General features: G+C 48.5%; 9 protein-coding genes and 1 long non-coding RNA gene across 15 annotated transcripts in view; 3 read left to right on the forward strand and 7 right to left on the reverse strand.

Annotated features, from left to right (window-relative positions):
- Positions 1–2,912: 2,912 nt before the first annotated feature.
- RPS6KL1 (ribosomal protein S6 kinase like 1) lies at positions 2,913–10,908 on the reverse strand. Its single transcript, XM_030239967.2, has 10 exons — positions 10,571–10,908; positions 10,151–10,275; positions 9,213–9,305; positions 8,369–8,416; positions 7,505–7,637; positions 5,240–6,136; positions 4,320–4,409; positions 4,088–4,170; positions 3,711–3,806; positions 2,913–3,584 (listed from the first exon to the last, which is right to left on the reverse strand). The coding sequence occupies exons 1-10, from the start codon at positions 10,806–10,808 to the stop codon at positions 3,474–3,476; spliced, it is 1,914 nt and encodes a 637-aa protein (XP_030095827.2). The 5' UTR covers positions 10,809–10,908; the 3' UTR covers positions 2,913–3,473.
- A 3,680-nt stretch (positions 10,909–14,588) lies between these two features.
- Positions 14,589–21,948, reverse strand: PGF (placental growth factor). 2 transcript variants are annotated; one of them, XM_050975435.1, is made up of 7 exons: positions 21,786–21,948; positions 21,593–21,632; positions 20,751–20,947; positions 19,224–19,300; positions 17,546–17,575; positions 17,375–17,455; positions 14,589–16,688 (listed from the first exon to the last, which is right to left on the reverse strand). In XM_050975435.1, the coding sequence occupies exons 1-6, from the start codon at positions 21,849–21,851 to the stop codon at positions 17,389–17,391; spliced, it is 477 nt and encodes a 158-aa protein (XP_050831392.1). In that variant the 5' UTR covers positions 21,852–21,948; the 3' UTR covers positions 14,589–16,688; positions 17,375–17,388. The 2 variants fall into 2 exon arrangements, with proteins under 2 accessions (XP_050831392.1, XP_030096494.1); XM_030240634.2 differs by having other exon boundaries at positions 17,393–17,455; positions 21,786–21,947.
- Positions 21,949–31,528: 9,580 nt separating this feature from the next.
- Positions 31,529–37,483, forward strand: EIF2B2 (eukaryotic translation initiation factor 2B subunit beta). The gene is made up of 8 exons (XM_050975596.1): positions 31,529–31,734; positions 32,371–32,491; positions 33,023–33,171; positions 33,885–34,048; positions 34,310–34,405; positions 35,271–35,408; positions 36,062–36,128; positions 37,004–37,483. The coding sequence occupies exons 1-8, from the start codon at positions 31,572–31,574 to the stop codon at positions 37,159–37,161; spliced, it is 1,056 nt and encodes a 351-aa protein (XP_050831553.1). The 5' UTR covers positions 31,529–31,571; the 3' UTR covers positions 37,162–37,483.
- Positions 37,484–37,847: 364 nt separating this feature from the next.
- MLH3 (mutL homolog 3) lies at positions 37,848–57,775 on the reverse strand. 3 transcript variants are annotated; one of them, XM_050975591.1, is made up of 13 exons: positions 57,658–57,775; positions 53,537–56,872; positions 49,951–50,049; positions 49,223–49,293; positions 48,127–48,231; positions 46,478–46,550; positions 45,764–45,835; positions 44,683–44,791; positions 41,447–41,606; positions 40,768–40,791; positions 40,487–40,568; positions 39,073–39,224; positions 37,848–38,336 (listed from the first exon to the last, which is right to left on the reverse strand). In XM_050975591.1, exons 2-13 carry the CDS (start codon positions 56,811–56,813, stop codon positions 38,259–38,261), a joined length of 4,302 nt encoding a protein of 1,433 aa, XP_050831548.1. In that variant the 5' UTR covers positions 56,814–56,872; positions 57,658–57,775; the 3' UTR covers positions 37,848–38,258. The 3 variants fall into 3 exon arrangements, with proteins under 3 accessions (XP_050831548.1, XP_050831550.1, XP_050831549.1); XM_050975593.1 differs by lacking the exon at positions 57,658–57,775 and adding an exon at positions 57,391–57,640; XM_050975592.1 differs by lacking the exon at positions 49,951–50,049.
- A 212-nt stretch (positions 57,776–57,987) lies between these two features.
- ACYP1 (acylphosphatase 1) lies at positions 57,988–59,219 on the reverse strand. Its single transcript, XM_009101882.4, has 2 exons — positions 59,053–59,219; positions 57,988–58,635 (listed from the first exon to the last, which is right to left on the reverse strand). Exons 1-2 carry the CDS (start codon positions 59,134–59,136, stop codon positions 58,420–58,422), a joined length of 300 nt encoding a protein of 99 aa, XP_009100130.1. The 5' UTR covers positions 59,137–59,219; the 3' UTR covers positions 57,988–58,419.
- Positions 59,220–59,513: 294 nt separating this feature from the next.
- ZC2HC1C (zinc finger C2HC-type containing 1C) lies at positions 59,514–64,019 on the forward strand. Of its 2 annotated transcripts, none has more exons than XM_050975594.1 (3): positions 59,514–59,644; positions 60,102–61,341; positions 62,012–64,019. In XM_050975594.1, exons 2-3 carry the CDS (start codon positions 60,109–60,111, stop codon positions 62,276–62,278), a joined length of 1,500 nt encoding a protein of 499 aa, XP_050831551.1. In that variant the 5' UTR covers positions 59,514–59,644; positions 60,102–60,108; the 3' UTR covers positions 62,279–64,019. The 2 variants fall into 2 exon arrangements, with proteins under 2 accessions (XP_050831551.1, XP_050831552.1); XM_050975595.1 differs by having other exon boundaries at positions 59,526–59,644; positions 60,090–61,341.
- Positions 64,020–64,587: 568 nt separating this feature from the next.
- Positions 64,588–91,477, reverse strand: NEK9 (NIMA related kinase 9). 2 transcript variants are annotated; one of them, XM_030240307.2, is made up of 23 exons: positions 91,200–91,477; positions 90,777–90,806; positions 89,848–90,025; positions 86,970–87,025; positions 86,051–86,121; positions 82,210–82,315; positions 79,072–79,203; positions 77,982–78,092; positions 77,321–77,385; positions 76,312–76,362; positions 75,471–75,663; positions 74,110–74,254; positions 73,034–73,234; positions 72,582–72,628; positions 71,594–71,749; positions 71,056–71,164; positions 70,367–70,528; positions 69,821–69,991; positions 69,549–69,608; positions 68,785–68,975; positions 68,390–68,554; positions 67,497–67,709; positions 64,588–67,099 (listed from the first exon to the last, which is right to left on the reverse strand). In XM_030240307.2, exons 1-23 carry the CDS (start codon positions 91,386–91,388, stop codon positions 66,977–66,979), a joined length of 2,925 nt encoding a protein of 974 aa, XP_030096167.1. In that variant the 5' UTR covers positions 91,389–91,477; the 3' UTR covers positions 64,588–66,976. The 2 variants fall into 2 exon arrangements, with proteins under 2 accessions (XP_030096167.1, XP_030096168.1); XM_030240308.2 differs by lacking the exon at positions 90,777–90,806.
- Positions 91,478–95,801: 4,324 nt separating this feature from the next.
- On the reverse strand, positions 95,802–111,174 carry TMED10 (transmembrane p24 trafficking protein 10). The gene is made up of 5 exons (XM_030240144.2): positions 110,904–111,174; positions 106,803–106,923; positions 102,416–102,489; positions 98,469–98,595; positions 95,802–98,029 (listed from the first exon to the last, which is right to left on the reverse strand). Exons 1-5 carry the CDS (start codon positions 111,129–111,131, stop codon positions 97,908–97,910), a joined length of 672 nt encoding a protein of 223 aa, XP_030096004.1. The 5' UTR covers positions 111,132–111,174; the 3' UTR covers positions 95,802–97,907.
- A 23,363-nt stretch (positions 111,175–134,537) lies between these two features.
- On the forward strand, positions 134,538–137,224 carry FOS (Fos proto-oncogene, AP-1 transcription factor subunit). Its single transcript, XM_009101880.4, has 4 exons — positions 134,538–134,834; positions 135,235–135,483; positions 135,598–135,705; positions 135,826–137,224. Exons 1-4 carry the CDS (start codon positions 134,694–134,696, stop codon positions 136,438–136,440), a joined length of 1,113 nt encoding a protein of 370 aa, XP_009100128.1. The 5' UTR covers positions 134,538–134,693; the 3' UTR covers positions 136,441–137,224.
- The window catches only part of LOC127059707 (uncharacterized), a 2,616-nt gene continuing 899 nt past the window's right edge, over positions 137,077–138,793 (reverse strand). Inside the window, exon 2 of the long non-coding RNA XR_007777771.1 lies at positions 137,077–138,311. This is a non-coding gene — a long non-coding RNA (uncharacterized LOC127059707). The remainder of the gene's footprint in view (positions 138,312–138,793) is intronic.

The following is a 138,793-nucleotide window of genomic DNA, read 5'->3' on the forward strand; positions in this document are numbered from 1 at the left end:
TGTGGCATCCTCTCCTTCACAGCACCAAACTCTCACCTCTAGCTTGTCCTGTACCACTGGAAACTGCTTGCTGCTGCTCTGCTAGGGTACCCTTCCCTGCCCCTCCATGGCAGGTTCAGCTTTACTGCCTAGCACTGCAGTTCCTGGGAGGGAGAGGAGAGGAAAGGCTACTGTCCTGTCTATGTTTTGCTTGAAAATATTTCACACTCATCTGCCTTGCAATGGTGATCTGACCCCGAGGCCACTTGCAGGAAAAGTTTTGGTCAGAGCAGGGCTTGAGGTAGGTGTCATGCTTCTGACAGTGCCCTAGTTACACTCCCTCCACAGACAGTAACACGGGGTGGCAGCTCCCCTACTTTCCCTTGGCGATTGTCTTTCACTGTGGCATGAATGTTCTTGTTGGGGTGGGCAGAGCCCGTGACCTCTGTGGAGGTAGCACTGTTCCTGGGGACAGCCCTTTCACCATTACATGCCCGACGTGGGGGTGAGAACAGCCCCCAGCAGCTCTCCTTGGCACACAGCTCACTGGCGGTGGGTGTGACTGCTGGCTTCCTGCCTGCGGGGGCTTGGCCTGCTCCCAGCCAACACACAGCTGGGGGGCCAGCCTTTCACTGTAATGTACATCCCAGCCCATGGGTGCTGGTCTTGGGGGGGAGGGGGGCAGTTCTGAATCTGATAGCGCACACATGAATTGAGGGGTGAGGGGGTTGCTAGTGCCTGCAGAGTCTATTACTCTTACCCCCTACACAGAACTTGTAACAAAAATATTTAACACAGCGGATTTTAAATGAAATAAAACTGTGCAACGACTGCAAGGGGTCTGTTTGACTGGGTGAGGACTCTGTCATCAGCAGCATCCTGAGTGTAGTGCAAGAGTCCTGTTATCTGGTGGTGAGAGAAAAGAGGCAATGGGAGCTGAGCCCTTTGCTGCTGGTACTAAATTGAGTCTTCTCTGCCTGTGAACACTGCTGGCCTCAAACTCTCTGCCAAAGAATTGGTTGCTGGGTTCTTCCCAGCAAAGAGGAGGTTTTTAGGGCTGGAAATCATCCTTTTTTGGCAACAGAACTGTTACAGATTGTGAAGAATTCCCACTGTTAGCTAAAGGGCATGATGGCCAAGAGGGAGACCTGGGACAGGCTCATAAAGTTTTTCAGAAGTTGAATTTTTACTGCTGCAGTGGGAGAGTTGTAATTCATTCAAGGGTGGAAAGGCTGTTGCAGAGGGAGAAAGGAAGCAAGAACAAGGAACAATGGAAGCTGTCTGTGGTGCTGGGTGTTTCCCTAACAAGCTGTTCTCACTGGGACAACACAAAATAATTTCTGGATGATGGCAGGGTTTTCCCAGCTCTGACATCAACTTCAGAGATGGTTTACTCTTCCCAGCTACAGCTGAAGAAGGCAGCCCCTTCTAACAGAAATTTTGCACTCACAGCTGCCAAGCGGATGAAAGGGAGGGCAGTTCCTGATACTAGTGCCTTCATTTTCCTGGCAGCTAGGGACGAAAACAGAGTGCAGAGTCAGCTTTTTGCCTGGCCCTGGCTAGGGGAAGAGGAAAAAACCCTTGTTCTGTGAAGGGTAGAAAGTCTAATTCTTGCACAAATGAGTGAGGAAGGTGAAAGAGAAGGTTTTGGTTAAAAAATGCTGCTTGCACTCAGCCTCTGTGCTGGTTTAGGATACAGACTTGTACATGATACAGACTTTGTACATCAGCCTGGGGAAGCCTTTATTCTGTCTGGAGCTGCAATAAATGAGGCTTTTGAACCAATCAGAAAGGGAATATACAGTCAAAATCTTAAAATTATGCAAACTGCTTTATTTACTCTGCCCTGTCAAGGCTCGCTGTAAGAGAGTAGTGCTTGAAACTTCCTTTTGACTCTTTGGGTGACACCCATGGCACTGAGTTGCAAAATGCCATGCTGTGACTTTGGACATAGGGTTCTTCCTCCTGAACCTCCCCTGAATCACAGGACTAGGAGGCTGGTGGGCAGAGGTGGTGGGCAGAGGTGCAAGACTGCAGCCGGAGGGTTCAGCCAGTGTGGGCTGCCATGGAGAGGAAAAGCCCCAGGCTCAGCTGCTCCTGCTCCGTGGCCTTCTGCTCAGTACTCCAGTTTCTGCACAGGTGTCTGTACGTTTGGTAGTGTAGATGAGTTTCTCCAGAGCTCTGCTTCCCTCTGGTGGACGAGCACTCCTCCTGCTGCCTGGGAGGGTGTCTTTGCTGCTGTGGGCAAGCAGGAGCTGGAACCAGCTAGCCACAGAGACCTGTCGCTGGTACCAGCCATTCCTCACTGGGAGATAAGTGAGCAGTGTGAGGGGTGCTGGGAGAGGAGGTCCAGAACTGCACTGCTGCCATTGCCAGCTCCTCCTTCAGCCTGTGGCTTTTTACTTGCACCACCGAGCACAGCAGCCTCCGCCTTGGGCTGTCAGCAGACACGTGCTTGTGCTTTTTCTTTAATCCAGAATCTATGCACACTTGGCCTCCTTCTCTCTGTGCTGGCTCTTAGAGTTCCCCCCTTTAAACCCTCGCTGTGTGGTCCACCAGGGATGAGGGTGCTCAACGCACAGTTGGCAGGGCTGCTGTCCTGCCAGCTGAAAGGAGCACCCAGCGTGGAAGGCTGAAGCCTCACCACCTAACAGTGACAAAGGGCTGGAAGAGAACCGAGGCATTTCTCCCATGTCTGAGCTGCAGCCATACAGCTGTGCAGAGCTGTGAGGCAGGCAGCAGCACAAGGACAGAAGGCCAGGCACTTACTGCCACCTTCCGGGGTTTGGCTGCAGGGTGCTGATGGCTGGGGGTGACACCAACCCAGGGCTCCCAGGCAGGTTTCAGAAGCAGATCTGAGGCTCTGTGTCACTCAGCAGGCTTGGCCTACACCTGGCTGATGCAGCTCAGAAACAAAAGGACAATTCTCTAAGTGATAGTGAGTAATTTATTTTTTTCAGAGGGCCAGTGGGAAAAGAGCAGAGGGCTCCTTGTGTCACCCCTGCAGCAGGGATGACCCACACACAAACATGCAGTCAGGGAGGAGCAGAGACCACAGGCTTGGGCTCCAGCCAGCAGGGCCCAGAGGGGCTGCATCTGAAAGCCACAAAAAGTAACAGAGCAGGGGGGGGTCACTGTGGTCGCAGCAGAGATAAAAAACAGGAAGGGAGTTCCAGGGCAGGGTGCTGAGCTGAGGAAGAGATGCCCCAAGAAGGGGAACACCACCACTTCCTGGAGGTGTGCACCCAGGTTCCTTTTCCCCCCAGGGGGACCTGGAGAAGACAGGCTCAGCCTGATGCCTCCTCTTTGGAGATGGCAACGAACAGAAGCAGAGATGGAAGGACATGTAAGGCTGCAGAACCTCACGTGTGCCCCACCTCAGGGCAGCCCTTGAGGCAAGCCTTCCCCAGCAGGTAGTGCTGCCAGTGCCACCTGTGGTCACAAGTGCCAGGGAAGCAGCCCAGGGCCCAGCTCCCTGGGGAAGGACAGCCTGCCTAGCCCACCAGCTTGTTCCACGGGACTGTGCTGAAGAAGGAGTGAGACTTCAGCTTTGTTATGCCACCTCCTCCAGAGCCCAAGCGTCGTTTGGGATTGTACTGCAGGAGCTGCAGAGAAAAACAATGGGACAGGAGGATGGGGAGATGAGGACACTGGAGATGGTACCCAGACTGGACCCTGCCTTTCCCCAACATCTAGTGCCATTCTCCCTCCCATCCACCCGAGCCCCTCACCTCAGTGAGCAGTGATGTAGCAGCCAGGCTGAGGCCCTCTGGCAGATGCAGCTGGGTGTGAGGCTGAATCCCTGATGGATGGTTTTGGGAAAGTGGCTGCAGGAGGCAGAAGGTGATGATAAGCAGAGGCACCAAGGAGGGTTGGAGCACCCTGTTGAATCTTCCTTGCCACATAACCCCAGCCCTACAAAGCAGCACTTAAAAGCCAGGGCCCTTAACACCCAGAGACCATGCACAGGCACTGGGAATCATGTGTGTAAAGGAACCTGGCCAAGAACTGAGGTGCCAGCAGGGCAAGGCACCCTCCCAACCCTACACAGCAGGCAGCCCTTAAGCCTCCTTCCCTGCCCTCCTTGCACAGCTCCTTAGCCTCTTACCACTCCTGTCAGCAGCTCATACAAGAGAGAGCCAAAGCTCCAGCAGTCAGCTGCTTCAGTGGGCTCCATGATCCCCCCCACTTCTGCAGAAAGAAACAGAGAACAGTTAAAGCTGGAGGCAGGGAGCACCAGTGACCACACTGTGCTGGGCACTTCTCACTGCCTGCAGCAGCTTCCTCTAATTGGAGCCACTGTGCAGTGAGCTGGAGAAGCCAGGGGACACATCCCTTACCTGGAGCACTGTACAGCTCTTCCCGTGTCTGGCTGCAGAACTGGGGCTCCACCTCTGTCCACTGGCCAAAGAAGGTGAGCCGGACATGACCTGCAGAGCAGCACCAGAGTCAAAAGCAGGAAGGTTAGAAAAGACTGGGGACTCTGGTCATAGCATGAAGCCAAGCCATATGCCTGCCACTGGGAGCAGCCAGGGCACTGGGGCCCTGTCATGCCCTGAGCACAGAGGAACTGAGCATCCCCTGGCACCACACACCCCTTTGCTGGCCTCCCAGTGCTTGCCCGAGGTGCCCAACAGGTGAGACTGCTTAGGCAGGCTCCAAGCTCACAGATCTCAGTGCAGGCTCTGGTGAGGAAAGAAGTAGGTTTTAAAGGGGAAGGGGTGGGGGGAGAAGGTTAGCTTTCTCCTTGCAAAACTCTCTGCATTTTTATTTTCTTAAGCAATTTGTAGCTTTCCAATTTGTCCCAGATGTTGCCAGCTGGGCAGGGACATGCACTAACAACAAGACCCATGGCTCAGAGGGATGGGACAGCTCCAGAACATCCCCAGCAGGCAGTTACTATAAGCAGGGGAAAACTGACCCACTAGTCCCACTAACCTCAGACACAATTCAGCTGGTCTCAGCTTCTCCAGGCTGGGATTTCCCAGGCAGCCAACCCCCATGTGGGAGCAGGGGCAATGCCTTTCTGTGGCTATGGCCCTTGACTCTCCTGCTGCAGAGCCATCTCTTGTAATAATTACTTGGAAAACCTAAGTGAGATCCCACTTCCAATTTCAGAAACGCCAAATCTTCCCAGACTCCCACCCTCCTCCAAAGCAAACACAAGAAAGTCCACATCTGGAAATGGGGCAAGCAGCAGTCTCCCAGCTGGGAGACCAATTTCCTCCTCCTTGGGGCAGCAGCATGGGGCATTACCTACCAGCTGTATCAAGCAGAAGGTTCCTGGGGTTGAGGTCCCGGCACAATATACCCTGTTGGTGAAGTCCCTCTAAGGCCAGGAGGATTTCTGCTGCCCACAGCTGCACCTGCTCTTCCTTCACAGCCCACGCTCTCCGGCTGTGCCCATGGGAAGCCAAAGCCCTGCACTGTCCTGATGGTGGCTGTTTGCTGAGCCAGCCACAGGTCAGGCTTGCCCCCCAAGAGGGCTCCCACGCAGCTGGGTCAGGCACACTGGGTTTGCCAGAGCTGGACAGGGCAACTCCTGCAGGAAGCTGTCTCTCACCCAGGGTCAGGAGGGGCTGAGCCTGGGAGGCCTCAGACACTTTCTGAGTTGGCAGTTGTCCTGCCCCCAGCTGGCCCCCTCTCACAGTCTTTGGTACAGGGACAAGCCCCTGGGGAAGCCTGGGGCCTCGTTGGGAGGCTGTTCTCTCAGCTATGCAGCCTGTGCCACTGGTTAGATCATTCCGTGGGTAGACAACCAGGCCCTGGCCAGGACATTTGGCCGACACTGCTGGAAAATGGTCCACAACACCAGACACAGTCTGTGTCACACCCAGATCCTGTCCTGCAGGTGCAGACCCACTGCCACCAGCAGGAGCCAGGAGAAGCTGGCAATGGTTCCCTGAGTCAGAGTCTGTGGGGCCAGGGGACTGCTCCTGAAGGAGTGATGCATCAGTGTTTCTCAACACTTGGTAATTCACAGAGCCTGGGAGGCCACTGCCTGTCCAATCAGGGAGGATAGATACTTGGCTGCCACCCTGGGAGTTTCCCACACCATCCTCTGTGCCATGGTGCTGGAGGGCTTGAATGGTGTTTGAATCAGCACAGTCCTGCTGGACACAGTACTTGGAGCGGAGGTGAGACCACAGTGTCCCCCCTGGAAAGCAGAAAGGAGAACAAGTGATGAGGCAGAAATTGTCCCTGGTTCCCCCACTGCTGACACAGCCCATTCAGGCCCAGGCCAAGGCCCACATAGTGGGGTCATGATGGAGCATCATTAATCTCCCCAGCAGCAAAGCTCAAGTCCGTGCAGAATGCACCCCCACCCTGCAAGCACACCATGCCCAATGCAACAGCTTCCCTAGGACCTGGCACACCTAAGTCCCATTCCCTCCTCCTTTAGCAGCCCTCTCCCCATTCTACACAGTCTCTTTGATGCCACCTCTGCCACTTCCACGTCACAGACAAAGCCACATATTCACAAATGCTCCTGATCCCACTGTCATCCCTACTTCCCCCTGAAAGCCTTTCCCTCCTGTGTGACAGAAATGCCGGAGAGCTCCCACAGCATGGCATGAGGCCATGGATCAGCAAGGAGCCACAGCAGCAAACCCTGGAGCCCACAGCCTGTTGCCAGGGCTTCCCAGCCTCGCTACATTCAGTGCTGGCTTCTTTCTGTAAACTCATCCTATAGCAATGCACAAGGAGTTGAGCCTGTTCTCCACATCAGCCTCCATTTGTCATACTGGACTCCAGCTGCTGCTCCCTACACATCCATTCAACCAGCAGAGTAAATAAGCTCCATGGACAAGCTTCCACCTCATCATGCTTCTTCACCGGGATCTGGGACAATCTCAAGTATGCCTCCTTGATGTACCCAAAGCCCAGTATGCTCACTGCCCCTTATGCCCTAATTTTCCATTTCCTCTCTTTGGTATGATCTCAAAATCCAGTGTGACCTTTTGTAACCAAAAAAAAAAAAAAAAAAAAAAAAAAAAAAAAAAAAAAAAGTTTTATAAAGGTTTTGTTCTACAACATTCAGGTGAACTACTACCTCACTTTGTTTTCTCTATCACCTTCCTGTTATGGTCAGACAATGCCAGTAAAATGAAGAGATTTTTCTTTCCAAGATGCTGAATCACATCAACTTCATTACCCAAAGGCATGACTGCTCCCTCCCATGAGGCACAGTGTGTCACCTCTCTAAAGACTGAGGCTGGTTTCCATATAACACACTCACACACACAGAACTTCTTTCTCCTTGTAGGTCTCCATAGGCCCATTTCTAGGTCACGTCCCCAGCCAGTTCTTATCAAACCTCTGCAATTCACAGCTGAACTCCTCTGTTCACTAAGTCCCCAAGCCCTGGTACCCACCATCCTCCTATGAAGAAGACAGCTTATATTATCACTATAAAAAACAGTCCCAAAACAGGAGGAGAAACATACTTTGGGCTTTAAAGAAAGGACAGTTTGGGATAAACCAGGATGCTTCACGGATGGAAGGCAAGGCTGTCCTCACTCACCCTGCACGTGCTCCAGATGGAGGAAGATGGAGTCCTCACTCACATAGTAGCACAACAGCTTGACCATGAAGGGGACCCCATGAGGGATGATGGTCTGTCGCTCACGAGTCTCAACGTGGGATTTGGGGAGGCTCTGAGGAGGGACAGGTTGATGGGTACAGCACACCAGGGACTTGGACTCTGTGCAACCTAGCACCTGGCAGGGCTGGAGGCCAGGCAGAAGGGATCGTGCCTTCTGCCAAGCCCCATGGCTGCTCCCAGGTCACCCATGATGGAGCTCCCCCATCTGCACAAACTTGTGGCCCATACGGCTCTGTCAGTCCCCAGCATGCAGCTGTGATAAGGCAGCACTCTGCAAAGCTCTGCCAAGGTAGGGCACTCCCCATCAGCACCGTGAGACAGGGCACAGCTGCTCCAGAGCACTGACTCCTCTGCAACCACCCTGCTCCCTTCATGGAGGAACCTACCATCCCAACCCTTTCTCCTCCTCCCCTGGAAATGATGCTTCTCCCTCTCATGCCAGATCCTCCTTGTCCAGTTAATGAAGTACTTCATTGTTAGTTCCAAGGACACTGAAAAACACTCTAGGACTTGTACTGAGCACCCCTCACAACCTGTTTCAGGGGTTGACTCAGTTTGACACAGGCTTGAAGTGTTAGAAGTCAGAGAAACGGATGACCAAGGAGAACCACTCCCCTTCTGATCACAGAGGATGACTGAGGCAGCCAAAAGAAGATTTTTGAACTTTGTCCAGCCTCTGAGAGCTGCTATTTGTTATCCTCTCACAGGCCCCAGCCATCAGCTTGGACAAGGTGGCCCCAGCCTGAGAGGGAGAAGCAGGCAGATGAAACTGAAAACACCCACCTTGAGTATAAAGGTCTCACCAGTGGCTGGATCCTGGACAATCTGCACCTGGGACAGCATACACAGAACTGGTCAGAAGTGGTGACCCAACATATAGCCTGCAGGAATGACCCAAGGGTCTCAACTCTGGAACTGTAACAAACTCCCACCCAACTGGAAGAGTTTTGTGAGGCTCAGACCCCTATTTTTGAAAGACAAAACACAGGTTATTGGCAAGGAGATAGCCATGCAGCCAAGAAGCAGGAAATTAATTAAATCAAGAGGTGGCTCCCATGCCAGTTTTACTTCCTTCACACTGAAGGGTTTCACAGTGCTCTTTTTGAGCTCAGACTGGGCCTCGGCAGGACAGGAGGATCACATCAGTCCTGACAAACTGAGATGTGCAAACAGCACGGGAGAGCAATGTGCCATGTGTGTGTGGATACAGTAAGCCTGGCATCTTCACTCCAAGATACTGAACTTCCAACCAGTTTTGATCCAGAGAGTTCAGCTTTTGCTGAAGTCTAGATTATCCACAGAAGTCCACCATTGTGGCACCTGGGCATCAAACACAATTCTATATGTGGGAAAGAGCGAGGTGCATAAACCTCCCTGTCAATATCTTGGGAAGTCTGGTAAGCAAAAATAATGGGAATATTAACGGATTTCCAAATTAACTCCTTAAGGAATCTTGAGTCCTCTCCTATGAATTTTTCTAGGTGGGAATGGTGTGATGGATACCCCAACATCGCTTGATGGCTGTGCTGAGGGCTGGCACCCCCATTCCAGCTGCTAGGACCCTCCATCTTATGTTCCCTTTGGTCCAGCCCCAGCCTCACCCCCCATCTCCAGGGCAAGTCATTACCTTATCAATCACTCCCACAACCTTGCATCGTCTTAGGTTTTCCACTGCTGAGCTCAGTGTCCTGATGGGCCGGAAGCGCAGGCTGCTGTAGCCCTGCAAGGTGGCAAGAGAAGAGGATGTAGGATCTAGAAATGCTGTTGCTCATTACAGTGGGTGAAAAAAGCCCCTGCATTTTCCAGAGGAGGCAGCAATACTGCCCAGCTGGTCAACATGCAAACACTCCAGTGGCCATGATTCATTCATTTCTAAACATCAGCTGGACCATTTTCTTGGCCAACCCCTGGATTTCTATATTTTCTAGGGAAAGCTTGCACTTGGAGCAGAGGCAAAAATCACACCAAAATTTGAAGCTAGACCTGGACTGTTTCAGCATTAGGGGGATCTGTGTGGAAGGTAGTTGTCTTTGTCCTCGCACTCTTCCCACTAGGCTCTGACCTTGCCCTGCCTCACTCCCCTCTCCCTTCTTTAACCACTTCCTTCCCACAATGCAGAAAGCAGCCGCTGTCTTTGGTTTCCATACAGATGGAAACGATGGCAGATGGGAAGAGGACATTTCTAACATTTGACAGGGTGGTTCCCTGCAGGCTTCAGTCTCCACAAAAATGTCCATACCCACTATGGCGGCTGCAAGCTAAAGCATACACACTTTGAAGGGTGGGGTCCTGGAAGCACCCTGGGCAGCCTGGGCCCACCTCGGCTCCTTGATCCAGGCAGGGCGAAGAGCTGCCAGCTCCCTTGCAGCCACTGGCAGGCCAGGACACCCGGCAGCTCTACGTGCCTGCCGTTTTCTCCACACCATCTTAGCGTGGCATCTGGCAGAGGCAGACAAGGAGGACCACTGGGGCTGCTTTAGCTCCGTGTCCACACCCCCACGCCCGTTTCCCAGTGTCACAGAACCGCTGCCATGCCACCCACGCGGCCCCACGCCAGCCCCTCACCGTGGCAGCGGTGTTGCCACCCCCCGCCGGCCGCTGCAGGTGGCAATTGAAGATTTCCTCGGCGCGCCGCAGGTACTGGGTGATCTTCCGCTTCACGGCCTCCCGACGCTCCTTGTTGGGGTCAACTGCGGTCGGTGCAAAGGGTGCGTGTGAGGGGCCAGGCTTGGGTCCGAAGGACTGGCCACAGCCCCAGGGGGATGCCCCAGCTCTGTCGCCCTTCTCCCGGTAGGGATGCACTCCCTGGACAGATGCCCCGGTGCCCTCAGCGCACTCCCTAGCGGGATTTTCTCGTCCCCTTGTCATTCTCCCGGCAAGGATACCTTGGCCCCTCACGGGACTCCCGATATGAATGCCCCGGTCCCCCGGCTGGTGTCCCCGGAGGGATGCCCCGGTCCGCTGCCCCCGGGAGGCCGCACACACCCTGCACGCCGCGGAGCAGCACATCCACACCGTTCTGGTAGTGGTTGAAGGCCTCCTCGTAGTCCTCGCTGACGTCCCTCTCCAGCGCCAGCCGCAGCTGCCGCGCCGCCTCCACCAGGTAGTCCCGGCGCCCGCCGCCCTCGGGCCCCGCGGGCACGACGCGGCCCCGCAGCTGCCCCAGGTAGACGCGGGCCTGCGCCAGCGCCCGGGAGCAGGGCTCGGCCTCCGCCCGGCTCATGGCCCCGCGCCGCCGCCCCGCGCCGCCGGGACACCGGGAGCGGGGCTGCACGGTCCGCCGGGGAGCGACGCACGGCCCGGCCCCTTCGCTTACCCGCACGGCCCCGCGCCCCCGCCGCCCCCGCGTTGCCGCGCCCGGGCAGCGCCGCCGCCAGCATCCCCCGGCGCCGCCGGGCGGAACGGCAGGGGCGCGGCAGGGGCGGGCGATGCTGATTGGCCGCGGATGAGATCATCACCATCACCCCCCGCGGGATCCGTGCCCGGGTCCCCTCGCCGGGGTCCCGCCCCCGCCCGAGGCAGGCGCTCCTCCTCTCCGTTAACGCGGTGAGCGCCGCTCCCCTTGCTTTATTATCATCCTTATTCACCATTAATTAACCTTAATTAACCAAGATCCCGTTCATTAAACTGTGCCTTTGCAGCCGTGTTTCCTTCCTCCCGTAATGTGTAATTAGCTGTGTTTTAATTATCCTTTGTTGTTGCCGTCCACCTGACTGGTGCAGCCATTCCAGCAGCTCCCCATTGCCACAGTTATGATGGTGGGCGTCTTGCCACTTCATCACGGCCAGCCCAGGGTACCCCTGGTTCTTCCTGATTTCCTCTTTCAAGTAGGTGCTGTTGGCCCTGACACTGAGCTCTCAGCCAGCCCTTCTACCAGCTCTTGCAGACTCTTTGGGTTTTACCAACTTATTCCAAAGTTGGAGTACAGCGCAGGGAACATCAGCACAAGTGCATTAAGGTGCAGCAAAGTGACAGCGCAACCGAGATCCCAGCTGGTGGTTAACAAATGCTTTGCATGTGAAAATATCAGTCTTTGGCTTATCCTAGAAACATGTATTCCTGCCCTCCTGGCCTGGCTTTTTCTTGGAAGGCCAGGAGGCCTTGCAGGGCCTGCTTGATCACTGCAGTTCTTAGTGAAGAAGATTTGCTGAACCAGGGGTGCTCAAGTGGTTACTACCAACTGGCCAAGTGGTTTGCTGTGTCTGTGGGATGGTTGGTTAACTGCCTTACCACTGGCATGGCAGGGGACCTGCAGAGGGAGAAGGGCTGGAATGAAAGCTAAGGGATACCCTTGGAAAAATGTGCTAAGATTGCCTGGGAAGAGATGCATCTTTGTCCGTCCCTTGCTAACCTATGCGCATGTCCCACTACAACAGGAAATGATCCTAAGAGTGGGGGTTTCATTCTGTCAGGAGCTGGCCCTGTGCTGTGCCATCACAGCCACACCAGCCTGGTAAGTCAGTGTGTCCAGCTGGACCTGGTACTTGCTGTGGGACTGGCAGAGAGGGCACCCATTTGTGGCTAACCTGCGGTTACTTCATACCCTGCACACACTTGTGGGGGATCTGGTGGGGCTCAGGTGCCCTGGGCAGCTCCTTTGCACAGCCCAGCCTGTTAACAAGAGAACAGGATAGTAAAGCTTGTGCCACAGCTCAGCTCAGCATCCAGCAAACAAACACTGTCTCTCTTACAAAAACCATTTCTTTGGGAGTACGAAAGTATTAACTGTTCCTCAGAGGGCAGGTCTAGGAGGATGCAGAGCCATCTGCTTTGTAAGGCAACTCACTGCCCAAAGTGTGCTTGGTTCTTTGGTTTCTTCTCAAAACACTTCCAGGTTCCTTTTCCAGACTCTTCCTAGCAGAGACCAATTTTTTCTGCCCAGCCTATTTATATCCCACAGTCTTTGTGGTCTTTTAATTCCCACCAGAGACTGGAGGCTCCTCCTTGAAGTGAAAGTCTGAGCAGGCAAGAAGTGAAGGAGAACCAGGGATGAGAGCAGGGGTGCTGCTGGCACAACTCACCTGCCTGTCTTCAGCAGATCTGTGTGGGCCTGGAGAGGACGGAGCACAGGAAAACCAAAAAATCCAGCACAATGTATCTGTAGAATGGTTTGGATATTGAGGTGATGGTGGCAGGGAAATGTGTGAAGAGGAGTTGCCAGGAGGGTACAAAACTCAGTAAGTTCTTCATCGAACACTTCTGAAGTGGCCAGAAGAGACTGAGCCAAAGGCATCAGCAGGAAGTGCCTCAAGGATGCTCCTGTGAGGAAAAGCCTTGCAGGGAAAGAAGACTTGTACCAGCCCTGAGGCACAACTGCCTTTACCTTCGGGCTTCCAAGTTTGCATGTCAGTGCTGGACAGAATACCTTAAATTTGGGAGATTACTTTCAGATTAACTTGTTGAAGAGTTTGTGGTCCTTGTTGGGAAGTGGGAACCGCCAAAGCAGAACCACTACAGACAAACAGCCAGGAGAGGAATGAGAGCTGCTTTTTTCCTCACAGGCAAAAATTGACACATGGGAGCTGGCAAAAGCTTAAAACACGCTGAGACTACAAACATCATTGGCTTCAACGGGCAGGATTGTGCCGAATTTTGTGAGGGTGCAAAAGACTTTTAAGTCACAGTCAAGAATTTAGGACCTCGGTGTTTTTTTATTTGCATGGAGACACGAGGGACACCTGCACGGGCATGGCTGGGAGATGCTGCTGGGTGCCAGTGCTCTGATGGCAGCCTGTGTTCAGGAGATCAGAGGTAACCAGTGAAGCTTTAATATCAGGGCTTCATCAGCTGCAATGCTACATCGCTGGGCCAATCTCACATCACCTTCACAGTTACTTCCCAAAAATTGTAAAATTATTTTCCTGGTGCGTAAGGCTGCTTTATGTTTTGTCTCCCTATAACTATCTTCTTAAACCATCCTACTGCAGCTCCTAAAGCCTTATTAAACAAACCTTTGCCCTGTAAGGCTGGAAGACACAGGGAGCCCAGGGACGCTGATAACTCGGTGGTGTGTTGTTCCTGGGCTCTGTGGGACAGCTGCAAGGGGTGCACAGGCAGGGAAAGGATGAGGGATTTGGGAGCACTGGGGTTGGAACATGTTTTCTGCCTCCACATGGTGGATGCTGCTGTCTTTGGGACTGGGCTATGTCAGGGTCCCTTTAGGGCACCAGTCTCCCCCTATAGCCCTGCACTGTAGTGCCTGGGGGACATGGGGTTCTGCAGATGTAGCTGACCTTGTCAGAGTGCTCACACATCTGCTGTGGGCAAGGAGGGCTGCCAGGAGCTAGTGGTATATAAAGCTGCAGCTGGGACCACACAGAGGAGGGACAGGCAGACAGTGGTTGGTCCCCTTGGGAGGAAACACGGGCATTGGACATAGCCCTGAAGCCAGGATCCCGTCTGCCCCCCAGGGCAGCAGTCGCCCACCCTGATCCTCATGTTTCCATTGGGTGTGATGTCCTGCTGGAAGTCCCTGCCACCCTGCAATGAGGAGGGTCTTAGGACTCTCCCCTCTGGCAGGGCTAGGGAAAGGAGCTAGCATTTCCCTGGGCATGTGATGCCTGCAGCGATCACAAGAACTTCATGGGCTAGGGCTCATTAGGTTCCTGTTACCTTCATGGAGCTAGAGCTGCAGCTCCCGAATCTCTTGTGTAAATGATGTTTCCCCCTGCTCCTGCCCTGCCCCAACTATTCTGCTCATCATGGCTGCACTGGGAGAGCCACATCCCCTCCAGCACCCACATTCTTGCTATCCAACACCCCATGCCATGGGAGCAGTAGGGGACAAGGCCACACATGGCACCCAGGTGATGGAGGGAGAGAAACAACACAGGGGTCTGTGAAAGGCAGGTGCCTGGCCCTGCCACATCTGATGGGCAGAGCTGCCTGGAATATCTCAGTGCCAGGCAGTAGCCAAAGAGGTGACACCAGACACCAGGAACTGTGTACAGGAAAGGCCACTGTGTGTTAGTGTGTTTGAATTTGTTTTAAACCTATTCACGAGTCTTGATAAACTTATTTTTATTAATTAACATACTTGATTTATGTACTTTTTAAAACATGTAATACTACCAGGGTATTAAAGACAATACAGAAACCATCACATACATCCCCAAGTGCTGCACTTGGTTCTCCTTGGCCTCAGAGCAAAACCAGACAGGCAGAAATGACACACAGTGATAGGGAAAGCCTGTATGGACCAGGCCAGCACATGGTCCACACAGACTTTGAGTGATATGGGAAGGGGAGCAGCGAGTTCCCCTCATCTGTGAGGTAGTGAAGGAGGAACTTCATGGGCTATTTTTGAGGCAAAGGCCATGTAGGTTGTGCTCCAGGATACTGTGGATGCCTGGAAATGGGATCCAAAAGGGATCCAGCAAGCTCCTGAACGATATGCCCAGCTGCACAATTACAACTCACACAGTCCATCCCTGCTAGACGGTGGCAGTATGCAGGTTCACATTACCTCAACACCCACCTCCAGGTTTCCCTGGCAGGGATCTGCTCTGTCCCCATGTCCTTGTGCCAGCCTCAGGCAACACCAGCATTATGGCTTGGAGAGCAGCCCTGCCAGATGTGGGAAGGAGCCACCTTGGATCCCAGTTCTTGCTGTGTTAGGCTCCACCCTTGTTCCTCAGAGCAGGATAAACCACAGCTTCCATCATTTAAGGGTAACCTTGAAACCCTTGCAGATCTTGCCCTCCAATCTTTTGTTTGAAACTTTCAAGAATGACTCTTGATTTTTTTTAATCCAGTGCCAGGAGTGCCCCACAAATGTATAAGTGCCATCTCACTCCTAGGGTTTCCAGCTATATGCACTGCTCCAGGATATGGCTTGCACAGACCAGCATGGCATGCATTTGGCAGACAGCCCCAGACCCACTGCAGCAGGGCTGGAAATGGACACAGAGAGAGCCTCAGGAGAACTGCTTAAGTGGGGAAAGCAGGGAACAGCAGTCCCCACAGCCACCTCGATGGGGGCCACCAGCTCCTCACACCCTAAGTAAAGGAAAGGGGGCCCTAGGCCAGCCTGTCCCCATGTCAGGTAAATGACCCTTGGTGGGGTGTTTCCTGAGTGGGCAGCCTGCGCCCCAGTGCCCTAAACTTTGCACCAGCACTTCCAGGGAGGACAGGACACTGAGCCAGACACTTGGACAGGGGTGAGAACAAGATGGGCACGGTGAATAGGGAGAGGTGCCAGTCCCACACTGGTGTGGAGGGGAAGGGCAGCTCACCTAAGAGTCTCCCAGTACCCAGCTGAACTCCAGCACGTGGATAGCTCCCAGACCAGGGAGCAACCTGCTGGTTGCCTGTTTCCAGCATCACACCAAGGACAGTCCCTTGGTGCTGCAGGATTGGTGATGGGGTCAAACCCTGGGTCACTGCCCTACTCCAGCCTGAGTGAGTGTCCATGGGGAAGTTCCCTGCCTTGTTGGAAAGCAGACAGGAGCTGCCAGCTCCCATGTCTGACCAGCTTTTATTGAGCAGGACAAAGCTGAGATGCAGCTGTGAATACATGAGGAGCCCAGTTCCCTTCTGTTCCCAAGCAGAACAGCTTCCCAGGCAAGATCCCTGGCACCTGCCCGGGCTGCCCCGTGCCAAGACTGGGACGGATGCAGCCCTACAGCCTTGCCTGCCCCAGATTTCCTTCCTCCCCAGCTGCAGAGCACTGGCAGGACAGAGAAGTTTTGCAGGTGCAGCCCGGTGAGCCCTCTACACTCACTGCCACATCATGCTGTCCTCCCCAGCCAGTTCCAGCAGCACATGCACCAGCTTGGCTCCTCATTGCCCCTAGAATGTCCTCAAACAGCAGCACACTGCTTGAGCTCCTCATCTTCAGCCCCAGGCTTGGTCACAAGTCCTTTTTTCTTGTTGCCAGAGGGGCAGATGGGGCAAGGGAGTCCTTGGTGCCAGGCTGTGTTCCCACCAGGGCCAAGCAAGAGTAACAGTCAGCTCTTCCATGCTGGAGTGATGCTCCCCGCTGCAGCTTGGAGGGACATGACTCCACAAGTGCCCCGTGCTGGGGACAAAGGCAGCTGGCTCAAACCAGGTGCTGGGAGCGAGGCTGGGGCAAGGCAGAGGCTACCTGCGTGGTGTGCCACATCTGCAAAGAGAGCACGGCACAGGGTGAGCACTGCCAGCATGGGAGTCTCACCTGCTCTGCCCTGGATCCCCTTCTTTGTGCCCGGCCCCTGTGACACAGAACTGCAGGGGGAGGGCCTGCAGGCAGCCTCCTCGTGGGGAGGAGTGAGGGTGGTGGGGCTGGCACTGGCTGAGCCCCCAACAGCAGACCTCAGTCAAAAGGGGGAAATGCTAGAGCAAACTGCTAGCCACAGCTGTCACACCTCAAAAGTGACCACAATGAGTTCAGCCTGTGCTGTTAGAGCAAGGAGTTTGAGAAAGTGAGATAAAGGATGGAAAGAGTAGAGTAACCCAAACAACAATCAGTCAAGGACAGCAGTAAGGATACAACTGGCAGCAAGAGGAGGCTGAAACTGGAAATTCATGGAACCTGGCATGGTCTGTGATGGCAATAGAGCTAAACACCATCAAGTCACCCAGCCCATCCATCCCCATTCTGCCCAGCTTTGAGCTGCTGAGCCTGGAGACTACCAAATACCTTGAGTCTTTGGTAGAAGGCCTGTTTCCCCACAGCCACTGTCTCCTTCCTGCTTACTTCTGTGTCTGCTCTGCACAAACCCTTCACATCTTCACTGTGTCAGTAAAGATCTAAATGCTTAATGAAGACACTCATCCCAAGAAAATTAACCCAGAAGACACCACACATACCTGCCCCTGCTCACTTACAGTTCACAGTCTTTCCGTCCTTTCTTGTCTTGTCTTCTCTTACCCCGGCCCTTGGACCTCCTCCTTCATAAGGAAAGTACCACAAGATGGGCTGATGTGTGGGAGATGAGACCCACAATCCCAGCCAGTAAAAATGCCCCTTGTGTCACTTACCTTCCCAACCTCATCAGGTCCTGCCGGGGCCTGCAGAGTGGGAAAAACGACAGAGAGAAGTGGTTATTGGGCAGTGCTGCATGTTGAGCTGCAGGAGCTGGCCCTGGGACATGCCCCAGTGCACAGCACAATCTGTCATCATTCATGTTTAAAACAGACACAATATCTCTTCTCTTGACCTTTCAAGCCCTCAGTCAGGAGCCGATTGCAGCAGGCAGAGAGAAGGCAGAGACAGCAAAGGGGCTGGTTGGCTTGGGTGACTACCCTGGGCATATGACATTTTACCAGTGAGGCTGGGGAGGGCAAGTTCAGCCTTAGCTGCTCTCAGTGGCAGCTTTCACATCTCATAGTGAAACAAGGTGCAGCATCGTGAGTAACAAACACGGGGGATTTGCTGCAAAGTCTCAGTAGCGGGTTCTCAGCCATGACCTACCTCCCCCACAGGGGTCACAGCCAGGACATCTGCCACGCCTACACCAACTACAAAAGGGAGTGATGTACAGGTGTGGAAAGCAGATTAGGAAGAAGCCAAAAGCTGCTGCAGAAGGCAGCCTGCACAATTGCTCATAGGAGATCCCCTGGAAGTTACCCTAGGCAGGAGAACCACAAAAGGCTTAGGAAATTCCCTGCATGGGAAATAGCTGGAAGCAGAGAAGGAGACCAGTAACACAACTGTCTCTTCCCACTCTCTCTTCTGCATCTACTGACAGACATTCCAGACAAAGACCGTGTGGAGCTGGGTCTGCTCCAGTACAGCTGCTCATAAAACTGCAGGGGAATACCAATCTGGGAATCCTCAGGACCTTCTTCCAGGAAAGGATCATGTCTAACGGCTGCCCAACAGGACACTCATCCCTCACTTTTCACCCTGGATCACCCTTGGATCATGATGAAGAGTGATTACCAGGACCCCCCATGCAGGCAATGCTGGAGTCTCTATGGCAATGACCAGCTGCAGGCAGCACCAGAGCTGTTCCCACAGCACTGCAGTCCTCAGGGAGAAGCCCCATCCTACCCAGGCTTTCACCACTTTTGGGACACAGTGAGCACCCCAAGGGGTTGCTTAGATGCCAGGATTCTGCGGCAGGCAGGTGCTGCACATCCATTCCAGGCCAGCACTGTATATCTAGGCTAGGCTGGCACTGTTTTAGGCTTTCATTTGTTGGCTTGGATGTAATCCTCTGCTGTATCCCCAGGTCTGTATGGGGTAGCCTCCCTTAAATGGTGGCACAAGACTCAGCTCTTCATCTTTCTCTTTGGGCCACAGTCACCTTCAGGCATGCCAAGCCATGGAGCTCCCCCAGAGCCACCACCTTGGACATGCTATCACACACCAAACACCTGCCACAGAGCCAACAGCCTTGCTCCATTACCCACAGGCAGATCCTTGGGCTAAAGAGCATAGGCCAGGCATGCCAAGGCAGCTGCAGGGATGGAGCACAGCCCTGCAGACGGTGCATGGAGCCTGACCTGTCACAATGGCACGCACCCCGCCGTGCGCGGGGAGCGGGTGCTGAGCTGTGGTGCAGCCTGGACAAGGGCCACAGGCACCAGCAAACCCTAGTGCAAAGACAGCAGGAGGGGGTGCCAGCACAGCCAGGGTGCCCACAGGGTGCCCCTGCTCCACACACAGGGTGAGCTGGCAGGCTTGCTCGTGCTGGAACCCAGGAGTCCCTACCTGCACTCGCACTGCTTGTGCTCGGTGAACGCCATCTCCACATAAGGTGCCTCCCCGTTTGGCTTTATCTTCAGGAGCTGAAAGAAGGGCAAAGGTTAATTCTCAGGCAGTGGCAGGAGGGGGCTGGAAAGACTCCTGAGCCACTGCCTTGCCACCCCAGGCTCTTGGGAAGATGCATGTCTAACCTGTTCCTCGGGACCTCCAACAACAGAGTCCACCTCCACACGTAGGCAGTGCTGGCCAGGCCTAGCTGCCCTGGCAGCTTGGGAGGCTCTGCTAGCACCACCCTTGTGCTTCAGGGCTTTAATTTAAGTCCCATGGTCTTGGGATTTCCCAGCCTTAGAAAAGATTTTTCAGTCTCTGCCTTTCTTGAGAATTTTCACATATTTGACCCCTTTGCACACCTCCCTTCTCTGACAGAATTATCTCCCCAGTCACATTTTTCAGGCCAATCCCATTGCTGCTGCCTCCTCCTGGACCCTTTTCCTACAGCACTGAGTTGAAATTGACTGGAGTCAGTACCACAGTGCCTCTCCTGTACCCAGGGGTACAGGATTTGCCCTGTCACATGTCACACAGCCCAGCCTGAAGTTCAGGTTGGACATCCAAGGGCTTTACAGGGTGCATTCATCATTGGTGTGAGCCACACTAGCCCCTGCAGAAGTGTCTGGCATTTCCACCCTGTACACAGCAGCAGGATCCCTCCCATAGAGGGAGACCTGTGCTTGGGGAGCTGCCTCCTGTTCACATCAGGCTTTTGATCCACGTCAGCCAAGAACTTTTTGCCATCCTGCCTTCCAACACACTTTCAACCTCAGAGAGACCAAAATCACTGGTGGTTTATTGCCGGCATTCCCTAGTCCTTAATCCATGGCAAAGCAGAGCATTTCCCTGGTGCCTGCAGCATCAGCAGGTGGATCTCTGGCAGCTCAGTGCAGGGGCAGCAGTGTGAGGACAGCTGCTGCCTGGTACACGGGGAAGAGTCGAATGGCCCAGGATCTCCCATCCCGCGTCTCACAGCTCACACAGTGGTGACTGAAAACGCAGTTGGCTCGGCCTGTCATGCTCACCGTGCCCCAGTGTGGGGGCATTCATGTCAGCACCACCCCAAGCACCACCTGACAGAGGAGAGCCTCACTCCCCCTTCGATTCAAGGGCAGTACCTACTTTGTCCCAGCAGGCAGCCACGGCTAACTGGAACGCCCCCCAGCCCCACCACAGGACAGCAAAGCCCTGGAAAAATGACAGCAAGGAGTGAGACAGACCACACAGAGAGAAGTCGGGGAAGGAGGGAGTGAGGCCAGTACCACCAGGATTGACACCTGACCTCAGGGCCAAGCCCAAAGAGCAGGCAGAGAGATCCTACTGGCTTGGCATGCATTTCAGCAGTTGTAAGTCCTCTTTCCCGTGCTAGCCACGCTGCTACAATGTCTAGGGGATTCAAAGCTGCAAGTTCACCTTCCCGGCGCTCGGTGAGCGGCCTCCAGCTCTGCGGCACAGCCCCGGCCCCGCAGCAGCAGCACGTACCTGCATGGTGACCGTGTTTGTCTCCACGGGGACGCAGCGGAGACCCTCGTCCCCACAACAGCCTCCACAGCGCTGCAGGGAGACGCAGGAGGGTCTGAAAATGTACTCCACCTCGTTGGGGAATTCGGTAATGACGTCCACCAGCTGCTCCAGAGGCCGGCAGAAACTACGATTCCAGATCTCCCGAAAGGTAAGGACTGCAAGAGACAGGGACAGGGACTATAAGGAGGCGCCCAGAGAGGCAGAGCTCAGCGGGGCCGCAGCCGGGGCAGGTGCAGCAGCCGCGGGGGGGGTCCTGCAGCCACCACGGAGCACAGGGAAGCAAAGGACCACTTTGTGCTCCCAGTAAGTCCGTCACCGTACTGGGCTCATCGCTGTGCGGGGACTCACACAACCGCCACGACAGGCGCTTTCTCCCTCTATCCGCCAGCTCCGTCTCCTGCCCAGGCACTCTGCCCACCCCCGAGCTCCGCCGCGAAGGAGCTCCCCCGCACCTCGCCCGGCCGGACAGCCGTCCTCTGGGGCTTTCCAGCAGGGAGAGCTGAAGCGGAGCTCTCTCACCCGGCACCCCGCATGCCGGCACCGGAGGGACGGCAGTCTAGGGACTGGGCTGCGCTCCGCTCCGGCCCTCGGCGGTACCCGGTGCCCGAGGACGGCTGGGGGCATCAGGTTGCTCCGAGCCTCGGCACAGCTCCCGGCTACCTCCCCGGCTGTCACCACGGGACTCCAGAGGCAACACAGCCCCGAGTAGTACCCAACGCGCCCCGACCTTGCGCAAAGCCTTCCCTGGGTTGCTGCCCCCTCCCAGCCGAGGCACCGGCGGCCGCCCACTACCAACTCACCGGGAGACTCCGTGCTGGCGGTCCCCCGTTCCTCCGGAGCCTGCAGGGAGGGAAAGGCGAGCTCTGGGGAGGGCGGCACGAGGTGACCCGCTGCCGCCCCCCGCCCAGCCCCGGGAGGAGCTGTCCCGGCTTTCGCGGCCACCCCGGACAGCCGCACCCTGCTCCGACCCCCCTCCCGCCCCTCGGCTCTCACCGGGGCGGGCGGTGCCCCCAGCGTCCCGGCCACCAGCAACCGCAGGAAGGCGCCGAGCAGCCGCATCGCCGCTCCCACCGCCCCGGTACAGACTCGGCGCCGCCACTACCGCCCTGCCGCCCTCGGCATGCCGCCCCGACGCCGGGCTACCGGCCCCGCCGTGCCGCCTCTGCCGCCGCCGGGCCATGGGAGCGCGCTCCGCTCCGCCGCCGTATTTCACCGCCACCGCCCCGCCGCTGCCCCGCCCCGGCCCCGCCGCGGGGACGGCCGGTACTCCCGGACGCCGCGGAGCCCCCTCCTCCAGAGCCCCCGCACCGCCTCCGGCCATTACTCCATCGGGCTGTCCCGGCTCGTCCATTCACCGTCCCGTGCCCGATGAATCCCCGGCCGGCGGGAACAACCGGGGCTGTGCTGGGCTCCTCCGCTTGCTGTTTTCTTTGCCCCATGCCCATCCACCCATTCTGCTCCACCTGGCTCCTGCCGCCATACAACAGCCCCTTTCCCACTCATTCTCTTCATTCCTCTACTGATGCCCTGTTCCCACTCAGACTTCCCGTGCCTGTCCACCCATCCCCTTCCCCCTCAAGCTTCCCCGTGCCTGTTCCATCATCCCCTGCCGTTGGACCCCTGCCAAAGCATTTCCAGACTCCCCAGCCTCAGGGACAGCATCCTGGTTCTGGTCTACAGCTCAGAAGGGAAGGGGGCACAGCAGGTCTTGGGTCAAACCCTGCTGCCAACCCAAAGGACCTCTGTTGGCCTTTTCTGTTCTATTTTTAAGCCCCAGAGGCCAGGGAAGCTGGAACTATGGGAGGTGTGATGAGAAGCCAACAGGCAACACGATCCCCCGTGGGCTGCAGGTCCTAGGGAAATAACGAGCTCTGTGTCCGTGCCAGGATTCACGTCCTCCTGGGAGAGTGGGGAAGCTGCTTCAGGGCTTCCCTGCCCAACACCATGTGAGGTCTGTCCCTGCAGCATGAGGATGCCAGTGATGTGCTCCCAGCCCTGTAGGATCTCTCCCCAGGGGATGCAGGACATGCCAGCTGCCATGCAAGTGTCAATGACTCAGGCACCAGCAAGAGCTGGGCTCAGTCAGGAGCTTCTAGGCATTGGTAGCACTGAGTGTGTGACAAAGCTGCTGGAGCAAGGCCTGGTAAATTAGCATGGAGATGGTGCAGAGATAAGCACACAGAAATCCCAGCCCCACTGCGGGGAGGGTGTGCTGCAGTTCATCACTCAGCGGCACAGCACCAGCTCAGCAGCTGCCGGGTTCAGTGCCTGTTCATGCTCCTTCTCCTGGCTGGGCAGGAAAGAGAAGGTAACACCCTTAATGTGATGACTGGAGCAAGCCTGTGGTCTCCCTCTGCCACCCTACAGACCCTCCTGGGCCAAGGGGACCCCCTTCCCACTTCCCCAGGGATGGTTGTGAGATGGGGTGAAGAGAGCATTTCCTCCCACCCGAAAGCAGAGGCCGCCCTGAGCAGCAGCTGCTGCCAACTCACTGGACAGACAGAATCCTGTTATTGCAAAGACCGTGACCACACAGGGCCTCATGCCTGTCCTTGCAGGAAGGTCCCTTGGGGCCACCTCTCAGACACAAGGCCAGCCTCTGGCACTGGAGCAAAGGGCTCTCCCCCAGGAGCTGTGTGGCTAGGGAGACCAGCCCTTAATTGCTGAGTGAAGTCCTGTTCCTGGTCTGAAGCTATTTCCTCAGAGGCCTTGGGCAGAGTTTACATTCCTGGGATGAGCATCCACTTTCTAGGCAGTGTGGAGCAGAGACAGGAGAAGAGGAATAATATTTGGACACCGGTAACCTGTGATCAGCAACATCCTCTTGCATATGGGAGAAACATCAAGCTGGCTGGGGTCACAGATGCTTGCTTTCCCCTCTGCCATGCTCCTCCCCAGGGGGCCGAGTGTGCCCTTCCCCAGCTGCAGGATAGGGCTGGAGGTCGATGCTATAAATGCACCAGCACATCCCTCGCGCCGCCTCCCACTCGGCTCTGGGGAGCAGAGTTACGCACTTTGGGAGCAAGGGACAGAGGAAGCTCAAGGAACCAGCCAGGGATGTAAGGCAAATAGAGACATTTCCTTAAAGAGCAAATGCCTCCCCTGCAGTGAGCCCCACGGAGTGGCTGCTGACTGAGAGCATCACCTCAAATATGCCACTGCCTGCCCGTGCCAGCTCCCTGCTCTGCTCACAGAGCTGAGGAAGGAGGTGGGTGGGGAATCATGGTGTGTCCTGGCTGTGGGTGAGCCCTGGCTGTCAGGTGGGGAAGTCCAGCTCTGGCACCCAGCTGCATGCATGGCATGGCACAGCCCTGCCAGGGAACAGGGTCACCTCCCTGCCTCCTACACCTTCAGGGTGAGAGGCAAGAGCAGGGGCCCTGGCTGCCCATGAGCACTGAAGGAGCCCAGAGCAAGCAGCTGCTCTTCCGTGCAAAACCCCACCCTGCTCATTGCAGGCAAGGTCCCTCTTGAGTAATCTTTTCCATAAAACAGCCCCATTTCAGCATCAGAGTTCTCTCACGGGCTACTTATACCCTGAAAAACCCCACCTTGGGCATCTCACATGGAAAGAAGCCAATAAAAACTTGTCCCTACATCATTCTTAAACTGTCTGCAGCCAGGACCTCCTGTGTCACCCCTGAAGCCCTCGGAGAACACCTCTGAAATCCTCAGGGCATTATTTTTGTTCTGCTGCTATTTAGGACACAGAACTCTGTCTCATCAAAGCTATAGGCTTCTACCAAGGGAAGGACCAGTCCGTCCATGATCCAGTGCTCAGCACAGTAACCCTCTTGTGTTTGACCCCAGTAGGCAAGAACCCCACCAGCAGCTCCCTATATCTTGCATTGTGACGGGACTCCTGAGGTCAAAGCAGCATGAGGACGTAGGGCACTGGGCTCCTCACACCTGCCCATCATCCCAGAGCCCCAAGGTCTCACCCTCGCTGTTTCATTTGATTGCTTTCTCTGCTTCTGTGATCTCTTCTTAGAGAGTCTCCTCAGCTCCTCTGCCAGAGAGCCAGTCCTGAGCCAGTCCTGCTAGCACTGAGATAAACCAGGTCAATCATCTGCAGTTTGTATCTCCACAGTGAGAATGAGGATGGGAGTGGGCTGGCTGGGGTACCCCCAGCTCCAGCCTCTTGGCACAGGTAACTCAGGCCTCTCTCTCAGGAGACTGCTGCTGACTTCTGAGAAATGCAGGGATCTCCAATGCCCTTGCAGGCAAGCAGAGCTGCACCAATGACCCTTGGACAATCAGGCCTGCTCCTCAAGGAAACAGCTTGCAAACAACCAGCCTGGGCACCTGGGCTTTGAAGGACTCCTCGGAGCTGTGCTGCAGCAGCTCCAGCTCTGAGATGCCCTCGGCAGCACATCCCCTGTCCCTGGCGGCTCGCTGCGGTGGCGTCAGCGCCTCTCCCAGCCCAGGTGCGCAGGGGGATGTGTTTGCTGAGGGGGAGGCTGACAATAGGGGGAAATGGGTCGGGCTGTGCACCCCAGTGGTGGTGGCTCACAGCCCCGGCCACCGCGGCCCTCGGCAGGCGGAAGCGTCCGGCCTTAGTCAGCCCCGGCCACACGTGGCAGGAACTCTGCTGTTTGTTTTGGTTCCTGGGGAGGGGAGCTCGGCCTCCCTGGGGACCCACAGACAAACCTGCAGGCACCTGACAGTCCAGCTCCATGCCTGGGGACATCAGAGTCTGTTCCCCACGGGTCACGGGCATTGCAGGCTGGCCTAGGTCAGACATGAGTTTTGGAGGGGCATGGGATGAGCACCAGGACTGCCTGAGAGCACTCCAGGCAGAGAACCCAGGCAAGGAGAACACTTGGCAAGCCTGGGTACTGCTTTCAGACACTAATCCCTTGTGGGGGCAGGGATGATGCTACCCAGAAGGATGTCCCTGAGACTGCCAGACCCAAGCCCTGGGAAGCACAGCCCTCATCCAGCCAGCATTCCAGGAACAGATCAACATTGGCAGACCTAGTGCCACTCAGCTTAGCGCTCAGTGGCCAGTGGCTGGGCAGCCCCACGCTGCGGGGACTGGCCAGGCCACGGGTGTTTGCAGAAAAGCACGGCCCTGGAGCAGGGTGAGGCACTGGAGAGCCACACCACAGCCCCAGGCATACGTGGATGCCTACAGGTAAGCGTTCTGTCAGCAGCCCCAACAGCGAGCGCAGTTACTGTGCCAAAACAGCAGCCCCATGCACACCAAGTGCCTGAGAGACCAGGGCAGGGAGCAGAGACAGTAATCACAGCACAGCTCACCCTGCTCTGTCCAAGTTCCTCTCCTGAAGCCCTGGGTGGGAGCTGCAGTTTCAAGTCCCAGAAAGCCTGCAGGAATTTCTCTCCAGCAGCTGTAGAGTGCTGCGCTTGGGAAAAACAAGGCTGAGAGCAGGACGGACTGGTGCAGCAGTGTGCATGACCTTCTGCCACCGGCAGAGACACAACGCCCTGGGCCCGCACCGGCTGGAGGCACAGGGTATGGCAGCCGTGGGAGGGGTGAGATTCTCCCAGCAGGAGCAGAGCAGCCCTCTCCTCAGGAAAGAGACAGAGGTTACTTTTCCACCAGAGAACCAAGCATATTCTGCACATTTATCACATTTCATGTACCCTGGGGAAAGGGCAGTGAGCACTGAACAGAGAAGAGAGGCACACGGGCACAAACCGGCTGCTGCTCTGCTGCTGCTGCCCCTGCCCTCCAGCTTTCCCAGCCCAGCCGGTCGGTGGGCAGGGGCTGCCAGGCGCTTTTCTCCCCTGCCAAACTGGAACCCGATCCACACCCAGCCCAGAGCTTCTGGCCGCTTATCATGTGGATGCAGTTCTCCTGCCTTTAGTTGTCATAATATTGACACAAAGCAAAATAATAGTGATGGCGAGACTCTGCCTGGCTCTGGAAGGCAAACAGGCAAGGAGACGGGGAGTAGCAGACTCCGCTATTGTGTGGGACAGGGCAGCAGCCAGGGCTGCTTCCAAGCTCTGCTCCTCAGCATCACTCCTGCTGATAAGAGGGGGATGTGGGATGCGGGCGGAGGGGGAATATAAGCTCCACAGCACACCCTCCCTGCTGAGGAAAGTGAACGTGTGTATCGGCAGGGCTTCATCCCAGAGGCTTTCCTAGAATGTGGGTGGAGGAGTGGCTCATCTCTCCCTTTCCCCGAAACCTGGCAGCCGCTGAATAGCTGCCATCACCCGCAGCAGACAATGAGCAAAGGGAGCCCGGGGCCAGCTGCAGCGCCGGGAGTGCGTGAGCAGAGGAACTGCGGGGAGCTGGCTGGTGACCAGGAAGCAGCCCAGACTGCTGGTGTCACGGACCCCTTGGTGACCACAAAGCGTCTGGGCTGCACTTTGTCTCACTCCAAGGGCCTGGCTTCCTGCAGCCACACCAGGTTTGCTCAGGGGCTTCTCTGAAGCCAGCCTGGAGGGATGAGCCCTCAGCAGCACCTCCTCCGTGGCGCTGGCCCAGGCAGCGTGCCATGCACCCTTGAAGTGGTGGCAGGGCCACAGCCAACACCTGCAATGGTGCCACTGAGTTTTCTGAGCACTTATGCCTTTGGTGACAGCGAAAAAAGCCAAAGCCTTTTCAGGGTGTGAAGGTCCACGACACTAATAGCAATGCTGAGGACAACAGCTCCCACCCAGCTCTGCAACATGCTCCCTCATCCCTTGCTAGAGCTTGTTTTCCTACATGACACGCAGTGACTTCCCACACTTCCCTCACCTCTTCCTGACCAGCCTGGCCTTTGAACCAGCTGCCTCCAGCTGCCTGTATCACGAGGGGAGACCTGGGCTACTGCCATAGATGAATGAGCCGACGAGTGAGGCTCCACATCCAGGGCAGGCATCTAGACACCAGCTTCCCATGCCTCTCCCAGGGGCTGGGAAGAGCAAGAGGCAGCCCAGCCCGCACTGCTTCCACAACAAGCCCTAGAAAAACCTTCATGCTTCCCAGCCTTGGTCTCTATTTTTAAGGCTCCTAAAAGGAGGGGGACGCAAATTACAAACTTGCTGGCAGGAGAGACGGTGCCTGGGCCGGATTCAGAACCACCTACTCATTTTCCGTAGGGATTGTGGACTCCATTGGTACCACAAGGGTCTGGCTATAGGCTTGGCCTGCCTGTGTGCACTGTGCTGACGTGAGGATGAGACAGCAGCCATTTTCCAGGCAGAGACAAGCGCACGTACATGCAGGCAGCCAAGCCAGGAGCTGCACCAAATCCTTTGCTAACCTGAGGTACTGAATCCATCCTGTCATTCCCCTTAGCAATCCCTGCCTGTTTTCCCTTGGCCACCCAGGCAGTTATGGCAGCCAGGCTTTCCTGAGGATGACCAGTTTAGAGACAGCTGTTACCAGAGTGATCAGTGAGGACCAGCAGAACACGTGCCCTGGTACCTGCAGCGGTCAGATGTGAATTTCAAGCATGCCAAAACTGCCGATGACTCAGACAACGCCTGCGTGCGCCTGAACAGCCACAGAGCTCTGCTTTCCAGCTACTCACGTACCTGCATTTGATCAGCAGCTGTTTGTTTGAGCTTTTTGTCTTCTTTCCCTGGAAGCGTGAGTTTTAAACACGCATTCCGCACGCAGATCAGCCCACCATTTCCATCCCCTTCACTTACTAATTGACCTACTTTCTCCCCTATAGCACACAGAAAGCACTGGTTTGGGCTCCCTTCAGCAGATTCATTCCTGCCTCTCCATCTGTGACTACAAAAGCTTTGGTCTTGATTTGTTTTTGTCTCAGGACTTTGAGCACAGGTTTTCTAAAGAGCAATCATATCACACCAAAGATACCTTAGTTCATCCTTCCCCATAGATGATGCTTTGTGTTCTCCCCACACCCATGCACTGTGACCTCCTTAGTTCAGTCACTTGTGCTCAGCAAGTGGCTTAGGCATGCAGCAGTAATGCTGCTTCTGCCCATGTCACCCACCCAGCCTTCACAGTCCATGCTGAGCTGACAGCCTGTCCTGCAGCTCCTGATGGGCCATGGCTCAGCTGGCTCTCCTCTGCTGGCTCCTTTTCTTTGCCTGTGCTGAGCGTGAGCAGCTCACTTTGCTTACCCAACTCTTGCAGATGAGTCCAATTACTGGAGTTCAGCAAACTGATTCCCCTCCCTGGCATTTTATCCAGCCCACTTATCCACTGAGAGTTTCTAATCCAAACAGCCTCCCAGCACATGATGTTCCAGAGCTCCTAGGCTCTACCCAGCCTCTGTCCTGCCTTGTCCTCCCTCACATGAGCACTTGGGGGATGACACTCAGCCCCCAGAGATGCAGAATTCCCTGACCCGGAGGGAAGCAGTATCTCCAGCAGTCAGCCCTGATGGTACAGAGCAGGATGCCATCCTGGCTAGGCTGGCAGCTCTCCAAGGAGGTGAGACAGTTTTCAGCTCTTCTGTAGGCCCATAAAACATGCTGCCATGCTCGGGTGGCCAGCTCATTCCCTGCTCAGCTCTTTTGTGCACATGACCAGCACTGTCTGCACTGCGTCAGCCTCCTCACTTGCTTGTGCACCAGCTGGGAAGCTGCAGCCACCAACCCTGCCTGGGGAAGGGAAGGGAAGGGAAGGGAAGGGAAGGGAAGGGAAGGGAAGGGAAGGGAAGGGAAGGGAAGGGAAGGGAAGGGAAGGGAAGGGAAGGAAGGGAAGGGAAGGGAAGGGAAGGGAAGGGAAGGGAAGGGAAGGGAAGGGAAGGGAAGGGAAGGGAAGGGAAGGGAAGGGAAGGGAAGGGAAGGGAAGGGATGTGGGCTGTGCAGGAGACAGTTCCCTGTGGATGTGGCAACAGAGGGGGGCCCTGCTCCATAACACCCAGCAGCTGTGGAGCAGCAAGTGAGACTCCTTCCACCTGCACAGGGCTGCACCTCCCCACCCCCCATTGATTCTGCACAGTGCCACAGTCTGTAAGGCAGTGGGATTTCAGCAGACTACACCAGGGCACCAACATGCATCTTTCCTTCCCCACTTGCCCTACACTCCCTGTGCTGCCTTTGCTGCCCGTCCTCCTCCTCAATGCCTTCCTTTCAGTCCTGCTGGGCAGCCCTTGTCTAACTCATGGGGTCCTGACAGCAGCAGCTGGCTACTGACAGTTGGATGTCTCCTAGCCATGCTCCCTGTGAGCAGCCTGGGGTTTGCCTGCAGCTCTCCAGAGAGCCTCAGGCTTTGGCTCAGCTCAGCTATGCAGAGAAAACGGCTCCCAAAATCCCCATTCAGAGGCTTTCATTCATGAAACACAGGGCAGCAGACCAAGCACAGGACTCTGTCCCTCAAGGGACACCAGACTGCCAGCTGCCTAAACTGGCGCTGGCAACAGTGCCCGGCAGAAAGTGCTACAGGGAAAAGAACAGAAACAGCACAAACGGGAAAAGCTCTGCAGCCTGGCAAAGCACTGGGAAAAAACTGTCCTGCAATAGTTACTGGGACCAAATCAGAGAATGTAAACAGCCCAGCATCCACAAGGAGGTCATAACCTCAGAGCCCGGTTTCCCTTCCTCTTCTCCATCCTGACTAATCTCCAAGACCTGCTCTGTTTACTAGCAAGATAAGTAAACAAACAAAGGAAAACTCCAAGGCAGTGATTTTTATTTTTCTGGCCAATCCACAGGTTCCAGTCCCTGGGTGCTCGTGTGGGAGCTGTCCCTGCACTTCAAGGCAGCTGGCACACAGCCCTGCAGGACCAGCAGCAGGCAGCCTCGCCAGCCCTGCCTGTAAGTGGTTGTGCAGAGGGGCAAAGGGGGAATGAGGCAGACCTTGCTCCAGGGAGCCTCCGATTTACACACTGTGGAAGAAAACATACACCTAAATCTGGGGAGAAGGAGGAGACAAGGCAGTGGGGAACCAGGACATGTTCAGTTGGGACAGTGGGGCCCAGCACAGTGAAGCCAATAGCTGGGCAAACCCTGTCACCCTCTACTGACTTTCTCCAGGGGCAGAGGATGGGACAAGCTCATCATGGAGTGAAACTCTGACTTCTGTCTAGGGCTGCAGCACCCGCCAAGCACATCCAGTCAAACTCAGATACGTGGCCTTTTGCCAGGCATTGGAGGAATACATGGGAGCGTCCTTCCCTGGCTGCTGGGCTCTCTGGCTTCCAGGCACACAGGGGCACGAGAAGAAGCAGGAAGAAAAGAAAGGCATGGAAGGACTCTCAGTTCCCCTGCAGGCTTTGGGTGACAAATCACCTGCATTAAGTGCTCAGAGCCAGCACACCAGCTGGTATTTTGGTATTTTGTTGGGATCCAGCAGTCCCTGGGCAGGAGCTGGCTGTAGGGTGAGTCCTAAGTTAACCAGACGAACTACAGGCAGCGGCATGAAGCAATCGCTGAAAGCTTCCAGCATAAATCCGTTTGCTTTTATTTCCTAATCTCAAATAACAGGACACAGACCAGAGCGATAGAATAAAGCAGTACGGCAATAAGAATTATTCCACGGCTCTGTGGAATACTGTTCCCTGGACACGTTGCTCCAGGAACTAGACACAAAGGAGCTACATTCCTGCCTTATCCAGGGCTGGTTCTGGCTCTGCCAGCAAGAACAATTGGACTGCCAGGAACTGCGCCTTTCCCAGCCCGTTTGATTTGGCTCTTCCCAGGCCAGCGCGGCCGGCTCCAAAGTAAACCCGTCCGCGCTCTCCCGCCGCTCCGGGCACCGCCCGGACCCGGCCCCACACCGGCACCGCCCACCCGCCGAACGCGCCTCTCATTGGCTGAGCCGCCGCCGGGGGACGAGCACAGCTCGGCAGTCTCCGCCAATGGGACGAAGGGGGGGCCGGAAGCGGAAGTGCTGCCGCCATGCCGGGCGCCGACGAGAGCGGCTCGGAGCTCTCTGAGCAGATCGAGGCTTTTTCGGCGCGGCTGCGGCGTGGCGGGGAGCGGCCGCGCTCCGAGGACACGGCGCGGCAGACGCTTTCGCTGCTGCGGAAGATCGTCGGGCACGGGCGATGGAGCCGGGCCGGTGAGGGCCGGGCGGTGGCGGGTGGACGCAGGGCTTTCCCCGGGCGGGTGCGGCTCCCCCAGCGCCGGGAGCGAGGCGGCGGCGGGGCCCGGCGGCGGGGCGAGCCGCGGGAGGGCAGTTGCGCCCCGGTCGCGACTGTCGGGTGCGGAGGGATCCGCAAAGCCGGGGTAGGCCCGAGGCGGCGGCCCTGGCTCCTCGCTAGCAGCGCCCGGCGGGTTCGCAGCGCCTGTCCTGCCGCGGCAGAGCCGTTCCCAGCCTGCTGTGCCCACGGGCCGCGTTACCTGAGGAGCTGCCCTGCTCCAGCCGTGCTCTCCCCTCAGCGGCGTCAGTCCGAGCACGGACCTTTCCAGCAGCACGTGGTTTCCTCTCTCAAAGGAAAGGCCAAATACGCTGCTGATGGTCTTCTCTTAGGTCTGTGTTGTGTCCAAGCGTTTCCGACTGCCAAACCCACCAGTGGAACCGGCTGCTTTGTGAGGGCTCTCTGCTTGCCCCTTCCTGGTGTTTCCTGGTGTTTCTTGGTGCTGTGGTCCTTGTGCTGGAACAGCTGCTGGCCTGGGATGTTGTGGGGGTACACTGGTTTGATGCTCATACAGGCTTGCTCTGGGCAGCGATAACCAAGGCCCTCCCCTCTTTTAGGGGAGCTCATGGATCTGATCCGGACAGAGGGCCAGAGGATGACAGCAGCCCAGCCGTCGGAGACAACAGTGGGCAACATGGTGCGACGGGTGTTGAAGGTCATTCGTGAGGAATATGGCCGGTAAAGTGCCCCTCTTGCTCCCTCTATCTCTCTGAAAACCCAGAACTGCCCTTTTCATTTGCTTCTGTAGAAGCCCTTTATTTTCCATCACCCCCTTTTCCCACTTCTTCTAGAGAGGGATTCAGGGAGTTTAACACCAAAGGAAACCCTGTTGTTTCTACTGTGGGTGATGACATTTCCTCTTTAGAAACCACTTGTTGTATGTGTTGTGAGTGCATGAGAAGTCTGTGCCCTGGCCTTGGGTAGCTCTCTCTGTCTATGCCTAGGGGGGGTCCATCCCACTGGAACACTAGCCTCGAGCCAGCTCCTTGTCTATGGACAGCAGTGTTTGCACATGTCTTAAGAAGGCACTTTCTGGCAGAGATTTGGGTGTTTTTTTGCCAAGACAGCTATGAAAACTCTTTGGTGTGGCATGGTGTGCTTCCTGTGGGTGGCTTTCCTTCCTGTCCCTTCATATCCAGGGGACAGTGCTCAGCCTGGCTGCAGCTCTGTGCTCTTTCCTGAGGCTGAAGAGGCTCCTTCTCTCCACAGGCTTCATGGGCGCAGTGAGGAAAGTGACCAGCAAGAATCCCTGCACAAACTCCTGACTTCTGGAGGACTGAGCGAAGATTTCAGAACCCCTTACCCCTCCCTCAGAGCGAATGTTATTGAAGCTATTAATGAGATGCTAATTGAGCTAGGTATGGATGGGTCTCAATTGCTCCTGAGTGAAGATTCTTACGGGATGGGACTGATACTTCCCCCTTCTCTAGGTGAAATAAAATAATAAGGATCTTAAGGGAGGCTTAATCTGAAGGAACCAAGGGACTGAAGCCCTGCTGCTCCCACGACTTCATTTTAAGTCCTCTTTGGCTTATGGAGACATGGGTAGATTGTGGAAGGAGCAGTATGGGGGGCTGTAGGCTGTGCTCTTGGTCTTCTGGGAAATCTTGAGTCCTGTGAAGAAGAGTGTAAAATCCCTATATACTTATAACCTGACCCTTGTCACAAAGAACCGTGATACAGTTTTCCTTCTCAGCAATTCTTGTGACAAATCAGGCATCCGACCCACTTTCTGAGGCCCAAGTTGCCCCGCTATTGAACTACAAAAGTATTGAAGTTTTCTGGGTTTCATGGGAGCAGTGCTGACACAATCTGCTCCTCTCACAATGAAGTTTTCAGTACAGCTGTTTTTATATATAGTGAGGTTACAGGTAGGGAGCATGGGCCATTCAAGAGCCACCTTCTTGGTTCCACTCCACTGGCAAAAAGAATGGGGAGAAAAGCTGCTCCTGCTCTACCAGTGCTAATAACATTGCTTTAGTGAAAAACAGTCTTCTTGGAGGACAGTCCTAGCAGCACAAGTATTGCTTTTGCTGGCTGCTTTTACACCCACGTCTCCCTTGTGTTCCAGAGGGCACCACTGATAACATTGCTATGCAGGCACTGGAGCACATCCACTCCAATGAGGTGATCATGACCATTGGCTACTCACGCACTGTCGAGGCCTTCCTGAAGGAAGCCGCTCGCAAGCGCAAGTTCCAGGTCATCGTGGCGGAGTGTGCACCCTTCTGCCAGGTAAGGCCTAGGCTGGCTGTACCCTGTTGTCCCACACATTCTTACTGAAGTCTTGCGTCTGGAATCAAGGTGAGCATTTCTGCAGTCGAGAGACTGGAGACAGCTCGTTATCCTATCCCAGCATCTTGACTTGAAGGGCTGTGTTCAGGTTTCATCACTTGGTATTTTTGCAGTTCAGACAAGAATTGAGTGCTGATACCTTTACAATTACACTGTAGGAGCTATGTCACAGGGAACCAATTGGATTCTCCCTCTTTTTAGGGTCATGAAATGGCTGTCCAACTGTCTAAAGAGGGTATTGAAACTACTGTCATGAGTGATGCAGCTATTTTTGCTGTCATGTCTCGAGTCAACAAGGTAAGCAGGGCTCCACTGGAGGAGGGATTTCATGGCAGTTTGGGTGCTTAGGCCTCTCAAATCAGCTGCAAGTCCCAGCAGTGATGGATGTGTCTCTTCACTGAAGACTCAGAATTGTAATAGTCCCTGTTCACTGCTGGGGTGGAGATTCAGTGTCCGTAGGAGCTCCAAGTCAGTATGATGACTGACTGAATGGTGACAGGTTTTTCTGGCTTAGTGGCTTCACTTTCAAGAGAGCCTCAAAGGATTAACCTCAGTTTTCAAAGGAGATGGAACAAAAAGCAGCATTTCCAAAGGGAAGAAACACCCCTTTGCCCGAAACAGAAAATGATGAAGGGAATCATTAAGTTTTGTATTTTTAAGCAGGCAGGTTCTGTACTTTTAGAGATGAAAACTTGGCACCCCAAAATGGTGGGGGGGAAGAGGGGGGGGAAGTACTTGTAACAAATTAAAATGAAGCCACATCAATTCTTCTCTATATATTTTGAGCTGCTTTATATTACTCCCTCAAGCATAATGCAAGGGAATTTTTGCAGTGAGTAGTCAAGTTACTTGTACAAAGCTTACTTTGTAGGTTTGTAGAAAAGGGACCACAGCCCAGTTTCTTCTTGGTGTTCTCTGCAGTAGAACATACATCTGAAGTCGTCTGTGCTAGAGTCATGCTCTTGTTGGTGAGGAACATCTCAGTGCAGAGCCAGTGCCAGATGAAACAGATCAGGCATTCAGCTGCCCTATAACTCCAGCTGCTGGCTAGCTGTACTGACACAATCCTCCTCCAGCTCATCTGTCAGGGCCTGAGCCAGGAAGTGTTCCTTCCTCAGTTTGCTGTGGAACATGCTGTCCAATTCTGATTTGCCCTTTTAAGGTCATCATTGGTACAAAGACAATCCTGGCCAATGGTGCCCTGATTGCTGTGAGTGGGACTCATACTCTGGCACTGGCAGCTAAACACCACTCCACTCCACTCATCGTGTGTGCCCCCATGTTCAAGCTTTCACCACAGGTAAGTACAGCAGCTCTTCAGGACTGTACCTGCAGGGGCTTTTACTTGTAGGAGCTTAGGGTGGAGAGCACCATCTGTCCCAAGGCAAGGTCAGTAAATAAGCCATGTTCCCCATCTAGCTCTCTTACTTGAGATAGGAGATCCCTACCCAAATCTGGCACACCTCAGACTCTCCTTGAAGCATCTCTGCCACAAGTGCAAAGCAGTACATTGGATATCAGGATGTAGACCACTGCCTAGACTGATGAAACTGGCATTGCCACGCTTATTTTTCCTCAACCATGACAGATTTCAGTTTATACCATTAGTGTTGAAAGGCAGAGAATGTAGAATGAAACTCTTTCTTACACTCAGTACTTTTTCAATATTGTCAATATGAGGTTGCAGACTGAGGAAGTCACTCCTCCAGTTCACTAGGCTTTGGTAAGGGCAGCCAAGTCATAGAAGGCTCTAAAAGCTTTGAGGAAAAACCTTTCCCCTGTAAATGTTAGAGAGGTTGTAGACACAAGCACTATGTAATTATTGTAAACAGTTAATATCACCTGGCAAGTCATCTTCCTGTGCATTAGTTCCTTCCAGTGCCAAGATCTGTTTTCACAAGGATAATCAGGTAGGGCTTTTTTCCTGATCTTCCTGTCCTCTTTCTCGTTTAGTTCCCTAATGAAGAGGATTCATTCCACAAGTTTGTGTCACCACAGGAAGTGCTGCCATTCACAGAAGGTACTGGTTATTCTTTATACATCTGGTTAAGCTGGTTCAGACTTTTTTTTTTGTAACTCATACAAAAAATTAAACATCAAACTATGTTATAACTCAAGACAGAAAATCCTTTTTTACTGTCTTTGATAGAAAAGAGTGCTGTGAACCATCCAGTTTTATAACAGTATATTATGTATAGTAGAGAAAAAGGATTTCTTTTGAACACTTTCTTTGCAGTTTTGCTTCTGCTCTGAAACTGTTTTATTATAGGATGGTGATAATGATGCCAGGTGGGTAGCAGTTTCCTGTGGGACAGGGCAGATGCCCAGCACCAAGGGCACCTTCCCTTCTTTCCTGTAACTTCTTGAAACTTTGTTACATGATACAGCCATTGAATCAACAGTGTCTCTGCCATGGGCTTCCCACATATGCACCATCTTTAGAAAGGCAGCAGTGCCCAAGCACATTTTCAGTTAGCAAAGTCTCTTTCAAAGCCCCATTTCTGTGTGACAAAGGGTTTTGAAATGAAGATAGCAGGTTTGGCAGCAGATTTTATTTTTGGCCTTCTGAGCATTTCTTTGAATAATAACTTTGTCAGTATCAGGATTCTTGTATTATATACTGGTAGGGGATTTTGACAGTTAGTCTACAGCAGAGGGGATCTGGGGTTTCTACCAGCAAAAATGACCAGAAACAGTTTTGCCATTCATTGAAGATTGCTGTATATGTGTAATTCTATGACATCAGTGAAGAAGTCGGAAAATATTTGGGATGTTCAAGTACTGACTTCAGGATGGCATGTGCATAGCCACTTTGTTTAGGAACTCCAGAAGGTGTGCAAAAGACTAACTGTACTTTGAGTTGTTTGACTCATATTGCTGTTATTCACTTCACAGGGGAGATCCTGGCAAAAATCAATGTTCACTGCCCGGTGTTTGACTACGTCCCTCCGGAGCTCATTACTCTCTTCATTTCCAACATTGGGGGTAACGCACCTTCCTACATCTACCGCCTCATGAGCGAGCTCTACCATCCAGATGATTATGAACTCTAATACTGTGAGACACATCACTGTTCACATCACTCTTCTGTCTTTAGAAAGATACAACAGCTAATTAAAGTGTACGTTGCCAAGGCAAGTTGCTGTGGGGAGCCCATGGGAATTTGCTCAGCAATGTCCTTTCTATCCAAAAGCAAAAGAAGGCAGAGCTCTTGTACAGGTTTATATCACATGCTGTGTAAGAAACCATGTGGAGCTGCTAACCGACTTTGATTTTGAAATAGCAAGGCATATGTGTAACTCTGGGGCAGCTAAGCTGTTACTTCAAAGTATGCTGCAATAAAGGCTGTTTACAGTGATCTCACTGTTAAGCACATTTTCCATATGTAGTTGTTTTGTTTATTTAACTAGCAGGAGTTTTACCAGTGTAGTCTGTTGCCTGCACTCACTACATGATGCAGAAGCCAGATTTACAGTGTGCTTTCACATGTAAATGTGGTGAGAGTAGGAACCCATCAGCAGTTGTCTTCAAAATGGATGTTTAGCTATTGAGTTATTTCTGTGGTGCTAGGTGGGGATTTTAGAAATCTCTCACTCAAGAACACCATCTGTAAGAAGCTGGAGAATGCAGCTGTGTGTGTCATTCATTGCCAAATTAAGTGTTTCTAGATTCTGAGTTGGCCTATATATACTATGAAGCTGGTTGATCCTCATTCCAACCACTGCCATGAGCCCAAGGAGAGAGTTGAGTGTGAACTTTATTAAGAAATACCTTCCAATTTTCCAAATCCTACAAAATACACTAATTAAAATTCCCCTCTCTAATATGCAGGATTATGCTGTGCTTGCAGAAAAAAAGTGCTTTGCTTCAGCAACTGCAAGTGGCTGCAACTCCTTGCACCCAACAGTGCAGCACTGACATAGCGCCCAGACTTACAGCGCTATTCCTTAATATTGAAGATGCTTCTCCGGGCTCCAGGGGTGGGCTCCTCCTGCCGTGTTCTCCTGGCTGGTCTCTGCTTCTTTGGGCAGTAGTCGGAGAGCTTTGGTGACTGCACTGGCTCAGAACTTGGCTCCAGGGTAGTCTAACAATAGGATCATGGATCATACCAATGCTTCTAGTGGTTTCAGTTTACAGTTTTAACTTTTTTTTAAATAGGTTCTTTTTTTTTTCCAAATAGCTGCCATGCTCTTGCCATCTTCCTAAGTCTAGTCAAATTAGGTTTAGGCTGGAGGGAGAAAAATTATGAAGAACAAGTCATAACTAAGTAAATACGTTTCAGTGTTTCCATACTCTTTGCCCTAATACAGTCATTCCTAAGATAATGCCTAATTCAAAGTCCCACCTGACTTTCAACAGAATCCAATTTAATAACAATAAAGCACAGTAATAGCAAAAGGGAGGAGTAATGATTTTGTTTTAAATTTAAATGTAACCTGATTTAAATACAATTTAATTTTAACCTTGTCTAGTGCTAGGCGTTTGTAGTCATGGCAACAAGATGATCTTTGATGTCTCTTTCAACCCAAACTATTTTATGATTTTATAATAAATATTGCTATTCCTGTGTTTTATCCTCATTTTATAGCATCTTAAACTTTGAGAAAGTAAGCATTAGTTTAATTAGCATCTTTGCCACTAGCAAAATTTTAGAATTTCCATGTTTTCCAAATTTTACACTTCAAAACTGCAAGCACTTTAACTGTATGTTTAACCTTAAGGACATGATTGAAGTCAGTGTGACTATTCAAATAATATATGGTAAGATCCTTGCTAAAGTGTTTACAGGACAGTTGGCTTTTGTCCTAAAGTTTCATTTTATTGATAACAATATGTAACGAGTCAAGTAATATAAGGCCAGTGGTGATGGTTTCAAAGTGGACGATCTTAGCTCTAGCACACATACGTGATGTGCCTCTGATAACCTAGAACATGGATTACCAGAGGTGTGTCCCACACAGTACCTGTTTTTCCTGCTGTAGATGGTCTATGTCTGCAAGAGGCAGCATTGAAGGTCTTCCATGAGCACACTGGAAGGGTAGCTTACAAGATGACAAAGCTTCAATAAGCCTGCAGCTCTCCTCCAAAGTCAAATGCTCATTAAACTTAATAGCTCCTGAAAAAGAGAGACACCTTCTTGCCCTTGCTGCCAAAGAGGACTCCACTTCCTTCTACAGCTGTGGTTTTCAGTGAAAACTTTGCCCGAGATTAGCTGACAGGCTGCAAAGGCAACCCAAAGGCTGCAGTGTGGCAGACATGGGACTTAGATCGGTTAGAGACTGCTGTATAAGGAGATCAGCTTTCCATGGCTTAAATTTTAACATAGTCCAAGTCTGACAGACGGTAAGATTATTACACTTTGGCATTTCAGTTAATTTTGCAAGAGGCAAATGGGCTTTTTATGTGTGTGTGTGTGTTACAGCAGAAATTGGATACAGTTCACAAATCAAGAAGTGTGAAACTAAGACAACAGTTAATAACAGTTTCATAAGCTTTAGTGGCTTTCCATGGCTGCCACGGCTAGGTATCACTTCTGAAACCAAGTGCTAGCCCTGCCACTGAGTCCATTCTCACAAGTGAGCACTTAAAGGTGTCCAGAGAAAATTCAAGCAGAACATTAGGGAGTTATTCCAGAGGTGTTTGCAAACTTTAGCCTTCACAGATGCACAAGACCATCTGCAATATGCTTTCAGCCGTGGGACTTTTTTAGACACAAAAACCCAAACCTATTGATTGCCAATTGAAAATTGAGACACTGTTGAGAAAACAGATACTTCTGGTTTGCATTTGCCCTTTCAGTGTGATCTTGTTGATACTGTATATGGCACAGGAATTGCAACAAGAGACTGGAGCTACTGCAGTCAAGACCAAGAAGGCCTGCTCATTGCCAGGTGCTGGAAAGCAACAGTTCCCTAAGAAGACGTAAATTTTTACCACACTCCTTCCAAAAGTACTTGAAATGTTGCAGGCACACTTAAACTACCACTAGGGATACTTAAAGGAAATGAAAAATTTGGAAAGAGTGGCTAAGTGCTCTTACCTGCATGCTTTCAAGCAGATTCTAGCACCTTCCCCCTTGGCCCATCATAGAGCTGTTATTTGAATGGTTTAGATTGCACACAGATGAAATGTATCTTAGAGCTGTATGTTTCACTGAAGGTTGGGAAGTCTGTTAGGCCCATACATTAATAAATTGGGGGACTATTGCTTATCCCTTAGTGGTTTCATGAGCATGAGCATTACCTCCTCATCCCTAAGAAATAGTCTTTAACCCTACAATACCTGCAAACACATCCAAACACTGCCTCAGGGAGGATGATGTGTAGAGACAAAGGGAAAAAAAAAAAGCCAAAAAAAAGACAAGTACAGTTTCCCTACCATGGCAGGCCTGAGAAGCTAACACCTTCAGAAATGTCAGAGGCAGTGTCCCTCGTGCTCCTCCTCTTGTGGTCCGCAATAGCTAAAAGCAGTAAGGGAACATCATGTCACTTTCCCTTTAATATGAGAAAAAAGAACTGTAACACAATGGAAACTAAAAATGAGGAAAAGCTAGGGCATTATTTAGCCCACTCTCTCATTTAAAGCTCAACAGGCTCCCTTTGATTCACACAGTAAGCACTGGATGTTACAGTCAACTCTAGAAACAGACAGCAACTCACCTCAACTTGTTCCTGAATAAGCTCCTAGAAAGAAAAAAGAAAAATGTCATCAGTTGCTATTTTTGCCTTCCATTCCCATACCCTACTTTGTTCACATCTGTGTATAATTTACTGTGTGACTGCCAGAATAACAAAAAGTGATACTGTTCATAGTACACTGATCACAGTGTGGAAGATCTAGGTGGAAGTCCTGACCTCCCACTGCAAGTAATCACTTCAGAAATTTCTCCTTCAAACTGCAGAACATCTGAAACAGTGGTTTTTGGAAAGCCCCACTGACCATGAAGAGATTTCATAGAAGCATCTTTAACATTGCTGATACATCAATATTATTTGTTATGACTTATTCATTTTACTGTTCCTTCATTTAATATTTTTTCTGTTCCTTCAAGCATTTACTGTCCCTTCAAGCATCCGTGTGCACTAAACTGTAAAAATATCTTTGCTATACACAGTTTTTCTTAGCTTCTCCACTAGTCCAAGTCTGAAACAGTCCTCTATCATTTCATTTATAGTTTAGTGATTTCAGTTTTGGGACTATTTAGCTACTAAAAGGGATAGCATTCACATTTGCCAGGCGACTTAATTGTCTCCTTCGCAACAGAGATCCTGTAATACCCTGGGCCATGAATAGACAACAAGACCTACTATCATAACTTCACCCGTATCCACAGCTGACCTCCACAATACTTTTAGTGATAGGTTGTCTCTTCCGTCGTAATTCGTTGGCTTCTCTTTCTATAAAACACATTGGCACTTTCCTCACAAGAATCAAGGAATTGTTTGTCTCAGGAAATGATAATTCAAGACCCAAGTCCTCCATATTTTTGTAGCAGCATCTGAGGAAAAAAAAAACCAACAGAAATAAGACATCAACCACTGTATCTATGACTCCACAGCACATGTAAATATTTCTGTAGTCCACATACATGGTTTCTCATATCACTTCCTGTAACAGTTTCCCATCTCAAAACCCATGCCTCATGAGATTCCAAGTAATTTTGCCTTTTCAGTTTACATTCAGACATGCTTTTTCACTCCAATCAACTGTGCATTTTTTATGTTCCACAACTACAAGATCTAAGGGTTCCTGTATTATGTGAAGAGAGGCTTTATTTCTAAATCTATAAATCTGCCTTTTCGGAAGATGCATGAGATGTCTGGTTCAACATACAAACATTCCAAATATTGAAATTTCACAGCATTTAGACTACTTTAATCTAAAAGAACTGTGATTTCAATTAACACATATTAGCCAATTCTTAAAATGGAAAAAATATTTTAAGAAATTTATGATGGTTTAATGAACTTTATATCCTGTTAAGCAAAGAGAATACAGGAAAGAACAACCTCTAGTTAATTATGACATATGTCAGCCTGTGGATGGAAAAATACACACAAAAATGAGACTTCACAGATAGATGAGAGTTTATCTTCAAAATGAAAACAACAGTAACAATATATACTTTATTAATTCAAGGAGTATTCACTGAAAACAAAGGTGGTAAAGGTTAGTTCTAGAAAGGAAATTCTTTGAGCAAGAAAAAGAAAAAAATCTAAACTTGCCTAAATCAATAATGAAAATAGTACACTTATTAGCCTCCATAAGAACATGGCTTGTGAAATTCTACTCAAAAAAAAAAAAAAAAAAAAAAAAAGACATATATAGCCTTCAGCAGGCTATACGGAAAGACAAAAAGCCCATTGTGAATGAAATTACAAAATCCAAGCAGCTATTGAAGTCAACTGGGCTTTTCTATTTTTTTTAATTATTATTAAAAGAAAAAATAAAGACGGAAGTTCAAGAGAGTCAACAGAACAATGCATTACTACAATGCCTAGAAGATAAATAGCAGAACCAAACTGCAGGTGAACCAGAGGTCCAGCTGAATGATTAAACTGAAGCAGAGCTGAAGTGAAAGGTCTTTTAGACAATTTATTTTATTACACCAAACTTTACCACAGAATACAGTCACAGTCTGACTAACAATAGAATTTAGATTTTCACATAATACTTTTAATTCATAACTTTTAAATAATGATAGTCTCACAGAGCAATTGCAAAGGGATGAACTGCTAATACAGATTAAAAATTATTAAGTCACACAATTAAAGTACTAGTGAGCTAGCACTAGTAAGCTTCTTGCTAAAAATCACAACTGGCATCCCTCTGTGCTGAATATTCAACCAGTGTCCTTAGAAGAAACACATGCCTTTTTGATTTACTTCCTTACTCAGTTTTGCAGAATGTTTGTGATTTACCTGATGAAAAAAGCAGCTCTCAGAATTTATTAGCTCTTTCAAAAAGCCTTTAATGCCACCACTTAAAAGTAGGTAAAAAAGGAAATGCGAAAGGTTGTCATGGATAGAGAAGGAACATCTATTATGATTTAGAGACTACGGAAGCAAGGTATGCTGGCAACAGATGGTCAGCTTCAACATGAGTCCTGATCTGTATTCTCATGATTGTTTATTAATGATGTGGAAAAGAAGAGGCATGGTCAAGCAAGCAAATTTGTAGAAAGCACAAAATTATTTTGGTCAGCTGAGACTAGAGACAAAGTTAAACTCAATCGGAATTTAAAACAAGTAGAAAAATGAAGAACGAAACCAGTAGGATGAATGAAAAATGGGCAGAAAAACTGAATTTACTCTAGAAGACAAATAAATACAAATTATCAGAATTAATTTAATCTATTTCTACTTTTGGCCGGCTTCTACGTAAACAACACAAATTGAAAAAATAACCCCCACTACTCTGTTTCTTTGCCTTGTCCATCCACAGACAAGCAGCTCACACAAGCTGCAGTAGCCAAAACAGGAGACAAAATATCAGGTGTACATATAATAAACAGAAAACACAGGCACAGCTGCAAAGCTACTGTACAAATCAATGGGATTCTCCCACTTGGTATATTGTATTCAATTTTAGCCATCCATTCTCTAAAGTAGATCTATTAGAAATGAGAGATATTCATAGATGAGTGCAAAAATAAATCAAAGTTGAACAAGAGGCATTACAAATACTGTGACGTTAGTAACATCATTGAGAAGTGGGAACAAGAAAAAATCCAAATATTACTGAAATATGAACAAAACTAAGCAAGTATATCCCTGTAATATGCAACAATCTTAACAAAGACTGAATCAGGAGCTGTTGAGCTTGCCACAGGAATCACAAAAAAGAAAAAAGAACAGTAATGAGGTAATACTGACAGAACCTCATCTGAAAATTCAGAACAATGCACTGAAAAAACCTCACAAATGCATGTGGCAGGTGACAGACAGGGATGTGGGGGAAAAGAAAGTTTGATGAGCGTCCAATAGGTCTGCAATAGTCCAACAAGAAATCTATATCTAAACTCTTGAAGTACAAAAGTTAAATATCCTAATTGTAGCTAGGTCACCATTCTGAAACATTTGGGAAACAGTGTTCATTAGTTACTCTTGGCAGTCACCTAGGAAAAAGGAATGTGTTTTTCAAGGATTCACAATACAGACTTTCCATACCCCATCCTCCTCTTCTCAAAAAGTGCCTGTAAAGTCAGTACCTAGGTCGACAGTCTGGGCACTGCACTCCTCTGTGCACTCCCAGGTCCTGAGCCCCAGACAGGAGGAACTGTTGGAAGCTGCTTTGGCAGTCTTCTGGCCCACACATGAAGGTTTACTTTCCCAGGGAAATCAAAGCACATTGCAAAGGCACAGAAATGGCACACCCCAGGGTTTTGTCTTGAGATGTTGTAACAATGTGCCTAAGAAGCCTATCTGTTTCCCTCAGTACAGACAGAGCCAACTGGGCTCTGCTCAGGAAAGAATCAACAGTTTTTCTCCTGAGTTTCATGGTAACAATATGTAGATATCTTCCTGATCAACAGAGCCATCCCCCAAAATTGAGAGCTATTTGTTACTACTAACCGTAGAAATCTTCTTTGCTCCTCAGTAACTTCAATCTCCAAAGGGGGAGAAATGGAGGATGACAGTATTTTCTTCTTGCCACATGCTGCAGCTTCCTTCTCATAGGAATCTGTGAATGAAACATTTAGAAGTATCCCTCTTAAAATATTTACGGAGGCATTACCCTTAATGACCCTCTGGTTTGGCATGTAATCCCCTGCTTGGATTAAAAAATGACCACAGAATGCCTTCTCTTGAAACTTGTGGAGGACTGGGAATGTCACAAACCAGACATCCAGTCTCTGGGGAAGGGTTGGTTAATGCCACTCTGTTTTTTCCCACCAGTTCCAAAAAAGAGTCACCCTAAATAGCAAAACAACCTACTGATATATTTGGTTCAACTCAGAGAGAACAATTTTTCCACAGAAAAGTCAGATATAAATGGAGTTAAAATACTATTCATTAAGCATTTCTCTCTTCAGTCTTTACCTTTTTTCAGTACCTGACCAAAAGGAGCAGAGTTCCTGGAACACTCGGCAGGAACTGCGCAGTGTTTGTTGATGTAAGAGAAGGTCAATGATTTTTAAGAACTTGATGGATGGCTATTGTGCTTTTTAACACTAAAACCAATGGCTAATGAGCTTACACAGAGGACTATTATCCCTTTGCAAACAGTCAGACTGTGGAAATTTTAGGCTTTAAGCACAGTATTCAGCTAAAAAGGAACCAAATGAACTAGACTCTTTACTCGGCATCCCATGTCTTATTCTTCACAGTATAACCACACAAACTTATTGATGTTGTTTTATTTCCTCTTCATTGTTTTTCCTATCAGTCTTCCTGCTCTTTCATTATGTCAGGACTATTTTAGTTCAATAGTTCTGTGGGTAGGGAGTATATCTTTTATTTTTGGAAAGGCTGTAAGAATTTTCAGCTGGCAATATTATGATTGCTACAGATACTGAATGTCTGCACTCTTCTAGGGATCAAGATAAAGGTGTCAAATGGATAGATATCCTATCAGTTCTGTACATCCCAGAGAGCTCATTTGTACTTTTCTGTGCACTGATTATCTTTGTTTCTTAGACACCTGAATCCTCACCTGCAATCAGCTGCTCCAAGCGGATCCGTTCATGAGCTGCATGTTGGTCCACCAAAATCAAGAGGTTTCCATCTAGAAACGTACCACAGCAGATGAGAAATAGGCAACTTTGTACCAGACAACTGCAGGGGTCAGCAAGAATAACCACTTCCCAGAGGCCAGATTTAGAAGATAAGTATCAGCTTGTTTCACAGAAACAAAGTAAGGAGGAGGCTGTGTTGGCAGAACATAAAGTTACTACAGAACAGAAATTCAGTGGTCCAAAATGGTGGTTAAATTAGGTAATTAAATTGAGTCATAAACTCTTGTCTATTGACATTTTCATCTAACTTCAGAATGAGAGCTTAGATCACCTATAAACTGTTCTGTTTGACAGTCTTTTAAAATGTTACAAAACCTACTGATTTTGAATGCCTTTTTTGTACAGCTTCAGAAAGCTTCAACAATGAATATGTCCAGACACTGTGAACAGAGCCTGAAAGATATTAGCAATTTGAGTACATCTATTTTTATAACATTAATCTGAAGGCGGTAGGAACACTCAACAATGTCCAAAATAAAGATAAAGAAGATCCAAGAAATTTCAAGCACAGACTAAGGTTTTCCTCTACTAACAATATCAGCCCAAGGCAAGAAGAGATTACAAATAGGACAGTGCTCCCTCTGCAGTCCACTTGACAGCCACCTCAACTTCATGCTATTAACCAATCTTACCTGCCTTTCTTTCCATTCCATTCCTAGTGTTAATTAAACAAGCGATAAATTTATTGTCCACTTGCTGAAGAACCTGTAAGATACTCATAAAACTCATTATAGAGCAGTACAATAATTTTTAAAATGAAGGCAAGCAGAAGAAACCACAATCAAAATGGATCAAGACCAGCAAATAGCTAGTATGATGACTAGAGGACTGGAAGCCACATCTTCCCTAACCCAAAAGGCCTAGCAAAACTAGACTGAGAAGCTATATAGTTATTCTTTTTCAATACAGTGAGGAACTAAATATGGAAAAGGCAGACATTATTTAAGTTAAAAATAATACTGGCAGAAGGTCAAATGACCATTAAATGGTCATGAAACAGTTCAGTCTGGATCTAAGAGAAAGTTTCAAAATATATTAAAAAAATTCCGGATAAACTTTTTCAAAGATAATAAAAAGGGCATGAGTACTAACTGTTCTAAGGTGAATTAAATGGCCATGTAGAAAGCTCCTTGAGTTGGGAATGAAAGCTGTGCACAGTGACTCTGAGTAATTGATCTGTTGATATCACCAAAAGAGAATGTAAACAACTTTTTTTAACTTGCTAATCATCTGCAGAAGAAAGGAAGAAGCTTTTTTCCCCTTCATTTTTTGATGTAGAATTTGCCTCTGTGACTTGATTCCACTTTCCCCTCAAGCATCAGAAATCAACCAGAGCAACATGCAATACTGAGATGAGGTGCACTATGCTTTCAGTATCTTATTGTTAGATTTCAAATATACAGATATGGTGTTATGGAGGAATTTCTCCCAATGTTACATAGACAGCTCACCCTGAATTCTGTTTCACAACATATGCATTGTTCACCTGGTAGGTAAAAATTAATGGATGACTCTATTTCTTTGCAGGGATACAAGACTAATGATTCTTTTTATTCTTTTCCTGTTGCATGATGCAACATTTTCTGCTTTTAATCTTTTGTAGAGAGATTTTTTGTCACTGGGATGGAAGAGAGGGAGAGAATCCACTCTGGCATTTCTACCCAAGCAAACCATCACATATGTAAGTTGAAGACTTAAATTTACATTAGCTTTAAAGCTAACACTCAAAACATTTGATTAAAAAACCACTGAAATAGTAAAACTTGATGTTATTATGCCACTATTAAAAATCACTTTTAAGTGCAGACATAAATTTAAGGGTGAAATTTAAGTTTTTCGATTAAATCTTGGATTTGATTTTGAAATCAATCTACTAAGGAATTAAATTTCTAAGGCAAAATACAGGACACATTTAAGAGAAATATGAACTAAGAAAATGCCTACAACAATTATAAAACCTGTGCTTTGAACTATCATTTAGTTAACAATGTTTCTAAGTAGCAGTAACAGGCCTGTCTCTTGATTTTGATCTAATCATAGTAGTCAAGTAACTTTAGAGTCACTTGCAGGTAGCTGATTAACCACGAGATGATACTAGGATATGGCATGACACACATGTCTGCTGGTATCACACATGACGAAGAATTCTCTTAGTGCTTGTGAAAATTAGGAATGTGAACTGCTTTCTCGGATATTTCTTTCCTACAGGTAGAAACATCAGCAAATCCCATCTGCTGAGTAGGATTTTGGGGATGAAAGCTAGTAATAGAAGATATTGTACCTGCATTGAATGAACCATGTCTTTGGTGAAACGATATGGATACAAGATATTGTGAATTTTCACAGCCAGACTGTCAGCCTGACCGCTGGTCACATCAACTGCAATCTGTAAAAACAGGACTCCACATCAACGAAAGGCTCAATGGTGCGGCAAAAACCCCCAAACACACAGCAAGTACTCCCAATGAACCAGTTTTAACAAAAACTGGAAATAACTGTGCTTTTCACAAACCAAGCTTTCTATATAAGAATAACAGCAACTCAAAAAATCATCTGGCAATACCTGTGTTTCTACTCCCATGTATCTTTCCGATTTGGCTATTACCTGCTAATTTCAATGCATCCAGCTGATTCCAAGTACCTCTCAAAAGCTGAAGTTAATGATCAGCCTACGTGAGCTCTCAGGGGATGGCATTACAAAGGATGCATTACCCCAGAATGAGTCAGAGCACAAGTCACTGCAAGGACTGAACAGAAGTGCTCCCTTCCAGAAACTCACCAGCAGGTGGTTTGCAGCTCCATGCCTATTGTTTGCAGGTGGAAATGGTTACATACATATGTTTACACACACACAACACGAAGATTAAAGATAATGCTACCTCATGACAGCAAAGGAAGTTTATCTAAAAGCTCCAGCATTGTTTCCCTCTCACATGCTGTAATCCTGCCAGGCTTTAAAAACAGCTATGGTAAAATACACTTTTAAGACCTATTCAAACCTGGGTTATTTTATCTCTGTCCACAAAGCAGACAGACACTATATTACGATTTTGCCATTTGATGACTTTTAATTTTGAGATTACTATCTCAAAAGAGAGAGTAGACAGAGTAAGAGTAGAGAGAAAGACAGTTTACAATGTTTTGATTTTGGAATTATGTAAAATGAAAGATTAGCCTGATACCTGCCTCTCTTTGAATAAACTCACAAAATGACATGCATCTAAACAGTCTATAAAAAGCAAAATTTCCATGTCCATAGTGTAATATATTCCTTATATGCAAGAATCATTATATTTGCAATTTTGGACCCAGTGTCAGAAAATAACAAAAATCTAAAATTAATCCTATTTCAGCATGAGATGCAAGGTAATACTTACCTCTGGGCAGGGAACAAAAACAGGATTATCCCATTCCAAAAGCAATGACTGGAGGGAGTCCCCTTCAGTATCTAGGAACAAACACATAGATAATACAGGAACTGCCACCATCTGTCAACAGAATGTTCACTGGGGACCTCAGCCTCACACAAGTATTATTTCTTTTTTTTTTCCTTCATAAAAAGGGGAGCGTGTACAATAAATAATGGAACATGGCACTAGGCTTCTGTACTGTCTGCTTTAACTAGGAAGGGCAATGTGCATCTTTCTGACTCCTAAAAATACTGCAGCACAATTCAATAGGCCTGGAAAAGGGCTGGAGGGATGGTAGGGAAACAAAGACCTGTTTAGCTACCCACTCCCTCTGGACAAAGTTACATACCAAAAAGATTATTTCATCCTTTCCACTGAAAAAAAAAAATAGTGTGAGGATTGAAGCTATTTTTCACATTCCAAGGCTGGAATGAGTACAAAGAAGTGAGTAAGTAATTATTCTTTAAACTCATGACATAATTCAACAAAGAACTGGGTATTTCATCCTGTAAATAAGTATTCTTTAACCTGCCTTCAACCCAAAAAATTTTTTTTCCAGTTCTAGATCTGAGATGACTCACACAGTCCCATTGTTAACAGACCTTGAGTAATTCTGGTTCCTGTTGTGACATCTGGGAGAATTTTTTGATTTTTTTTTTAACACAGAACACTGTGTCCTGGAAAGCTGGCCCTACCTCTCACATTCTGGCTTGTCTGAGTCTTCTCTTTTTGAGGTCTAGGAAGGAAGGGAAGCACAATCTCACTTCTAAAGGGATGGCATCTGAAGTGAAACCCTAAACAAAGAAATAAATTCACTGCTGCATAATAAGCAGCAAGCAAAATCAGTAAAAGCTATACATTTATCATATTCTTATAAAGGAGCATGTGCTTAGCCCTGTAAAATTTTGAGTATCGCGCAGATTTTGCAACCTAATATTGAGAAATAACAACACATATGTAAAAAGATGAGAATTATCAGACATACACACCTTGGGAAATGTAAAATTGTTACCATGGTTTCTGCAGGACTGTATTTAAAAATTGGCTGCTGCCTTAAATTTGTAATAATTATTTCCAGAATTAGTGCAACCAGAAGTGTTTTCCTCAAAAAGAAAGGACACATATAGTAGTCTATCAGAGATCAAAACATTGTTAAATTCCCTCTGTTAAGGAGCTGCAAAACTGTGAGTCCATCACCATTCCAATCAATACTTAACACAGTTATCAGGAATTTGTAAAACTGAAAAATGTAAGTCAGTGAGCCCACATGACATAACAGAAATAGTCCAACAATATGTTCTCACCCACCCAGAAATGATTTAATTTTACAAACTTGTATTGTTATCAAGAGTATTAAGAAAAGCGGCTCAGATTTCCAGCACATTGGTAAACATTTCACCCTTCCTTTGGTACAATTCAGTCTTCTATTTTCTGTGAAATAATAATGAATTAATAAAGTTCCTTTCTACCAAGAAATCAAGGGTGTGCATTCAGGAAAAGAGGCAGAATGATAACACCAAAGAAAACCAGCTGTGTGCTGATAAGCTCAGTGTGAAAAGGCTCTATAAAATCAGACTCCACAGACTCCTGACTGTTGGCTCCATTCCAGTGAGGAGTACTGACCCTAGGGACTAAGAATCCAAACCGGCAGCCCAGCACTGGAGAGTAACTCAGCATCCCATTGTCACAAAACCCAGAGGAAAGGACAAAATGGCCTGATGTAGTTCTTGCTAAACTGTGGGAAACTGAAGAATGCTGCCTACTTCAGACTCTGGCAGAACTTTTATAACTATTGTCATGAAAAGACAATATCTCAAGTTCACAGAAGAATGTATCATCTGTAACAACACAAGCCCAGTATTTTATACATGTAATAGACAAAGAGCCATCTCCCTGCTTTTTCTTGAAGGAAAAATCCTTGTTCAAGATATATATTGTTCAGAAAGGTAGGATTTACTTGCTCCAAGGCTGGTGAGACTTCAGACTTGGCAGAGATATTATTATGATTCTTCTGACAAGTAACATCAAAAAAGGTGGGAGGATAGTAAGGTATATACTTCATGCAGGCAAACCCCATACAATTACCATAATTGAGCATTCATTTTCACTTGCCTCAGTTAGATCATGAAGATATACCAGTGTAATGACACAGCATAATGTAAGGAACAAAAATTACAAATATAGCTGGCATAACAACAAAGACCAGGTTGAACTAGGATAGTTTCCTACTACAAATGCATTGTTCAAAAACACATCCAATAGTGAAACGAAGTTTGATGAACTTTCCTGTAGCAATCAGTTTAATCAGTATGAAGATGCCTGGGTCTGGCCTACAAAATCCAACATCTCTGTTGAGCACGTGGCTTGTGGCTGGAAAAGATGACAGACAGCCACTGCTGTCCCAAAAAAGAGGGTATGGATTTTTCTTACCTACTTCCACCTACTGCTAAGCAGTGTAACTTCCCTAGAACTGTGCATGAGATGCTATTCTTAGAGGCTATGAAATTCTAAGTAAACACCATGGGGTTACTGACACTACTCTAAAAACCAAAATGAAAGCATACAAGTGAGGAAATTATTCTGCTCCTGGGTCTTAACAGCAGTCCAAAACAGTGCTCAACATTAAGAGACGTGAATGTTGTGTTAGGACACCGTTATGTTTATTCCTATGGCTGAAAGGAGCAAACATCCTTGGCTTCAACAACATATGAAAGAATGTGTTTGTTGAACTTTGAAAACTTAGGACCTATAGGATCTAGCCACAGATCAAACACCTCGTGAGGATTTGGGAGGTGCAGCTCTTAACCTAAGTAAAGAATAAAATCAGACATGTTGTCAAAGAACTGGCAGAGTTCAGAAAGACTGGCACCACTGATACAACAGAGAGTAACACCAGTGATAAGGCTAAGAACTGTGCCATGGGAGGTAAAAACACGCAATACAATATATGTCTTTAAAGCCTACAGACTGTACATCATCTGAAAGCATAAGAGTACATGAGGTATTATCTCTATAAACATGAATGCACTATCCAACATTTTGGATAGAAGGTCAAGTTCTGCATCTCAGGGCTTTGACAGGTTACTAAAGAGTACTGTGGGCAACAAAATTGATATACCAGAGAAACTAAAATGTTAGTCAAGGAGTGTATATTTGCACTTGCAAGTAGTCTGGCTTAATAAAAACTTGCATCAAATTTTCTTCAGTAGAACACAATAGATATTAAAAGCTTTTGGCATCAATTATTATACATAAATGGGAATAGATCAACAACTGAAACACTTCCTGCACCAGTGTTTCTGTGACTGGTGAGAAACAATGAAGTAACAGATAAAAATGGAACAAACCAAAGGCCATGACAATTGATTAGACAAATTTTTTTACATGATAACTAGAAAGAAGCCCAAACTAGTTTTTCAACATAATTTATATAGTAGAAAAAGTCTACACCAAGAATGGCTGCATCTTCACTCATAAAATCTGCCTACAGACAGAATGAACAACAACCAGAACACAGATATATCCCTTGAAGAGAAAATTATCAAAGACAGTACTAGACAGACAAACTAGATCAGAAATATTCAGAAAGTCAAAATCCAACAGACAGATCTGCAAAGACTCATGAACACTGTGCCCCTGAAAAAATAATATAATGCAGGTTCTTTCACTAGTGGAAAAGGTCCACCATCAAAACAGCAACAATGCTGTACAACATCTGCTGCAAAGTGTGAAAGAACAGCCTGCCTTCTAAAATCCACGGACAGGAAACTACTCATTCTCAATGAAGTTAGATTTTTTATTCAACTTTCAAGGGTTGCTTTAAATTTTGTATGCAGTTTGAAAAAAGATCATTTTAATATAAGGTGCTCTTTAACAAAACATTCTTAGAAACATAACTGTTTAGGGCAAAATGGTAAAAAACGGGACTTTTCTGGTACACTTACTTTGAAGTATGTTTCTCATTTTATATGTGACAACAGTTATATGTAACTGTTATCACAGAGAATGTCATGATGCCCCGTGAAAACTAGGCAGCTATCTGTTAATTGTCATGATACTGACATTTCTTTTTATCATTTTATTTAAAAAACTCTTTTAGTATCTTTACTGTTAATGATTTACTGTCTCCGTAGTTCCCAACACTTTGTTTTCCATGCAGCTATTAGCTATAAGGTAGTGACTAATTCAGTAAAAGCTCTTAGATGCTGCCAACAAGATTATTTCATGCGCCTAGAAGAACAGTTTTCCTCATCCCATTTTTACAACCACCACCCCTCTTACCATTCTCTGAAACAACATTTACAGCCATTGTTGTTATATCTTGAATGCAGGCAGTTTGAAATCCTTCACTAGGAGGAGTGCCGTAGGTGCTGAGTCCAGTTGCTTTATTGATGTACACTGTCTTACCCGATAAAGCATCAAAATCTTGCAGCCAGACAGAACGTGAATCATTCCTGGGATTGGCTGTGCTTGTGTTGTCAGTAGATAATTCCAAGTTCCTTTGTAAGGTCACATGGGGAACCTCAATATCTTTCGTATTTTGTTCTGAGGATTCACCTAACGTACTTTTCTCTTTACAGATGATGTTAGTACAATCATTTTTAGCAGGTAATGCTAAAACTGAAGAGACTGTGTATTCTCCTTCCATACTGCTGAGTGGTGATGAGCTGACAGGACTCTTCACAGACTCTGCTATCACACCATCTGACTGTGAGCACACAGCCTCCTTAGAAATGCTGGACTTACACTCCCTCATTTTTTCCACTGAGGATTTATATGTTTGACAAACATTATACAAAAAATCATTATTTGAGGATTCACAATCAAAAGAGTGGTCATCTTTTCTATTTGAGTCTGTTTGGAACTGTTCATCAAGTTGTTCTACTTCTTTGTGACCAGTTTTCATTCTGGACAGCTTGGATGATAATGATCCTGGAGATCTTTTACAACTTGTAGTCTTGATACTAACCAGAGAGTAATCAGACAATGTCAAAGGACTCTGACAAAGGGCTCGTTTGTCCTGTGACATTTCTCTACTGCAAAATAAAGTATTTTCCAAGGAACCAAAACCTTGGCTAATATTATTAGAATTGGAATCTTCTGCAAGTGGAGTTTCACAACTGCCGAAGTTATCATGATTGCCATTCCCATTCTTTGAAAAGTCACAGTTAGTTTCTGAATTAAGAACTGGGAGACCACATTCGTTTCGCTCTGATGTGGGTGTTGGTAGCATGGGCTTAACTCTCCCATAATACCTCCTGAACTTCTCTAATGATCCCAGCTGTGTGGACAAGCTCACTTTCTTAGAGGGCTGCGATCTTGGCACAGCTATCTGTCTTCTAGTGTTTTTGAGAACAATTTTCTTGCGAGGAATACCTGAAGAAGTTGCCAGTGGCAATTCCGTATTGTTCAATGTTTCATAAGGTCGTTTACTGGTAGGCATAGCTATCTCCTCCCTCACCCGATGTGACAAAGCTTTGTTCTCATGACCACCAGACTTGCATACTTCTCTGGTAATAGAAGCTGTATATTCTTTATTAGTATTGCTGGAAATACCCCTAGCATTTGAAGACTGAATCACAACATTCACTTTGTGGTCAAAAATATCCTTGGCACTGACAGGGCCAGGCCTACACTGTGTGTTTGATGCAAGATTTGTTTCTGTCTGTTCACAGTCATGTGGGGATTCATTTTGCATAACACTTTTTATGAGGTCTGTAAGGCACAACTTTAATGGTATTGAACTAACAGCCCCTCTTCTGGCATCATCTATCTCTTCAGCTGTTCCCCTGTTTCTTCTTGCATTACACAGTCTTATTATTGAACTTCCAGAGACAGTTTCAGGTCCCACTGCTGTTTCAGTGGGGTCTTCTCTCTCAAGCATTGATTGAATAACATCCTTATTTAAGACAAGAACCTTATTGCTTTCCTGCCTTACTTGACCTTGCTGGCTGCCCACACCGTTTATATTATTCTCTGCACAATCCCCTAGGTCACCACAACCATCTATTTCTCTTATTTCTGATCTGGCTCCTCCACTGAAAGAGGAACAAAGACATTCTGAAGGTTTCGGCTGAGTATCAGATACTTTTTGGGAACTGTTAGTGTATTTTGGCTTCTGTTCTGAGGTATTTGATTTAATTAAATCAGAAACTGTGTCATCTTTGCTTGGCAATGGAACCTCTGCTTTATTGTTTCTACATGGATCAGATGATTCAGCAGTGTTCTGAACTGGGGCACTTTTAGTTTCCTGTACATTTTTACTTGACTCTATAAGACTTGAACTTTTTTTCCCAGTAATGGATTTCCTCTTGACATCTTTTGATTGCAAGCTACATATTTCATAAGAATCCACAATTTCATTGCATGCTTTCTTAAAATTTTCCTGGATGCTCTTCTCATCAAGAATTGAAGGCTTCAGAACTGGAACATTATGTAAACAAAAGTCATTGTGTTCATTAAATTCTCTGATGTCCTCACTACATGGTTCAATAAATAAATGCTCTCGTTTCAAAAATATTTTCACTCCTTCCTCTATGCAGGTTAGAAGAACATCCCAGTTCTGGAACTCAATTAGAGTCTTTGCAGGCTCCAGGCACACATCATAGTCACTGTATGCACAGGTTACATTGAGAATAAAGATCCCATACAACTCTGGCCCACAGCGATGGCGACCGAGACTTGAATTAGCCTGTCGGCTTGCAGGGACACTTTTTGCCTTGCAAATTACACTTTCTTTTCTTAATAAAAAATCAATTAGTTTATGTAGTCTTGTCTTTAAAACAAGCCTCCTATTCACATATAAGAACTGCATATTCTTATTGTAATGTCCCTCAGTACTGATAAAACCACTTATTTCAAATCCCCCAGACTTGTGATTTATTTCTCGCAACTTCTGGGATCTGCCCAGTCCATAAATCTGACAAAACCGAGAGTATACATCTCTTGTCTTTGGGAGCTGAAGCACCATAGAACAAGAAGCATCATTTCTTAAAGAAAGAGAAACAGAAGGATGCATTAGTGAAACAGCCTCTACCTTCTGTCTCACTCTCTCAATTTCCAGCACAGGATCCATGCACTTCCTCCTCACTGGTAACTGATGGAACAGATTGCACACGGTGACTGTAGTTCCACCACTTGGTCTGTTCAATTCAGCTTCACATACTTCCAGTGCTTGCCCATTGTGAAACAGTTTCATATATGTTTTTGCTGTCCTGCTGGTCTTAGATGAGATTTCCAGTATACTGGCCATGTTGGCTATACTTGCCAAAGCCTCTCCTCTGAAGCCATAGAAAGTCAGGTTCTCCAAGTCTCTCACTGAGCTGCACTTACTGGTGAAGTAGCGCTTTCCAACAGACCTTAAGTCCTCCTTCCCCATCCCGGAGCCATTGTCCACCACCTGGATCTTAAAAGCTTCCAAATCCACCCTGATAGCTATACATGTTGCTTTGGCATCGATGCTGTTGAGGACAAGCTCCTCAACACAGTGTCCGAGTGAGTTGACACTGACTCCAGAACGCAGCCTGGCTCGCACATCTTCCACCAAACGTTTGATCATGTCAGAATCTGATAGATGAGAACCAGGAGAAACTGCAGGGAGCTCACTGCTCCATGTTCCTTAAAACACGGAGAGACAAGGGAAAAAAATTAAATAAGTACAAACTAAAGACCTGAAAAGACTTTGATTTATTTTATTCACCCTCATAAATACACTTTTCTTAGTTTTCTTGGCATTAGGAGGCTTTTTCTGTGATTACTTTCATGCTCATGCTCTGAGTACACATTGTCAGTGCGTTCAGGGTAGACGGAGAGAGCCTGAGGCTAAGCTCCTTACTAACAACATGCTGTGTTCTCAAACTTAACATATCCAAATCACACTCCCACCGTGTGATGCAAAACTCAAAGGACCTGCAAGCAAAAGGTTTCTACTGCAATTTTCATCAGAATTATAGAGTAAATATCACCAAGAACTGGGCAGAAAGCTGCTTTGCTCCTGTTTTTACATCCCCACAAAAATTGACATTCCTGGTCAAATAGCATCTGCTGCTACTTGCTACTGCAGGAAAGGAGTAAAGCAGGCTTGCCAATGGGTGTCAGGCACAAAGAGCAAGCTGTTTTTGCGAAAGAGAACCCACTGTTTTCAAGTCCTCGGCGCCTACTGGTTTCCTAGTGGCATTCAAGGGGCCTGCAAGCCGTGCCTGGGGATCCGGTGCCGCCGCTGTGACAGGTCTCCCGAGGCTCCCTGGCCCCGGGGGCTGAGGAGGGCAGCACGGAGCCGCGGCTCAGCTCGCCACCACACCCTGTGCGTGCCCTCCCCTCACAGCCGGAACGCCCTCTGCTTCCTCTTCCCGGCCGCCCCGGGCCCCGCTCCCGCGTCCCGCCCGGGCCCCCTCAGCACCCACCGGACCGGGGCGGCCCCGCAACGGCCGCGGCGCGAGGCCGCCGGGGCCGGGCCGCCGGGCAGCTCGCGCGGGGCGACGGCGCGTGCGCAGCCGCGAGCGGGCGGTGCCCGTCTAGGAGCACGCCGGGAGTTGTAGTTCCCGCCCGCCTGGGCCCAAGCAGACCAGGGAAGGCGGGAGCTCGGCCCGGCTGCGGGAAGCACGGCTTTCCCCTGGCCATTCCCGCACTGCGGCACCGAGCGGGGAGATAGGGGCAGATTTGGCAACCAGATCCCACTCCGAGGGCCGTCATCCACTCAGCCCCTCCATCTGACATCCACTCCACAGAGAGGGTGAAATCCAAGCAATTTTATTCTACAGAAAAGATGGAAGTTCTGGGATAAATTGTTTCTGAGACATTTAGTATACAGAAATAATGCTTTTAGCGATGTTTTCTAGCAGCACTGACCCTGTAATTTTATTTACATGAGCACCACACTCTACAAATTTCAGATTTATCTCACATACAACTCCCAAAACCATGCACACTTTTAAACAGAGGTTCTGGCCCTGAACAAGCCCCTTTAACAGAGACAACAGAGCTCTTCCTCTACCCACTGGAATTCTGTGAAAAGCTGAGCATCAAACAAACAAAACAATAAATTAGAAATTTAATAGAATAAAGTTCTCTAGAGCTGAACACTGGCTAACTGAATGAGTGAGGAAGAGGGGCAGTGTTCTGTGAGCACAGCTCACGCTCCAGACTTTGCTTCTTCCTGGACAAAGTCACTTCAAAATCTGGAATTCCTTGTGCTCCAGCGCCTGGATCTTCTTCTCATTGCTGAACTCAGCTCGGCTGATACGGGACTGGGGACTTCCTATCTTCCTGAGCCATTCCTGCAGCTCCCGCACCCTGGCAGTGGGACCCTGGATTTGCCCTTGAACAGTGCCATGGCTGGTATTCCGGACCCAGCCAACAAGCCCCAGCCTCTTAGCCTCTCCCTGAGAAGACAATGCAGAGCAAAATGAGGTTAATCCAAACTGTAAGAGAGCAATAGAACAACATTCGCATACAGGAGCCAATTTTGTTGGCAAGACATAGACCTCCAAGGAAGTTCCTGTGGCTCAGGCAACAGGAAAGCAGCAGAGGATTCACTCGAGTACTCAATATATTCTTTCAGACGAAAAACTGGGGCTGAAACTCTCTCTTCAGTCATGCTTACATAACCCGGCCGGGCTGCCAACAGCACCGCGATGCCAGCCCCCTTCAGCAGCAGCCGGAGCTCAGCCCGTGGCCGTGGACACGACCCTGCCCGCCCCGCGGGCTCGGCCCCTCCAAGGCGCCCGCAGTGGGCTGACAGCGGGCGCGGCGCACACCGGCAGGCAGGGCAGGCCGCCCTCGGGGACCGCGGCACGCACCTGGGTGTACTTGCGGAAGAACACGCCTTGCACCTTGCCGTAAACCTCGTAGTCCACGGACACCAAGCCCTCGGCGTCCGCCATGGCGGCACCGCCAACTCCTCCCTCTTCTCCGGCTGCCGCAGCCGCCGCGCGCCCCGCTGCGTCTGAGCCGCGCGGCGGCCGCCGGGGGCGTGGCTTCCCTCCTGCGGCCAATGAAGAGCCGTAGCGGGGTCGGGCCGTTCCCTCATTCGCCGCCTCATGAATAATGCACATCCGGCGGCCTCACGAATAATGCATATCGGATGACCTCATGAATAATGCATCATGGCCGCCTCATGAATAATGCATCAGGCGCCGCCCTCGAGCCGCGGTGGAACGGCCGCGAGGCCGGGAGCGATCCAGGAGCGCGCGCCGGCCGGAGCGGCGCCGGTCTCCCGGCAACAGCCGCCAGCAGCGCGAGGACGGCGCGGCGGGCACAGCCTCGCGACGGGCACAGCTCCGCGCCGGGGCCCCGGGAGCCGCGGGCAGCGGCAGCGGCAGGAGGGGTCGGAGCTCTCGGGCCATAAGTGCAGCGTGTGGCGTGCAGCTTGCTGAGGGGGGAGCCCCGCAGGTAACTCCGCTCACCCCGCGGCGCCTCGGGGGATGTGGTGGAACGAGCCACAGGAAGATTGTGCCGAGCTTGGTCGGACTCCTCATGTCAGATGTGTGTGGCAGAGTGAAGGGACACGTTATGGGAAACTGCCCGGGGACTATAACAATTCCTCTGTCATTGCAGTATATTTCTGCTGCTACCATGGTAAGGCAGGGCTCAGACATAAAGAGAAATAAAAGTGTGTCTTATTTCTGTCTGCATAAACGGTCGGGAATAGAAGAGGCAGCATGGAAACTCCCTAGATGGAAGGAATGTAAAGATTTATAGAAAGCAAAAAAGTTACAAAACCTTTACTAATACTTATTATAACCTCTGTTTCCAGCGTCCACGCATAAACTGTTAAGGAGAAGATATGTCCAGTTTTGGATAAAATTGTTTGTAATGGCTTTGCTTCTAACTTCAGGCTCTTTCTCAGGCACTGAATGGATTTTTTTCCACCGGTGGCTCCTGTGGTGGCACCTACTAAGTTTTCTCCTGGTTCCCAGCTGAAATACCAGAAGGACAACTTTCAGCATGGATTCATACTTGACAAAGAGGAAAGTTTAAAAGATCTCTATGCACAAAAGAACCAAAGATATTCCTATTCTATGTCTGCAGAAAGCACTCAGGACAAGCCCAGGCATGGAGGCTTCCGGTCAGGTGGACTAGAGAGCAAGTATCTCATCAGCCAGGCCTGTACTCTGTCAGCTAAATCGTTAGGCAGACATAAAGAAGGAGTGGACCGTGCATATCCCCTGCAACCAATTTCTCACCACAAGAGTGCAAGAGATCCACTGCTCAGCACTGGAAGTTCCCCCCACATGCAGGAAGCTCCAAATAGTAGATCAAGCTCAATAAGCAAAGAGATGGTTCCAGCTGGGAGATCTCAGTTATCTGCAGTGCTCTGCCCTTGGTCACAAGAGCCTGAACCATCAGCTCCCCATCTATACAGGAGAGAGCTGGCCTACATCCTAAAGCTGGAGGAAGATAGAAAGAACCTAGAAGAGGCAATTCAAAAGAAAAAGGTCCTTCTTGGAGAAAAGCTAAAGAGGACAGAGGAGACACTTAGGAGGATTCAAAGAGAGAAGGAGCTTATCAAGGTAGAGGAGAGAAGAGCAAGCGAAGTGGAAAGGACCCATGAGCAAAAGGCCGCAAGGCACCCTGAAGAGAAAACTTTCAGAGCTGCAGATACGCCAGGTGTTGGGATCTTCAGCGGGGCACAGTCTGCAGAGGACACTATCCTCAAGTCTGGCACTGCTCCCCACCCCCAAGAGCTGGCTGTGGGGAACCTCAAGGAGTGGCTGGGGGCAACAAAATACAACAAAACAAACAACAGTAAAATACAAGACAACATAGCCATGAAGCATTTAGGTTCTTGTTCAAAACTGGTCCCAAAACAAAGCCTTTCTCTCTCTGCCCTCTCAAACCAAGATTCTGATGACCACCCATCTGCAGAGATGCCACACATGCAGGCCGCCAGTGCTGTGGAAGAGGAGGGCTTTGGACAGTGCAGCTTCTGCAAACGTAAGTTTCTCTGCGCAAGGCTTGAGAAACACATGAGTATCTGTGGGAAGAACCAAGACTCCAAGAGGAAGGTGTTTGACTCTAGCAAGGCCAGAGCTAGGGGAACAGAATTGGAAAAGTATCAGCAGCAGAAGAGCTCAAGGAGTCCTCAGGTAAAGTGCAGTCCCTTTGCCTCCCTGGATCCACATCCACTGTTCACACTCCTTCCACTTCAACCTCTGACTGAGATGCAAGCACCTTCCCATGTACATGGGGCCTAGGGATACAATACAGCTATTGCCTCTGAAAGGTTCTTGCCAAATGGATAAATAGATCCATTTAAAATCTCATAGATGGAGGCAGGAATCCCAGCTTGGCTTTATAATGTGTCAAGGGTTCACTACTGGAGAAAGCTCATTTCCTTGCTGTAGTTAGGATGCAGAGTGGTTCTGCTGCAGTAAAGCTCTGTGACATCAGGGGCTGCAGGGAGCTGACTGAAAATCCAGATAATAATACAGTCTGTTAATGAAGGCAGTGGAAACAGGCAGCTCTCTTCCTGCAAAGGAGATGTAGCAACCCTCTTTAGTTCCTTGGCCCTACTGCTTGCTTTTCTCGTTATCCTCAAGCTCTTTCTAAATACTGATGTTTCCATCAGTATTTCCTTTACATCCTCCTTTGTGCTGATCTTTCTGATTCCCTTTGTGGGACTCAGCTTCTCAGGCTAGGTTTTATGCCAACAGGGAATGCACAGGGACAGGTGACATGGGTTGGGCTCTGAGTATAAGTTTGAGAATGGAGGTTGATGGTGGTCCCAGTTGCCCTGACTGCCTTTCCCTTCCGCAGAGTAAAACACCACCCAGAAAGAACAACTGGAAACAGAAGCACGAGGCTCTCATCCACATCATGTCACAGGCTCGCCAGGTGGATCAAATCCTCTCTAAGGAGAGGAAGGTGTCTGGCCTGCCCCCATTGCCTCCCATCGAAAATCCAGACTATGTTGCCTGCACCTACTGTGGACGCAAGTTTGCTCCCCGAGTAGCTGAGAGGCATATTCCCAAATGCAAAAACATAAGGAATAGGCCCCCACCTCCACCACAGAGGAGGCGCTGATGAGGCAGTGTCCAGCCGTATCTGCTGCTGTGATTCCCTGCCTGGTTTTTGCCAGATTCACAGTTATGGACATTTCTGTAGTCTCAACACTGGCTGCAAGCGTCTATGTACAGCAAGTGAACAGCTCAGGATGAATCAGCTGAAAAACAGAACTTGTATACTTTGACCTGCACCCTAAGCTGCCCCACAAAAGATGCCCCTTTCCTCAGCACAAGAAGCTCAGGATCAGAAATTACAGGGGTTACAAAAGCTAGCAATAGCAGGCATTTACTGTTTAAATACTTATGTCAACTCATGTGCATAGAACAAGGATACTCTGAATCAGCCAGGTCCTTGAGGCAACAGAGCAGCCATCACAAACAGATTTAATATTTTAAAAAATGGAGTTTTCTTCCTGCAGAAAGAAAATGCCGTTTTCTTCCTGCAAGTTGCTAGGAACCTCTAAAAGCAAAGCTTTCACCCTTCCTTAAGTCATCTGCTTATTTCACCTTGGTTGCTTCAATGGGAGGGAATTATGACAAAAACATATCCCTTCTTTTGTTTTCTTCTCAAGATGTTATTTTTTCTATATTCTGATTATTAAATATATTAAACTAGTTCTCTTGTGTAAAAGTTATTTTAAATGGTCACAGAATGGTCTGTGCTCTCACAGTAAGAATGACTACTTTGAGAAAGTTGCAAGTTGTTCGCAAGAAGTGAACAAGGAATAAAAAAGCTCCAGAAGCTCCTTTTGCAAGTCCTCTGGTAGCAATAGCAGCAGCTCATGGGAACCTAGGGAAAGATCTAAAGCAACGAGATTAGGCTGGAATAGTCTGAATATGAAGAAATACTCCAGCTTTCAATGAGTGAACCAGCCACAATGACTGAACCTGACTCCTGAAAGAGGTTGGAGAGCTTCTGTCCTATAGATATGTGAGCAGAAATCTCAGTCCCTTGGCACACCCTAGAAAAGCATGAAGGTCCCAGAAAGGATTATTGCTGCACTGTGCTAGCCAACAACACATGTACAAACCTGAGAGAAAAAACAGACTCAAAAGAAGGGAAAGTAATTTACTGTATCCAAACTGATTGGAGAAGCAAAACCAATGCTTTAACTTGAGAGTTTTGAAAAACAGGACAACAAGAGGAAGGAAAGGGGTAAATTGAAACCTTTATGCCAGCCTCCTGCATTCATGAAAGGAACAAGTGATTTGAACACACTAGTTAAAAAATTCAGCACTACTGCCCATCTTCTAATATTAACTCTGTTTCCCTTGCACTATTTATTTTTATTATCTTTCTTAAATAATATTATTTATTTTATTAGTTTTATTGACTATATTTAGTGGACCCTAAAGGTCAGCAGTGTAAATGGTGACACATGGATACACACTAAAAAGCATTTGATGCTGTAAAATAAACCCATGTGTTGGGGACTTCTCATAACTGACAGGCAAATGGCTGAGATTAAAAAGATTGAAACTGTAGATTAAATAAAAGTTATTAAAATTAAATCACCAGGCTTCATCGTTATGTGTTTTGGAGCTAAGATAGGCAGCTCACCTCTCCTTGCTATTGTTTCAGTATCCAGAAAGTCTCTGATATGTGGTTTAAAACAGTAACATGTCAGACAAAGTATCAGGGTCAGCACGGAGATTTAGGACACTGCTTTGCTATCATGGTTAGTTACCCTGATGCTACTTAAGCTGTGTTACTCGTGACAGCTCAGCTTCCTCTTTTGCTCCTGTAGTACAATCCCCCTCTCAGAGACATGCTGCATTTTCAGCATCCAAATTTCTAGTGGATTTTAAATCTTCAACTCTGCTCTGACTGTCAAGATGTTTCACAATTTAATACCATTTCTGATAAAAGTGACAGGCTTTAATTACAGTGTGCAGGAACAGTTGGCTGAGCAGGTGTCAGGCAGGTTCTTCCCTCTGTAGGCCTTAATGATCAGTGAAGATATTCTGAGAAAAACAGGTACTTTTTCCCTTTAAGCCTCTCTTCCCATTACTCATTTCCCCATTTGGCATTCAAACTGTGGAAATAAACACACACACACAAGCTCCTGACGTCACTAGGAGGAGATGTAGCAGTATAAGAAAAAAATGGGTTTTTTGTTTGGTTGTTATTGGTTTCTTTTAATGAAGGGACACAGAAACTGACTTTTTTTTTGACCAGAGGAAAAAATCTAAAAGCCCCTTCACCCTCTTTCTATAAGCAAAAGAAAATAACCAAAACCAGAATGCCAAAAAAACAGATGACTGTATGCATATTTCCCTTTCCTCTCTCGGAAAAAAAAGACAAGAAAAGGAGCTCAAACACAGGAGTATGAGTTAAAACATTTATTTAAACAGAAATTCCAAACCACTCCACCCTTCAACCTTTCAAAGAAAGACAACGACAAACTAGTTTTCAGCCAGAGTGTCAGAGCAGGCATAAGTTGTGTTCCACTACAACTCAGTAGCAATACTAGCAGGAGACCAACACATATGGAGCTAGCACTGCAAGAAGGGGAGAAGTAAAAAGGTTTTGAAACTGCTCGAAGGCACTTCTGCCTGCCTGCCTTTCTGTTTTCAGCCCAAGACAAAGGTGCTACCTTTAAACTGCTTTTTTTTGTTGCATAGCTGGCTGGTGTGAAATCTGTGGTCTGTAACAGGCACAACCTGGATAGCGTGAATCCTCTAAGGCACATATGAGATTGTGGAGCACAGGGCATCCTCTGTTAGGAACCCTAATCCTCCACTAGATCCAAGGGGAATCCAGTCTGTGCACCTAGCTTCCCAACTGCAGAGCATTGAGAAATGAGGATAGCAGTGCACTGCAGGAGAGCGACTCTCATCAGCTTGGTGCTTGCTTATTTGACATGGCTCAGGCTCAACTTTTCAGTCCTCAAAGGCACTGTTGCATGTGACCCATGACCCTCAAGCCGGGACCCTGACCTGAGAACTGGCTCCAACGCACGTGGGGGGAAAGGAGAGCAGAGTCACAAGGGCAAACAAGCCTGGCTGTAACAGGGCACCTGATTCTCACCGCTTCCCAGGAGGGCTCTCCTCCTGCCCTGCTTCTGGTAGCAATGGACAGGCACACTGGAACAATTCTTGCCCTGGACACTGCATTGGGAATACAGCACTTGACTCAGCTCCCAGATACTAGCAATAGGCACCAAAGAAGTATTTAAGGAGCATTATGTTACGAGCAAATGGTTTGGCATCCACCTCTAGAGACAAATGGGGAATGCTGGATTCCCCGGAATAGTCTCTCAAAAGAAGTTTGTCAGAGGTGATGCGACACTCACCTCCAGTAGACCTAAGGCAATTCTAGTAACATGCCATCAATGGGGATCATTTAAGCCTGATGAAATCATAACCCCACTCTCACAGCAAAGGTGAGAGGAACTTAGGACTCCTTGGAGGCACCAAGTAAGGCATGGGAGGCTAGCTGCTCCCAGGGATCCTACCAATCCCATAAGCTTTACTTCAAAGTCAGTTTGCTAATAAATTTAAGGGGAGTAAAATTAACCTCATTATCAAACAGAAAATGAATAAATCTTGAGCATCAGACCATGCCTCTTCCCATCTCCAATTTTCTTGGGAAAACTTCTCACTTCTTCAAAGAAGGTGAATTCCAGACTGAGATGTGATCATTCATGGTCTTTGGGGAAGGCTACATCCTGAGACCACAGCAGTAGTGACCTATTCTGGGTAGGAAATGGCATTCCAGCTTCATCAGAACACTGAGTGGAAAAACACGGATTTTTCCCACACCCACACAGAGGGTAGGCACAGAGACTGAGCAGAAGAGAAGCCAAGCAGGGAGCAGCTACAGGCTTATGCCAAGAAACCAGAAACTCTGGCACCCAAACCAAGTTGAACAGCTGGAGCAAGAAGTGGGTAACTTAGTCTGAGGCCCAGATGCTTGGCATCTGGTTGGGACACAGGTGGTCTGAAAGAACTACAGATCCAATCTTAGACAGTCCCCACTACTGCTACAGGAAACACTGGATTCACTCATCTTGGTGCATTGCCTGGAAGTTGGAAAGCCCTCGGCACCCAGAATAAAGCCTTCAAACTCTGTCTACACAGACCAGTGGACGCAGCCATATGGCCAGAGGCTATGCCTCAAGGCCAGGGACATGCTGTCTACTATGATCTCCCTAAGAGGAACATCTCCACTGCCTCCAGAATGATACATTCGCTGGTCCCTCTGCGCCTGGGCAGAGGGAAGCAGCCTCACCGCCAGGGCCTTACCACATGGTAAGGAGAGGATCCTAGTCCTTCACCCCTCTGAAGTGAAGGTGGCGAGTCTTAGGGCTCAGCCAGTTTCAGAACAGAACATGTTTCCTCCTCTCCTCTAGAGATGCAGTGATGAATACTGGGGTCCCAAAGGCAGCTCCCAGGAAACAATGAAACAATGAAAGGGCCAGCCACAAGCTGCTACTGGAGCCATCGCCATAATGGGGCCGTTCTGCTTCACGTGCAGAACTGACAGATAAGGTACAACGAGGAGCTGCTGCTGCTTCAATCACTGAGCTGGCCTAGAGCTCAAGGGCCCTCCCCCTCTCAAACTCACTCCTAGTTCATATCAAACGTACATGGGTGCTGCTCTGGAGCCTCCGGCCTCGCTCCTTGTCCGCGAGTGACCTGACGCCAGAAAAGCCGCTCTCTGCATTCGGTTAGTGTGCTGTGAAGTTAGATGGATCCCAGTGGGCTCAGGAGACTAGAGGTTGGAGCGGCACGAGTCCGTTCCCAGGAGACACCAGGAATCCGAATCCACGTCAGGTTTCGGATCCACTTCCATCTCCTCTTTGGTTGTCTGCGTTCCTTTGGAATGAACCTTCACCTGCCAAAACACACAGCAGTTACCCAAACAGGGCCAGCACTAGCTGCACAGAAGCTAGAAGCTGCACAAGGCCTAGTTTGTGTTCTCCAAAGCCATTAGTTACTCTTTGTGACATATGACTGGCCATCCCTTCTCATCAAGAGAATTAAAGGGAAATCCCAGGTCCCTCAAAGAGTGGGCCATCCTCAGAGGAAACTCTTGGCTTCATTCCTGTTTTGCTACTATCAGAGCTTGCATCAGCAGCTTATACAAAAAACAGGCATCTTTCTTAGTCCCACCAAATTCTATTCTGATAGAGATGGCTGTTAAGAGTTGCTCTCTTCTGCACAGCCTCCACCATCTGTAGGAGCATGGTGAGCCCTGAGCATGGATGTGCACCCAGATGACAGATTCTCACCTGCTGCATTTCCTCCATCCTCCTGCAGAACCGCTGGAGTTGGGCACTCAGACGAATGGTTTCCTGCTGCAGCTTCTTCTGATCATCCAGACACTGTAAAACCAGGCCTCGGAGGTGTGTCACCTCCACTTGCAGATCACTGCACATGCAGCCTGCACCAGGAGATGCATCCTTTCCTTCACCACATGGTAAGGCTGGACTCAGGCAAGTAGGCTGCAGAGACATGGAAGGAAGTCAGGCCAGGTTTGAGTGCAAGGCCAGGAGCTGTATATGCCACAAGAAAAAAACATACCCAGAGTGTTATCCCAGCTTGTTCCCTGACTTGGCAAATTTCTAGCAGGCAGTGTCAAAAAGATACTTCTCCTTCTGTCCTCTGTACAAAGCCACTAGCTTCCTGCTTTTCCTGGGAAGGCTGCTATTCTCCTAGCACCAAAATCCATACGTTTACTCCTATTTCCCTAAGCGTAGGATCTGTGCCTCCCTTGGGACAGAAAACTCCTACACTTAGGTAGTCTCACAGGTTGTAATTTCTCATTGATTTTCTATATCAATTCTTCTTCCTATCTCACAAGAAATTCTGCTTTCTAAATTTCTGTGTTCGGCGAGGCTTCTGAGCCCTCAGCTTCTCTTTTTTTCCAATTGCATTATACTTTCCCACAGAACTGATCTCATTACTTTAAATCTGACCAAGAATCAGCTTTGTATTCCCAAAAAAAAACCCCTGAGATTTTTTTTCTTTGCAGCATCATCTCTGATTATCACCAGCCCTCTTTTCCTCATCCAGATGAATTAGGCCTATCCAACAGTCTCTTCTCAGCTCTCCCCATAATTCAAACATTGCCATTTATGGTCCCCAAGAGATTTTAGCCAAACATTCACTTTGATAACATTACCCAGGGCTCTGTTTTGGGCTTGTTTGATCCAACAGGTTCCTCAGAGGCCACTTTGAGTCCTTGAAGTTTCTGGTAAGGAAGAGTCTCCTTCTCAGGCTCTGAAGATGCCATGCTCAGAGGAAAGGGGCTGTCAGGCATGGGGATGAATTCAGCATTCTCCAGCTCCTGGATACACAAAAGCAGCTCTCTCAGGCCTGCCAACTTCCTGCAGGTCATTTCATCTTCTCAGTCGATGCACCAACACCCTCTTGTGGCTAAACAGGCAGCAAGGCCTTAAGGGCTCCGTGCAACATGGCTCAAAGAACCTATCAGAGTATCCCTCAAAGGTGGAAGGGGCCACCCAGCTCTCCCAGCCTAGATCCCCATTTTAAGGCATTTCTGAGAAGCCACATTACCTTCCGCAGCCAGCCAGGGCAGGAGCTGCTGTCAGCACTGTTGCCTCCCTTAGCTTCTGTAGTGCTGATCCAGCCGCCCAACTCACGATCTGCTTCCATGGTTCCCCGAAAGCCTCCACTGGGATTGGGGGTTTCTGCTTCCTGTTCATTATCCTCTTCCTCTCCTCCCCCAGTTGTGCAGCTCTGAGGCACTAGCAAACAAAAGGGAAAACTTTCTACTTTTCCCACCTCTGCTATTCCTGTTGCAAACCCCAGACGGAGCAGAGAAGATGCATACATTTGTACTGTACAGCCATGGTGAGAGCACATGCTAGCATTATTTCCCTCAGCAGTTTAGCTCCTAACACTCCCTGCAGGCCTCTTCACAAGGGCTTGTGTGCAGCAGTCTTTTGCAGTTTCTTGGCCCCAGCCCTCCCACAGGTCCAAGAAACTGGACTCCATCTCTCCAGCAACTAGAGCCCCTTCTCATATCAGTTCCCTTCAGTGAATTCCTCTCAGCTTTTCCTTGTTAAATTGAAGTTCCTCAACAACAAAGGCTTCTCTGCACCCATGTTGTTTCTCCTCTGTTTCAGTTGTTGCTTCGTCGGGTTTGGGCCATCCCTTCCCGTGCATGGCACCAACTAGATTTACTAGATTTCTTCCCTTTGAGCTCTTCTGTGGGGCCTTTCAAACACAGAGAAACTGTGCTGCAGGACCAAACTTCCTCCACTCAAACTAATCACTGAGTGGACTTAAACCAGAGCTCCTCAGGGCAGGTTACTTACCAGTACCAATGGACAGACCACTGCTATTGGATCGTATCGTTTTGGAGTTCAACACCTTTTCTGCAAGGAGAGAAGCATGCTTTCAGTTAGAGTGCCACACAGAAAGCAGGATAACCCCTACAAAGCCAGTGTTGCAGGCCTATGGCTCAGAGCAGCTTGCCACATTTCCTCCAGAAATCTGGCCTGTTCTTAGGCAAGATTTATACTCTCCCGGCAAAAGAATTTATCATCATAAACAAGATCCCAAAACTACGTCCTAAATTTACACTTACCAACAATGATGATGGTGTGCCAGCCACGGCATGACAGGTCTGGAACATGATGCAATGATCCAAATATTGGCCGAGGCCATGAGGTACAAATATCTGAGCCATGAGTTCTCTCAGTTGAGGTCATTGCCAGACGCCCGTTCCCGCCATTACCCCAAGCAAAGATATGGTTGTCTGAGGAGAGAGAAATTCAGGGGTTCAATTCCCTCCCTCCTTCTCAGCCTGCAGTTGCTGTAAGGACCAGTCTTTCTGCTGTAACTGCTATCCCAAAGTATCTAATCCACGAGCTCCATTTTGACAGTGGGAGAACAAACCAGTAACAAACCTAACAGGCAGGCACCAAGTCAAACTTTGCAGCCTTAGGGACAGCAAATACTTGGGGGTGCATGGGGGTGATTAACAGGGCCAGACAGCCCCAGTCCAGGAGGATTTCTTTATTTCAGGGCTGTGCTATGGGGCTGGTAAATGAAATGATCAGTGGGAGCCAGTTAACCCCTCTGCAGATTAAGTTTAAAGTAACTCAGTGCAGCTTGTCAAAGAGCCACTCACCGTCAGTAGCGGCTATGGTGAATTCATCTCCACATGAAACCCTGATCACCTGCTTACCCCCCAAGGGGCCTCCCAGCAGGTTTATTCCCAGGTGCTTCTTATAGTCCCCAACACCAAGCTGTCCACACTTGTTGGAGCCGAAGGTCAGCAGGCGGCCTCGCTCTGCAAGGAGGAAGGAGGAGACGGTCACAGTGAGGGCCCAACTCTGCAAGCAGCCATGAGACAGAGCACAAGCAGCAACAGGAATGGCTCTGCTGAGCGGCCAGCCAAGCTGGAAGGGGACAGTGCCAACCAAAAGGAATGGGAAGCCTGGAAACACCTGCCCAATTCACTTTCCCGCTGCTTCCCTTTTCTGATGCTGGGGGCTTGGGACTCCTCACAGTTCTCTGACTGATGTGGCTTGGGCAAAGCCTAAGTTGATCACGAATGATTCCTTTGCTAGCCTAGAGGTTAATACTTCCCAAAACTTTCTTTTTGTCCCCTTTAAAAAAACAGGAAGGCTGACATTGCTGCTTCAGCTGGCCAGGAAACAAGACTGCTGAGAAACAGGAATCCTGAGTTCCTGGAGCAGGCATGAACCTTGCTAGCAAGAGCAAAATCCCCAGTGCCAAGGGCCGGGCTGAAAGGGCAAAGTTGATGTAATGTAATTCAGCAACCAGCATTCAGTTCTTACTGCACAAGGCTCTCACCATCAATAGAAGCTGTGTGTGTCTTCCCTGGAGAAATGGTACGGATCTTGTAGAAGGATAGCTGCTTGGCCAAAGTAAGGGAAGTGGCATATGGCACCTCACAGTATGTCTGACAAAAGATGTGGGTAAGCACAGAGTGAAAAAAAATTACACATTCATCAGCTAAGACCTACCCAAGCAAGCCCATGTCTGACCACAATAATAAACCTAAAGTTTAGGTTTAATGGACCTAAAGTCTAGGTTTTAGGACCTAAAGACAGTCCTAAAACAAGTATGATAAAAACCTGCCAGAATCCGTATCACTGGATAAGTCACCAGAGCAGCTCACTCTGTTTCACTACCTCAGATCTGACATAAGCCCACAGGGCAGACAGAAAACTGAGGAACAAATTGCCCCTTCCCACAATCCCAATATCCATTGTCTTGACTGAAATTAAAGCACTGGCACGAAGCTAATGAACACTTTGTCACAGAATTTCCATTTCCCCATATTCTACTGACTGCTGGGAGCTGGAGCCAGGCATCCAAACACACTCACATCATGATTGATTATCCCTGCTGTGCACTGATTCAGGCCCAGCTTGTTGAACTCGTTGAGTCCACATGCCAAGACTTTGCCTGTCTGGGTAAGCAGGAAAGTTCCATCACAGCCACAGTGAACAGACACAATGTTTAAGGTCTTCGGAACATCCACCTAGGTGAAAGAAATACATCCTAAGAAAATAAAAATCTAAACACCTATTACACAGAAGCTGGCACACGGAAAACAAATGTGGGTAGAACAGTGGCACAGCTAGTCTCGACATTATCAATAGCCAACATAGTTACTTTGAATAAAGGTGTAAGAATACCATAAAGTCTGTAGCATATGGAAACTCTGGTCACAATGCAGATATTCAAGGCAGACCAGTGACCAGCACAGGAACCTAAAATATGATGCATAGGCAACCTGGCCAGATGGGCTCTACAAACAGCAAACCCAGTTAGGTGAATAGGACTGGGTTTGTGTCTCTGCCATGTGGGTGTGATACTGTGTGATCACAGCTATTTGGCTTCCAGGCACATCCTTATTTGCTTCTAACCCCCAGTGGGATGGAATACTGCAGTTACCTCAGCACTGTATTTCATGAGGGTTTTACTTTCAACTAATCTTTAACTCATTATATTACATTCAAAGACTTGCAGTAGTTGCACTGCTGTGAGTTTCCTCTACAGACCCAAGGTAAGCCATTTGATATTTCTCACTACGATTTCTACAACATTGGGCTGGCATTTCCAGTTCCATCAAGGAAATCAGAGCAATGAAGCTCTAAGCTATGATGCTGTCTGGTTTGTGAGTGGTATGACTCTGCCATGATCGCTGGGAGAGAAATGAAGCAAAATGAAGTGAGGAAGCAAAGTTAAAACCCTAGAAATTCTATAATATCTCAGAAAAAACACCTGAGCCCCAGAGAGATATTATTTCCAAACAGCAATTAATTTGGATTTATGCCCTTGCAGATTTTGAGAAGCAGTCACAGCCCTACCTTCTGAGGGGTGTAATGATCTTCTTCTGAATCCAAGCCCAAGCGTCCTGCATCAATGAAAATACTGCAGTTAAAAAGGCCTCCCCAGGTGCCCATATCTAAGAACTGGTATTGTCTCTCCACAGTCCCAAAACAATCTCCCTATAGAACTAGAATCTCCCTGCTCCCCTATATGTGTCATCGCCTGCCAACCCTCAAGGGAATCTACCCCCATTCACAGAACCATTGGGAAGCCAAGTGGCACCTTAGAGCTTTCCAGAGTAAAATCCTAAGGCTTCAGTCTCCAGTTCCCCATTCTTACAAGGAAAGAAAGTCCCAAAGAAACTATGTTTTTTGCCCCCAGGGTATATACCAGGCAGCCCTCACCCAGGCCCTGCACTGCACACCTGCACCAGGCCACTTTCCAGCAGGCATGCCCCAGTGCCTTTAGGGATCAGGGAGACTCTACCTACCGTACTCTCCACAGCCCCACGTGTAGACTTCTCTGTTCCTGGTCAGCACTGCCACATGGTTATCTCCACATGAGACCTGCTCCACAGCATTGGTAAGAAAGAAATCCAGCTGCAGGGGCTCAAGCACTTCAGAGCCATAAGCCTTGTCAACGCCAATGCATCCATAATAGTCTGAGCCAAAGGCATACACCTGGCCCTCATCTGAAGGACATAAGGGAAGCTTGGTCAGCACACAGGGCTCGTGTTAGGCTGCATATCAACCTCTTAGGACGTGGTCAGAGCAACTTCTTTTCTGCAATCATCCTCTTTAGTGCAGAAGAATGTCATCAGGAGACTATAGAGTCCTTTCTTGTTCATGTTAAGATGGATCTTATGCGACAACCTGTAGCTACCTCAGTGCCAAAAAACCTTTGTTTGAACCTGCCAATTTCTTCAACAGTAGCCCACAAATTGATTCTGTGGCCACCTAAGTCACTCCTTCCTCAAAATGACCACCTGAGCTTATCTCTGTCAAATTTCTGCCTTTTCAGCACTGGAAAAATAAGCTTTTTGAGAATAATTTCCATGGGTAAAGCAGAGTCAGATTCTTCTATAACGGACAACACCACACCTAACACATCCTTTAAAGTATGAGCAGGGTTAGAACTGGAGACAGCTACCAGATGTCAAGCATTCGGAAATAAACAGCAAATCCTAGACACACATTCTTTTTCATCACTGGGTGATTTTTTCCCCACACAGTCCAAAAAGAGTTTCACACATATCTACATTTTCAACCTCAGGCTTCACTATCTATAGTGTGAGCATGAATGGAGGCAACACATGCACTGGTAAAAGCAGAGTTTCTGCTTTTACCTATCTCAAATGTGGAGATACAATCTATCCCAAATGTAGTAATGTTGGTACTATCCTTATATTGAGGGATGAGTAACATACAGGGCTTTCTCCTTTGTGCAGGAAGCTGCTTTACTAATCTCATGGTGAAGGCAAACACTTCCAACAGCTCAGCAAAGTGACAGGACTTGTCAATGCCTACACATCCTTAATAGCTGAGCCAAAGGAGTTCCAGCTCTCACCTGTGATGCACACTGTGAAGTCATCTCCACAGGACACCTGGCGAATGGCTTTGCCCTGAAGCTTCTCTACGTGCTTTGGCTGCCGGTAGGAAGCTCTGTCTCCATGTCCCAGCTGCCCATGCAACTTGGTGCCCCCCTGCATGTTCTGCAAGACAGAAACACCTGGTAAGGTTACATTCCCAGAATCCCAGAGATGGTGTCAATAGTTAACAGCAAACAACAGAAGCAAACAACAGAAGACTGCAAGGATCAAGAGAAAATATGTTCTGCCTGCTCTTGAGAAGAGACTGCCAACTCTGTGCATACAGCAGGCAACAATCTCAGTGGCAGCACAGACTTTTTGGCATAATGCACTAGCAAGGAGGGATCCAGTCTCAGGTCAGCACCTGGTGAGGAATCCCTGCTCCTTCCTCATCTGCCAGGCTACAGAATCTGCTCCCTGCTGCAGGACTGAAATTCATCCTTCAGCTTTCTGAACTACTTTTCTAAATCCTAATGGCTGCAAAAAAATGCACAATATGAAACAAATGTCATTGATGTGGCCTGACATAGCAATTATACAAGAAAATTATACAAAAGAAGTACTGTTGAAACGAAAACTATTAATAGCCAGCTGAAAGTTTTTAGTGGTTGTTCTTGCAGGAACATCCAGCAAATAACTCCAGGTTGGTCTCCTCCTATTTGGATCTCTTTCCTTTCTTACTGACTTCTAACCTGTTTTAACAGATTCTATATAATCAATATAAAAACCCGTGGAAGCCAGGAAATGACCTCCATGTCACTGACCATCTCAATCTGAGAAGACTGAATTCAATTGTTTAAAATGCATTATATGCTGACATTTTTTATTCACTTTAAACTATTCCAGAATTTCCACTCATCATAAAAGGCAGAGCTGTTTAGCATGAGATCCCTCTGCTTTCAGATGGAAGTTGCCTTGCAGATGACAACTGTATTACAAAAAGGTCACTCATCCCACCCATTCTGATCTTGAAAAACCTCCTCGAAAATACAAAAACTGAGAATCACTAAGTCCCCACTGCACGTCTAGTGGTCAGGAACAGAATGAAGAGATGTTTGACTCAGTGTTTGGGCCTACAAGACCACCATCTACAAACCTAAAGTGCACAGCAAGTCTCCAAGACACTTCCTGTCACAATGGAAAATGTCTGCCAGAAACACCCTTGCCTTGGGAGACTTGTGCCAGCCCCAAACCAGACGGCCTCAGTGTCCACTGCCGTCAGAATTCTCCCTTCCCAAGCCTCCTGCCCATCTGATTCAAAGAGCTTGCGAATGGTCAGCAGTAAATGTGAAAACCCCTCTCCCACTCTGACCTGCTTCCTGCAGCTTGTCTCACTTACCACCCAGGTGTAGAGCTCCTTCTCCACCGTCACCACAGCGAAGTGAGTGTTACCAGCACACACCTGGCGGGCACTGCAGCCACTTTTGATGGCATCCAGCTTCTGAGGGGTGGACTTACCACCACCCCAAACATACACCTCACTAGTGCGGGAAGTCACCACGGCAATGGGAGCCTCGTTCACGGTACTTGACCTGCACAACACCCCCCCCACAAAACACACATGCTTTCATGAGTTTGCATTCCCTGTCATCACCCATTTTTCTGCTGTTGTCTAGCAATTTCCTCTTCAAAACCATTCATGGTTTTTATTTTCAAAAATAAAATTCAAAATAAAAATCAAATTCTATCTGATAAATAACAGACAACCAGCTACAGATGTCACAGAAGCTAACTGCTGCTCAGAGCAACCCTGCTTACAGGCTTGCTGGGAACTGTGTTGAAGCTCTCCGCTATATCAGGTTTTATAGAAGATATTTATTTTAATGTAATATTCATCATTCAGACAGTCATATTCCTCCTGCTGAAGGGAATCTGTGTGAAAGAAGAGATCTACATTACAACTCAGATATGTAGGCTGCAAAGATGACACCTCAGTAGGACAGATTAGAGCTGGATGGTACCTGCTGAGGTACAGCTCCAGCCATACAAATAAGTAGGATATAAAAGGCAGAGTAAAACACAGGACAAGAAGCATTCAACTGCTGTGTCAAACTTCTAGCATTCAGGGATCTTCTAAATGACACTGTTCCATTAAGGTTGTCACAGGCTAACACTCTCAGTTCCTCTCCGGGGAGCTGTTCTCTCCACACTTCCTTTCAAACACATGTCTAAATAATTACCTTGGTCGCTTATTTGGCCCATTAAGCAGCGTGACTTTCTCTTCCATCTCCCTGCCAAGAGAGAAAAAGGATTTTAGGAAACAGCAACATTGCTCTATGCAATTTACTGACAAGCAGCACACACATAGACTGTTTTCCTTTCCAACAAAATGCTGCTGCCTCTTGGAGGAAGCATGGCAGCTGTTCACCAGCTCGCAGCAATACACAGTAAGTAGGGCAGAAGTAATGCAGCACACAGCTAACAAACTTCTAGAAGAGCTGAGGACAACAAACTATGTTTGCATGAAAATGCAGCCAACCAATACCCGTATTGCAGAATAATAACCTTAAAAGGCTAAATATTATCAGGGTCTGGGCTTTTACCAATGCCTATAGTGAGACAAAACTCAAACTCTGCTGAACACCAAGCAAAAGAGTATTGTTATAAAGGACTAAGTCTGCTGTTCCCAAATAAACAAATGTGGAATAAAACCAGCCCAGAATTACTGTCCGCCTTTCATGACAAGATAGTGTGTGCAGGCTGATGGTCAAACTAAGCTAACATGAGACACTATCAATGCAAGTCTCTGTCAAAGAGGGAGGCAACAAAAGGAAAAAGTGGGGGTCTCTATACTGAATGATCCATATATTTTGAATATATATATATCCAAAATGGCTTTTTTCCAGTGACTGCAAGAGGATCTCCGTGACTCTTGTTCACAGAAAGTTGAAGGTTAAAAAGAAGCATTCCTCAAAGAGTCTCAGAATGGAATACCTCAAGGTTCTCAACACAACAGCTTCTAAGGATGCAGAGACCTTTCCCATGCACCAACAGAACATCAGATCAGAAGACAAGACTGCAAAAATGCACTTTCCCCCTAAAGAAAATGAAGTACTTAAATATCTGCCTCACATCAGTCTAAATTCACTTAAGGAGGTTGCTATGAAAGCATAAACACCACCAGTCTGCACAAACCCTCCTGTTTTCCCTCTCAGCCATCTAGGTTTTCAGGCAAGACCATCTGATTACCTCCTGCGTTTGCTGAGAAGGGGATGTTCGAGCAATTCATCTGCAGTGGGTCTCTTTTCTGGGTCCTGAAAGAAGGAAGCAACAAGTAATTTGAGAAATCTGAGAAATACTCATCATCTACAACAAAATCTGACAACAAAATCTTGGGTCAGAAGACCTCATTAAAGCCTGCATGGACTACCTTCCTTGACTCTCTTCAGAAGGGAAAGGAATTAATTAAAACATTTAGAATGAATAGGGATAAATACTACAGATGTGCAGGAGGGACTTGCATGCTCCAAAGGTATTAATACTATGTTTGCTTTCAATAAATTAATTCCTCACAGAAAGCCAGAGCCCTAACTGTACTGAGCATCTCAACTGTACTAAGATTATGCTCCTACCTCCACAGCACTGCATTAAAAAAAAATTTGCTTCTGCCAGCCCACTAAATACCTGTCATCAGAGTAAACCCAGCACACCTCTAGAGCCTGCAGGACTGAGACAAAGCTTTCAGAGAACTGGAGAAAGCCCAATCTTAGTGACGCCTCAGGCCTCACAAAAATTACCCTGCATCAACAGCTCACATACTGAAACAAGCATGTCATTCCCCTTCACCCCAAATTCCATGTCTGAGACAGTTGGGAATGGGTATCGGAAAGCTAGGAAGTATTTCACCAACCTGATCAAGGCAGGAGTTCACCATCTGGATCAGCTCCCAGGAGTAGACAGTGGAATCAACCTCCATGGCACGATTTCCCTGTACAATCTTCACACAAAGGTTCAAGGGATTCTAGGAAGAAACCAGAAACCAGTCATAATGGAACCAAACTGGACAACATGTCCAATGGGGAGAGATGCTATAGGCCACCACTATTCTCTTCCTCCATCTCTGATCAGGACCACACCCCTCTTCTTCCCTGCCTAGTAGGTTCTCCAGAAATCCAATAAGAATTCCTGCAGAAATGGTACCTCTGATAGGTAGGACTTGGCGACATCCAGCTTTTCACCAAATTCTCTAACAGGTCAGTGAATTCAGGCTTCTCTTTGCATGAAATCTCCTATGTGGCACATTGCCAATAAACACAGCACAGCAGCAAAGCTGCTGGGAACTCGAGAGCCATGACTGGAGAAAGGAAAGAGTGGTATTTTCACATCTTCTCTTTCAGGGTTACAAAATCTTGCCTACAACAACTAGCAGCTTTTCCCATCATATGGCACAAACTAGCAAATTACATGTGTCAGCCAGCAATGCTCCTTTCACCCTCCCCTATGCCAGCTTGACCAGACTTCTCTTGCAGCCAAGTTTTGAGAAAGAGTAACAGGACTAGGTCCCATGAAATGTGAAGGCCGGAACCTTTTGCTACAGAATGCTACACAGAAAATTCACAGCTAGTAAGGCTAAAAGAGCAAAAAGATTACACAGTCAAAAACCACCTCCCTGCAGTGCAAAGGACACTTTGTTCACAACCATGATACAAATTAGCACAGTTAGTATTCTGCATCTAGTAAACATGGGCTGCAGACAAGGGTGGGTTTGGCAAGAGCCAGGGAGGCTGCTGTATGAAGGCAGAAGGGAAATCTACACAAAGGGTAAGGGAAATCATGCAGACATTTTCTCTGGCTATAGCTGTCACTCTCAGGCCACTGTTTTTTTAATTAGCGGATTTAAACAACAAAGAAAGAAAAACATGACTGAAAAAAGCTATGAGCTGAGTGTGAATCTTAGGACAATAAAAAATAAGGTTATTCAGTCCATATTGAAGACTTACAGTAGCATCAAAGGTCCTCTTCAGAGTAAGCAGCTCAAAGATAACGCAGCCCACAGCCCAAATATCTGATTTGAAGTTGTATTTCACACCCTGGCAGAGTTCTGGGGACATGTAGTATGGAGTTCCCACCAGCTAGGAAAAAAAAAATTAAAAACCAGAAATGACTCAGCAGTTTTCGGTTCAGGAGCTCTATATCCATTCTGCTCAGACAGGACAGAGCTGGACTCAGCACTGGTGATACACTCAGTTCAGGAACTCTGTATCTATTCTGTTCACACACAGAGCTAGACACAGCACTGAAGTGACAGACCTCCCTAATGTGCTGGAGGGATGGGAACAGTAAGCACACTTTTTCTCCTGTCATCCCCAAACATGTCTGGCCCTGAGCTTCCTAAAAGATCCTAAACACCTCTCTTCTCATGTACCTGATGTGGTACATACTCCTCACTAAAGTAATAGTCACAAAAGCACAGCAAGGGCTTTCCCCTCTCTTAAATATACATCATTTAGAAGCAATCAGGGCCTTATGTACTGACCAGGCATATGGAAACCATCACATGAGGCTGAAGAAAAAATGATCTAGCAAAGCTTCCAAATACAGATGCCAGACCTTAGCTGTGGAGCCACACTGATCACAGGATAGTGCCAGAACAAAGGCTGCTCTGTCTCAAACGAAAAGAAGGGTTCCTTTTGGGTCAGTACATAGAAAGCTGGCTTGAGTCCCACCCAAAAGGCTCTCACTTCAGAGGTGGACTTATCTGAACAATTCTTTTGTTTAGAACAAACACCCCCACCATACAAAAATCCAGGCCCCTGCACATAAAAACAAAGGTTCCCAGGTACTGCAAAAGCAGTGGCTTAGCTCAAAGTCACAACAAGGAGACACAGAACAAATGTGATAAAAGATGTAAGAATGAAGCTTCCAGATGAATGGAGCTCACTACTTAGAAAGAAACTAGACAGCAAAACAAAGTAAGAGAGAATTTAGAAAAAGGAGAAATATTTTTAGATGACCTCTTTTCAACTTCCTCAGCAAAGCTCCAAGGAGCTTTACAAAGCCTGCCCTTCAATGAGGCTCTGCAAGTACACTGGATACCTAATGGGCACACTGAGAGTGTGCCATCTCCCTCCCATTTCCTGTCACAGAGCCTGACCGCTGCAGAGATACATGAGTCCCCGCCATGGGAAGGTTTAGAAGCCCTGAGATTCTGAGTATCACATAAGAGAACTAGGACACTGCACCTAAACCTTTCTTAAGCAAAGGATAATGTAGGCTTTCTGTAAGACAGATGTATTTTCTGCATCTTCTTTGGTAAATGGTAGAAAATTATTAATTAAGAAATCGGTGTTTAGTAAGAAAGATGTGAACATTCTACAAAATCACAATTTGACTGCTAATTTGTAATGTTATTACAAATACTGATAATAACATGTTTTGCACTCATTTCCCAAAAAATTACTTGCAGTCTGCACTGGTCATTAGGTTACAAACTGAGCAACTAGACCAGAGCATAGCCAGAATGTAAAAATCAAAATATGGTTGAAGGCACGTAGTTCAAAATTTTTCATATGTGAAAAAGGAAAAAAAACAATGTATGCAGGTTTAGTAGGTATAGATGAATACAGACAACACAGGCAAAAACAAACCTGGAAATTCACAGCACAGACCAAACTGCCTCTGAAAGTCAGAAGGCCATGAACAGCGTGACAAAACAGAAGTGGCGCTACTGCAGCCCAGCCTAGTGAAGGCTTTATGCAGCAGCCTTGAGTTCCCACTTAGAGTGGAACTGCACAATAGTGCTCATGCTCTAGAAGGGACTGGCAAGTATTTAACTACACATCCTAACAGAACACCAACACCTGGCATTAAATTGAATAGTACAGGCTGGTAAGAGGAAGTGTGAGCTGGCTTGTGTCCCAAACTATAATAAAGGCTTTAGCAGACAGGAACCTCAGACAATGTCTCCTTTTCCAAGCCTAACACTCACCACAGAAATTAATGGAGCTGAGAAATCCAAACTGAACCTTTCAGGTGCCTACAATACAGCTTACCCTGTGTCATAATTGGCTGCAAAAACGCTTTCTGGCAGGGTCTGGAACAAGGCCAAGCTTGACAGCCTTCTAGTAGAATTAATCTCTCTACAAAGCTTTGTCCCCCTTCAGGAACATTACCAATAAGCCATATATCTGGTTACCATAAGGAACACAAGTGCCTTTCTTGCTTCTTCACAATTTGGTTCAGAGCCTGAATATTAAGAGATTTGAGACATGCCTGTGGCACACTGCAATGTCAGGCACACACATCCAAGCTATCTCAGATCCACCTGAGGCAAAATTTACCTGTTAGCATAGCAGCATGACAAAATTAGTGTAATTTGTTAAGCTGGCCTTAACTAGCCCAGAGGGAAAGCATTGGTCTGATGTGACTATAATGCTGTCTCTGTCCTTCAGCTAGCACTGCCCTCCTGTTACACAGACTCACCTGTAGAAGTACCATGCCTAGGGTAACAAGAGTGGTGCTCTCTAGCACAGCTACACTAGCTCTGGTACAATTCTATTCCCATAGTGGCACCTATCTTTAGTCTGCTGCTGCCTTCCAGAGAGACAGACCTCTGAAAGGTAACCTGGGAGAAAGGATAAATGTAGGCTGCAACACATCAGCAAATATGGCAAAGTTAGTCAGACAAAGTTAGGAAGTAAAGTTGTAGCAAGGTGGGTGTCAGTCTCCAAGTAATAAGTGATGGGACAAGAAGAAATGGCCTCAGGTTACACCAGAGTAAAATACTAGGAAAAAATTCTTCACTGAAAGGATCAGGCATTGGAACAAGATGCCCAAAAAAGTAGCTGAGTCAGCATCTCTGGAAGTGTTCAAAAAAACCTGTGGATGCAGCAGTTGGGGACATGGCTTAGTGATGAACACAGCAGTGCTGCGTTAACAGTTGGACTAAATGATCTTAGAGGTCTTTTCCAGCCTTAATTCTATGATACCATAACACTGAGGGTAAGTGAGGGGTGAGGGAAAGGAAAGTTACAGAAAACAAGCAGCAAGAGTGTACAGCATCCCTGGTCTTCTGCAAGACATGCAGAGATGAAAGAAAAACACAACTCAGTTTGCACACAAAGATGGCAGATACTCACAGTCTCAGCCATAGAGTACTCAGAGTTCAGCTTCTTCGCCAACCCATAGTCTCCCAATTTAATCAGGTTTGCCTTGGTTAGAAAGATATTTAATGTCTTTATGTCTCTGAAATGAGAAAAAGAAACTCAAACACTTGAATACGCTTACAGATGTCAGTTTTTCACAGATTACTATATTTTCCCGCTAAAATGAGCTACTTGCTACTCTGCCAGGACTCTGTCACACACACGTACACAGAGTTCTCCAAAGGCAATTTTGCCCCAAGTACCAGGGCAGTAACTGCAGCTATCCATATTTTATCACATTCCCACACAAACACAACACAGTTGCAAAAGCTCAGGCTCAGACACCTATGTAAAGGCCACAGATCAAAGATAGTTCTTTCCCCCCCTCTCAGTTTCTTCTCGTATGAAGGTCATTGAGCAGGTCTTATTTTTGCTAGTTTTATAAATAGACCCAAGCCAAGAGACGCTGAGCTCACTAAAAACATAAGCGTAAGTATGAATATGTATATATGCAAATATAAACACATACATGGAGGGTGTGAAACAGATGCCACTCTAGAGCTTAAGCATAATGTCCTTATCATGAGTTGTCTGGGCTGATTGAGAAGGCTTTAGTCTAGGTTTGAAGGGGGAAGGAGATAAGAGCAGGCTGGTTAGACAGGAGCCTGCGGGCTGCAGGCCAATGTTGGGGGTGAAATCCATAGGCCAGGTGAAGTGCATCCACACCAACGCACACAGCGTGGGTAACAAACAGGAGGTCCTGGAAGGCACTGTGCAGCAGGGAAGCTGTGACACTGCTGCCATCATGGAAATGTGCTGTGTGCACCACTGGAGTGCTGCAGTGCAGCTCTTCATTAGGGACAGGCAAGCAAGGACAGGCAGACTCCCTTCCTCTGAAAGTCAGGGAGCGTTTCAACTGCACAGAGCCCAGGGTCAGGGACAATATGGCTTGGTGCCTGTGGGTGAGAATCAGGGAGAGGATCACCCAACCAGGATGAAGAGCCAGATGAGATCCCATAAGCAGCTGGCTGATGTTTCATGATCACCAGTTTTTGTGGGAGATTTTACCGTGCTGCATGTCTGCTGGAAACTCAGCACAGCAGAGAGGAGGCAGTCTAGGAGGTTCCTGGAGGATGGATGTGGAGACAACTTCCTGCACATCTGGTTAGAAAGCCTACTGGGGCAGTACCCGCTGTTTCTGAACAGAGGAGGGCTGGTGAGAGGCTGTCTTAGGTAGCAACCACATAATGACAGTTTTCAATTCCTGGTGAAGTAAGGAAGGGGGTCAACAAAACCTGCAGCCCTTGGAGTTCTGGAAGGCAGACTTCGGTCTTTTCAGGACACTGGTTCAGACAGACCCTTTGGAAACTGGTCTTAAAAATAAAGGGGTCTAGGAAGGCTGGACATACTTTAAGAAGGAAATTTTAGAGATGCAGGAGCAGGCTGTTGGAGAAGCTGGCAGCCCATGGCTTGTGTAAGTGCACTCTTTGCTGGGTTAAAAACTGCCTGGGTGGCTGGGCACAGAGCGTGGTGGTGATGGGTGCCACATCCAGTTGTCAATCAGTAATCAGTGGGGTTCCCCAGGGCACAGTGTTGTGCCAGTCCTGTTTAATATCTTTATCAATATTTTGGATGAGGGGATTGAGTGCACCTTCAGTCAGTTTGCTGACAGCACCAAGCTGGGCAGGAGTGGAGATGGGTTGGACAGTGAGGTAGGCTATAGAGTGGGATCTAGACAGGCTAGATCAGTGGGCTGAGGCCAATTGTAGAGGTTCAGTAAGGTGAAATGTCAGGTCCTGCACTTGGGCCACAATGACCCCTGCAGTGCTACAGGCTGGAGGCAGAATGGCTGTAAAGCTGCCCAGTAGAAAAGGACCTGGGGATGTTGGGGGACAGCAGCTGAACATGAGCAAGTGTGTGCCCAGGTCACCAAGAAGGCCTGCGGCATCCTGGCCAGTATCAGAAGAAGCATGTCCAGCAGGACCAGGGCAGGGATTGCTCCCCTATACTCAGCACTGGCAAGGCCACACTTCAAGTCCAGTTCTGGGCCCTTCACTGCATGAAAGACATTGAGGGGCTGGAGCGTGTCCAGAGAAGAGCAACACAACTGATGAAGGGTCTGGAGCACAAGTCTGATGAGAACCAACTGAGGGAGCTGCAGGTCTTTAGCCTGGAGAAAAGGAGGATCAGGGGAGAACTTTTCACTCTCTACCACTGCCTGAAAGGAGGTTGCAGCAAGATAGGGGTCAGTCTCTTTTCCAAGGTAACTGGTGACAGTTGTCACAAGAGGAAATTGCCTCAGAACATACCAGGAGAGGTTCAGGTTGGATATCAGAAGAATTTCTTCATTGAAAGCGTTGCTAAGCATTGGAATGGGCTGTCCACAGAAGTGGCAGAACCACCATCTCTGAAGTGTTCAAGAAACAGTTAAACATGGCACTTAGTGCTATGGTTTAGTTGACATGGTGGTGTTCAGTTGGACTCTTGAGATCTTGGAGGTCTTTTTCAACTTTATGATACCATGATTCTATGTACTATGCCCAAGAGATCGAAAGGCTGATGGCCACAAAAATGCTGAACTCCAAAACTGATAGAAAACACTCTCTCTCAGACAGAGTAATCTGTGTGTAGTTTCACAGACCAGCACAAGAGGCTGGAAATAGAGAGGAAGCCCCCACAGCATGATATGCTTTTCATGGCCAACACTTCTTAACACCCACTTTTCCTAACATACTATCAACAACTTCCCAGTGTTGATCAGGAAAACATCAAGTAAAGCAGCACTTTACATTCATTCACCTGGGGCATGGCAAAGTCCTGGCTCACTCTGACAATGTCTGCAGCTGAAGGAAATCACTGCAAACATTTAAATAATTGTACAATTCGTTATTATGGAAGGATCTGGGTCCACACATGTTGAGAGGGGGTAAGCAGGCAATCACTGCAAAACAGGACAGACATGGCATCTGCTTTGGGCCAAAAACTAAGGCACTACTTTGCTGAGTGTCGGCTACCAACCCCTCATTAGCAAGGCTCACCAATTACTAAAGATTCAGAACGGCAGCAGGCAGGATGCTATCCTACAGAAAACATCCTCACTCAGCTATGGCCATAAGTTAGTGCAGCACATGATCCAACTGTGCTGGAAGTGGCTGTCTACATGTGCAGTACTCCCCAGAACATCACGGCCTTCTTGAAACACACGAAAGACATTAAATTTACTGCTCCCAAACAGAAAAGGGCAACAGAAAATGGTAATTAGATACACACTAAAATCTCAGAATAACTGTCAAAATTACCACAGTCTGTTAAAAGCTAACAGACTGTACTAGCTCCTTAAGTAACAGGCCAAAGAAGTAAGATTCAGACAAATGGAGGACAAATCTTCACACAGGTTATATTAGAGCAATGGACAAATGCAAAGTCTTCATCACCATTAGCCTCCAGGAATTACAGAATGATGTATACACTGGCTTGCAGCTCTTAACTGTGGAACAGGTCAGAAGTACCTTTGGCCTGTGGTAAATGCTCTTCCTACCCACTTTAACAAACATCATTTATGTGCTATCGCAGTAAAGGGCAAGTTCACTTCCTTCCTATGTGGATAAACTCTTTGTTCACACAGCTGCAGTTGCAACTTCAAATACGAGATTTCCTGCACATTTATCACAAGGCGGTTTCTAGCCCAATAAAAAAGGGATTCTTAACATCTAGGAGATCCTATTACACTGTGGAGAGAAGCTCGGTGCTTGCTTCAAACAAAGAAGCAAAGGAGTTCTTCACTGACCCCCATGAACTGCACTGGCTACCTCAGCTTTCTGCGTGCCACACTTACCTGTGAAGAATTCCAGCTCGATGAATGCAGCTCACAGCTGATGCAATTTGAAAGAGATACCAAACCACCATCTGCACAGGTAGGAATAAAAGCATAATGTGAGGCTCGAAAAAAAATTTAAAAACCACAAAACCCTACATGTCCCTGGCACACTGAGGCACAGCAAGATGGCCTGGTCACACCATTTAGATGCCCTTTCAGAAGTATGAAAATTTTAGTATTTTCTGGTTTGGAAATCTCTAAAAAAGATATTTCAATAAGTAGATTGCTCAACTTCCATTCATAGCATCTGTCCTGACAAGCATTACAGATCCAATAAGAGAAAAGACTTCAGAATGACAACTAATGACCACTTTGGAAACATCTACTGTTGGGCTTTGCAAAATATGAATTGGGACCATTAAATACTCTCCATGTGCCAGAAAGCCTTAGAAGTCACTACATAAAACAAGTGAGTGTAATCATTAATCAGCTCAGCATGCAGTGAAAGCAGACAGCAAAAAGTAAGTTTAAATAAAATAAAGACAGAAAAAGAAATTAGTAAGATAGATTCAAGGAAATTATTTGGAAACAAAACCCCTACAAAATTATTAAGAAGGGAGAGAAATAGAGGGCCCATTAGGAAGAAACACAGAAAGAGGTTTAAATGTTAAATATTTGCCAAGATGATAAGGTGAAGAAAGCCAGCTCTCTTTCATTATTCCTCCCTCGGAATTATATACTGCTCATAGACAGTTAAAAAGGAAAATAAGACATTTCAGATAGTCCATAAATGCTTGCAATATTGAACGAGGAGGATACCAGCCCCCGAATAAACACAGAAATTCCCCACCATCACAATGAAAAAAAATTGAAATACTCAAATAATCCTACAGATCTCCAGAACATTAGGCCAGCCCCAGTGCTCCCTCCAAATTACCTCTTCTTCAAATAACTTGTCTTTCTGTCGCAGAATCTTATCGTAGAGGTTCCCTCCTGTAATTAAGAGTGAGTGAGAAAGACAGAGATGTTCATCTTAGTTAATGGCAGCAGTTACTCTGCTCAAGTGCTGCTGGGAATACTCAAACCCCCTAAGATATCTGATCAATCACTACAGCTCTTTCACAGCATTCTTCACTTAAACTTGTCAGGCATGCACAAAATTAAGTTCCTCTTCTATCTAAGAACTTCAGTGGTGTATTTAAGCCTAAGCAGAGACAATTCTCTAACACCACCCTTTAATACTCTCTGAAAAGCAAACCAGTAAGCTCAGCCAGCAGTCCCTACTTTTTCATTTATTTTTTAAGTGTTTCTTGGGGTATGTAAATATGTATTAGCTGTACACCAAATCACATGAGATTGTTCTGTTCAGCATTATATATACAAATAATACATTAAAAAAGAGAAAGAAAACAATTTTTAAGTCAGAGTAGTCCCTGAAAGCACAATTTACTGTCTTTCCCTACCTACTGCCTCTGGACTGGCCTCTCCTTTATCTGCCTTGCCAAATACACTGGTGCAGAATTCACAAAGCACAAGCCTGAAATCAGCAGAAATCTTCGGTGCAACCCATGACTTCAAGAGAGCAGACTGAAAATCAAGGAGAACTAAAAGAAATTATGCTGTGGGCTGCAGGTATTTAAACTCCTTGTCAGATCAGCACCCAAACAGTAGATCCAAAACTCTGATCACCTCCTGTTGTTATTCCAATTCCCAATTATCATATATTATATATATGTCTTATCATTCAGCCTTGCTGTAATGTAACTTCTCAGCATTTCTTTTTTCTGCCTTATGTTCACATTTACAAACTAGCTACAAACCACTCTTCACACTCACAATTTAACCAAAGTATTCACTTCTGCCTCTTCTTATGAATGTTTTTTCTAACCATTCAAACTTTGCAGGTTTTTAGTCAATTGTGTTTTTCATCTCTCTTTTTTCCCCCATCTTTTTTGCAGCTTTTCTGAACCAAAGAGCAACATGATAGGTACTACATTGCCAAAATCCTACCCAAGGAGACAAGCTAGCTCTTGACTCATATAACCAATACCTCTATGCACACATAGAAAAACCAAATTAATTTTGTATCTACTCACATCTAACCTTCCAAAATAAGTTATTCTCTTTTCAGTTACTGTACTTTATAGGATATTTCTTCCCAAATGTATTTCATTTGTATTCACTGATGTTATCCCATGATAAATCCAAGTCTTACAGTACCATGATGTACACATGGAACTAAAGGCAAACAAATCAATAACTTGCCTTCCTCCTCTGTAAAATAGGGCCAACATTTACTGAAATTAGAAATTCTTTTCTAGATCTTCAGAAGAGACAATCTAATTAAACAGCAAAACCTTTGGATTCTGAGAAGTGTCTGACAGTGACTAGTTCAGCTTTACTTTAAAAATTACTCAAAAATAATCTTGGAGTTGTACACTGTAAAAAAAAGCCAAAGAAACAACTATTTATGCATTGGCACAACCATTATGTGGAAGTCCAAACAAGATTTCCTCTTTCTCATGTCCCTTGTTCTCTACCATTCAGACACATTCAGGCAACACCAGCTATACACTCATCCCTTGGTTATTATCCCAAAGCCAACAGAGGCATTTACAAATGTGCACAGACATCAAGACTATGCAGCTTTTCTCTGTGCCCTCCAACAAATTTATCATGGCCTCAAGCATGCAGTCTTTTCAGGGAAAGTAAGTAATTGACACAAAGAGAGAACCCCTAAGATAAAAGATGTTTCAAAGAGCAAACATTCCCTTATGCTTGCACTGCACTCCATCCTCCATAAGAACAAAAAGCAGAGAAGAAAAACCAGCTCTGGCCAAGCTGCCAACCAGGGTGTCTGCCATCATTCTGAAAGACCTTGCACAACTCTGTTGTGCTCTCCAACCTATTCCAGTGAAAGCAATCTGCTGTATAAGGTGATGACAACACAACTATACCCTTTTCCAGAAAAAAATGTTTCTGCCGATGAGCCAAGGCTTAATGCAAGCCCTATGCAAACACCAGATACTTTGCCTGGGGAGCTGTCCCACTCACCCAAAGAGGAGCCACACTGCAGTTCTAGGCACGTATCCTGTTCCAGCAGTGTAAGCTGTGTATGGGCTCCTCCTCTGCCATCTAAGAGCAGCTGCTTGTCATAACTTCATTGCAAATCCTTCTATCACTCCATCCAAGCCAGGACTGCCTTCCCTGCCAACTCCAAACACCATCATCTGAGCTACTCTTGGGCAGAATTTTAAAACTTTCTCCACCACCAGAAGGACCAGGTTTGTTGCTTGGGGTTTTTTATTAGTAAATGTAAAAGCTGAAAGCAGAAATCAGGAAAAATACCTGACTGCAGTGTACCGTGACATTTTTAAGCTCTGATTTATAACTGCCAAATGATAAACCTATTAAAGTGACAGCACTGAAAAAAGAGCCCCACTCTGTACTGGTAGAGATGGCCAGAGTGTCTCCTGGTCTTTTCCCACTGCCCTCTTAAAAGAACACAGCAAGGTGCACTGGAAGTGTTTATCACCAATAATCCACTCCTTTCAGTGCACCAGCCATTCAGAAAACTCAAGAAATCATCAACTGCATAGATTACCTCCTAGACTAACTACTGGGCTTCTTTTTTTAGCACCTGAGACATAAATCAGAAGGGTTCTCAGTCTCTTCTTCAGGAGCTATGCAGCAGAATTCACCACCACTCCTTTGCTCTCCAGACAACACCCCAGGAACACTTGCTGCAGATTCGGCGGGAGAGTGACCCAGACACATGGCAGCTGCCTGCTCATAAATGGGAGTAGGGATCTCACCATTACAGTACTCCAGCTCAATCAGGAGTGTGGTGTTATCCATGAAGTGATTGTAGTATGCAATGATGTTCTCATGCTGCAACAGGGCCAGGATAACAATTTCATTCAAAGCATCACGACGCTCCTTTTCTGACAGCCGGGTCAGGTCCACCTCTTTCCACACTACAAGAGAGTCATCCTGAAACACAAAAACAATCTTTCAATTAAAAACACACTCTTATGAAGAGAATGGTATGTGCCTTTATAGCAGGGAATTAAAATACCAGGAAAAGTAAAAGGCTTTCCTGTCTCTTACAGATTTCAGACAAATATTCCTCACAACTTAAGTTTTGAGGTTTGTAGTTTGTCATTAGAAATAGTAATGGCCTGAAGCCATCTTGCTAGCTAGCCAACACTCACTCTGGGGAAAAAAAAACAGAACCAAAACAGTAAACCAAGGGAAAGACACAAGGTTTGTTTTATTTCAATAAAGACTAAACTTACTCCTGTTTAATAAAGGGAGAACATTGTATTTTTAATGCTGTAACTGTAGGATATTGTACAAGAGCATAAGCTGTTACAAATATTCAAAGGGAAAAGCCTAAAGAGAAAATAAAACCCCTCCAAAACAAACCAATAAGGAAACAAGAATGAACCTAGATTTATTTTGCCCTTGTTAGGCCCACACACGTTGTCAGCCATCCTAAAAGTGATCTCTCAAGGGAACAGTGTTCACTTATACCTGGTCAAGCCATGGCAACTCAAGGTGGCCAGAAAAAAACTGAAGAACTTTCTTTTGGAACTAAATCAACCATTTTTTCTTGACAGCCACTAAAACCACAACTACAATTGAACTGGATGGTATTAAAAGAGTTGGGAGCAACAGGAGGACTGGCTTCTAATCCAGTCTCCCTGATTACACTGAAATGCTGAGCATGTGAGAGAGTTACCTGTATGAGATGACCCCATGTCCTCTGTAACTGGAACAAAACAGAAAAATGAGTAGTCTACTAGCGTCGGAAGAACCTCCACATCTCCCTGCCAAACTTCAGGACACCCAGAGATTGGCAGTGCCCAAGCGTTACAAAACCCAGACCCTACACCCCCGGACACTGAGGGCTGAAGTTGCCACTTCGTATCCAGGCTGTTCCTAGAGCGGTGCCGGGGGATGTCACCCTGGGGGCTCTCAGTGTCACCCCAGAGACCAAGCCCCGCTGCGGCTCGTAGGGCACCGGCGCCTTCGAGCACCGGCCCCGGGCGACCGCCCCTCTGGCCCTGGCAGCGGCGCCCGCCCCTCTCGGAGCGGCGCCGGGGCCTCTCGGCGGGGGTGGCGGAACGGAGCCCTTCTCCCGCCGCCGGGGCCGCCCACCTACCTCGGTGCGGCGGTACAGGGTGGCCTCGCCGAAGGCGCCGCGGCCCAGGGTGCGGATGGGGATGTAGTGCAGCTCCTCCTGCTCGCCGGGCACGCCGCCGCTGCCGCGGGAGCCGCCCCTGCCCGAGGACTCGTTGCCGAAGTCGGAGCTGATGGAGTCGCAGTGCCGCTCGTACTCGCCCAGCGACATGGTGATGGCGGCCCCGCTCGGCCCGGCGCTCCCTCAGCGCGGCCCCGCGGGCTCCATGTCGGCTCCCGACGGCGACCCGGAACCGCTTCCCGCCGCTGCCGCCGCCGCGACCTCCGCGCTCCCGCCCCGCCGGGCCCGGCCCCCGCCCCGCCCGCCGCCGGGCTCGGGGCGCACGGAGCCGCCCCTGTGCGCCAAGTCACTGCCCAAGGAGAGAAGCGTCAAACGTTAGGTTCGTAGGAAGCTTTTAGGAATAAAAACCTGTTTGAAGTAACTGATTTATATTTAAAAAATAATTACTGCTTTTTATTGTACAGCTGTTAATGTTTCTTTTTGCTTAGCCATGCTACGCATAATATACATTATTGAAAAACAATTGACACAAGAGAGAACACACACATGGATAAACACCACGACTGTACCCCAAGCACAAAGATCTGCTGGAGTAGTGAGAGCACTTGCAGTGGATACGCATTTCACACTGTTAATAAAGCATAGCCATCTTCCTCTCTGTGCCATTCAGTTCATGGATTCTCGCTCTGACAAAGAAATAAACTAAAAGCTTCATAAATCTTAGAGCTGAAGCTGCAATTGCTTCTCTGTCATGAAGAAGTATTTGCAATCCTAATCTTAGCTTTGTGATTCATTTTCTTCACAAATGATGCACACGATCATCATTTCAATGTTTTATTTTCAAGGTTCTGCAGTCACAACTACAGGTGAGAAAGTGGAGTTGAATGATGGAGAATGTTCACTTCAAGACAGGTGATCCAATGCTTACAAGAGACCTCAGGAGCTGAAGCACAAAGCCCTAAACCCAGGCACAACAGAACTCAGTCAGCTCTTATTTCACTACCTTGGGAAGATGCTTGAAAGAATGAGCAATGCTCCTTGCAAGGTGCTGAAGGTTAAAGAGCTGTTTGGCATTATATACACCTATTTGTAAGTTATACATCAACACCTGTTTGTCGTGCATTGAAACTATCTCCATACAAAGATGATGTCCTTAGGAGCAGCAAAGACAGCATGTCAGTTTTAGGATAAAGAAGCTTGCAGTAATGCATGAAAAAGCTCAGATGTGTATTGCTAAAGATCATTTGCTCCCTCCCTTGGAAGAAGAGTATTTAGGAAAATGTCACCTGGCAAATAGTAATAATTTTTTTTTAAATCTACATGACAAAAATCTCATTAAAATGGGATTAAGGAATTTGGAACAGTTGTAGAAAATCAGAAGACTAATTGAAAAAGTCAATCTTCATTGTTCCTATTTGAAAAGTAGAGCCATCTTGACCATCATTATCTACAGTATCTTTCAAATTCTTCCACAAAATGCTTACAGTAGTGGCTACGATCAGGTTTAGCCACCCCACAGCATTGCCTTTTACTGCCCTTTAAGAAGCAGGCAGTAGTTCTCACAGCAGAATGCCCCTAAGGTAAGTAGCAGTCACTTGCACTAGGTTTATTGGAATATGACTGAAGAATGCATACCTGACTTTACACTGTAGTTTTCACTCAAGTATTTAAAGAAATCAGACCATCAAGCCCCATCAAGGGGCAACGTGTCATTTTCTCTCTTGCAAAATGAGTATTGAAGGATGAATTTGGGTAAGGGTAAGAAAACTGTCATTTAAACCAAATCATAGCAAGCATCTGCCTTACTTCAAAGATCTCATTCATGGTTTTCAGAGTCAAGGTAGTACATTGGTTATATTTATAAGGAAATACCATCCCACATATTACAAGGAAAATTGGCCCATGCTGAGAAAGAAGTGACAAGGCATTTACATAGTTAATTATAGTTAAGAAGACAACACCATGAAAATCCCGTTGCATATATATAACAAATACTTTACGTGTGAAGGAAGATTATCCAAACAAAGTACACTGGGGGAAATAAAAGCCCAAGCAACTGATATGGGTGAGAAAATGCCAGAGGGTAAAACTCTGCAGCAGGTCAGACCAGAGCTGCCATGGGTCATAGCAGGAAAACACAAGCACCGTGTCTCCTCTGCTTGCCTCATCTATTGGCAGCTGTAGGAACAGCATCCACCAAATAACCAAGGAAAAACAAATTCTTACCATTACAGTTCCAACAGAACATCTTGGTGCAGTTTATGTAAAGATCACATAATGCAATCGATTTAAAAGCTCAGGGGAAAGCTGCCTCAGGAATACCAGTTGTGAAAGGAATCTAAGTGACAGGAAACCATGGAAGTGAGAGAAAGCAATGTGAGCATGGTCCAGTCATTGCTTATTTGGGGGTTATGTGCCCCCAAAGGAAGTTATTCAATATGTACATTTTATTGCAGAAACTGAAGTACAACACAAATTAGTCCTTTAGGAGATAGCAGCTTTCTCCAAGCACGAGCTAAACCAATGATCCTCATCAAAGATCACTGGATGGACACCAAGAGATCACAGCTCCTCTGGCAGGCTGTGTCAGCAAGCTGAAATGTAGATGCTAATGCATTGAGATTGAAGTGATGGACCACTGGCAATAGAAGAATAGGACAGGAATCTGTTACTAGAGTTTTGCAGAAAGTTTAAATCAGTTCAGCTGCAGCTGAACAGAGGAATTTCTAGCTCCTGACAGTCCTTCTAGTGCAAAGCAAAATAGGATTTCTACAAACATTACTGAGCAAATACAAATGTTTTAGTGCAGTGGCAAAGGCTTGGGGTCACTTGTTTCAGTTTAACAGAAAGGTCCAAGAAAAGCCAGCTCACAGTTTTTCTAAACCCTCTGCTCTTTCCATCCTCTTCAGAGAAAGATTACCTGGCTCTGGTCTGCCTAGCTACCACACCATCACATGCAGTGATTTGGGAGAAGAAAAAACAAGTACGAGTCTGACAAATTTTCCAAGTGGATAAGGGGCAGCAGAAAAAACTGCCAACACTGAACTCCTGTAGTCTTCGCTGGACCCAACCTTTTTTCTTCTCCTCTGAAAGATTTATCCATTTCAGGTTTGTGGTCTCTCTTTCCCAATAAGACACCTTCATCTTAAGAGTTCATTTACCAAAGACTTTGTTCACTAAAATCATGGCCATCTCAGGCACCTGAAGACAAGTACAGGACAGGGACACAACTAAAGATATGGGAGACAAAAATACACCACATGAATTGACAGTGGTAAAGAGAGGCCAAGCTACTTTCCCAAACCTCTGCCTCAGGGCCCACCAAAATGTATGGGCAGGAATCCCCTTATGATCATGATAACCAGTTGCCAAACTAGCTCGAGTCAAATGTCTCTCATCTGCCAGTCAGACAACACAGATGTTGTACACTTGGGTTACTTCTCACATACCTGAGCAGCTTCTAAAAAATGAGCAAGTGTGTAACATGCTCATCCCCTCCCACATGAACGCAAACAGCAGCTGCAGTGGGCACCCTGTACAGGGTGCAGCCCACGCTGGCAGAACACACAAAGATAAACCTTACTTAGGAATGCTCACGTGCTGGGTTAAGTACTGCGATAATTAAATCGTTAGTCACATTGACAAGTGGGTCGAAGAGGCTGGAAACATCTGATGCAGTTTGCTACAGGCAATCACAGATTTACCACTGATGCATCTGTCACACACAAAGATGGGCTCAGACCCAAGCATCTGCAACAGCTCAACTTTAGGCTATTTCCCAGAAGTGAAATGGAACGAAGACACCAGCCCTGCATCCCCAGTGTTGTAAAAAAACCAAGAGCCACTACCAACCTACTTCATGCAAGCAGCCGTATGATTTCACACACTCAAAATACTCATTCGGGGAAAGAACTTGCAGAGGCTAATCCTTATCTAGGGATCTGGGAATTTCCCTTCCTGAAATTGTCCCTGATAGTACTAACTAGTTATCCAGCATTTTTATATCCCCAGTCTTGTTACGTGGCCTATTTCACTTGGCTACTGAGTAACAAAAGGCTCTCAGGGTCAGCAGAGATTTGAAGAATTTCAGTAAATACCTAACCACCCTCTTCAGTATCTGCCACTCACATAGGATCAACTCATCTTTGCAACAGTTTTCAATCTCCTCTAAAGTAAAAAACTGAAAGTACTTCTGTTTGTCTTAATGAATAAAATTTTACACGAGAGCTGATGGTGAAAAATTGGATCTTGACCCCAGAGCACCAGCCCTTGTTTCATTACCAGCCTCAAAATTCCTCCCCACAGAGCAATATAATTAGGAATGGGGGAGGGAGAAAGGCAAAAATGGTAACATGTATTAGGACACCTCACTTGTTGTGCTGGTGCCACTCCACAGAGAAGCTTGTGCACCATTCCCAAGTCTAGAATTAATTGTTACTATAGAAGCCTAAGGCTTGTGGGGAGCCTGTTTACTTGCTACTTCCCGCAACAGGTCAACTTTCAGGAACAGGAGCCTGTAGGAACATGCACAAAGAGGACAAGATTCACAGCAACAAGGTGAGGTGGGTTGTTTTTCCCCAAAAAATTTTTATTTGAGAAAGCTGACAAAAGTCTCCCAAACAGTCATTACAGGTAAATCCACACCAGTCCCCCACACCTGCTCCCCAGTAACTACTCCAGTACAGTGAAGATCAAAACATAACACCAGAACGATGAGAGTGTAACAGTGACCTGGGGAACTTAAGGCCTCACCATCATTTTGAAGATAACTTTGTACTCAGATAAGGATGGGGAGAGGATATCAAAACAGACAAGACTGGAAAAGACTTTTTCTTGTACTGTCTTTTCAAGTTATATAAAAACAAAAGCAAAACCTTAACAGATCTACAGGCTTCAAACTGTAGGACCTAAAACTACCTTCAAATGACTTCTGTCAGTCCTGTGGCACTGCTGCTGTTCTGCACTGTAACAGCTTTCAAAAACATACAAGAATAAAATGGATGCAAGGGCAGAGGAGTGGACTTAGGATCCTAATATGGCTTTATCAAAAAAAAAACAAATTAAAAGCAATCAAAGTACTTGCAGTGGAATTAACAACTCCAGGAACTGGGGAATAGCAAAGAACTAACGTATTTAGATGACAGGAGATCATCTTTACATCCTCTTTTCCACTGCCTCACCCTGGACAACTGTTTCCTTCCTAGTAATAGATCAGACTCAGGTGAGAAATTATAAAACTATGCTTTTTTGAAACTGCTAGGCTGGGCCAGGGCCACGACAACCCCATCCCTACCCAGAAGTATCTAGACACAGGACACCAAAATGCTGTGCTGCTGAACCACTTGCTCTGAAGGAATGCAGAGATGATGACAGAATTGCAATCACAGCCTAAAGACTGCAACAAGTCCAGGAAGTTAACCTGCCTGCTTTTTCCCAGCCTGGCTTTTTTAACATAGTGCCATCTGGACAGCTGAGCAATGGTGAGAAACTGCTGGCTCTTGCTGTCTAGTACTGCACAGGAAAATAACAGGTCTGTTGAGGGCACAGTACAGACTGCCCCCTCAGATGTAGAATTAGCCTATTTCCACCCTGTACTGCCTTTTTTCAGTTCATCCACATTCTTCCAACTCCTCTGGTACACTGCACAGAACTACTGCACCCTCAGACCTCAATGCACGGTACAGGCCCTCATGCCTCACATGAGCATCAGCTCACCCTGCTTTGAGGTCTCATAAAATGACATTCAGCCAGCTGCCTGGATAGATGAGAAGTCTCCTGCTCAATGTAAGAGCAAGTTTCTTAGCATGACCTGCTCCCATCTGCTCTGTGACTGTATCTGAACAAGGCCTCCCGCACAAAAGGCTCTTCCTGACCAAGGTTTTCAGGAAAGCTGCTGTACCATTTCAAAACAAGAGAGGCAAATCCAAGACAAACATGTAGGGGAAGGGTGGGACCAAGGCTGGACAGCTTATTTGAGCAAAGCAGGCTTCTTTCCAAGCTCATATACACTTCCAAGCCTGCCTTAGAAGGCTCCCCTTCCTCCAGGCTGAATCACCATATGCTCAAGTGCTCTGACCTGTCAGCACAAAGACACCAGCTCCCACAGGGAGAAACACAGAGGTCCACAACAGGGACCAAACCTTGGAAGACCCTCTATTCTCAGGCCCTGCTGGAATGATGAATCCTATTGCTTTGCACTCATCTCCATTTACTTGAGGCTTAGATCCCAGCTGGTGAGGACAGGGAATCTCCCTGCTCTGCCCCAGTGTGACCTTCATGCCACCTAAAGAGCACAGCAGGGTCAGGTGGTTCTGAATAACACTGCAGTCACAAGACAGATGGGAGACATCATCAAGCCATGATTATCGAAGGAGAATAGACAGCGCAAAAAACTTCCTGCAGCTGTCATAGAAACATCTTTTTTTATTTAATCGCTGCCCCAGGAATACCCAAACCCATCATGACCTCCCCCACCCTCAACATCCAACAGGATTTCACAAGTCCCCCATTGCCTCTGATGTTCAGGCTCCCCTCCCCCTTTAAGGTCCAAGTTCCTCCTGAAAAGCTCCAGTCAGTGGGTATCCTCTGTGAGATGGCTCTAGGAGGCCATGGCTAGGTCCCAGCGGTGTCCAGCTGGGTCTGAGAAGAGGGGAAAGAAGATTTGCTCCTTTACTCAATCAGCTTCTTGGCCTTGAAGAAGCGACGCAGGTAGAAAACCTGCCAGGTGGCCAGGCCGATGAGACAGCACATGGAGAAGATGCTGAAGTACAGAACCCGTGTGTTTGTCGACTCTGAAACAGACAACAAACCATTGCACCTGAGTCTGGCATCACAGGATGCACACAAGATGGCAAAATTCCCAGGACTTCTTCTCCTCCCCCATGCAAAAGCAAGATAGCATGAAGCCAAGGGTACCTGAGAAGAAGCAGCACTTGAGAATAAAAGCAGAGGGAACAAGAAGGATAATAAGAGGGAACAAAGTGAAGCTGTGGTTAAGGAGCAACACTGAATGGAACAGAGTAATTCTCATTAGAAATGGAGACAGAAAGAAATGATTTCTAGAGACAGAACAACAAGACTCAGTGACTGCTTCAGGTTTCCCTTACTAGGAACAGAACAGGCAGAGACCACTGTAATTGCTTGATCTCCAAATGCTGCCCTAATAACACATTTAACAGAAATTAGGGTTTTTAGAGTTCCATCCCTCTGAAGGGGCACACAGTCTCTCACCATTTGTGTCCCTCATCTCCTCTTCTCGTTTCTTCATATAGGCAAAGTCGTTAACGATGGACTCTGAAAGATCTTCCAAACGTCTCAATTCTACTTCCAGGGGTTTCAGTTTCTCCACTTTAGCAATCTAGAAAACAGAAGAGTCAAATCACTGAACCAAAACCAAAAGCTCCCACATGGGTTTTTACTGCCAGTTTGAACCACTCCTCCCCACGCGCTACAGATCTGGGGCATCCTTCCCCTCGGGAAACACCTCTACGAGCCAGAAACTACCATTGCATAAAACACTATCACTTCTCCCACCTGTTTTCTGAAACACACTTTCCTACTACTCCTCCTACACAATGGAGGAGCATAGCATGCATGCAAGCACACTTCTTCCTTATTCGGTTTCATGTTAGCTTATTCACAGTTGGCTTCTGAGGAGTGGGTCGAAGCTCTTGCCACATGACTAAACCTCCAGCGAGTATAAGTCACAGACTGAGATACTGTGACTAACTTACCTATGTATACGATACAGCTCCATAGGCACACAGGCCATCAGCACCGACACTCCCTTCGCTAATGCCCCAGAGAGCCTGGTTCCCAGCCTAGCACATTGATTATCCCACAAGAGCTCGGGGCTTTTATCCCTCAGACAGAACCTCCAGGGCAGCACGGGCTCCTGGCAGGGACCCCGGAGCCACCGGGTGGCGCTGCGGGGCCGCTGCGGGGCCCGGCTCCCGCCGGGAACAACCCGCACCCCCCAGGAGCGCGGGGCCAGGCGGGACATCGCTGCTGTGCACAACGCCCAGCCCGCGGCTCACACGCTTGGTATCCAAAAACAAAAATCCGCTGCAAAATTCAATCAGAAAACACAGCACACCATAGCAACTGTTCGAGTTGAATGTGTAGACACCTGTCTCTGCCCCAGCTGTAGCTACAACCTGCCACATGCATTACATAAAACCTGTGACACAAAGACACTAAGCTTACTGCAGATTTTGACCCTTCTCCAGGGTTTGGGTAACTGCAATTCTTTAATAGAATTTGTCACTATTAGCAAGAAGTGACAGGCCCCTGCCATGAAGGCCAGATGCTGTGTCCCCAAGTAATGCAGCAGAGGAAAAATGAGTTAGAGAAAACACACAAAGCACTTGCAGTTCACCACCAGTCTCAGCCTCACAGGATTATTCAGATATGAGCTGCATGATGGCCATCTCTCAGTGATCCACAATGACAGGCAGGCAAGAGGGCACCCAGCACGAAGGCATCCCCAAACTGCCACTCCCAGATGCAGCTGCCTGGGCATCAGAGCCAGAGCTGAAGAGATGCTCATGACCAAGCCAGTGCTAGCTAATCAGCCCTTCCACTGAAGGGTCTCCACATGACACACATATCCTAGCAAGCAGCAAGCCATCTAACAATCATCTGAGGGTTTTTATGCTGAGGCAAGCTGTACATTATAGCTCTGCCAGCACAGCAGTGTCAGTTTGGAGTGTTTGAGAGGAGGGGTAGGAAGGAGTAGGTTAACCCCCTCCTGCTTTCTAGCCAATAGGTTGTAAAGACAAAACCCTGTGGCCTGGACACATATCTGCCTGCAGAGACCTTACAGCCCAGACTCTGCTGACACTGCTAGAGCAGCAGGTCTGTAACACACACAAGGTCTTGGGCAGCTGTACTGACAAGCTAGCCTCACGCTGACCAGATCCATTATCTTTCTTGAGGGCTCATTTCCTCATTCACATAAGGCTACATCCTAAAAAGAACATCTGGAGTATCAGCACCAGGATAACAACTCCAACGAGCTTCCCAGGGGTCACTTAAAGATTTGTCAAAGCATAGCTCTCTTCTAGCATAGAAAGAGATACACTACAGCCAAAAATTGATAAGGAGTAGTCAATGTGGAAAAAAACCCTAGATCATCAAGCATTCTTAGTGCCATCAGAAATCTTTTCACTTTTATAAATCTTAATTTCTACTTCTTGAATGAATAAAGTTATCCCTCCCAAGCAGAGATAATTAAGATATGACATTGCAGTTAGATTTTCTAATCTGGCTCACTATCCCAGCTGCTTTGCTCCCAGAATGTCTGGGTCTATGAAAGTTTATGAAGCCAGACTTGGACAATATCAGTGATCCTCATTAAACTTCCTGAATCGAGTCTACTTGCAGCAATTCAACAAGAAGGATTAGGGCTGTACAACAGGTCACTGGTACCCAACAACACATGAACACCACAAGCAAAAGGCTCAAAAAGGCTGCAATTCCACAAGAGAAACCCAAGCAACATTCCTGCCCTCTGAGACCCTACCTGTCAAGTCAAAACTCACAACTATGACAGCAAACTGAGAAGAGAGATGGTGAAAAAAAACCCACACTGCAAAGTAGTGTGGTTAAACATCTATAGCAGCTGTACAAATAATAAGTCAGTTTGAGTCCTTTGTAGACATCTGTTCAACAAGGCTCAATACAGTCTACAACTTTGAGAAGTCCTCACAAGTCAAGGATGATTGCCAGGGCTGCCAAGATCTGCATTTGGTATCAAGTGGGACTGCAAGTCTAAATTCTTCTTTTCTTGTATTTGTTCATGGACCTCTTCCCTCAATGAGCATAAGAGATGCACTTATTCCAAGACAGTTTTATCAGTACCACCAGTGAGTGTGTAGATACATAGGCATAAGAGAACTTTTCTGCACAGCAATGGTGCTTCTAGGTAGCACTACAGTAAAGTAACTCTAGAGTATGCTGTGGGGTGGTATTTAAAGGGATTTTGTAAATATAGCAAACAAAATCCTCCCAGCTATGCTCTCAGGGATTCACCCCATAGAATTTCAACATCTTGCAATCCATGAGTAGCAGGTTGATAAACAGCTGGCCCTATGAGTGCTCCACTCTTCCCTGACCCCCAGCACATTTTTACTCTCCATGTAGGATGTGCTCCAGACTGACTTATGCTATGACTGCTCTGTTCTTCCCTAACCCCAAGCACCTCCTTACAGTCCACATCGGAAGTGCTCCCAGCCAACTTAAACTACACAAGACCAGACAACCCAAAGTTTGAAAGGATATAAAGACACCAGCATTACCATCTCAGATTTTTGTTAATTTTCTATCTGGAACCATGCACAGCCTCCTGTGCTACCCACTCTACTCTACGGCATCTCCCATGCCCTTATGCACAGTGGACACAGCAATCATTTGCAGGACTCTTTCTCCACCAATAATTCTCATTTTCTCAGGTACAGGCTCTGTACTGGGGCATGACTGATCCCAAATTCTAGTGAGCCAAAAGCATGATAGCTGCCATAAAAATTCAGCCTCCAAACCAGTCAGGACTGTCTCAACCACAAAATAACAGCTACTCTACAGCTAGCTCTTGGGCCTAAGCAAGCTATGTTCTCCTAAGATGGAAATGTCGAGGCTTTTATCCCTATTTCCAATGTCACGCCTTCAAACCAAATACCCATTTCACAGCAGCTACTACTCTGCCAAACACCTTTACATTGATACACTGCCAGTTCTTAGAAACACACAAAAGCCATTTCAGGCCTCCTGAGCCAGTACATCTTACAGCCAGGAAGGTAAGAACAGTAACACTGAAACTTGACCTTTAAGAGAGGGTCTGATATTAAATTCAGATGACCTCTGCTGCAGGGGCTGGGGAAACTTCACCTCTCAGTGTCTTGTTGCCTCTAAATACCTATGCCCAGAAGCTGGGTCATGCTGTCCTAGTGAAGAAATTCACACAGTCTCCAGTTCCCAGAGTACAGAATCAATTCTAGTTGATGTTTGTCTTTTTTTTTTTTTTTTCTCCCGTAACACAAAGCTTCACTGCAATTGTAGTTTGCAGACAGGCTTTCATCACCACTGGGAAAACAGCTTCCCATCAAGAGCCCAGATCTACAAAAGCATCACGTGAATGCTGGGAAAGGGAAGCCTGCAGTGCAGGCAGCCAGGGGACATACCTCCTCATAGTTCTTTGCTTCAACGCCATGCTTCATATCCAGAGTCACGAGCTGGTCCGGCATCCTCCCTGTTCCTGGAAGCATAATGAAAGGATTCCTTGTGTGAAACATTCAGCCTGCCAGGAAATCACCAGCTCTTCCCACCAGTGAGGAAGAACTCAAATCCCTCCCCTCCCTCCATGTCTGCAGCTAACTGCGGAGGCAGCACAGTCCAGCCTAAAAATACAGAGACTTCACAATAAATCCTGGCTGAAGGAGAGCCTCCCAAATATAATGAGAACAAGCTGTAACCAAAAGCACTGAGTGTCTACAAGATGCAAATCACTGTAAAAACTGCAGAGGATTAGAACACGCACACCAGCTGCTATGAGACAGCCAAGAAAGACAAGTCACCAGAGGGACAAATATTCAACTGGGAGGCCCACGTTCACAGGAAGTGAACAAGCAACTTGTCAAGGTTACTGGGGCTGTAAATGGCTTTAAATGGCTGTAAATGGCATTCAAAGGAGCGACTGATAAACTGCTCCAACTGAGGAAGGTGGCCTATGAGGACTACTGACCCTTACATGCTGGAATATCTGCAGAAGCCAAGGCAATCCCTTTACCATCTCAGATAGCCAAGAACCACACTGCTAATGCAAACCCCAAGAGAGCAAGAGGCTTCTGAAGCTGGGAAAACACTGCCTCAGAGAGCTGCCAGCTGGAGCCACACAAACAGCACATAAGGCTGCCGTCACCAGCAGAGTAGGTATCTTTCAAGGTTGGTACCTCCAGGCTAGGGAAACCTGTGGCTTAAAGCTACTTTCAACTGTTACAAACTGTCACATCTGAGAACATTCACAAGAGGAAAAAAAAATAAGATAGTCATATCAGATGCTCTCAAAAATGCTGCACATCAGCTTATCTGAGTATCATTCTCTACCACCCACCAAGAAAATGTCTGTATGTAACACATTTCCAAATCCCAGCATGTTGGGACATACAGCTGTCCTCAACTGGCTGCCAGCAAAACATAAGGTCTGAATTTACTTAAACTATGAATTTCAGAGTCTCTATCCAGGAGCATGTCCAATAGTCACATTTTGTCTCAGAAGGCTGCCAGGTGGGCATTCCCTCAGTCCACAAACAAATTCAATGTACAGGTTATGCTGGGTCACTCCAGTTAGACCTAGGAAGTATTCCAGATGTTTGATACAACATCCCAATTTTTTTTTTCTACCACCGACCGAACAGAGTAGAATCACCTTCTACTGCTAGCAGGACAATGCATAATTCACTGATAAGATGGTGCTCATCAGCTACAAAACGCTTCCTAAGTTTATTTATGGGAATGCACTATACAAGAGCCCAACAGATAAATTACGATTAGAATAGAATTTTGCTGTTTTCTTATAAAAGACTGGTTACTGTAAGAATCCCCTGAAGTCCCAGCACTGTTCTTTAACAGACAGGCTGGTCAATAGATTTGATGAGTACTCCTTTCCCCAGCCACAAGTTTTGACTGCCTCAGACGTTACTGGCATGCATGGAGATAGGCAGGTAGGACAGACAACAGTACCTGTAGAAAATATTCACAGCACACACTTCAGTGGGAGTTTTTTTTTAAATTATAGCAACTTGATTTGAGAACTGAAGTTTGCAGGAAGAGATGAGAAAGATTAGAAGACCAGTGAACAGAAGAACAAAGCTAGAAGAATTAATTTGCTAGACTGGAAGGGAGAGCTGCCAAGAGGCTGTAAGAAACCAAAAACCTTAAAGCTACCACGTGCAAAGGGACGGAGAACAGACATTTTGCAAGAGGCCAACATTGTCAGGAACTGGCAGGGAAAAACTCAAGCTGCTCTCCTATAAGTTTACTAAGCCCAAGGCAGCTCCCTTCACAGTCATCAAATCCTCTGAAACCCCTTGCTTCTCTGGCAGCCAAGGCTCAGCACAGCAAGCTGGATCAGCAGCAAAGAGAAAAACAGTAGAGATTCAGAGATCATGAACTAACCTGATGCCTACATTCCTGATACCTACACTCCTCAGGTCTTCAAGAGGTCATCTCACATGAGCACTGAACTGTTTCCTGGGAAATTAGGGGAGCTCTTAATTTGCAAAGTCAGTGGAAAAGCAGGATGGTTGAATTGAAAACCAAAAAGTTTTCCCACAGGAATTACAGAAAAAATGAATCCTAACACTTTTAAAGTTTGGGAAGAGAAGGATTACAGAAGGAGCATACAGTTAAAGATTAGCACACAGAAGAGCCCTAAAGGGAGAATGCAGTGAAGACAGGCTGATCACCTGAGATCAGTATATCATGGGAGAATAAATGTGCCTGGGAGCAGAGCACTGGTCAGGAAGACAGGACTATACTGCCTGGAAGAGGGTAGAAAGCCCATCATGCAAATACCCACAGCTCCAAGAAGCACCCTAAGAATTCCTCCACTCTGATAAGGTGAACCCTCAATATAGGATCTCTTTCTCACTTCCTCTTCCTCATTTCTGTGGTTAGGGATTGAGAAATCCCAGTTGCTTGGACCCTTAAGATCCAACTGCTCTAGGTTTCCTCTACCAACAGTTTGTCTCTTTCAATACGCCACAAACATCCTCCTTGGCTGCTGCCCTAAGTCCTGATTACTTACTTGATGAGACTGGGAAAAAGACCCTAATCTTTAAAGAGAAATATGGGAATTAAACAGGCTTGCTAAGTTCCCCCACTCCTATGCTGACCTTACAGAGGAAACAAGGTACTTCCTTGTGACGTGGTTACTTCTTTCCAAGTACCTTAACCAAGTCCTGCAGATGATCAAGCCTCACAGTGTCATGTCACTTAATACTTCCTTGACTTCCAGCACAGACACAGGAGGTCTGCAGATACTCCAGGTGGAATCTGGGGCACCTGGGTCTAAATAAAGCCTCCAGAAGAGGATCCAGTTGCTCAGTTGATGAGCTCTATATTTTGGCAGCTCAGTGCCCCACAAGTCATCAAGGAAGAAACTGCATTTAGAAATACTTACTCCTCAACCATATTGAAAGCTTTAAAACAAACTTGCAACAAAAGAGTCAGGGAACAAACATTTGCTACAATCAAAACAGTCGTAAGGGCTCAGTCTAGGCAAAAAACTTCTGCTCTAAAGCACCGAACTAAGAGTCTAGACACAACTAAAGAAAGAAACCTTTCCCACTTCAGTGTGTGATCACATGGAAGCTATGAAAAGGTCTGCAGGACTGTCTGGAGACTTCTCAAATACCCAGGTGTTGGAAAGTAAATAGCATGAGTGACTCCCAGATGAGTCACTAGTGCCTGCATGTCTCAATGTGTTAGGGAACATTTGGAAGTCCTACCTTTGGAGTAAAATAAAAATATAATCCTGTGCATTTGGAATCACTATTTTATCTGTAAAATACCATAGAAGAGGTGTTCCAGATCCCTCCCAATCCCAGCAAAGAATATAGCCTTCTCTTTCTGTAAACTTCTATTCAACTTGCAAATTATTTACATCTTGTATATAGAGCAGAAATAGCAAAACAGCAGCTGCCTTTCAACTGATTTGAGGAATGCTGCTAGTGAAAGCTCTGTGAAACACTCTGGGATCTTTTAGGATAAGACCTAAGAAAAACCAGGCCCAAGGAGCATAACTCTGAGAAGATGGCGCACCTACAAACTTGCATGCACTCAGAGCACCACTGATGAAACTAGAGCCCACGTTGGCCACTTTCAGCATGTTTGTCCTGAAGCTGAGCTCGGGCAATACATGCGTCACACTCACAGGAAACAAGCCTCAGCCCTCGTTAGGCAACCATCCTTGCAGCACAAATGCAAAACTGACGTCCCTGCTCATTTCCCCTTCCCTTTACTGACCACCTCAAGAGCAGTTGTGGGTGCAAATCAAGGACACATTCCCTTTACACACACAACCCAACCTCATTTAACAGTTGTCAACCTATCGCAGGATAGCTACCAAGAACACATTGTGCACAGATCACATTCTAACAAATGGGGAAGAAATGGCCTGCTGGGGTGAAAGAGAGGTCCTGGAGATGATGGCACCCAGCTCTGCCCTGGCCCAACTGCAAGACGGGGAGAAGCATGAACTGGCAAAAGACGTGTGGTTTGCTCACTGGTACTGCCTCTCATTGCAACTGTGGTGACCTCTGCAGGAGAAAAGCCCAATTCCCCTTTCAGAGGAAACCCAAGTGCTCTACACAACAACCACAGACTATTACTTCAGATGCAACACACAGAGCAGATGTTCTGCAGTGAGACTGGCCACAACCTCCTGAAGATCAGCTTTAAAAGTCAAAAAGTGTTCTGTGGACCACTTTACTCATATTCCTAATCCACACAGCTATGCAAACTTAATCAGAAGCTAGAAACAGTCAGCACAGGTTTCATTTCACTTACCCACAGGAAGCTTGCTCTCAAAGCAGGCCTCAAACATATCATAGTCTTCAGTGGTGAAGGCAAACTTGCCCTTGCTGGCATCCTCCTTGGCATACAGGATGTGCCCAGCTGAGTCAGTTATCTGTAAGAGGAACAATGAAGGTAAGACACACAATACTTTGCTGCCGTGAGCTCATGATGCCTGTGCAGCAAGAGTAATACTAGCCTCCCCTTTGGATCTGCTGCTTTCTCCTTTCAACAGTTTCCCTCCTTCTCTGTGACTACATCAATTCCTCCCCTCCTCATCTACACCAGGAGCTGACAAAGTCAGAGTGACTAAGAAGTAATTATTGACTCTTAGATCCAAAAACCACCAATCAACCAAAAAACAACACCCCTCACAAAAAAACCCCACCAAAAATCTATAGACCAAAGAATCAAAAAAATCCCAAACTGAAACCCACTAATTTCTCTTCCTCCTATGAATCCCAAATATAGACTACATGTAAGAACTGTAGCTGAACCAAACTGCCATTCATTGTCTTTATTTTGCAAGCAAAATTCTTGAATTCCCATAGCAACAGAGATAGGGAGAAGATGTATGGGACAAGAGTCACATTCCCCAGAAGATGAAATGGAGAAGGGTACATCTGTTCCTCTAAAAACGAACCACGAGTGTGGCCCTGAATTACACAAGGTTTGGGTGCCAAGATCCATAAAAGTGGCCACTTCAGAGGACAATTCAGACTACACAGACAGAATAATGACTGCTTTGCACTAAGTCTATAAAACTACTAAGAATAGGCAAAAACTGTGGAAGGTCTACAAAAATGCTTCAACAAAGAGTATAAAAAGAAAGGACACGCATTTCATGACGCAAACTGAGAATAATTGTGCTCAATTAAAGGCTCCATCCAGCTAAAACACTCTGACTGGGCAGAGGGGTGAAAAAAACGGAAGGTGTTACAACACTGCATGAAAATGAACAGCGTGTATTCCACTGGAGGGCTTCCTATTTTCCCTCAACGCTAATTTTTAACAGGTATGTCTGAAACAGCATGGACACTGAAGTTTCTAGGGGTCTTTGAAAGTTTTAAGAGATGAAGAAAGTAAAAAGCTTGGGAATAATTTTAATAATAAGACCAAAGTACACAAAATAATTTGTGGCATGGAAAAGGTAAGTCAGACATTCTCTTTTATTCCAGCCTTTTTCCCTGTACAAAGGCCCTGCAAAAGGGCTACCTCCCCAGAACTACTCTACAGAAACACTCTTTATTCTTATTAAAGTACCTAATTAACTCCCTGGCACTGGATTTGAAACAAGCGTGGACCTACTCATGGATGAGAGCTGCTGCACCAGGCAGGAAAAACAATCAACTATATAAACTCTCACACTTTATGGCATAAACCATAGCAGGCAAGACTTTAGGAACAAGCCTCCTCTATATACGCATTATCCCACAATGGCCTTCTGAGAGATTTGTTGTAGTTGCCCCTGCACCATACGCTGTCAAGCGTCTGAGAACAATGAGGAGCACTGTTCCCCATGCAGCAGCTCAGAGCTGCACCTGTTTTCAAGTGGCAAGCAGATGAAAGCACGCCTGCACAGCCAGGTGCAGGCAGCTGTGGGGCCATCGCCTTGCCACAAGCCACCAGGCACTGGGAGGCACTGGGAAGCACTGGGTCCAAGTGAGCAGGCCCTTCTGCAGTAAAGGACTCTATATGTTTCACGACATGGCGCGTGCTGTTTTAGTAGAGGGGTCATAATTAACCAAGATGCCTCATCAGCATGACACCATACATTCCACACACCAGGTTCTCCATCACAAAAAGTAGTGAGAACAACGTAGCTCTCAGATGCCCCTATTATTTTGAGCACTATTTTCCTATGCCTTTGTAGGCACCAGAGCTAATCTTTATGCAGCTTGATCCACTTTTGCCCTTTGCAGCTCGTGAAAAGCATTCTGGACAGCAAAAGCTCTGCTATCCGCTTTCATCAAAACTGAATAGCATTAGCCAAATCAGCCAAATACACTGCCCATTCAGCCGGCGTGCGAGGGCGGGAGAAGCTGCTAATAGCCCAGCCAGAACGCTTGTGGGGGAGTCGGCCTGAAAGGAATTTTTCATGCTACTTTAACGTTATTTACGGTAAGGCAATCCCCTACAGACAGGGCATTGTTTGCCCTTGACAAACAGCCCGATACGGTCGGGCCGGACAATGGGGCAGAGGCACGTGGCTGCCAAAGAGAGCTCAGGCACCCAACGCCCCCCGCAGCAGGCAGCTGGCAGGGCCCGCGGATTCCTCCAGAACAGAGGGTGCCACTGTCAGCGCTGGGCTCTCACACACACAGATCCCAGCTCACCGCAGGAACCGAACTGAGCCTGGACACAATTAACTACCACCCTCCTCCCTCCCCTGTTCGGCAGCCCAATCCAAGAGGCCAGAGCAGACCACCCAGTGCAGAACAGAGAGTACCTGCAGACATCATGCCCTGAACTGACCCTTCCCACACAGACCACAGAGAAAGCAGGCACCTATCAGAGAGGTTTCAGCACTTATAACAAGCCCAGCATATTGGGAGGACACAGCATACCTGAACAATAAGAAGGAAAGATTTTCTCCTTTGTAGCTTTTCAAACTGACTTTTAAAAATGATGACTTTTAAAAATTATTACATTTTATGGGTTGAACAAAAAATAACTTCTATAAGCAGTATGACCCGGATACCAGCTTCATCAGCAAAGCCAACCAAGACTCAAACATGGGATTCACTGGGTCACCATCACCTCCCTAGGTACATCCTGTGTCATAAAAGTAAGTTTTAGAAGAGACCTTGGGGTCAACTGACCCAAGAGTGGGCAACCTGAGAACCAGGAGGCTTGGTTGCCAAGCAGTAAGAGACAGATGGGAACATGGCACACCATCTCAAATACATGTGCTTTACCAGGCAAATACCACGTCCATATCTTAAAGCCTTAATGCTGCTTGGCCCTGCCTATACACAGATGAGTTTCCTCTAACAAATGAAACAAGAACAGAACAACATGATTTTAAAAAAAGTAAGACTCTAGAAGAAGCCTTCCCTAGCCATAACCAAGAACAACTGTCAATAATGCCAGGGCCTTCAGGCATTGGTAGGCAGATGCTGGAAAGGCAACCTGGTTTCAGGAGGTCTGAAATACTCAAGAACACCAAGTTCAGCAACTCCTGAGCAGCTCATTCTGTCTCTGTTTGCATGCTTACTATTGAAATCTTTGGAAATGCAGACAGAAATAAAAAAGGGAGCAGAAGTCTTGTAATGAACTGACTATGTAGCAACAGACCTTAATCAGCTAGGTTGGAATTTTGAAGAAAGCCTAAGAAAGGCAGATTGTGGGCAGAATTTAAGTGAAGTTGTTGGATTAAAGTGAAGCTGTTGAAGTTTTATAGCTGCGTGTCACACATCATGAATATTCTGCCAATCCTGTACTTCCTGAAGATCCTTCAGAATAATTTTCTTCCCTGTAGCAAATATCTGCCTACCTAAAATCCATGCAAGCCGCGACACAGCGAGATGAGAACAGCCATTTTGGGTACCAGAACCTGGTACAGCAAAATTTTCTCAGCCCCCATTCCACTGTGCCAGGATCCCGTTGTGCCAGGCCCTACGCAAGGAGAAGCCCTCGGAAAGCCACGTCACCATAACTCTTTCCTGTTCACACGGTGTCAGCAGCCTGGCTACAGCCTTATCGCAGCGGCCCATCTCGCCAGGCGCCGGATAATCTGCACCGTGTGCGGATTAAATGGCAGACTGCGGGACGGGCCGCTGCAACCCGATCTTTGGGGAGAAAAAGCTCCTATTTGGCTCAAGCTAAAACGTTGCCCTGGTCCCTCGCTGCCCAGCACCCGGAGCTCCTGGGCGGGCTGGTGGCCCCTGGCACAGGGCGAGTCCCCGGCGCGGTGTGGGGCAGGCCGGGGCCGGGCGGCTGTCGGCTCACGCGTGGGCCGGTGTCACGCGTGGAACACGTCACCCCTTCCTTCCTTCCTTCCATCCATCCCCGCCCCGCACGGCCGGCGATGGGAGGCGGGGCCGCGCTGTCCGCCCCGGCCACCCCCGCCCCCCCGGCCGGTCGGGGCCGCACCTTGAGGTTGGCGGAGGGTCCGGTGGAGGAGCCTGGCGGGGCGCTGATCTCGTACTCGCCCGTGACCAGCGTGTCGCGGTGGATCTCCTCCCGCAGGCACTTCCGCGCCTTGCCCGGCAGCTGGAAGGAGATGGGCCGCACCGGGCCCACCAGCAGGAGCAGCAGGAGCAGCGGCAGGAGCGCGGCCCGCCCGAGGCGGGGGCGGCCGGGCAGCGGCAGCAGCGGCATGGCGGCGGCTCCGAGTGCGGCGGGCCGGGCCTGCCTCCGCCGCACGTGACCGCCGCCGCCGCTCCTGCGTCACAGCGGGGCGGGGCGGGGCCGGGCCGCCTGACGGGGCGCGGGGTGCGGACCGCGGTGCCGAGGCGTGATCCTTCGGGGGGGCTGTTTCGTTATGAAACAAATGAGTAATGAAGTTAATCCAGTAATAACGGAGGGGAGCGACTAATAATGGTCTCGCTTATTAAAGAATTGGAAAATTCGAGCAAAACGGAACCGTGCTCTGAGGCACAGGAGCCTTCTGGGGATGCAGGAGCAGCCTGATCTCCGTGAGGCTGCCTCGCGGCCGAGGTCCTTCACTGGGAGAGACGCTCTCTGTTTATCGTGTGGGGTGTTTTCGTTGTTTGAGGAGTAACTTCCCTCTTCTTCACACAAAAAAAAATCAGTTTTATCAGATGCATCAGTGCCTTGCAAATACCATTCAACAGGAGTATCCAAGTGTTTTTAACAGCAAATAAAATTATGATAATTTTTGAAGACAGACCATTATTTTTTTTTCCTCTCCTTTTCCAGCATACACTCAGATCTACTTTTTCTTTTTTTTTTTTTTCCTCTTGACACATTTTACTCTTTAGGGAGACAGGATTAAATAACCACTGACCAGCTTTGGGCTGCTGCTTCCCCTGGCACCACATCGTCTCCATCCTCAGCCTCCTGGCCTGCCAGTGCAGCTGCCAGGAAGAACAGGCACAGGTGGGAGCAGTGACTTGTTCTGTGGCATGACCTGCGAACAGGGAGGAGGAAAATTGCACAGGTGTGTGGTTATGATCACCACGGTTGCAGTCAGCTCCTACGATAAGCTGCAAATATTTGGGTGTGCTAAGATGTAAGGAAAAGCAGGAAGAAATAAATGGATAGTAACGTTGCTAGAAAGCAAAATATCTTTTTAATTTCTGTTAGCTAGAGTAAAAAATATTACACCATTGTTCCACTTTTATTCCTTAAATGTCACCAGCTGTGTTCTCTCTCTGGTCAAAACATGTCTTTAATGACAAGCAATGACAAGGAGTAGGTACAAACTTCAATCTAAAGCAAATTTCATGCTTGGATGTTCACCTGCAGAGCATTTTAAAGAACGTTTCAGCGCTTTTGCCTGCTTGTGCTCACACTTACTGAGAAAATATGGTGAAAGTCTCCTGCAGAAACAGACACTAAGCCCAAATGTACAGTGGTAGAGTGACCTCACTACTTTGAGGGAAATAAAAAAACTTTCAAAAAAAAATTCACAAAATTCACAAAAAAAGCCCCCAAAACAACAAAAACCTCCTAGCATTAGACCTTTGCCTGTACTTTAAGCTCCAGTTTATTGTTTGAAGTGGGATTTTCAGTCACTTGATGGACATTTCAATACATTTTTAATTCTCTTATCAGTTCACAAACCTTCCCTTACTTGGACAATTAAATTATTTGGAAATGTAACCATAATAAAATAAATATTTGGCTCTTTCTGCAATATGTCAAAGTATATTTGCAAATGAAAACATTCTTTCCATTGCAGCACTTAAGGCAGAAAGAGCTATTATTTCACAAACTTTAAGAAACAGAGATTGCTAGGATATGAAGATATGAAATGTTGTACCATAAAATTCCTGATAAAACTGGCACAGCATGACAAATTTATTCATGCAGAACATTCTTCAAACCAGTGATATGTATCCAGCCTTCTAACATGTTTAAAACATTCAATATTGCCTTATTTTCCAGAGGAAGTGGCTCATTCATGTTAAAGTAGCCTCGTTTTCTAAAATCAAAGTGTGAACTCAATCATCAAAAAGCAAATAGATGACTGACTACAATCCCTGTCTTATTGTGGCCATTTTGTCACGGTACATTTTTAGATGAGTTACATTTATGACCAACAAATTCATCCTCTGCTTTTTGTTGTAGTCTCCTCCTGTGGATGCATTATTCTAGAAACTGCCACACAGGCTAGTTCAGATCTAATTATAAAACCCCCTCAGAGATCCTTTGGTGCTTCAGTGTGTTATGAAATAAAATGGTACAAAGCTGCTGTGAGTGTCTTCACAATCCCCAGCTTTTTTTAAAAGCATTTAAACATGCAATGGGGCAATTTCCCTTGAGTGTGCAAAGAAACTTAGAGCAGAGGGAAAGCATCTGAAGATCCTTTCAGCTGCAGGTTAGGAAATAACAGTCTTGCAGGGACATGCCTTAATGTTTCCACATAGTGGAGGCTAATAAAATGAAATGCTTCCTGTAATTCAAAAACCCTGAACAGAGGTGAAAGAGAGATTGATAACTTGTTACACAACTTTGCAGATGAAGCGATGACCTATTTTAGCTTAATCTGCTGTGTTAAGCGTTGTGGGAGCTCAGCAGTCAGCTGGAGGCAGGTATTCCTTCTCTCTACCACCAACCCATAGACAAATGGGTGTCTCCCCAAAGTAAACATTAATATCAGCTGCCAATCGTGACACACTGACAAAATTCAAGCTATTTTGTTTGTGTGATAAAAGATATCTTTTATCTTTCCAAATATCCCTAATGCAGTTTTATCGCTGCCTTGAAAGTGATGAAGAGAGCAATGAATTATTCAGCTTTCAGTTCTGTTTTAGCAAAAGAGCAATGGAAACCTTTGGATGTTTCAAAAGTCTGAGACAGCAAAGGCCATTGAAGAAAATATGCCTTTTCACACCAAATTTCTAATTTTTTCCCAACTGGCAAAGTTCACAGAATGTGAGCAGTAGTCAATTCCTGCCACACCAAAATTATCTTTTATCTATGGTAAATGGCAGAAAGCAACACTAATTTGCTTTCTCCATGAAACAATGTGTATGAATGTGTATGAATTACGTAATTAGACCTTTTTTTTACTGCTTCTGTGTCAGCTGCTGTGGCATTTTTGCATTTTCTTCTTTTGGACAATAAAAAGTTGAAACAATGTTCCTCTTAAAAACTATTCTAGATTTACTTTTATGTTCTAATCCTTTTGCATTCTGTCTTGCACCTGGCAATCCACTACAAGCTACTGAGAAAATGCTATAAAAATTACAAATGCTTTACAATGCGAATCAGTGTTTTTACTAACCATGCAAAATTATCCATCCACCACTTCTAGAAAGTGCAAGGCCACTCCTTTTAAGGGGCTATATTTGAACTCATTGCTGGGATGTAACTCTCACAGTCATCATTGTGATCCCAATCCAGATAGAGATGCTATTCAACCAACTAAAAATAAATCAGTGGCTGAACAGCCATAAAACAGCATTGCACTGCTTTGTCTCTCCTGTAATCTGTCCCAGAGATGACATGTACTGTGTGCTGGCCATATAGCTAAAATATATAGCATTTGGGTGAGAGGCATGGAACAAAACAACTTTAGATATCCAGAATCGTTTAGAGTTTAATCCTTTGAGGAGATGAACTACTGTTACAGTATATTTATACGTATCTGCTTCCATTTCACCAAGTGACTAAAGTTACTCCAACAAAGTACTTCAAAATCCTTCATGGATGTGAATTGCTTGAAATCAGCTGTATGGGGCTCAATCTAAATTATGAGTTCATTTAGGGAAACAAAACATCCTTCATCAAAGACAGACCAGATTCAATCACAAACAAACCACTTTGAGGAAGCGAGCATTCATGATTCTTCTCTCATCTCTCCCCAGAGCTTTTCCTGCTGCCAGGCAGGTTTGCAGCTTGTAAGGCGCAGCCTGACAGCCCTCCCATCTTTTTGAGGAAACCTCCCACTTCTCTTCCTTGCAACTTTCACCTACTGCCCTCCTGGAGTTCAAGGGAGGTCCATATCCTTTTCCATTCCCAACAGATGGCTCCAGGTAAAGCCCTGCTTCTCCCACAGCCCCAGCAGCATGAACCATGTCCAGCAGAGGCCTGCTGGCCTTTCCTGCTCACCAGCAACAGTGTTAGGATTAACTTTTCCAGCAAACACCAATACAGAGTTCAACTAGAAACCCCCAGCCTCTGCAAGAAGCAGCTGGCTTGTTACCTCCTCTCAAACCCCACCCCTGTCCTCCTCTGACCTTTGTGATAAACATGTCTCTGCTCAGGGAGGGTAACAAATTACTGTTTGCACAAGCTTTCAAGAACCTCTACAAAAGAGGTTTTGTTACCTAAGCCACAACTGTAAAAAAATACAAGCTTGGGGTATTGTCTTGTCTCAATAGGCAAATTCTCCAGTGTTAACTCATACCATTATTTTTCTTTCAGTTGTGAATCACAGTGAGGCTCAAAACAACACAAAAGAGAGTATGTTTGATGTTCGGGGCATAACTTTTAGTTATTTTTTCTTAAAAGACCGTAGCTGAGATCCATCTGATTAAATGCATATCTCTGCATCTCATGGGCCGTGGGGGCTGCATTCCCTTTCCAAGCAATGGGGAGAAATAAGTTATTCTAGAGAGGACTCCTCATCCTGAACCAGACATCTAAATCTGGTTAGATAAATCTCACTCCAGGTTTCTTCAAACTGAATTTATGCTGAAATCAAGACCTAATGAGCAGTTACCTTGTGCAGTGATGCTCTGCACGAGTCTGACTGTGCTGTCAGTCAGACAGCTGTCCTTGCCCAGTGTACATCATCTTAAATAACAAGTGCTTGGCCAGGTCCACCTCCATGCAGCTCAGCTCAAGGCCTCACCCACCTCATCCCTACCAACTGATGGGGACCACCAGGCCAGCTTCCAGTCCACTCTGACCAGCTCCTCCACTGCCCTCTCTCTGATGGAGTCTACAGATGGATATGGCATAGGACAATGGAGAAGTCCACAGCAGAAAGACAGGATATATTTGTTCCAGCATCAAGCAACTATGAGTTAGACCTAACTGGAAGCTCTCAGAAGAAGACTCACTATCCTTTTTAAAACTCAATTATAAAAATCTGGATCTTTCTACCAGTCATATAAATTTCAATGCTTTTTAATATTGCTGAACTCTTTAATCAAATGCTTTCCAGAGGTGCTGACCAATGCTTGTAAAGGTGTTTCTTTAGAATCAGTTTCAGATTTTGGTAACTGCAAGCCTGTCACAGAAGCTATCCTCCTGTTGTACCTGATGGGAAAATAGTCAGTTTCACTCTCAAGAAAGGTGTCTGCCTAAGCTGCGAGGAGACAGCAGCTGAGGGAAATAAATGAGGAAAAGTACCAGGTTAGCTACCAGGAAACGCTTGAGTATCAGTGTGTCTAAGGGCAACTCTTCCAAATGATTCCCAGGTAAGACAAGCTGTGACTTCAGTGGTATTTTTAAAAGAAAAATTCTGAACTGAATTCTTACTGTAGCCATCCAGAAAGACTTTCACATGTCAAAAGTAATTTGAAAAATACTCAGGATTTAAAAAAGTAAACACTCTTGTGTAGGCTTTTCACGTGATAGCAAGAAGCTTTTATTGTGTAGGAAGCCTGAAGTCTTCTTGTTATTCTATGACAGTGATGATTAAATGTTGAAACATTTTGTTACTGGAGGCTGCATTTCTTCAAGGCCTAATTTTAATTATTTTTTAACTTTTCAGATATTTAGCATTTTTATCTGTCTGTTCTTAGATCTTTTCTTCTTATACATAGAGAGTAAGTGCAAGAACACTGGGGAGGAAATACCAAGACAATAGAGAGCTCGAATTTCTAATTTGAAACACAAAACTAATCTCAGCTGTAGTTATGGAGCCATGATTTCTGAATTTTATTATCCTCATATCACCTGCTAAGAATAAAAAGAGGACATCTATGCACAGCAACACTATCTATTTCAAAGATATCTTCATGCTAGATTTAATGGAGTGTATCAAGCACGTTCTCCACTGACGAGAACGCTTAATGAATTCTTCCAGACTGACATATTTTTTTTTCAACTCAGAACAACCTTGCTGATTATTTGAAGATTAACATGAAGAACATTCCTTCCTGCAACTCATCAGAATGGCCAGTACCTAGCAGACGCATGATGAATATTAGCACTTGTATATCAACAGCAGCGCAGCTGAATGCTGCTCAAGTCACCAGCTCTTGGGAGGAGGCTTGGCAGCAAAGGCAGCAGTTAGATGGGATGTTTATTGGATGTCTTCCACCAGCTGCACTGCGTGGTGGCTTGACTGTTGGATTATAAATATTTCCCCTTGTGAAAAAGGGAAGTTGGCTGGATGAACACTGATTCAGCAGGACATATTCATAGCCTCGACAGAGATTGGTGTGTAAGAAAGCAGGAATGGGAAGCATTGAATTAGGCCTGGGAAGTCCCCTCTCTCCACAGGCACATGAGCAGAGCACTTATCTCTGGAAGCCAGTCAGCATGGCACGTGGGCATTAGGAATATTAATAACTCCTCTACAGCAAGATTTCTGGGGGCAGGATGGCTCACCCAAACCACAGCCTCTGTGGCCACTTGGTGCAGATGGGCAACTTCTGCATTGAGGAGTTCCTTCTGCAAAGGCAAAGTGAGCTGCTGGGCTGGGTGAGGGTGCAGGAGGCACCCCAGGGAACCCTGGGAAGAGGTACTTGGGAGGTACTGCTTTGCTCACTGTTGGCCATAGGCAACAAGCCACTAAGTCACTCCCAAGCATTGTACCTAGGGCCAGTGGGCCATGTGAGCCTTGCCAGTGTGCTTGTCTCAGTGAGCACCAAAGACCTGGCTGGTCACTGCAATGTCTGATAGAGAGTATCAGGTGACAGGCCTTTTGGAGAGCTGCACAAGGAGTGCATTCTAGCTGGAGGGAATGGAAAAACACACAGTGAGGATGGATAGGATGTGTAATCACAAGTTCTCATCCATGCTGCAGCATGGCTATGAAGACTGATGAGGATCAATTGGTAAGAGCAAAGTGGAAATTTCCTTTGCCCTGCAGAAGCCTTCCCTAGAGGTGTCAGATTGGTGGGATAGCTCTGGAGTTTGTCTCAGTGCTGGCTTTGTGCAAGTGGCTCTGACTCACTGGGGCAATTCTGGACCAGGGGGTTTTCCAGGAGGCAGGGGCTGAAATCCCCAGGGATGTTGGTCTAGACAGAGTGCTCTTCCCTTTGACCTCATTGAGGGCCTCAGCTTCCTCTTTATGCAAGTAACACCAGCTGCCAGGACAGGTTATTTTGAGCTACAGAACAGTTATGAAAGAGGAATATGCTGAGGGTTTGAGGAAAAAGATGCTCCTGTTATAAGTATCCTTTTCAGACCACAGTTGTGCCAGGATACTCATTGCTGCTGCTCACAGGAAACAATTTTTATTCCTGACATCTAAAGAGACTCAAACAGCCTGAGAATGGCTCTTTGCCTGACATTGGGCGAGAGAGCTCATAGAATGATCTCCATTTCCCCCAGGATAATCAGAGGGAAATCCCAGTCATTAAGTCTTCTGTCAAGTGTTGACGTAAGAGGGATTGCAAATGAATCCTGCTTCCCATTCATCTCATCCCAGCAGAATCCCGCTAGTAAAACCCGTCCTCCAACAGCCTCGGGGAAATCCCAGACCACACCACAATGCTCTCCTGCCTTTTCCTGCAACAAATATACCCTGTGATATTTCATATGCATGTGTTACATCTTCCAGTCCTCAAGAACTGATTTGTAAGAGAAGGCACTGGCAAGGTGTTAGTGCAGTGGAAGCACAAAAGGCTTACAATATTCTGGGCCACGGAGATGTGTGACACTCTCTCCACTTTCCCAGCAGCTGGTTCCTGGCTACCTCACCTGCCTTTGCTGTCTCATAACTCCTCAGCAACAGCCAGCCTGGCCTGAGCAGGGCTGACTTGTGGCTTGTGGGGAAAGGACATGTTTTGTGGCCCCTCCGGCCTGTCTCATCCTTTCCACTTCTGTACACTCTGCTCTCTCTGAGGCTTTCTGTTAAAAATATTCAATTTCAGTGGAATCAAAGAACCTGGCAACCCAGGCAGCCAGAAGATGGATGCCCCCTTCCTAGTGGCAGGAAGCACCAGGAGCTCTGCCTGCACGTGGGGTGATTGTCATGGGCAGGACCCACTGGGATTAGTATCACAGGGGCATGAGGCTGCACTGAGTTGTGCATTGAGGAGTTTGTGGCTGGGGGAGTCACGCAGAACTTGGTACCAACCCAGGTAAGCTGGATTTTGCTGTACAGCCCTTTGATTGCCAAACACACTTTCTGAACTGCCTCACTGAATACACAACACCAGTCTGTGCCACTCCAGGCACTCCATATCCCATTGCATTGTCATGGGCTAAAGGAGAAAAATATAACAGAAGACACAGGGGGCACACCAGGTGTTCTGCACTGTATGGTTGACATTTGGCTTGCAGCAAGGCAATTCCTCAGAAACCAGTGAGATAACAGTCATCAATGGACACTCAGCAAACAATGTCCCCAAGGATACACAAGCTTCCAGCTGGCCTTGCCAGGCTGAGGGCAGGACTGAGTGAGGAGGGACATCACCATGTGACATAGATATTCCTCCTCTTATCCAGCCACTTCATCCCTGTTGAGCTTTCACCTCCAGGAACCCATGGGGAAGATGAACAGACTTCATTTGTTCTGAGTGGTTTGGGGTTTGGGTTTTTTTTGAGCCCAGCATGAGGTACTGCTCCTATGGCTGCCCCACTCACCTCTTGCCATGCTGCTATATATATATATATATATATTTGTGATTCCTGTCTCCAGGATCTGTCTGGGATCCAAGCCACCTCTCCAAAAAGAGATGTGTTCAGCACTGTCATATGACAGAGGTGGAGGGAGAAGGTGGCAGAGGTCCAGGGGATGCAGCATATATTACCTTCACAAGCAGGCACATGCCCCTCAGGGTAGGAAAACAGTTTTTGTCTTTTGTTGTTGTTGTTTTTCCATAAATAAGGAAAAACACAGCAATTTTCTCCAGGGTTTTTGTCATCTTTAGTGTATGACATTATATTAACTTGCTCCCCTTCATAAGTCTTAGATGTCAGCTAAATGAGGATGGAGAATATTAGTCCCAGAATTCAGGATGGAACACCAAAGTCACCATACAGACACACAGACATCAGGTAAAGCTGTGCCCAAAGTCTCAGAGAAGAGCAATGTCACAGAATAACAGACTACCGCATTCCTGGCCCCTCTCCTCTGTTCAGACTAGTAAACCAGGCAAAAAATATCAAAGAAAATACATTCAAAAGAGAAGTTAGACACCTTCATCTGTGTGTGCTTTGGACAATGACACTATTACCTAGTAATCAGGAGCTTTGAGCAATTGAGATTTTTCATGTCAGCAGGGAAAGTCTCAGACCTAATCTATGTGCCTGTACAGGAGTGTGAGTGACCGTTTTCCAGCTTCTTTCTAGGCTTTTCTCCTGGCTTTATTTTCCTGTTCTTTTTTCTTTCTTAAAAGGGTCTGAGTCTTCACACAGTGTTTTCGGAGTCAGCTTTTCACCTCCTTTCAGTACTACACAGGCTATGGCTCTACCAGGTTGCAGAGTCAGAAGACAAGGGAAGCTGGCCGGCTCTGCAGGTCACCTCCCAGGGGACAGCAGCAGCTCCACTTTCCAGCCCACCGAAGCAAGTTTGCTAGAAAGCTCTGGCAGAAGTATTCCTATTCCAGTACTCCTCTGCTCGGGAGTTTGGCCTCAGCTACGGTGAATCCAGAGCCTCCAGAGAAGCCCTGCTCCGCCCACGGTGGTGTCCATGCTGGAAAAGCGAGGGTCAGCGCCGCGCTGAAGCCCAGCTTGCGTGTGAGAGCTCTGCCTGCATTCCCAAAAGGCAGCGATGAGGCATGGAGCCGTCCCCGTGAGCCCTCGGCAGCCGTGCTCCCCCCTGCCGCCTCCTCTTCCACACATCTATCCCCTGCGGCCACACACCAGCCTTGCTGACAGATCTTACTTGAAAGCTCTGGCAGGCTGTGCCGCTAATGGCAGAGCCCTGAGCCGGCTCCCTCCGTCTCCCTGGAGTCCCTGCGCAGACGTAGGTGCACGTCACGGCCTGCTCTAATTTTATCCGTGTTTGATGGAAGAGACGAACTGAGCAGCAGGGAGGCAGCTATTTTGGATTTCTCTGTGGCGGTGGGTTATATAAAGCATCTTGCCATGACCCGCGCCGCTTGGGAGCTGCTTTGCTTTCAGCCGCTACAAACCAGAGGCTCGGACGCTCGCTGCCGGCAGCCGAGACCTCCATGCGGCTGCGTGGGCCAGGTGTGCCGAGTGTGTGCCGAGTGTGCGTGCGTACGGAGAGAGAGTCAACGAGATTCGGGGGCAACCATCTATAGGGAAAGCCTGGCTCTCCTCCTTGCCGTGCGGTGTGACATACATCCAGGGGTTTCACCCGTGCCAGCGCCAGCACATCATACGTACTCCCCCAGCAGCACAGCGGGCGCAGGCATAAGCGGCAGCGGGCTGCCCGGGGTGGGCGATCTCTGGCCGGCCGCCGCAGAGCACTGCCGCTCTCATCCCACCCGGGCAAGAGGAGCGGCTCCATTAGGTGGCAGCAGCAGCAGCCACAGCCGGAGGAGGCTGCTCTCCCGGTGGAACCTGTGCCCTTGTGCAGGAGGCCCACGGGGCCGCAGAGGTGCCTGGCACAGCCAGGCAAGCGCTGGCACAGCCAGGCAAGCGCTGGCACTGGGTGATGGGCAGCTTGCTGCCATCGGATGCAGGAAATGTGGGGGGGCTCTTGACGTAGCTACATGTGGTTCCTGTACTCTGGGGTACCTCTGTCTGACACTGGCAGAGCGGCTGTGCCACCCCAGGGGCCGCTCCCGGGGCTGCCCTCCCACACGTTAGGCACTACGTGGTAAGCAGCCGCTGGGGATGCTGTCCCGTGCTGTGACCGCAGCGCCCAGCCTCGGCGCAATGGCCGTTTCCCAACTACAGGGAGCGGAGGCATTACGCAGGGCTTCTCGCCCATGTGGGCTGTGGCTCCTCCACGCCTGGCCCTCGCGAGTGGTGTATTCGTCAGCGATGCTCCGGTCTCAGGCCAGCGAGGCAGGGCAGCAAGCTTTGGGCTTGCCGGCTTGGGAATTTTTGGCAAGAGGCGGCATGACCAGGACTCCTTTCTGCGCCTGACATAAGAATAGTCTGCCAACATCTGGGCAAGGTGCTAGAGCCCACTGCCTGGAGGGAGTTTTGGGGAATGTCTCTTGCTTTTGTTTCTTGTACAAGCAAGCAAATTTAATAGCACAAGCTAAAGTAATTAGGACGTGTCACGATGTTGATTGGCACCTCCCTTCTTCTCCAGTCTCTGGGCGCTGCTTACCCAGTGCTCAGCTCTCCTGCTGACTCATGTCAAAGCCGCCTTCTCCCTAATGACCAGGGGTCAGGCTAGGACCCAGCCTGCTCCGTGGCTCTCCTCGCTCCCACGCAGTTCCCGCTGGGCCTCCCGCCGTGGCACCGGCAGGACGCACCCACTTCCTAAAGAGTCACCTCCTGGGAACACCGCCGAGCCTCTGCGGTGACCACGGCATCCGACTCCCTCCCCCTCCGGGCATGTGCCTGCCTGAATGCCCATACCTTCTGTCTGGCTGCTCCCCTGGGAGGCACTACTGGGTGAGGGATAACCCGCAGGACAAGGGGGCTGTGGTCCACGTGCAACCACCACCCACCCACCCAATCTTCAACTGGCTGAGGTGGGAGAACTACATCCTTGGGATGTTCCCAACAGGACCCAAATCTGTCTTCCTCATGCATGCCCAACTGGCGCCAGGAGCCCCAGCCCCCTCAGCACACCACCGCATCCCCTTTGCTGGCACGATCCCCGGGGAAAGCGGCGGGCGCAAAAGGCATGCCGGAGGAGGGCCGGGTGTGCGTGCAGGAGCGTGCATATGTGCACGTCAGGGAGAAGGAAGCGGGGTTGTGAGCGCTGGAGGCGTTGTGAGCGCCAGGCACAGGCTGACAGGCAAGGGCTGCCGCTCCCGTAGGAAGATAAACTGTTTCACAACAGTCACGATCGCAGTGAGTAGTTCACTCCAGAGTGCTCCTTCTTCCTAGGGAGGGAGAGGATAATCAGAGCCGAGAGGAGGAGTGTAGGATACGGGGGAGCATCCCAAAGATTATGCGAGTGTGTGTGGAGGAAGAGTATTTGTGTGGAGAGAGCAGCAGCTCTGTAAGCCCCTACACATGGGGTGTGGACACAGGGGTGTGGACACTATTGCACAGTAATGCAGTAATGCAGCCCCCTCCAATACTGATGTGGAATGCTGCCTGCGGGCAGAGATCACTGAACCTGCCAGAACTGGCACCAGAGCAAACAAGAAATGCACGAAGAAACTAAACTACTTCAGGGAGTGAAAATATTATAGACCTGGAATATACTGAAATGGGAGAGCAGCCAACTAGCATCCTCTCAGTTCTGCAGAGAAATGCAAATATATTCAAATATTGTGTGAAAGGACAAGTCCTCCTGCAGGAGCTCGGCTCCAGCTCTCCTTTCCTAGTGCAGCAATTCAATAAAGACATGTCCCAGGATTGGACTCAGAGACTCTGCTGATAACTGGAGCCCTGTTAGCTTGAAGTTGCCTCTGTGGCTATGCTTACATTTTTTTTTTGGTGCTGAGGCTGTTTGAAGTGGTGTAAGCAATACCAACTCCACAGAGCTCACTCAGATCCTCCCTGTTGTGCCAGCACAACACTATACACAATTGCCTGGCAAACCAGATCCAGGAGTTGTTCTGGCAGAGGAGCCATCATCTTTTGTCTTTGTGGGGTTAGTTGGCTTCCAGCACAGCTCACTGAGAGGCTCCTGAGCAGCACCAGGTACCCCGGCTTGGCTCGGAAGGTTCTGACTGTGCCTCCCAGATTTGAATCAGCTGATATAGAGGGAGTGGGGTGGCTGCCAGAACCACACCCTGTGTGGTGCCAGCACAGGCGAGTGCCCATCCACCCAAGTTGCAGCTCGGCAGCAATGCACTCCGAACTGTCGTGGGCTGGCTTTTCCCACTCCTCCTGGCATGGGAGCCTTCTCCATGCACTGGCTGACTCCTGACTGTGCTCTCAATCAGTTCACCTTGATAAAATGGCAGAGGACAGATTGACAAAAGACAGCAAAGAGTTTTCTCTTGGGCTAGCAAAAGAGGGCAACTTCCCACCCCACAGCTGAGAAATGGACCTGGCAAGGAGTGGGAATGGGGTCCCCCAGTGGCGAAGGTACCCCGACAGTTCACCCCGTGGCAAGCCTGAGCAGCAAGCGGCCTGCGCTGACCTTCAACCTGCTGAAATAAAGTGTTCTGTTTCCATCCAGGTCAGTTCTCTGAACTGGCTTGCCACATGTCTACATGCTCCTGTGTCTAGTGCAAAGAAATTAAACATGTGACTTGAGCAGGAGGGGTCTACGAGCACCACAGGGCTACGTAGCCCCTCCGCACCCCCCTTCAATCTCTGGTGCCCAGCTTCTTGCTCTTGTCCCACAGAATCACTCAGCTGGGCCTGTGCGACACAGGACAGGAGATATTTGGGATGGAGCAGCAGGAATAGGGTTGGGCAGATGCATGTCTGGATGTTGAACTCTGTCCTCTGCACTGCTGGTCCTTCACTGTCCTCTGCCCCACTGCTCCCTCCCTTTCTGCAGGTGAGGTCCCATAGCAGACTGGGTGGCAACACAGTTGCAGTCCTGGCTGGCAGGATAGCCAGTCGATTGAGACGAGGCATGAACAAATGAGGAGGGCACTGGGCTAATTGGTCTCTGTGACTCCCTGCAGCCCAGGAGCTGTGAGTGCCTGTGCTAGCAGCACTGTTGTGTGTGCCCTGGGATGGTATGGGATGGGATGGGATGGGGCCAGAGGGCTGACAGGCTATTTTGGGACAAGGGGAGCAGCAAGAATAATTGGAGTAATTAGTGACATTTCTCCTTTCTCGTGTCAACATGAAACATGGAGGAGAAGCCATAGGCACCAGATGCCTAGATGCATCAGAAGCATCTCCCCTGTAAGAGTGTCAGTAGCAGGCACTGCCCAGGGCAGAGGCTGTGGGAGGGTACATGTCCTGGTGGGACATGCCTCCAGCCCCGGTGGGTGACTTTGGACATGCTCTGCATTGCGGCCCCAAACCCCAGGGGTGACCCCTGCCTATGACCACCTATCCACACTTTCCCACACGGCCAGCGGTCTCCGGGAGCAGGTGACCGAGTACGCCCGGAATGCGGAATGCTGCCGTGGCCGTGCGGCAAGCCTTTTCTCACGCCCGCTGATTACCTTCCCAGGCCCGCTGATTACCTTCCCAAACACCGGCACTTCAGGCTTGCCCTTGAGAAGCAAACACTAATTTCAGCCGCACCCCTTCCTGCCCTGGGGCCGCAGGGCGAGGGTATCCTCAACGTACGCCGTGTTCCCCACCGAGGGGCGTGGGACAGGAACCAGCCCTCGTAAAATCGCCCGGATTGAACCTGCTGCCCTCAGCCTGCCAAACTAAACAGAGCTGATGTAAAGCCAACAGCAATGACAAGAGCCTGGCTGCTGGCGAGGGTTGGGCAAGCAGCTGGTTTCTAGTTTGCTGGCCTCAGCAGATGGCGGCGGCGGGAACAGTCGCTGGGAGTTCCCACCCCGCAGGCACCCGGCTCAGCGGCCGAGGCTGGGGCGGCCCCGAGGTTCCCTCCTCTCCCGTCTGCCAGCAGCTCCTGCGCAACCCCCAGTGCAAAGACAGCTTTCGGGATTTCAAGGAGCCACCCAGCCGGCCCTGGCACGGGGAAACCGGGGATCCCGCTGGGTGGGTCCTTCCGTGGGGTGTTTCACCTAGAAGGGTTCTGGCCGCCACACGTTGAGAGGGAGGAAGCTGATGTCAGAGAGAAAGACGCCCAAAGGAACACCCAAAGGCCGGCTGCCGGGGAGGAAACAAAGCACCAGGAACAAGGCTCTTTGGAGCAGCCCTTGCTGCCCAGGAATGCAGGGAGAGCATTTGGTCTGTCTGGCCTCTGCCGGACGCCCCCGCTGCTGGTGACAGGAGTGTCGATGGCACTGGGTGGTCTGCTGGGCAATTTTGGCAGAGCAGGCTTTTCAGAGGATGCTGCTGGCAAAGGATGCTGCTGGCAAAGGATGCTGAGGGATGAGGCCACTCTTCAAGAGAAGGACCACAAAACACGACAATATCTGTGGTACACTTCTTAGTTTCTTTCCACTTGTTTCAAGGCTAGATTTCTCAGGTTTGCTGGAGATTCACTTTACATCCACACTCCACTCAGCAAGCTGGATGATGGGCAGAGCAGACCTGTTCACATGTGCTGGGGGTGCTCAGCCAGTACCTGCACCAGGGCAAGAGCTCATGTGCACTTCTCACAGAGCAGTGCCTGCACAGTGGCCTCTGTGGCCTGTCCGTCCTACCATCCATCCATCCATCCATCCATCCATCCATCCATCCATCCATCCATCCATCCATCCATCCATCCATCCATCCATCCATCCATCCATCCATCCATCCATCCATCCATCCATCCATCCATCCATCCATCCATCCATCCATCCATCCATCCATCCATCCATCCATCCATCCATCCATCCATCCATCCATCCATCCATCTCTCCCAGCTCCGGGGTCTTCCTGCAGCTGGGCTGTTTGCACTGCCGGCCAGGCTCCTCAGTGCAGAGGGCTGCACCGCTGTTCCCAGTTAAAAATAGACCCACCTTCTCAGCGGCATTATTTTTAACCCTGGGCCCATCTCCCTGCTCATGTTACCAGCCCTCACCCTCTCGGGGCAGGGAGGGGCGCCCAGCAGCCACAGGCGGCCCGTGGGGCTGTCGGCTGGAGGGACCTCTGCTAACCCACAGCCCACGCCGCTGCCTCCTGCCCGCGGGGAATCCTGGGCCGCGGGGCTGCCCGGGCCCGGCCAGGCCAAGGTGCCCCGCCGCCAGCCGCGTGGGCAGGACGCCGGGGGGGGGGCCGGGGCCGCCGCAGGCCCCGCCCGCCCTGGGCCACCGCCTCCCAAACAAACAACAGCCGCTCCCGCTGCCGTGGCGACCGCGCCCCGCCCGCCGCCGTGGCGACGGGGCCCCGCCCCTCCCGCGCTGCTGACGCGCGCTCCGGCGAGGGGGGTGGGAGGGGGAGGCGATGACGTCGCCATCCCGTTTCCACGGGAACCACGCGCCGACGTCACGGGTTTGTGTGTTGTCAACGTCCCGCCGTCTCCCGGGCAACGTCAGGCGCCTGGCCCGGCCCCGGCAACAGCACGGCGATTGGTCGGCGAGCCGCGGGGCGGGGCCCGCGCGCGCCGCGACCGCCCCCTCCCCGGGCCGCGCCGGGTGCGGCGCGCGCGGGGGCCGCTCTTGGAGCCGGGACCGTGGCTGTCATGGCCCCGGGACCGAGGGGCCCAGCGGCCACAGAAGGGACTGCTGGGGCTCAAGCCCGGATGGAAATCAAGCACCACGGCCTCTCGCTCAACTCCCCTCTCTCCCTGCAATCTTGGTGAAATGGGGAGGAGGTAAAACTTACAGGTTGAGATAAGAACAGTATAGTAATTGAAAACAAAGTTACATGCAATAATCATGGCAAATAATAATAATAATAGTGACAGTAAAAGGGAAAGGAGATAAAACCAAACAAATGATGCACAATACAAATGCTCACCACCCACCGGCCAGTGCCAGACCCCAGCACATCGCAGTGATTTGTGTCTCTCTAGGGTTGCCGGGTTGGCACCACAGCTCTTTACAATATTTTACTGTTTTTTCTGGATTCTACAGTTGTCTGGGGGTAAGGTACAAACACACGTACTTGCTCATACAATCCCATGCCCAGGACTGCCACTCTGAACCTGCAGGCTGTCAGGGTGGGGCTTTCTGGAAGCCTGGCTGGGATGTTGACATCACCCCAAAACTCCAGTGTCTAGTCCAGGTGGGCCTGGCAACCTGGAGGAGTCTTGCACAGCTGTGCTGCATGGCAGGAGGGGGAAAATGGGCCCTGCGAGGGTGGCGTGTGCTGGGTGGGGCCAAGTGCACGGTGCCCAATTTCAGCTGCATGAGCCCAAACCCACAGCTCCATACTCCAGTTCCTCTCCAGCACCAGGCCATCTCTAGCTCCCTGGGAAATGCTGGGTTTGCCTGGAGAAGGCAGGAGGAAATCCCTGTCTAGAGGAACCGGGGATGGGGACCCCTCCAGGGTACCTTACTGAGGCTCTGCTGGAGCATGGGGGGGGGGCCTTTCTCTCCAGGCTGGTGCCTGCCCACATCGGCACTGGCACTCGCTGCCCAGGGAGGCCAGCACTGTCAAGTGGTGTCTCACATGGGAGAGAGGTGCCAGTTTTGCAGCCCGCTGAGCTCTACTGAGATCCTAAAGCAGACAGTGACAAAGCAAGTTAACCTGACCCCATTGGCTTGGCAGTTGTGCCCCTGGCAGCCAGCTCCTGGGAGGAAAGTACAGAGGACAGGTTCTCCATGTGCAATCACCAAGTCAAACAGTCCCAAATTGGACTGCTGTACCTCTTCTGTGAAAGGTCCTTGAGTTTCCAGGCCTAGACTCTCTGGCGTGTTTATTGTCTACATGTTTAATATATGACCTTGACAGGGAAGAACGTGGACAATCTCTTCAGAGGCTGTTATGGGCTTGGATGATGGCAAGAACTTTTCTCAACTTGGGACGAGCTGTGAGCTGCTAGCAGTGAGCACGAGAGACTCTCCTCCGGACCCTGTTCACTGTGCAGAGGTGGAGCAGAGCCCCCAGATAATCTGTAAATGTCCTACTCCCAGGTCTCTGCACAGGCATATGCTTAACTCTGGCTGTGCAGATACTTAGGAACGAGTTAACACAAAAGATGTTTCCTTTTCCAGAAGCTACCCCCTGCCAAACCAAATTGCTTGGCAGATCTGGATGCATGGGGAGGATCAAAGCCTCAGGGCTGGGCTGGCAGTGCTCTGCACTGTTTACATGTTTACATACTCATGGCACTGTTAACCCCAGACGATTTATTAATACCGAATTTTGTATTTGTTACATTTCTTAAATACCATCTAAGGAACCTCAGCTTCCTGGGGTATTCCCAATGTTTGTTCCTAGGGCAGAGAAGGCCAACTCACCACGTAGCCAAGCCTTATTATTTATTCTCTTTCTCCATTACTGGGGTCTCTATTCCTGCAGTGGCAGCATCTTTGCACTGAGCTGACTGTTCCCTTTGGCTCTGCCTTGAGTGCAGCCTGGCTGTCCAGCCAGAGGCACGGCTCAGTTGGAGAAGGGTGCAAACACCTCGCTTTCAAGTCTTGCCATTTCCTTTCGGCAGCAGCAACTGAATGCGACTTGCCGGTGGGCCAGGGCAGGCTGAGTCTCTGTGACAGCCTCATCACTACAAGAGCTGAGGACTTAAAAAGGGAGACCTTACTTGTGTTCATGATGGTCCTCCAGGGCAGCCAGCCCACCTGGCATGCTGGTGTCTGACAATGAATGGCACAGGAGAAAGTCCCCAGGTCACCTATCTCCAGTGAAGCAGGGTTGTTTCTCCAGGCAGTGACAAGGGCTCAGAGTGTCTTTCTTCCTCCCAGACTATCCTTTGTCTGTCCTGAGTTGCCTTGAGCCTTTCTTTCCCCAGAGCACTCCCCAGTCACAACAATTAGGAGGTTTCTTTCTGTCCTGTACTAAACAATCTTCAACATCCTGTCCCTTCACTTCAGCTGCTTTGTTCTCCATCTGTAACAAAATCTCCTTAGCTAAGCACAGTGGCGTTTTCCTCCTTCTTCTCAGCACTTCCTCTTTTGCTACCTTTGACCCATTTTACTCAAGAGCCACTACACAAGTAGAGGAGCAGGACCCCTGAACCCAGCCCAGTGCCTTTACCCAGCCCAAGCATCAGTATTGCTGCCTAGCCCCACAGGAAAGAAGTAGCTTGTGCAATGTGACCATTCAGCTCCCACTCCAGAAAGCTCTTGGACACAACAGGAAGCCCAAACTTTCTCTTGATTGTGTGGGTTTTCATTGCAGGCATCTCGTGGGGTTCCATCAAGGAAATAAATAACAGCTGTCCTTGCCTTGTTTGGATCTTGTCTGATAATCAGAAAAGTCCTGCATCATCCTGTCTCTTACTGAGTTTGAACATGCTGCCTTTCACCAAACATGTTCTCCTCTCCTCTCCTCTCCTCTCCTCTCCTCTCCTCTCCTCTCCTCTCCTCTCCTCTCCTCTCCTCTCCTCTCCTCTCCTCTCCTCTCCTCTCCTCTCCTCTCCTCTCCTCTCCTCCCCTCTCCCCTTTCCCCTCCCCTCCCCTCCCCGCTGATCAGTGCCCTGGAATTATAACTGTGAGCATGCACAATGGCCTGGGATGGTCCTATGGTGCTGGAGCTGGTAAGAGGCCAGCTTGGCCATGGTGTTTCAGCTTTGTTGCACTGCCATAGCACACATAGCATATTGGTGGCGGTGGCAGCAGCCGGAGTTTTGGAGTTTTATCTGGAGAACTTTGTGCTCAAATTACTCAGGATTATGAACCCTGGCTCGTGGGGTGACAGCTGTCGGCCTGGCCTTGGGCAAGAGGGCGCGGAGGAAGCACTGCGATGGGCGAAGGTCTTTCACACCTGCTGTCTGTGAGCGGTGCATGGGTTCCTCAGTGTGTGCAGCAAGGTCCAGCTGTGCCTGGAGAGTTCGTATCCAGCATGGTGCAGGCAAAGAGCGGTGAGAATGAGTGGGATGGCACAACAGCATCATCCGCAGTAATTGGCGGCTCATGGCACACGGCTGTGCGACCACGAGATGCCGGGATGTCTCTGCTCGTGGTGTTTATTCTTTAGGATGTCCCTGTCACACACCCAGCTGCTGTGATTATTAATTACTATTTATACTTTGGTTTGGGTATGCACTGTACCTTTAAGACCAGCAGAGGTGGGAGCCCTGCCCTCCTGGAGGCTCCCAGGCTAGGTGGGAGGGTGACAGCCACAGTGAGTCTTGGGGGGAGTTCAGGACACACGGATAACATATTATGAGCTCTTCCTCCACCCTTTGCTCCCCAGCCACATCAACAGAGGGGCCCGGCTCCCACCACTGGTTTTTCAACTCCCTTTTCTGCTTTTCCATCCTGTTTTCTTCTAAGTCCTGCAGCCTCTGCCTGGCTTTAAAAGCCTCTCTGGGGTCAAGGGGAGGGATGGGATCCCTTGTGCCATGCTGGGAGTGAATGCATTGTGGGACACTGGGAGCAGTGGGTGTGTGGGTGTGTAGGTGTGTGTGGGGAGAATTTCACAAATGCCCCTGGATCCTGGTCATAAAATCTGTACTGCAACAGGTGCTCAAGTTATTGTGTGAGTCCTCTGACAGTATAGGCAGGATGCTTTGCCAGGCAGTGATGACTTCTTAGTGCAGGGGAGCTATTTCTTGGTGTCACAGCAGTGCCCCAAGCATGCCAGTTCTGCTGCTGAACTCTTGCTGTCTGGTCTCCTTCCCAATGACCCCAACAGTCCCTGGTTAGCTGGAAGCAGATGTACATCATGTTGTGTGTCCAGAGAGGGAATTTGGAACCACGCTACAGTCAGTGCTGCTGACAGAGAGTGGGTTGAGATGGACATTTGACTGCCCAAGAGCCATGTTGCTGGCATCAGCCAACTCTTGCCCCTGAAGAGGGTTTTGGCTGTGCAGTTGCACTGGCCCACACACCTCAGATGTTTTCTGCTGTGGTTTTCCAAGGCCAGCCTGAGTTGCAAGCTCAGATGAAGGAGGGGTGTGAAAGTAGGGCGAAGTTCCAGTGCTGTACTCTGAGGTTTAGGATCTCACTGTTCTGTTGTAAGCCTCAGAGCTGGAAGCTTTCCCATCTTCATGCTTGATAGGGGGAAAAGTGGAGACCAGGAAGGTGGAAGGGTTCTATTGGTATGCAGGACAAGATCCTCATTGGATGGATGCTGCCCTTCTGCCCTGCCAGCACCACTTCGATGCCCAAGAAGTGCAGTGGGAATGGCCTATTCTGTCTGGCCAGGCACCTGGGAAGAGCCATCTCCCTGCAGATGACAGTCAGCAGCCACCTCTTCCTCACCAGCTCGGGACCCAGTCGTGCAGTAGGCTTGTCTGAAGCAAGGGAATAGTCCCTAGAGGGATGTGTCCCTGCAGATGAGATCCGGTCAAGCACCACCAGAGCCTGGCAAAACCCTGCTGGCTCTGGCTGTACAGGTTTAATAATGTTGTAGTATTCACTGAACTCATGGTCCACTCCACAGATCACACTAATTTATGAGGGTCTAATGCCTCTTCCCATTCCCAGCTGTCAGGAGAGGTGAGGAACCTCCATCAGCCTGGCATGCTGATGAGGGCATCCCTCTCACCCAGGCAGGAGGGTTCATGCTCTGACTCTGTTTTGTCGCTGCGGTACCGCCTGCTTCCTTTTTTTGTTCTCACACATACTGTGGTAAAACGTGTGCACCCTGTGTTTGGAGCAAACAACAAACCCACGTCATGTGTTTTCGCTTTCTCTGTTTCGTTGTCTCCATGTGTTAGAAATGTGCGGCATCCGTGCACTTTCCATTTGGTACAAACAGATCATGCTTGGTCACCAGTGGAGATGGCAACAGGTGGTTTGCATGGGCACCACAAAAATATTGTGGGCTTTGGTGAAGTGGATTCCCCCCACCTCAATTTCCATACACTTCTTTTGGGGAAGGTATTTTGGGTAGAGGAAGCCTAGGGCAGTTTCTAGAGAGGAGGGCTGAGCCGCGTTTTTCTGACATGTGCCTAGCAAATGTCTGAGCCTGGAAACTGTGTCAGAGGCTCTTGACCATGCTGGGCACCAGTGTGTCGACCTAGGCCCTGCTGGGGATGTGGCTGCAGAGGTTTGGCCTGTTGCTCACTGCTGGCAGGGATGGCAGGGTCGTGGCTTTGCTGTTTTTCTTGCAATCCCTCCTCTGGGCAGTGCTGAGGGCCTCCTCACCTGCAACCTGGGGCTGCCAAAGAGACCATGCTTGCCCCACTATTATAGTAACTGGCAGGAGAGGAATGCTGGCCGCGGCAAAGAACCCATGGCAGCACAGGAACCTGGGGTGACGGATGCCTGCCCCGGGATGGACTAGCCCACGGGCCAGCACTGAGCTGATGAGAGCAGCACAGGCCCCCGCAGGTCCTTTCCCAGGGAGCGGTAGGGGCCGTGAGCTGCGGCAATCCTTGGCTGTCCCCTCCGCTCTGACGGGCAGTTCAGAAATAGCAGCTGGCCCAGTTCTCCCGCCCCCGTGGCCCAGATCTCTAAGAACGGAGGTTGCTCGCGCAGCAACAGCAACAGCAGCAGCATCAAGCGCTGCATTTAGCCCATGAGCTCAAACAGAGGGAGAGGCTGCCAGCAGGATCCCAGCTTGGCTGGGTGACGCTCCTGCCTGGAGACTGCGCTGCAGGCTCTGTTTGTTGCTGTAAACACGCTCCCTGCTGCAGCTTCCCTGTTACTATCTATAGCCGCGATCTCTTGGCTCCCGTGCAAGGCGAGTCTGCGGTCTGGCTCCCACCTTAGCCTGACCTGAGCCAGGGCTGCCTGACATCCCCGTCGTGGGTGGGTGTCTCCGGGCTTCGCTGCAACAAGGATCAAAACAAAACCCAAACTGGAGGAAAGGACGAGCCTCGCCCCTCCCTCTCCTCGTCGGTGGTTTCCCGGTGGCCTCTTGCCCATGCTCTTGGCGGCCATCCCCGGCCCCCCCCCGCCACCTCCGAGCGCTGCTCCCAAGCTCTCCCAAACTTCTCGAAGGGCTGCGGCCCCTCAGGCTTCCCTGGCAGGGCTTCCCATCGCCCTGTGCCATTACCCTCACTCTCGACAATTACAAACATACATAATAGAGAAGTCAATAGTGACACATGAGCATAACGCGCTCCTCGCTGCAGGGACGGGTGTTAAGTTGAGCTTTCCCTGTGTGGGCCCCGCCGAGTACCTGTGCCCAGCTACGGGCAGACCCCGCTCAGTGCTGACCATGGGGCTTGACTTGCAGCGCAAAGCGCACCCCCGGCCCGCCGGGCCCCTTCTTCGCCGCCTTCCTTGGAGCGTCTTGCTCTAAGGCTGCAAGGTTATGCGGGGCCCCGCTGAGGGGAGGGGTTCACTTGCGGCGGGACGGCGCCCCCGGGGAGGGGGTCACCTGCTGTGGGACGGCATCCCCCATGGCAGTGCCGCTGCCCCAGAGCCCTCGCGGGGTCTCGCCAGGCGAGGGGGGGAGGGGCCGTCGCGTCCCGAGCCGTCCCGTCCTGTCCCGTCCAGCGCGCCGCCCGCCCGCCGCACTTGGCTGCAGCCTGGAGCGCTTCCCGTCAGTCACGCCCCCTCGCACAGGATGTATCCCATATAAGGATATCTGCGTCAGTGGGTTCCCGAGCCCGGCCGTACCACTCCGCGCGGGGGGGAAACTCCAGGGCCGCTCCTTTCTGCTCTGCCCTGGGGCCCCCCTGCCTCTTCTGCCACCCCCCGCCCCATGCCGTGGGTCTCTTCCGGGGGAGGCGGTGGCAGACGGCGCGCGGGGCGGCCCCGGGGAGGCGCGGGGCGGGCGGGAGGCGGGCGGCCCCCCCCATGGGTGCCGGTGGTGCATCCCCTGTGACGTCGGCGGGAGGGTATAAACGGGAGGCACGGCGCGGTACTCCAGCAGCTCAGGCAGCCCCGGCAGTGGAGCGGAGAGACGCGCGGAGCGGACCGGGCACAGGGACGCACGCAGCCGACCCCTCCTCGCTTCATCCCCAAGGACGCTTCGCCACCGTCGCATCACCTCTCACTTTCGGCTTGCGCGCACCGAGCCGACATGATGTATCAGGGCTTCGCCGGAGAGTACGAGGCGCCGTCCTCCCGCTGCAGCAGCGCTTCCCCGGCCGGGGACAGCCTCACCTATTACCCCTCCCCGGCGGACTCATTCTCGAGCATGGGCTCGCCTGTCAACCCGCAGGTGAGTTGCCGAGCGTACCGGCTGCGCTCTTGGCCGGGGCTGGAGCGCTCAGGAGGAAACGGGACGGGAGCGGGTGGCGCGGGGCTGGCCGTGTCCGCGAAGGAGGTCGGGCTGGGGACTGGCATGGGGAGCCGTCCCGGTGCCGAGGTGGGGCGGTCGGGGGGTGCCGTAGCCCGGGCCGCGCTCTGCGACGGGTGTGTAAATCGGCTTCATTGATAAAACGCGAGTTCATTGAGGAGACTCCGGAGCAGCGTCTGCGTCAGCGCGGACGTCAGAGATATTTATAACAGGCCGCTCTCGTGTGGAGCCGGCGCTGGCAGCGCGGCGCCGCGGCCCCGGGGACGGCGGGGAGCGGCCCGGGCGCTCCACTGACGGCAGCCCCCCTTCCTCTGACCTACAGGACTTCTGCACCGACCTGGCCGCCTCCAGCGCTAGCTTTGTGCCTACGGTGACGGCTATCTCCACCAGCCCCGACCTGCAGTGGCTGGTGCAGCCCACTCTCATCTCTTCAGTGGCCCCCTCCCAGAGCCGCGGGCACCCCTACGGCGTCTCGGCGGCCGCCCCCACCACCTCCTACTCCCGCCCCGCAGTGCTGAAGGCGCCGGGCGGCCGCGGGCAGAGCATCGGCCGCCGGGGCAAAGTCGAACAGGTGAGTGCGGATCAGAGTTGTTGGGGTGACTGGGGGGACGCGTCGCCGGCGAATTGCCCTGGTCGGGGGGCACCGGGCTGGCAGCGGGACTGAGCGGTCTCTCTCTGCCCGCAGCTGTCCCCGGAGGAGGAGGAAAAGAGAAGGATCCGCCGGGAACGGAACAAGATGGCAGCGGCCAAGTGCCGCAACCGGCGGCGGGAGCTCACCGACACGCTGCAGGCGGTAAGCGCTGCCCGGGAGGTGGCGGGGAAAGAGGGAGTACCGGGGGCGGGGATGACAGGAGGAAGGGGACTCCAGCTGGGAGTGATGCCGGCCCTGGCTGACAGCCTGCTCTCTCTGCAGGAGACCGACCAGCTGGAGGAGGAGAAGTCCGCGCTGCAGGCGGAGATTGCTAACCTGCTGAAGGAGAAGGAGAAGCTGGAGTTTATCCTGGCGGCCCACCGGCCCGCCTGCAAGATGCCCGAGGAGTTGTGCTTCTCCGAGGAACTGGCAGCTGCCAGCGCTGCTACCGCGCTGGACCTGGGCACCCCCAGCCCCCCCATGACCGAGGAGGCTGCCTTTGCTCTGCCGCTGATGCCTGAAGCGCCGGCGGCCGTGCCGCCCAAGGAGACCAGCAGCAGCGGGCTGGAGCTCAAGGCTGAGCCCTTCGACGAGCTGCTCTTCTCCACGGGGCCGCGGGAGGCCTCCCGCTCTGTGCCCGACATGGACCTGCCCGGGGCCTCCTTCTACCCGTCGGACTGGGAGTCGCTGACTGCCGGGACCAGCGGTGAGCTGGAGCCCCTCTGCACCCCTGTGGTGACCTGCACCCCGTGTCCCAGCACCTACACCTCCACCTTCGTCTTCACCTACCCCGAGGCAGAGGCCTTCCCCAGCTGCGCCGCCGCGCACCGGAAGGGCAGCAGCAGCAATGAGCCCTCGTCTGACTCCCTCAGCTCCCCCACCCTGCTGGCTTTGTGAAGGGCTCCAGCACTGACTGACCTGCTGGGCCCCCTCCCCTGCCCACGCACCCCCACGGACTTGCAGCTGTGCCCCATGGGGCTCCCCAGGCCTGGGGAGGGCCCTGCCACCGCCACCCCCTGTCTGGCCTGGTGCCCCGGGGCCTGGCAGAGCGTCATGCACCGAGGTCTCTTACCTCTTCCAGAGATGTAGCAAATCGCATGGAGTTTGTCTTGTCCCCAGTGGCCCATCCATGAGAGCTGGTAGTCTGTAGCATGTCCCACATGGCTGGGTAGGTGACTCCCTCCCCTCCTTAGTATCACTAGCATTAACTAATTAATCTCTTGGTTTAAAATGATTGGAATTTAACCTGGTGCTGGGTATCTCCAACTCGTATCTAGTGCAGCTGATTAACAATAACTACTGTGTTCCTGGCAATATCGTGTTCTGATGACTTAGCAATGACCCATCTTATGTGGGGGGAAAGAGACTCTATTTTATTTTCTAGTAGGTAGATAAATAGCTATATCCATGTACTGTAGTTCTACATTGATGTTCATTGTAACTTTACTGATCATGCATTGTTGAGGTGGTCTGAATGTTCTGACATAAGTTTTCCATGAAAACGTTTTTATTGTGTTTTTAATTTATTTATTAAGACGGATTCTCAGATATTTATATTTTTATTTTATTTTTTTCTACCTTGAGGTCTTTTTTGACATGTGGAAAGTGAATTTGGATGAAACTTAAGCATTGTTTGCTTATTATTGTTCAGAGACATTGTCAATAAAAGCATTTAAGTTGACTGCTGGAGCTGTCCTTGCGTTACCTTTTGTACTTGCTTCCCTGCGACCTCAAAGGGGTTCTCTAGCCTCTAATTTTGTCTGGGCTTTATAAACTGCAGACACCTGCAATCTGCCTGAGACTAAAGGTGGTAATACCATTTAGGCCAGCCCTGTCCTTGTCCTGGTGCTAGTCAGGGCTGGCTGTGGTTACACCCATTCCAGTAGGCACCAGGGTTACTCCCTATGGCCTTTCCCAGCTGATCTGTCTGGGTCTGGTCTTCTGTGTCTGCGTGTCACCTGCTGTGGCCTTTCACCAGCTAGCTGGAGGTCTTGCTGGAAAGGTGGTGAAAGGACATCTCTAGGCTGGGGCTCACAGGATCATTTCCATGTGCCTAACTTCCTTGTCCCTGGATATGGTCTGGTTCCCATAGGCCATGGCTATTCCTATCTTCTTTGGACGTAAAATGAGAGGCTTGTGCACTCCTCACTTTGGGGTGAGTGGTATAAAGGCAAACCACTGTCTCTTCAGTTTCTATTAAAGCCAGCCCAGTCTTTGAATTAATGATTTACAGCAAATGGCACACACACTCTAGGAATATGCTGCCTCCTTGGGGGTTTCTGAAAATGCAGTCTCTCCTGCTGAGTCAGTTGAGAAAGGTTGCTAGCCTCTGTAACCCCTGCTGCTTGTGCAGTGAAATGTGCTCTGCTGGCAGGACAGGAGCTGGGCCAGGTTATCCCTGCTTGCAGAGCAGTGGTCTGCTCCCTCCCTGATGGCTGGCTACACATAAAGGGTTCCCTGAGAGTGGCAAGGCCTCCCTGACAGCCTCCAGCCCTGTCACTCCAGTTTGAGAACTCCTTTCTCAAGGTGAAAGCAAAGATGTCAGCTGTGCTGGCATGCATGTCCGGCTGAAGGCCATCTTGACACCGTGGTCTCAGGGAATCTCTGTAGGCTGGCATTCAGGGTCAGGCTTCTGTAAATCCACATTTCCTGGTCGCTGCACCAGGCTCTGCTTTTTTCCACCTCTTCCCTAATCAGAATGCACACAGGATCTATCTCATCTCAGTAGTGAGTATTGCAGCTCCATGACTTGCTCAACAAGGCCTGCCCTGTGTAAAAGCAAATATTACAAGTGCAGTTTCTCATCTTTCAACATTAATCTGTAGGCAGAGCTGACAAGTGATGAAGACTAATCCCACTTGCTACTAAGAAGCAGCTACTTTCACATCGCCACTTGAGTTTACATGGGCAACACCCAGGTGCAGCAAATGCACAGAAGCACTGAACCACGAAGCAGTCATGTAGGTGGTGGGTGATGCTACAAGAGAGTCAGACCTATGTGACAGGTAACCCTGTCAAGTCAGCAAATCTGGAATGACAATGTGCTGTCTTGCTGAAAGATCATCAATTCAGAGCTGAACTATTCAGGTCTCTGGGAGCCCATGCACACTGCTGAAATCACCAGACATTCAGCAGAGGCTGAAAGGAAACAGGGGTCCACAAAGTCCAAAAATACCACATGGATCCCTCAAAGTAGGTGGAGTGATCCTGGCCCCATTGTCTCTCATGATCACTGGACAGGCTAAAGCAA

Source organism: Serinus canaria, chromosome 5 (assembly GCF_022539315.1).
Source record: "Serinus canaria isolate serCan28SL12 chromosome 5, serCan2020, whole genome shotgun sequence".
NCBI lineage: Eukaryota > Metazoa > Chordata > Aves > Passeriformes > Fringillidae > Serinus > Serinus canaria.

Excerpts from the sequence above, each read along its gene's own strand:
- RPS6KL1 (XM_030239967.2), bottom strand. The coding sequence starts at position 10,808 with ATGAGCCGGGCGGAGGCCGAGCCCTGCTCCCGGGCGCTGGCGCAGGCC. Across the intron at positions 9,306-10,150 it reads GTGGCAACACCGCTGCCACG|GGCTACAGCAGCCTGCGCTT; the intron begins GTGAGGGGCTGG and ends GCCACCTTGCAG. Across the intron at positions 7,638-8,368 it reads GTGAGACCTTTATACTCAAG|AGCCTCCCCAAATCCCACGT; the intron begins GTGGGTGTTTTC and ends GTCCCTCCTCAG.
- PGF (XM_030240634.2), bottom strand. The coding sequence starts at position 21,851 with ATGCGGCTGCTCGGCGCCTTCCTGCGGTTGCTGGTGGCCGGGACGCTG. Across the intron at positions 17,576-19,223 it reads CACAAGCAGTGCGAGTGCAG|GCCCCGGCAGGACCTGATGA; the intron begins GTAGGGACTCCT and ends CCCACTCTGCAG. Across the intron at positions 16,689-17,392 it reads GGACGGAAAGACTGTGAACT|ATGTGGCACACCACGCAGGT; the intron begins GTAAGTGAGCAG and ends CTCTCTTTGCAG.
- EIF2B2 (XM_050975596.1), top strand. The coding sequence starts at position 31,572 with ATGCCGGGCGCCGACGAGAGCGGCTCGGAGCTCTCTGAGCAGATCGAG. Across the intron at positions 31,735-32,370 it reads CGGGCGATGGAGCCGGGCCG|GGGAGCTCATGGATCTGATC; the intron begins GTGAGGGCCGGG and ends CCCCTCTTTTAG. Across the intron at positions 32,492-33,022 it reads ATTCGTGAGGAATATGGCCG|GCTTCATGGGCGCAGTGAGG; the intron begins GTAAAGTGCCCC and ends TTCTCTCCACAG.
- MLH3 (XM_050975591.1), bottom strand. The coding sequence starts at position 56,813 with ATGATCAAACGTTTGGTGGAAGATGTGCGAGCCAGGCTGCGTTCTGGA. Across the intron at positions 49,294-49,950 it reads GACAAGCCAGAATGTGAGAG|ATACTGAAGGGGACTCCCTC; the intron begins GTAGGGCCAGCT and ends GTTTGTTCCTAG. Across the intron at positions 45,836-46,477 it reads TGGAATGGAAAGAAAGGCAG|ATGGAAACCTCTTGATTTTG; the intron begins GTAAGATTGGTT and ends GTACGTTTCTAG.
- ACYP1 (XM_009101882.4), bottom strand. The coding sequence starts at position 59,136 with ATGGCGGACGCCGAGGGCTTGGTGTCCGTGGACTACGAGGTTTACGGC. Across the intron at positions 58,636-59,052 it reads TCTTCCGCAAGTACACCCAG|GGAGAGGCTAAGAGGCTGGG; the intron begins GTGCGTGCCGCG and ends TTGTCTTCTCAG.
- ZC2HC1C (XM_050975594.1), top strand. The coding sequence starts at position 60,109 with ATGGATTTTTTTCCACCGGTGGCTCCTGTGGTGGCACCTACTAAGTTT. Across the intron at positions 61,342-62,011 it reads AGAGCTCAAGGAGTCCTCAG|AGTAAAACACCACCCAGAAA; the intron begins GTAAAGTGCAGT and ends TCCCTTCCGCAG.
- NEK9 (XM_030240307.2), bottom strand. The coding sequence starts at position 91,388 with ATGTCGCTGGGCGAGTACGAGCGGCACTGCGACTCCATCAGCTCCGAC. Across the intron at positions 74,255-75,470 it reads AGGAGCTCTACACCTGGGTG|AACATGCAGGGGGGCACCAA; the intron begins GTAAGTGAGACA and ends TCTGTCTTGCAG. Across the intron at positions 69,609-69,820 it reads GCACACCATCATCATTGTTG|AAAAGGTGTTGAACTCCAAA; the intron begins GTAAGTGTAAAT and ends CTCTCCTTGCAG.
- TMED10 (XM_030240144.2), bottom strand. The coding sequence starts at position 111,131 with ATGCCGCTGCTGCCGCTGCCCGGCCGCCCCCGCCTCGGGCGGGCCGCG. Across the intron at positions 98,596-102,415 it reads AAGCAAAGAACTATGAGGAG|ATTGCTAAAGTGGAGAAACT; the intron begins GTATGTCCCCTG and ends TCTGTTTTCTAG. Across the intron at positions 98,030-98,468 it reads GGAGATGAGGGACACAAATG|AGTCGACAAACACACGGGTT; the intron begins GTGAGAGACTGT and ends TGTCTGTTTCAG.
- FOS (XM_009101880.4), top strand. The coding sequence starts at position 134,694 with ATGATGTATCAGGGCTTCGCCGGAGAGTACGAGGCGCCGTCCTCCCGC. Across the intron at positions 135,484-135,597 it reads GCCGGGGCAAAGTCGAACAG|CTGTCCCCGGAGGAGGAGGA; the intron begins GTGAGTGCGGAT and ends CTCTGCCCGCAG. Across the intron at positions 135,706-135,825 it reads TCACCGACACGCTGCAGGCG|GAGACCGACCAGCTGGAGGA; the intron begins GTAAGCGCTGCC and ends CTCTCTCTGCAG.